The sequence below is a fragment of the Ranitomeya imitator genome, chromosome 2, assembly GCF_032444005.1.
Source record: "Ranitomeya imitator isolate aRanImi1 chromosome 2, aRanImi1.pri, whole genome shotgun sequence".
In the NCBI taxonomy this organism is placed as follows: Eukaryota; Metazoa; Chordata; class Amphibia; order Anura; family Dendrobatidae; genus Ranitomeya; species Ranitomeya imitator.
Genome location: NC_091283.1, coordinates 521,584,665 through 521,728,843, shown reverse-complemented (window position 1 = coordinate 521,728,843; position 144,179 = coordinate 521,584,665). Strand labels below are relative to the sequence as shown.

At 45.9% G+C, this 144,179-nt stretch overlaps 1 protein-coding gene across 2 annotated transcripts; it reads right to left on the bottom strand.

The window, feature by feature from the left end:
- Positions 1-45,055: 45,055 nt before the first annotated feature.
- On the bottom strand, positions 45,056-103,073 carry ODAD4 (outer dynein arm docking complex subunit 4). Of its 2 annotated transcripts, XM_069751786.1 has the most exons (13): positions 102,871-103,073; positions 72,664-72,795; positions 71,465-71,618; positions 70,797-70,858; positions 66,261-66,420; positions 58,511-58,729; positions 55,193-55,397; positions 54,962-55,048; positions 54,646-54,842; positions 48,062-48,162; positions 47,400-47,475; positions 46,828-46,886; positions 45,056-45,376 (listed from the first exon to the last, which is right to left on the bottom strand). In XM_069751786.1, the coding sequence occupies exons 1-12, from the start codon at positions 102,991-102,993 to the stop codon at positions 46,876-46,878; spliced, it is 1,527 nt and encodes a 508-aa protein (XP_069607887.1). In that variant the 5' UTR covers positions 102,994-103,073; the 3' UTR covers positions 45,056-45,376; positions 46,828-46,875. The 2 variants fall into 2 exon arrangements, with proteins under 2 accessions (XP_069607887.1, XP_069607886.1); XM_069751785.1 differs by lacking the exon at positions 45,056-45,376 and having other exon boundaries at positions 45,758-46,886.
- Between the last annotated feature and the right edge of the window lie 41,106 nt (positions 103,074-144,179).

The following is a 144,179-nucleotide window of genomic DNA, read 5'->3' as shown; positions in this document are numbered from 1 at the left end:
CAATGTGAACGTAGCCTTACAGGAACAGTGGAGGTCAAAATAAGGTCTGGAAGACCAAACAAAATTTCAGTGAGAGCTGCTCGTAGGATTGCTAGAGAGCAAATCAGAACCCCCACTTGACTGCAAAAGACCTTCAGAAAGATTTAGCCAACTCTGAAGTTGTGGTACATTGTTCTACTGGTCAGAGACACCTGCACAAATATGACCTTCATGGAAAAGTCATCAGGAGAAAACTGCTCCTGCGTCCTCACCATAAAATTCTGCATCAGTAGTATGCAAAAGAACATCTAAACAAGCCTGATGCACTTTGGAAACAAGTCCTGTGGACCAATGAGGTTAAAATAGAACTCTTTGGCTACAATGATCAAAGGTATGTGTGGTGAAAAAAGGGCACAACATTTCAGGAAAAGAACATCTCACCAACCATTAAGCATGGGGGTGGATGAATCAAGTTTTGGGGTTGTGTTGCAGCCAATGGCACAGAAAAAAAATTACGAGAAGAGGAAAGAATGGATTGAATGAAATTTCAACAAATTCTTGATGCAAACATAACACCATCTGTAAAAAGCTGAAGTTGAAAAGAGGATGGCTTCTACAAATGGATAATGATATTAAGCATACATAAAAATCCACAATAGACTACCTCAAAAGGTGCAAGCTGAAGGTTTTACAATGGCCCTCACAGTCCTCGGATTTGAACAACATTGAAAATCTGTGGCTAGATCACAAAATAGCAGTTCATGTAAGATGACCCAGGAATCTCACAGAACTGGAAGAATTTTCCAAGGAAGAATTAATGAAAATCCCTTAAACAACAATTGAAAGACTCTTGTCTGGCTACAAAAAGCGTTTATTAGCTGTGATACTTACGAAAGGAAGTGCTACTAGGTACTAGCCATGCTTTTGCAATGGCCCATTTTCCTTTTGTAATTTAAAAAAAAAATATATATATATATATATATATATATATATATATATATATATATATATATATATACATATACAGTGAAAAAAATGATTATTTGATCCCTTGCTGATTTTGTAAGTTTGCCCACTGACAAAGACATGAACAGTCTATAATTTAAAGGGTAGGTTAATTTTAACACTGAGAGATAGAACATCAAAAATAAAATCCAGAAACTCACATTGTATAAATTATATACATTTATTTGCATTTTGCAGTGAGAAATAAGTATTTGATCCCTATCAACCATTAAGCGTTCTGGCTCCTACAGACCAGTTAGACGCTCCTAATCAGATCGGTACCTGCATTAAAGACAGCTGTCTTACATAGTCACCTTTATAAAAGACTCCTGTCCACAGACTCAATTAACTAGTCAAACTCTAACCTCTACAACATGGGCAAGACCAAAAAGCTTTATAAGGATGTCAGGGACAAGATCATAGACCTGCACAAATCTGGAATGGGCTACAAAAGCATAAGTAAGGTGTTGGGTGAGAAGGAAACAACTGTTGGTGTAATAGTAAGAAAATGGAAGAAATACAAAATGACTGTCAATTTACATCGATCTGCGGCACCATGCAAAATCTCACCTCTTGGGGTATCCTTGATCATGAGGAAGGTGAGAGATCTGTCTAAAAGTACACGAGGGGAACTTGTTAATGATCTCAAGGAATCTGGGACCACAATCACCAAGAAAACCATTGGTAACACATTAAACCGTAAAGGCTTAAAATCCTGGAGTGCCCATAAGGTCCCCCTGCTCAAGAAAGCACATGTGCAGACCAATCTGAAGTTCGCCAATGAACACGTGGATGATTCTGTGAGTGATTGGGAGAAGGTGCTGTGGTCAGATGAGACAAAAATTGAGGTCTTTGGCATTAACTCAACTCGTCGTGTTTGTAGGAAGAGAAATGCTGCCTATGACTCAAAGAACACCGTCCCCACTGTCAAGCATGGAGGTGGAAACATTTTGTTTTTGGAGTTTTTCTCTGGTAAGGGCGCAGGACTACTACACCGCATCAATGGAAGAATGGATGGAGCCATGTACTGTAATATCCTGAGTGACAAGCTCCTTCCCTCCACCAGGACATTAAAAATGGGTCGTGGCTGGATCTTCCAGCAAGACAATGACCCAAAACATACAGCCAAGGTAACAAGGGAGTGGCTCAAAAAGAAGCACATCAACGTCATGGAGCAGCCTAGCCAGTCTCCAGACCTTAATCCCACAGAAAACTTATGGAGGGAGTTGAAGCTCCAAGTTGCCAAGCGACAGCCTCAAAATCTTAGTGATTTAAGATCTGCAAAGAGGAGTGGACCAAAATTCCTCCTGACATGTGTGTAAGCCTCATCATCAACTATAAAAAACAAATGACTGTTAGAAACAAAGTACTAAGTCTTATTTGCCAGAGGGATCAAATACTTATTTCTCACTGCAAAATGCAAATAAATTTACATAATTTATACAATGTGATTTTCTGGATTTTATTTTTGATATTCTATCTCTCAATGTTAAAATTAACCTATCCTTAAAATAATAGACTGTTCATGTCATTGTCAGTGGGCATACTTACAAAATCAGAAAGGGATCAAATAATTATTTCCTTCACTGTACGTACATAAAATACAAAGGAAATGTCTCATATTTAACTTTAGCTCTTTTAGAGATAATTTAATCTTCAACTTGCTTAACTGTTCAAAACAATAGTAAATTTGATCAGGGGTGTCCAAACTTTTGCATGTCACTGTATATAAGGTTAAACAGAAGGGGACGACATACAGCAGGAGGGGATGTAAACATGAACCAATATTCATTTGCAAAACAAAAAAAATCCATATAGGGCTGATCCATATAAAGTGCACAGTGCAAATAAATAAATAAATATTTAATAATCTTAAATTAGTATCAAGACCTATTCATTCAATATGCACCAATGAGTAAAAAATGTACATAAAGGTAGCAACAGAGTTCATGCTGAAATAACATACATTTACCGTACATAAATGAGGTAGAGAAAATGAGGTAGAGAAATAGTATGGTGGTAAGTACCTGAATTAATCTCCTCCTGTTGCAATGGCGCCAAGTCCGATGCGCATCTCGACATTATTATTACATTACATTAAATAACGCCGAACCAATCAGAGAATTATGTTTTAACCCCTTTATCCCCAAGGATGATTTTCATGTTAATGACCAGGCCAATCTTTACAATTCTGACCACTGTCCCTTTATGAGGTTATAACTCTGGAACACTTCAACGGATCCTGGTTATTCTGAAAATGTTTTCTCATGACATATTATGCTTCATGATAGTGGAAAAATTTCTTTGATATGCCTTGCGTTTATTTGTGAAAAAAAAAATTGGAGAAAATGTTGAAAATTTTGCAATTTTCCAAATTTGAATTTTCATGTCCTTAAATCACACAGATTTGTCACACAAAATACTTAATAAGTAACATTTCCCACATGTCTACTTTACATCAGCACAATTTTGGAACCAATTTTTTTTTGTTAGGGAGTTATAAGGGTTAAAAGTTGACCAGTGATTTCTCATTTTTACAACACCATTTTTTTTTAGGGACCACATCACATTTGAAGTCACCTTGAAGGGTCTATATGATAGAAAATACCCAAACGTGACACCATTCTAACAACTGCACCCCTCAAGGTGTGCAAAACCACATTCAAGTTGTTTATTAACCCTTCTAGTGCTTCACAAGAATTTTTGGAATGTTTTAAAAAAAAAAAATGAACATTTAACTTTTTTTCACAAAAAAATTGCTTCAGATCCAAATTTTGTTTTCCAAGAGTAACAGGAGAAATTGAACCCCAAAAGTTATTGTTAAATTTGTCCTGAGTACGCTGATACCCCATATGTGGGGGAGGAACCACTGTTTGGGTGCACGGAAGAGTTCAGAAAGGAAGGAGCACCATTTGACTTTTTCAACGCAAAATTGTCTGGAATTGAAATCGGATGCCATGTCGCGTTTGGAGAGCCCCTAATGTGCGTAAACAGTGGAAACCCCTAACAAGTGACACCATTTTGGAAACAAGACTCCCCAAGGAACTTATTTAGATATGTGGTGAGAACTTTGAACCTCCAAGGGCTTCACATAAGTTTATAACATAGAGCCGTAAAATTAAAAAAAATCATATTTTTTCCACAAAAATTATCTTTTCACCCCCAATTTTAATTTTCCCAAGGGTAACAGGACCTCAAAAATTATTGTGCAATTTGTCCTGAGTACGCTGATGCCCCATATGTGGGGATAAACCACTGTTTGGGGACATGGCAGAGCTTGGAAGGGAAGGAGCGTCGTTTGACTTTTTCAACGCAAAATTGGATGGAATTGAGATCAGACGCCATGTCACGTTTGGAGAGCCCCTGATGTGCCTAAACAGTGGAAACCCCCCACAAGTGACACCATTTTGGAAACTAGACCCCCAAGGAACTTATCTAGATGTGTGGTGAGAACTCTGAACCCCCAGGTGTTTCATTAAAGTTTATAACGCCCGGGCGTCACAATAAAAAAAACCTTTTTTTTCCAACAAACATGATCTTTTAGTCCCCAATTTTTTTTTATTTTCCCAAGGGTAACAGGAGAAAATGGACCCCAAACGTTGATGCTCAGTTTGTCCTGAGTACGCTGATACCCCATATGTGGGAGAAAACTACTGTTTGGGCACACGTCGGGGCTCGGAAGGGAAGGAGTGATGTTTTGGAATGCAGTCTGTGAAGGAATGGTCTACGGACATCATGTCGCATTTGGAGAGCCCCTGATGTGCCTAAACAGTGGAAATTCCCCACAAGTGACCCCATTTTGTAAACTACAACCCCCAAGGAACTTATCTAGATGTGTGGTGAGAACTTTGAACCCCCAGGTGTTTCACTAACATTTATAGCACCCGAGCGTGAAAATAAAAAAATCATATTTTACCATGATCTTTTAGTCCCTAATTTCTTTATTTTCCCAAGGGTAACAGGAGAAATTGGACCCCAAAAGTTGTTGTACAATTTGTCTTGAGTACGCTGACACCCCATATGTGGGAGTAAATCACTGTTTGGGTGCATGTCAGATCTCGGAAGGGAAGGAGCGTCCTTTGACTTTTTCAGCGCAAAATTGGATGGAATTGAGATCAGACGCCATGTCACGTGTGGAGAGCCCCTGATGTGCCTAAACAGTGGAAGCCCCTCAATTCTAACTCCAACCCTAGCCCCAACACACCCTAACCCTAATTCCAACCCTAACCATAACCCTAACCACAAATCTAACCCTAACACACCCCTAACCCTAATCCCAACCCTAAGCCTAATCCCAACAGTAACCGTAATCCTAACTTTAGCCACTCCAAGGTGTTCCCCAGGTTGCCTTTCCTGAGCTTCGATCTTCCGGCTCTCGTTTAGTAGTTGTTGGAAACTACGCTGCATTAGGCCTTCAAATTGGGTATGGGGTGTAGAGAGATGGTGTGTTCCACTCCAAGGTGTTCCCCAGGTTGCCTTTCCTGAGCTTCGATCTTCCGGCTCTCGTTTAGTAGTTGTTGGAAACTACGCTGCATTAGGCCTTCAAATTGGGTATGGGGTGTAGAGAGATGGTGTGTTCCACTCCAAGGTGTTCCCCAGGTTGCCTTTCCTGAGCTTCGATCTTCCGGCTCTCGTTTAGTAGTTCTTGGAAACTACACTGCATTAGGCCTTCAAATTGGGTATGGGGTGTAGAGAGAGGGTGTGTTCCACTCCAAGGTGTTCCCCAGGTTGCCTTTCCTGAGCTTCGATCTTCCGGCTCTCGTTTAGTAGTTGTTGGAAACTACGCTGCATTAGGCCTTCAAATTGGGTATGGGGTGTAGAGAGAGGGTGTGTTACACTCCAAGGTGTTCCCCAGGTTGCCTTTCCTGAGCTTCGATCTTCCGGCTCTCGTTTAGTAGTTCTTGGAAACTACACTGCATTAGGCCTTCAAATTGGGTATGGGGTGTAGAGAGAGGGTGTGTTACACTCCAAGGTGTTCCCCAGGTTGCCTTTCCTGAGCTTCTATCTTCAGGCTCTCATTAAATTGTGGTTAAATGGAACAACTGCATTTGGCGTACTAGTTGGTTTGGGGCCTACTATCGGTGTCTGCCACTCCTTGCTGTTCTCCTGGTTTCCTGTCCTGAAATTCCATTTTCAGGCTCTCGTTAAGTAGTTGTTAATGTTAGACTGCATTTGGCCTACTAGTTGGGTTGGGGCCTACTATCGGTGTCTGCCACTCCTTGCTGTTCTCCTCCACTGAACAAAGCTGTGCCGCCTGTTTACTACGGTTGCCAATTTTGAACTGCATTTCGACTACTTACTGATTTGGCCCTACTCTCTGTGTCAGCCTCTCATTCCAGTTGTCCTCCACTGCAATGCCCCCTGGTTATTCCTGTGTTACCAATTTTGAACTGCATTTAGCCCACTTTATTCTTTGGGCCTATATCTGTGTTTCCACTTCATCGTGCCCATTGCCCAGCCAGTGATAGATGAGTCTGCTGGTACATTGACCCATAACGCAATATTCCCCGTTCATGCTACACAACAACATTGTGACCCTGCTGAAAGTCAGGTTGCTCTTCCCGCATACCATACCACCTTACACGGGGACAAAGAGGAAGGTGCAGATGAAAGTGCAGGTTCCTTCATCAGGTGGGGGGAGGAATACTAGTTGGCGACGTCACTGGCACAGGGCCTCTCATAGTACGCAAAAGTGTTGCTGCCGGTGGGAGGCGCCCCCGCCGTGCAAACACACCGCTGTACTTTGAGGGGCCCTGTGCCAGTGCCAATGCCAACAAGTGGGCCCCCCCTGCTTGCTCAGGATCACAGCACTTGCAAAGTTGAAATACTTACCTCTCCCTGCTCCACTGCCGTGACGTGGTCCAGATTTCCTGGGCCCACTAATTACTTGAACCAGCCCTACCCCACACAACTTTAGCCAAATGACCCCCAATTTCAAATGCCTTCCAATTATTATAAGGTAAATTACGCTTGACAAGCTTCATTAAGAAGAATGGATGGTTTTTACATTAAAATGGGCACTCTAGGTGTTTTCCTGGCCCCCACTCACTGCCGACTATGCTGCCCCATTGACTTGCATTGGGTTTCGTGTTTTGGTCGATCCCGACTTTACGTCATAATCGGCCGATTTCACTCGACCCGACTTTTGAGATAGTCGGGTTTCGCGAAACCCGGCTCGACTCTAAAAAGGTCAAGGTCGCTCAACTCTATTAGGGAGTTATAAGGGTTAAAAGTTGACCAGCGATTTCTTATTTTTACAACACCATTTTTTTTAGGGACCACATCACATTTGAATTCACTTTGAAGGGTCTATCTGATAGAAAATACCAAAAAGTGACACCATTCTAAAAACTGCACTCTTCAAGGTGCTCAAAATCATATTTAAGAAGTTTATTAACCCTTCAGGTGCTTCACAGGAATTTTTGGAATGTTTAAAAAAAAAAGAACATTTAACTTTTTTTCACAAAAAAATTAATTCAGATCCAATTTGTTTTATTCTACCAAGGGTAATAGGAGAAATTGGACCTCAACAGTTGTTGTACAATTTGTCCTGAGTACGCCGATACCCCATATGTGGGGGTAAACCACTGTTTGACCGCATGGCAGAGCTCGGAAGGGAAGGAGCGCCATTTGACTTTTCAATGCAAAATTGGCTGGAATTGAGATATTACGCCATGTCGCATTTGGAGAGCCCCTGATGTGCCTAAACAGCGGAAACCCCCAACAAGTGACCCCATTTTGGAAACTAGACCCCCAAAGAACTTATCTAGATGTGGTGTGAGAACTTTTAACCCCCAAGAGTTTCACTAAGGTATGTAACGCAGAGCCGTGAAAGTAAAAAATCTTGTTTTTTCTACAAAAATGATATTTTAGCCCCCAGTTTTTGTATTTTCCCAAGGGTAACAGGAGAAATTGGATGACAAAAGTTGTTGTCCAATTTGTCCTGAGTACGCTGATACCCCATATGTGGGAGAAAACTTCTGTTTGGGCACACGTCGGGGCTAAGGAAGGGAAGAAGTGGTGTTTTGGAATGCAGACTTTGATGGAATGGTCTGCGGGTGTCACGTTGCGTTTGCAGAGCCTCTGATGTACCTAAACAGTAGAAAACCCCCACAAGTTACCCCATATTGGAAACTAGACCCCTCAAGGAACTTATCTAGATGTGTTGTGAGAACTTTGAACCTCCAAATGTTTCACTAAAGTTTATAACGCAGAGCTGTGAAAATAAAAAATCATTTTTTTCCCACAAAAATGATTTTTTAGCCCCCAAATGTTTATTTTCCCAAGGGTAAAAAGAGAAATTGGACTACAAAGGCTGTTGTCCAATTTGTCCTGAGTATGCCGATACCCCATATGTTGGGGTAAACCACTGTTTGGGCGCGGCAGAGTTCGGAAGGGAAGGAGCACTTTTTCAATGCAGAATTGGATGGAATTGAGATTGGACGTCATGTTGTGTTTGCAGAGCCCCTGATGTGCCTAAACAGTGAAAAAACCCCAATTCTAACTCCAACCCTAACCCCAACGTACCCCTAATCCCAATCCTAGCCACACTCCTAACCCCAACACACCCCAAACCCTAATTCCAACCCTAACCATAATCCTAACCACACCCCTAACCTGAACACACCCCTAACCCTAATCCCAACCCCAACACACCCCTAACCCTGACACACCCCTAACCCAACCGTAAGCGTAATCCAAACCCTAACCCCAACTCTAGCCCCAACCCTAACCTTAACTTTAGCCCCAACCCCAACCTTAACTTTAGCCCCAACCCTAACTTTAGCCCGAACCCTAACCCTAACTTTAGCCCAACCCTATCCCTAACCCTAATGGGAAAATGGAAATAAATACATTTTTTTATTTTATTATTTTTCCCTAACTAAGGCGGTGATAAAGGGGTTTTTATGTTTGGCAGCTGTCACACACTAAAAGATGCTTTTTATTGCAAAAAAATAGTTTTTGCATCACCACATTTTGAGAGCTATAATTTTTCCACATTTTGGTCCTCAGAGTCATGTGAGGTCTTTTTTTTGTGAGACGAGTTGATGTTTTTATTGGGACCATTTTCAGGCACATGACTATTTTTGATCGCTTTTTATTCCGTCTTTTGTTATGCAGAATGAACAAAAACCAGCAATTCTTTTTTTTTTGGGGGTGGGGCGTTTACACCGTTCCACGTTTGTTAAAATTGTTCTTCGGGTCAGTATGATTACAGCGATACCTCATTTATACAATTTTTTTTTATGTTTTGGCGCTTTTATACAATAAAAACTATTTTATATAAAAAATAATTATTTTTGCATCGTTTTATTCTGAGGGCTATAACTTTTTAATTTTTTGCTGATGATGCTGTATGATGGCTCATTTTTTGCGGGACAAGATGGTGTTTTCAGTGGTGCCCTGTTTATTTATATCCGTCTTTTTGATCGCGTGTTATTCCACTTTTTGTTCAGCGATATCATGATAAAGAATTGTTTTTTGCCTCGTTTTTTTTTTTTTTTACAGTGTTCACTGAAGGGGTTAACTAGTAGGACAGTTTTATAGGTCAGGTTGTTACAAACTCGTCGATACTAAATATGTGTACTTTTATTGTTTTTTTTTAAATTTACATAAAGAAATGTATTTATTAGAACAATATTTACTTTATTTTTTCTTTATTTAGGAATTTTTAAAAAAATATTTTTTACACAGTGTAATATTTTTTTTTAACTTTTTTTACATTGTCCCAGAGTGGGACATCATTGTATAGTGTCAGATCGCTGATCTGACACTTTGCACAGCAACAGCGCGGCTAGATCCAGGGGCCTGCAGGGAGGAGACAGGAGGAGACGCTCGGAACGAGATCACATTGCGTTGTTCTGAGGGTCTCAGGGAAGCACGCAGAGAGCCCCCTCCCTACATGATGATTCCCTATGCCACCGGAATGCTGCGATCATGTTTGATCGCAGTGTTCTGGGGGGTTAAAGTGCCGGAAGCGGTCCATGACCGCTCCTGGCGCATAGTGCCGGATATCAGCTGTGATAATCAGCTGACACCCGGCCGCGATCTGCCGCTCTCCCCTCGTGAGCGCGGCTGATCGCATATGACGTACTATCCCGTTGATGGTCATACGGGCCCAGGTCACTTCGACAGTACGTCAGATGTCAGAAAGGGGTTAACATAGATGTATAGTAAGTTTTTTTTTCTGTAATGTTACTGTTTTTATTACTCCCATATGAATATGGTATCTTTCTATATATGAGCTCATTGGTACTTTATTACACTGCTGCACTTTAGAAACAGATGTATATCAACTGGGTGACTTGTTCACATGTATCACTGAATGTGCTGGTATGAGCACCTGATGTATTAATTAACACTGTTTTACATAATTGATGGATGGTATGCTGTGGAAACACTATTTAAATGTTCACTTGATTTTTGTCCACTGCTTGAGAAACGTTGAATCTGACGAAACGTTGCTGCTAATTGATCAGTAAAGCCATGGTTTTTCATTTGATTTTTGGAGTGCTGCCTGTTTTTTTCTGATCTTCTAGATATATAGATAGCTAGAATGATAGATAGATAGATAGATAGATAGATAGATAGATAGATAGATAGATAGATAGATAGATAGATAGATAGATAGATTTGCAAATACGGATCAGAATAGAACCTGCTCCGAGCCTCACACGGATCTCACAAGCGGATAAGTGTTTTTGGATGTATGTATAGATCAATGAGCTGTCTGACATAAAAGTAGCACGTGGATGTGTCACACAGATACATCAATGCAGCTTAAATAAAAGTTTCAGACCTGTTCTGTGTTTTGGAGCTGCTCCTGTTTTTTGACATGTGAGTATGGCCTGATCCTGCATGACTGGTGCAATTTCTGAATTGCTAATTAATAAATTTGCATCTATATTGCTATGTTGTAATGTTTATTTCATTACTAGATTCTCTTCCTATTCTCCCATTGCTGCTACTACTTCTGTATTAAGGCATCTAAATGACTATTTAATACATTTATTCCACCCACCTATTAGTCCAGGTCCAGACTAAAGTTTAAATTATCGAGCTAACCATGTGAACATATTGACTGGCTAAAAACAAAAACAAGAGAAGACAGGGGATACCATATGTGCAGCATGTGTGTGCCAAGAACATATATTATGAATTATCCTATCCCTTTGCCTTTGACTTTTTTGGTTTTGAATTGTTCCTTCCCGGAATATCAGTGCACTTCATGTTATCCTTAGTTTTTAATACATAAATTAGAAATTATCAAGCACTAAATAGAATAAAATGTAAATCTTAATTTATTTAGAGTGGCATGAAAAAGTTTGGGCACCCTGCTCAAAATTACTGTTGATATGATCTCTAAAAGGCCTAAAGTTAAATATGTCACATTTCCTTCTTATTTTAGGGCACAATAAATACATATTGCTATTTTATACATTTTAAAACTTACAAAAAGGTAAATGAGCTGGTGCAAAAGTTTGGACACCCCTGGAGATATGTGTGCTCAGATAACTTTGGCCATGGTTTCAGACCTTAATAGTCTGTTAGGGTTATGGCTTGTTCACCATCATCATTAGGAAAGGCCAGGTGATTAGTGATGAGCGAATATACTCGTTACTCGAGATTTCCCGAACACGCTCGGGGGTCCACCCGAGTATTTTTTAGTGCTCGGAAATTTAGTTTTTATTGCCGCAGCTGAATGATTTACATCTGTTAGCCAGCATAAGTACATGTGGGGGTTCCCTAGCAACCAGGCAACCCCCACATGTACTTATGCTGGCTAACCGATGTAAATCATTCAGCTTAGGCGATGAAAACGAAATCTCCGAGCACTAAAAAGTACTTGGAGGACACCCGAGCGTGCTCGGGAAATCTCGAGTAACGAGTATATTCGCTCATCACTACAGGTGATGCAAATGTACTAGCTGTATAAAAACCCAGCTTCCCCTAAGCCTGTGCCAAAAAACAGCAGCCATGGGTTCTTCTAAGCAGCTGCCTATCATTCTGAAAATGAGGCTATAAGAAGATAGCAGAGTGTTTTCAAGGCTCAGTTCAAAATGTAATTGAGAAATGACAGTTAACAGGAACAGTGGAGGTCAAAATAAGGTCTGGAAGACCAAACAAAATTTCAGTGAGAGCTGCTCGTAGGATTGCTAGAGAGCAAATCAGAACCCCCACTTGACTGCAAAAGACCTTCAGAAAGATTTAGCCAACTCTGAAGTTGTGGTACATTGTTCTACTGGTCAGAGACACCTGCACAAATATGACCTTCATGGAAAAGTCATCAGGAGAAAACTGCTCCTGCGTCCTCACCATAAAATTCTGCATCAGAAGTATGCAAAAGAACATCTAAACAAGCCTGATGCATTTTGGAAACAAGTCCTGTGGACCAATGAGGTTAAAATAGAACTCTTTGGCTACAATGATCAAAGGTATGTGTGGTGAAAAAAGGGCACAACATTTCAGGAAAAGAACATCTCACCAACCATTAAGCATGGGGGTGGATGAATCAAGTTTTGGGGTTGTGTTGCAGCCAATGGCACAGAAAAAAAATTACGAGAAGAGGAAAGAATGGATTGAATGAAATTTCAACAAATTCTTGATGCAAACATAACACCATCTGTAAAAAGCTGAAGTTGAAAAGAGGATGGCTTCTACAAATGGATAATGATATTAAGCATACATAAAAATCCACAATAGACTACCTCAAAAGGTGCAAGCTGAAGGTTTTACAATGGCCCTCACAGTCCTCGGATTTGAACAACATTGAAAATCTGTGGCTAGATCACAAAATAGCAGTTCATGTAAGATGACCCAGGAATCTCACAGAACTGGAAGAATTTTCAAAGGAAGAATTAATGAAAATCCCTTAAACAACAATTGAAAGACTCTTGTCTGGCTACAAAAAGCGTTTATTAGCTGTGATACTTACGAAAGGAAGTGCTACTAGGTACTAGCCATGCTTTTGCAATGGCCCATTTTCCTTTTGTAATTTAAAAAAAAAAAAAAAAAAAAAAAAATATATATATATATATATATACATATACAGTGAAAAAAATGATTATTTGATCCCTTGCTGATTTTGTAAGTTTGCCCACTGACAAAGACATGAACAGTCTATAATTTAAAGGGTAGGTTAATTTTAACACTGAGAGATAGAACATCAAAAATAAAATCCAGAAACTCACATTGTATAAATTATATACATTTATTTGCATTTTGCAGTGAGAAATAAGTATTTGATCCCTATCAACCATTAAGCGTTCTGGCTCCTACAGACCAGTTAGACGCTCCTAATCAGATCGGTACCTGCATTAAAGACAGCTGTCTTACATAGTCACCTTTATAAAAGACTCCTGTCCACAGACTCAATTAACTAGTCAAACTCTAACCTCTACAACATGGGCAAGACCAAAAAGCTTTATAAGGATGTCAGGGACAAGATCATAGACCTGCACAAATCTGGAATGGGCTACAAAAGCATAAGTAAGGTGTTGGGTGAGAAGGAAACAACTGTTGGTGTAATAGTAAGAAAATGGAAGAAATACAAAATGACTGTCAATTTACATCGATCTGCGGCACCATGCAAAATCTCACCTCTTGGGGTATCCTTGATCATGAGGAAGGTGAGAGATCTGTCTAAAAGTACACGAGGGGAACTTGTTAATGATCTCAAGGAATCTGGGACCACAATCACCAAGAAAACCATTGGTAACACATTAAACCGTAAAGGCTTAAAATCCTGGAGTGCCCATAAGGTCCCCCTGCTCAAGAAAGCACATGTGCAGACCAATCTGAAGTTCGCCAATGAACACGTGGATGATTCTGTGAGTGATTGGGAGAAGGTGCTGTGGTCAGATGAGACAAAAATTGAGGTCTTTGGCATTAACTCAACTCGTCGTGTTTGTAGGAAGAGAAATGCTGCCTATGACTCAAAGAACACCGTCCCCACTGTCAAGCATGGAGGTGGAAACATTTTGTTTTTGGAGTTTTTCTCTGGTAAGGGCGCAGGACTACTACACCGCATCAATGGAAGAATGGATGGAGCCATGTACTGTAATATCCTGAGTGACAAGCTCCTTCCCTCCACCAGGACATTAAAAATGGGTCGTGGCTGGATCTTCCAGCAAGACAATGACCCAAAACATACAGCCAAGGTAACAAGGGAGTGGCTCAAAAAGAAGCACATCAACGTCATGGAGCAGCCTAGCCAGTCTCCAGACCTTAATCCCACAGAAAACTTATGGAGGGAGTTGAAGCTCCAAGTTGCCAAGCGACAGCCTCAAAATCTTAGTGATTTAAGATCTGCAAAGAGGAGTGGACCAAAATTCCTCCTGACATGTGTGTAAGCCTCATCATCAACTATAAAAAACAAATGACTGTTAGAAACAAAGTACTAAGTCTTATTTGCCAGAGGGATCAAATACTTATTTCTCACTGCAAAATGCAAATAAATTTACATAATTTATACAATGTGATTTTCTGGATTTTATTTTTGATATTCTATCTCTCAATGTTAAAATTAACCTATCCTTAAAATAATAGACTGTTCATGTCATTGTCAGTGGGCATACTTACAAAATCAGAAAGGGATCAAATAATTATTTCCTTCACTGTACGTACATAAAATACAAAGGAAATGTCTCATATTTAACTTTAGCTCTTTTAGAGATAATTTAATCTTCAACTTGCTTAACTGTTCAAAACAATAGTAAATTTGATCAGGGGTGTCCAAACTTTTGCATGTCACTGTATATAAGGTTAAACAGAAGGGGACGACATACAGCAGGAGGGGATGTAAACATGAACCAATATTCATTTGCAAAACAAAAAAAATCCATATAGGGCTGATCCATATAAAGTGCACAGTGCAAATAAATAAATAAATATTTAATAATCTTAAATTAGTATCAAGACCTATTCATTCAATATGCACCAATGAGTAAAAAATGTACATAAAGGTAGCAACAGAGTTCATGCTGAAATAACATACATTTACCGTACATAAATGAGGTAGAGAAAATGAGGTAGAGAAATAGTATGGTGGTAAGTACCTGAATTAATCTCCTCCTGTTGCAATGGCGCCAAGTCCGATGCGCATCTCGACATTATTATTACATTACATTAAATAACGCCGAACCAATCAGAGAATTATGTTTTAACCCCTTTATCCCCAAGGATGATTTTCATGTTAATGACCAGGCCAATCTTTACAATTCTGACCACTGTCCCTTTATGAGGTTATAACTCTGGAACACTTCAACGGATCCTGGTTATTCTGAAAATGTTTTCTCATGACATATTATGCTTCATGATAGTGGAAAAATTTCTTTGATATGCCTTGCGTTTATTTGTGAAAAAAAAAATTGGAGAAAATGTTGAAAATTTTGCAATTTTCCAAATTTGAATTTTCATGTCCTTAAATCACACAGATTTGTCACACAAAATACTTAATAAGTAACATTTCCCACATGTCTACTTTACATCAGCACAATTTTGGAACCAATTTTTTTTTGTTAGGGAGTTATAAGGGTTAAAAGTTGACCAGTGATTTCTCATTTTTACAACACCATTTTTTTTTAGGGACCACATCACATTTGAAGTCACCTTGAAGGGTCTATATGATAGAAAATACCCAAACGTGACACCATTCTAACAACTGCACCCCTCAAGGTGTGCAAAACCACATTCAAGTTGTTTATTAACCCTTCTAGTGCTTCACAAGAATTTTTGGAATGTTTTAAAAAAAAAAAAATGAACATTTAACTTTTTTTCACAAAAAAATTGCTTCAGATCCAAATTTTGTTTTCCAAGAGTAACAGGAGAAATTGAACCCCAAAAGTTATTGTTAAATTTGTCCTGAGTACGCTGATACCCCATATGTGGGGGAGGAACCACTGTTTGGGTGCACGGAAGAGTTCAGAAAGGAAGGAGCACCATTTGACTTTTTCAACGCAAAATTGTCTGGAATTGAAATCGGATGCCATGTCGCGTTTGGAGAGCCCCTAATGTGCGTAAACAGTGGAAACCCCTAACAAGTGACACCATTTTGGAAACAAGACTCCCCAAGGAACTTATTTAGATATGTGGTGAGAACTTTGAACCTCCAAGGGCTTCACATAAGTTTATAACATAGAGCCGTAAAATTAAAAAAAATCATATTTTTTCCACAAAAATTATCTTTTCACCCCCAATTTTAATTTTCCCAAGGGTAACAGGACCTCAAAAGTTATTGTGCAATTTGTCCTGAGTACGCTGATGCCCCATATGTGGGGATAAACCACTGTTTGGGGACATGGCAGAGCTTGGAAGGGAAGGAGCGTCGTTTGACTTTTTCAACGCAAAATTGGATGGAATTGAGATCAGACGCCATGTCACGTTTGGAGAGCCCCTGATGTGCCTAAACAGTGGAAACCCCCCACAAGTGACACCATTTTGGAAACTAGACCCCCAAGGAACTTATCTAGATGTGTGGTGAGAACCCTGAACCCCCAGGTGTTTCATTAAAGTTTATAACGCCCGGGCGTCACAATAAAAAAAACCTTTTTTTTCCAACAAACATGATCTTTTAGTCCCCAATTTTTTTTTATTTTCCCAAGGGTAACAGGAGAAAATGGACCCCAAATGTTGATGCTCAGTTTGTCCTGAGTACGCTGATACCCCATATGTGGGAGAAAACTACTGTTTGGGCACACGTCGGGGCTCGGAAGGGAAGGAGTGATGTTTTGGAATGCAGTCTGTGAAGGAATGGTCTACGGACATCATGTCGCATTTGGAGAGCCCCTGATGTGCCTAAACAGTGGAAATTCCCCACAAGTGACCCCATTTTGTAAACTACAACCCCCAAGGAACTTATCTAGATGTGTGGTGAGAACTTTGAACCCCCAGGTGTTTCACTAACATTTATAGCACCCGAGCGTGAAAATAAAAAAATCATATTTTACCATGATCTTTTAGTCCCTAATTTCTTTATTTTCCCAAGGGTAACAGGAGAAATTGGACCCCAAAAGTTGTTGTACAATTTGTCTTGAGTACGCTGACACCCCATATGTGGGAGTAAATCACTGTTTGGGTGCATGTCAGATCTCGGAAGGGAAGGAGCGTCCTTTGACTTTTTCAGCGCAAAATTGGATGGAATTGAGATCAGACGCCATGTCACGTGTGGAGAGCCCCTGATGTGCCTAAACAGTGGAAGCCCCTCAATTCTAACTCCAACCCTAGCCCCAACACACCCTAACCCTAATTCCAACCCTAACCATAACCCTAACCACAAATCTAACCCTAACACACCCCTAACCCTAATCCCAACCCTAAGCCTAATCCCAACAGTAACCGTAATCCTAACTTTAGCCACAACCCTAACCCTAATGGGAAAATGGAGATTACTAATTTTTTTAATTTTATTATTTTTGCTAACTAAGTGGGTGATAAAGGGGGGTTTGATTTACTATTTATAGCTGGTTTTTATAGCTGGTTTTTATGCTTGGCAGCTGTCACACACTAAAAGACGCTTTTTATTGCAAAAAATAAATTGCATCACCACATTTTGAAAGCTATAATTTTTCCATATTTTGGTCTTCAGAGTTATGTGAGGTCTTGTTTTTTGTGGGAAGAGTTGACGTTTTTATTTGTACCATTTTCAGGCACATGACTATTTTTGATCGCTTTTTATTCCGTTTTTTGTTAAGCAGAATGAACAAAAACCAGCAATTCATTTTTTTTGGGGGGTGGGGCGTTTACACTGTTCCACGTTTGGTAAAATTGATAAAGCAGTTTTATTCTTTGGGTTAGTACAATGACAGCAATACCTCATTTATATTTTTTTATGTTTTGGCGCTTTTATACAATAATAACTATTTTACATAAAATATAATTATTTTTGCATTGCTTTACTCTGACAGCTATAACTTTTTTATTTTTGTGTTGATGGAGCTATATGGTGGCTTGACGTTTTCAGCGGTATCATGTTTATTTATATCTGTCTTTTTGATTGCGTGTTATTCCACTTTTTGTTCAGCGGTATGATGATAATGTATTGTTTTTTTTCTTGTTTTTTTATGGTGTTCACTAAAGGGGTTAATTAGTGGAACAGTTTTATAGGGCGGGTCGTTATGGATGCGGGGATACCAAATATGTGTACTGTTATTATTTTGATTTTTCTTCTCACTCAAATATTTATTTATTCATGCTCAGGGTCTCCAATCCAAAGGCAGTGGGGCTGTCAGCTCCTGTGCCAGCTCTGGAATGCTGCGATCATGTTCGATCGCAGTATATTGGGGGTTAAAGTGCAGGGAGCGGTCTGACACCGCTCCTGGCACTTAGTGACGGGTGTCATCTGTGAGAATCAGCTGACACTCGGCCCCGATCGGCCGTATAACCTCTGTGTGCGTGGCCGATCGGTAATGATGTACTATTCCATCCATGGGGATTAAGTCCCAGGTCACATGGATGGAATAGTACTTCGGATGGCAGAAAGGGGTTAAAAAACCAGCTGTGGATTAACTGCGGCGCACCCACTGTAGTGGAATGCATAACACGCCGTGTCATCCCAGGGACGGGGAGGGTGACGCGAGCTAACTCCCGATCACATGATCAAGTCACATGGCCTGCATCCCATCACGTGACCAGGATTGCACAGAGAAAGAGACACGGCGCAAGATACAAGTAACCAATGTGAGGGACCCATGCGCACAATTCATCAGTACATTCTTATTAGATATCCTTCGGCGCTGCAGATCTAATGTGCAGGATCAAAGAGACGATTATAAAACCATGGTTTGGATAACCGAGCTGTCAATCAAAACACCGACAAATCAGCAAGACCTCGTTTCCACAGGATAGGATAACAATCACTCACTGAGCGGAAGAATCGTGACAGCATGTATATTTATAAATTAAGCTATGTGTGAAAGTATGTGATACAGTCATGTGCAAATAAAAAGCTGTGTTTTACAGTACCAGCAAAAGCTAGGAGATTTCAGGAATCTCATAGACATGCATTGGTTTTTCCCTGACTGAATTGGAAAAATATGCGTTTTGTAAGCAGCTTCTCTACTGTCAAGAGAGCAGATTTTGTCGGTAAACAAAATGCTGCAAAAACGCAAATGCAAATTATAAATGTATAATTAATCATTTTATATACCTTTCCATATACTAAGAAATATAGTGAATAAAGCTAAATCTGAATGTGATAGAAAGATAGGAGGCTTAAGTGATAAACCATATACACTGCTCAAAAAAAGGGAACACTAAAATCCCACATCCTAGATCTTTATTCATTACATAGTGGAATGTGTTGAGAACAATAAAACCTAAAAATGATCAACGTAAATCACAACTAATATCCCACGGAGGTCTGGAGTTGGAATGATGCTCAAAATAAAAGTGGAAAATGAAGTTACAGGCTGATCCAACTTCAGTGTAAATGCCTCAAGACAAGGAAATGATGCTCAGTAGTGTGAGTGGCCTCCACCTGCCTGTATGACCACCCTACAACGCCTGGGCATACTCCTGATGAGGCGACGGATGGTCTCCTGAGGGATCTCCTCCCAGACATGGACTAAAGCATCCGCCAACTCCAGGACAGTCTGTGGTGCAATGTGACGTTAGTGGATGGTGCAAGACATGATGTCCCAGATGTATTCAATCGGATTCAGGTATGGGGAATGGGCGGGCCAGTCCATAGCTTCAATGCCTTCATCTTGCAGGAACTGCTGACACACTCCCGCCACATGAGGTCTGGCATTGTCCTGCATTAGGAGGAACCCAGGGCCAACCACACCAGCATATGTTCTCACAAGGGGTCTGAGGATCTCATCTCGGTACCTAATGGCAGTCAGGCTACCTCTGGCGAGCACATGGAGGGCTGTGCGGCCCTCCAAAGAAATGCCACCCCACATCATTACTGACAAACTGACAAACTGGTCATGCTGAAGGATGTTGCAGGCAGATCGCTCTCCACGGCGTCTCCAGACTTGTCTGTTACGTGTGCTCAGTGTGAACCTGCTTTCATCTGTGAAGAGCACAGGGTGCCAGTGGTGAATTTGCCTATCCTGGTGTTCTGTGGCAAATGCCAAGCATCCTGCATGGTGTTGGGCTGTGAGCACAACACCCATCAGTGGATGTCAGGAACTCAGACCATCCACATGGAGTCAGTTTCTAACCATTTGTGCAGACACATGCACATTTGTGGCCTGCTGGAGGTCATTTTGCAGGGCTCTGGCAGTGCTCCTCCTGTTCCTCCTTGCACAAAGGCTGAGGTAGCGGTCCTGCTGCTGGGTTGTTGCCCTCCTATGGCCCCCTCCACATCTCCTGGTGTACTGGCCTGTCTCCTAGTAGCGCCTCTGGACACTACGCTGACAGACACAGCAAACCTTCTTGCCACAGCTTGCATTGATGCGCCATCCTGGATGAGCTGCACTACTTGACCCACTTGTGTGGGTTGTAGAGTCCGTCTCATGCTACGATGAGTGTGAAAGCACAACCAACATTCAAAAGTGACCAAAACATCAGCCAGAAAGCATTGGTACTTAGATGTGGTCTGTCGTCCCCACCTGCAGAACCACTCCTTTATTGAGTGTGTCTTGATAATTGCCAATAATTTCCATATGTTGTCTATTCCATTTGCACAAGAGTATATGAAATTGATTGTCAAAGTGTTGCTTCCTAAGTGGAAAGTTTGATGTCACAGAAGTTTGATTTTCTTGGAGTTATATTCTGTTGTTTAAGTGTTCCCTTTATTTTTTTGAGCAGTATATAATAAAATATATACATACTGTATATATTTCTCAATCCATCCAGACATTATTCAATCCCCCATGCATCATGACATTATATGATTAATTAGGTCCATATAAACGGACAGTAAATATTAGTGTGAGCATACGAAGTTATGGGTCAGAGGTATTGACCATATCATGACGGGCATACATGGGGGCGACATAACTAAAACACTTTCACAGTATGAATGTAAGTGAATTTGGACCCTTAATAAAATCCAACCAATGGGACAGGATGAAACTTTGAGTTTTGCGCAGGTTTTATCTACCTGCTGTGAGGTCTAGCACAACCCTTTTAAGCAATATCAAGAAGATGCAATATGATTGATGAGGAAGAGGCCCGTTTGTAGAGAAGATTGGGCCTAGGGAAGGTGAATAATGATCGGCCTGCTACTGCTCATTTGTGTCATCCCAAACCTCCTGTAACGGGGTCTACTGTTATGAACTGGTGATTCAGAACCACAATGGACCTAGTGGTTAAGAGCACACAAAGTGACCTGATAGTTACTAATAACATAGGACGAGCTCTGAGACGTGGGAACTCTGCTGACCGCAATCCCTAATCCTATCATACCACACTAGAGGTAGCCGTGGAGCGCTCCTGACCAGACCTAGGCGCCTCGGGCATAGCCTGAGAAACTAGCTAGCCCTGAAGATAGAAAAATAAGCCTACCTTGCCTCAGAGAAATTCCCCAAAGGAAAAGGCAGCCCCCCACATATAATGACTGTGAGTAAAGATGAAAATACAAACACAGAGATTAAATAGATTTAGCAAAGTGAGGCCCGACTTACTGAATAGACCGAGGATAGGAAAGATAGCTTTGCGGTCAGCACAAAAACCTACAAACAACCACGCAGAGGGCGCAAAAAGACCCTCCGCACCGACTAACGGTATGGAGGTGCTTCCTCTGCGTCTCAGAGCTTCCAGCAAGCAAGAAAAACCAACATAGCAAGCTGGACAGAAACAATAGCAAACAAAACTTAGCTTATGCAGGGCAGACAGGCCACAAGAACGATCCAGGAGAGAGCTAGACCAATACTGGAACATTGACTGGAGGCAAGGAACAAAGAACTAGGTGGAGTTAAATAGAGCAGCACCTAACGACTTAACCTCGTTACCTGAGGAAGGAAACTCAGAAGCCGCAGCCCCACTCACATCCACCAGAGGAAGCTCATAGACAGAACCAGCCGAAGTACCACTCATGACCACAGGAGGGAGCTTGACCACAGAATTCACAACAGTACCCCCCCTTGAGGAGGGGTCACCGAACCCTCACCAGAGCCCCCAGGCCGATCAGGATGAGCCAAATGAAAGGCACGAACCAGATCGGCAGCATGAACATCAGAGGCAAAGACCCAGGAATTATCTTCCTGACCATTTTGGGCTCCCTCTGGTGGTTACTGATGGTACTGGGTGATTTGTGTTCTGCTGTCTCTGGTGTCCACCTGTTCTATTAGGATTTGGGAGTTTCCTATTTAACCGGGCTTTCTTGTCATTTCCCCGCCGGCTATCAAGGTTATCAGAGTGTTTTGTTACCTCAGCTTCTGGCTTCAGTAATCTTCAGGACAAGCTAAGTTTTGATTTTCTTGTTCCACGTTTTGCTTTATTTTTGTCTTGTCCAGCTTGCATATAATTGTCTCTTTGCTGCTGGTTGCTTTAGTGGGCTGTAATTGCTCCTCATGTTCCATGAGTTGGAACATGAGTTCAAGTAATTACAGGATGGTTTTTTGAAGGGTTTTTTGCTGACCGCGCAGTTTAGTTTTGTATCCTCTGCTATCTAGTTTTAGCGGGCCTCATTTTGCTGAATCTGTTTTCATACTGTGTATGTGCCTTCCTCTCATTTCACCGTCATTATATGTGGGGGGCTGCTATTTCTGTGGGGTATTTCTCTGGAGGCAAGAGAGGTCTGTGTTTCTTCTAATAGGGGAAGTTAGATCTTCGGCTGGTGCGAGACGTCTAGGATCAACGTAGGCACGTTCCCCGGCTATTGTTATTTGTGTGTTCAGGTTTAGGGTCGCGGTCAGCTCAGGTTCCATCACCCTAGAGCTCGTTGGTGCTTGTCCTTTTGTGATTCCCTGCCATTGGAATCATGACAGTATAGCCGGCCAAAATGTTTGGGCTTAAGTAGGAGGAAAAGTAGTCTGAGAAAGTTTTTTTTTTTTTTTCTCTCCTCTGAGGTTGCTGCCTAGCCTTAATTGCAGCCAGGCTGATTTTTTTTTTTTTCCTCCTCTTAATCCTTGAATGGCTCTGACCTTAGCTGTTTATCATGGACGTCCAGAGTTTAGCTTCCAGCTTGAATAATCTTGCTGCTAAGGTTCAAAATATACAAGATTTTGTTGTACATGCTCCTATGTCTGAACCTAGAATTCCTATTCCAGAGTTCTTTGCTGGAGATAGATCTAGTTTTCTGAATTTTAGGAACAATTGCAAGCTGTTCCTTTCTTTGAAATCTCGCTCTTCTGGAGACCCTGCTCAGCAGGTTAAGATTATTATATCTTTCCTGCGGGGTGACCCTCAAAATTGGGCATTTGCACTGGCACCAGGGGATCCTGCGTTGCTTAATGTGGATGCGTTTTTTCTGGCATTGGGTTTGCTCTATGAGGAACCTAACCAGGAGATTCAGGCTGAAAAAGCTTTATTAGCTCTCTCTCAGGGGCAAGATGAAGCAGAAATATATTGTCAAAAATTTCGGAAATGGTCAGTGCTTACTCAGTGGAATGAGTGCGCCCTGGCTGCAAAGTTCAGAGATGGCCTTTCTGAGGCCATTAAAGATGTTATGGTGGGGTTCCCTGCACCTACGGGTCTGAATGAGTCTATGACTATGGCTATTCAGATTGATCGGCGTTTACGGGAGCGCAAACCTGTGCACCATTTGGCGGTGTCTTCTGAACAGGCACTTGAGACAATGCAATGTGATAGAGTTCAGTCTAGAAGTGAACGGCAAAACTATAGGCGGAAAAATGGGTTGTGCTTTTATTGTGGTGATTCAGCTCATGTTATATCAGCATGCTCTAAACGCACAAAAAAGGTTGATAAGTCTGTTGCCATTAGTACGTTACAGTCTAAGTTCATTCTGTCTGTGACTCTGATTTGCTCATTATCATCCATTTCCGTCGATGCCTATGTAGATTCAGGCGCTGCCCTGAGTCTTATGGATTGGTCATTTGCCAAGCGATGTGGGTTTAGTCTTGAGCCTCTGGAAGTCCCTATTCCTTTGAAGGGAATTGACTCTACACCTTTAGCTATGAATAAATCTCAGTACTGGACACAAGTGACCATGCGTATGACTCCCGTTCATCAGGAGGTGATTCGCTTCCTGGTATTGTATAATTTACATGATGTTCTAGTACTTGGTCTGCCATGGTTACAAACTCATAATCCAGTCCTTGACTGGAAAACAATGTCTGTGTTTAAGCTGGGGATGTCAGGGGGTTCATGATGATGCACCTCCGATTTCTATCGCTTCATCTACTCCTTCTGAGGTTCCTGTATTTTTGTCTGATTATCGGGATGTTTTTGAGGAGCCTAAGCTCAGTTCGCTTCCTCCTCACAGGGATTGCGATTGTGCTATAGATTTAATTCCTGGTAGTAAATTTCCTAAAGGTCGTTTGTTCAATCTGTCAGTGCCAGAGCATACTGCTATGCGGGATTATGTTAAGGAGTCCTTGGAAAAGGGACATATCCGTCCATCTTCGTCCCCTTTGGGAGCAGGTTTTTTTTTCGTGGCCAAAAAAGATGGGTCCTTGAGGCCTTGTATAGATTATCGTCTTTTGAATAAGATTACCGTAAAATATCAGTATCCTTTGCCTTTGTTGACTGATTTGTTTGCTCGCATTAAGGGGGCTAAATTGTTCACTAAGATTTATCTTCGGGGTGCGTATAATCTTATACGAATAAAGCAAGGTGATGAGTGGAAAACCGCATTTAATACGCCTGAGGGCCATTTTGAGTATTTGGTAATGCCTTTCGGACTTTCTAATGCTCCTTCAGTCTTCCAGTCCTTTATGCACGATATTTTCCGTGAATATCTGGATAAATTTATGATTGTGTATTTGGATGATATTTTGTTTTTTTCTGATGACTGGGAGTCTCATGTTCAGCAGGTCAGGAAGGTGTTTCAGGTCCTGCGGGCTAATTCCTTGTTTGTAAAGGGCTCAAAGTGTCTCTTTGGAGTCCAGAAGATTTCTTTCTTGGGGTATATTTTTTCCCCTTCTACTATTGAGATGGATCCCGTCAAGGTTCGGGCTATTTGTGACTTGACGCAGCCTGCATCTCTTAAGAGTCTGCAGAAGTTCTTAGGCTTTGCTAATTTCTATCGTCGTTTTATAACTAATTTTTCTAGTGTTGTTAAGCCTTTGACGGATTTGACTAAGAAGGGTGCTGATGTTGCTGATTGGTCTCCTGCGGCTGTGGAGGCCTTTCGGGAACTTAAACGCCGGTTTTCTTCTGCTCCTGTGTTGCGTCAGCCTGATGTTTCGCTTCCTTTCCAAGTTGAGGTTGATGCTTCCGAGATTGGAGCGGGGGCGGTTTTGTCACAGAGAAGGTCCGATTGCTCGGTGATGAAGCCATGTGCGTTCTTTTCTAGAAAATTTTCGCCCGCTGAGCGGAATTATGATGTGGGTAATCGGGAACTTTTGGCAATGAAGTGGGCATTTGAGGAGTGGCGTCATTGGCTGGAGGGTGCTAGACATCGTGTGGTGGTCTTGACTGATCACAAAAATCTGATTTACCTTGAGTCTGCCAGGCGTCTGAATCCTAGACAGGCTCGTTGGTCACTGTTTTTCCCTCGTTTCAATTTTGTGGTTTCATACCTGCCAGGTTCAAAGAATGTGAAGGCGGATGCTCTTTCTAGGAGTTTTGTGCCTGACTCCCCTGGAAATTCTGAGCCCACTGGTATCCTTAGGGATGGGGTGATTTTGTCGGCCGTCTTCCCAGACTTGCGACGTGCTTTGCAGGAGTTTCAGGCGGGTAAACCTGATCGTTGTCCGCCTGAGAGACTGTTTGTTCCGGATAGTTGGACCAGTAGAGTCATCTCCGAGGTCCATTCTTCTGCGTTGGCAGGTCATCCTGGAATATTTGGTACTAGAGACTTGGTGGCCAGGTCTTTTTGGTGGCCTTCCTTGTCGAGGGATGTGCGTTCTTTTGTGCAGTCTTGTGAGGTTTGTGCTCGGGCTAAGCCTTGCTGTTCTCGAGCCAGTGGATTGTTGTCACCTTTGCCTATCCCGAAGAGGCCTTGGACGCACATTTCCATGGACTTTATTTCGGATCTTCCTGTCTCTCAAAAAATGTCTGTCATCTGGGTTGTGTGTGACCGCTTTTCTAAAATGGTTCATCTTGTACCCTTGCCTAAGTTGCCTTCCTCCTCTGAGTTGGTCCCTCTGTTTTTCCAGAACGTGGTTCGTTTGCATGGGATTCCGGAGAACATCGTTTCTGACAGGGGATCCCAGTTTGTGTCTAGATTTTGGCGGACGTTCTGTGCTAAGATGGGCATTGATTTGTCCTTTTCGTCTGCATTCCATCCTCAGACGAATGGCCAGACGGAGCGAACTAATCAGACCTTGGAAACTTATTTGAGGTGTTTTGTTTCTGCTGATCAGGATGACTGGGTTACCTTTTTGCCGCTGGCCGAGTTTGCCCTTAATAATCAGGCTAGTTCTGCTACCTTGGTTTCTCCTTTCTTTTGTAATTCGGGGTTTCATCCTCGTTTTTCCTCTGGTCAGGTGGAGCCTTCTGATTGTCCTGGAGTGGACATGGTGGTGGATAGGTTGCATCGGATTTGGAGTCATGTGGTGGACAATTTGAAGTTGTCCCAGGAGAAGGCTCAGCAGTTTGCTAATCGCCGTCGCCGCGTGGGTCCTCGACTTCTTGTTGGTGACTTGGTGTGGTTGTCTTCTCGTTTTGTTCCTATGAAGGTCTCTTCTCCTAAGTTCAAGCCTCGGTTCATCGGTCCCTATAGGATCTTGGAAATTCTTAACCCTGTGTCGTTTCGTTTGGATCTCCCAGCATCGTTTGCTATTCATAATGTGTTTCATCGGTCGTTGTTGCGGAAGTATGAGGTACCTGTTGTTCCTTCTCTTGAGCCTCCTGCTCCGGTGCTGGTGGAGGGAGAATTGGAGTATGTTGTGGAGAAGATCTTGGATTCTCGTGTTTCCAGACGGAAACTCCAGTATTTGGTCAAGTGGTAGGGTTATGGTCAGGAGGATAATTCTTGGGTGGTTGCCTCGGATGTTCATGCTGATGATTTGGTTCGCGCTTTTCATAGGGCTCATCCTGGTCGCCCTGGTGGTTCTCGTGAGGGTTCGGTGACCCCTCCTCAAGGGGGGGGTACTGTTGTGAGTTCTGTTTTTGGGCTCCCTCTGGTGGTTACTGATGGTACTGGGTGACTTGTCTTTCCTGGGTTTCTGGGTTCCACCTGTTCCATCAGCTTATGGGAGTTTCCTATTTAACCTGGCTTTGCTGGCATTTCCTCGCCGGTTATCAATGTATCCAGTGTGTCTTGTTACCTCTGCTCCCTGCTCCTAGAACCATCTGGACAAGCTAAGTTTGGATTTTCCTGTTTTGTGTTTTGCTTAATTTGGTTTTTTAGTCCAGCCTGCAGATATGTGATTCTCTGCTGCTGGTTGCTCTAGTGGGCTGAAATTGCTTTTCATGTACCATGAGTTGGCACATGAGTTCAAGTAATTTCAGGATGGTTTTTTGAAGGGTTTTTCGCTGACCGCGCAGTTCACTTTTGTATCCTCTGCTATCTAGCTTTAGCGGGCCTCATTTTGCTGAAACTGTTTTCATACTACGTATGTGCTTTCCTCTCATTTCACCGTCATTATATGTGGGGGGCTGCTATTTGCTGTGGGGTATTTCTCTGGAGGCAAGAGAGGTCTGTGTTTCTTCTGATAGGGGAAGTTAGATCTTCGGCTGGAGCGAGACGTCTAGGATCATCGTAGGCACGTTCCCCGGCTACTTTTATTTGTGTGTTAGGTTCAGGGTCGCGGTCAGCTCAGGTTCCATCGCCCTAGAGCTTGTTTGTATCTGTGCTTGTCCTTTTTGTGATCCCCTGCCATTGGGATCATGACACAGAACCAGCCGAAGTACCACTCATGACCACAGGAGGGAGCTTGACCACAGAATTCACAACAGTCTACCAAGCTGAGGTACCTCTTTCAGTACCATCCTGCATTTCAGGAGGTCCACTCTGCTTTGGTTGGAGTCTGAATGAAGGATGCTGGCTGGAATGGCTTGGTTACATGGGCGCATATAAAAGATCACTGCTTCTCCACGTATTTCCAGTCTGACAAAAACTTTACTCACAGGACACAGAATATATCACACAGATACAGAGGGCAGGCCAATAGAAAAGCGGCAGGCCAGACATACATTACAATAGCCGCAGGTGGCCGGAGCCTGCCTATATTTACTGTGGGAATTTCAAAGGTGGGGGGAGGACAAAAGACATGCATCTCACATGGAACCTATTATACATTCATACTGTATAACTGCATAACATATTCTGGGTGCTGAGTGGTTCCGTAACACGTAACACCTCCCAACTTTGATAAAGTAGAGGGACACACAGATTAGTTGGGACGTATGAGTCTATCTATATATAATTGTCTAAGGGTTTTTCCGTCTGTCTGTCTGTCTGTCTGTCCTGGAAATCCCGGCTCTCTGATTGGTCGAGGCCGCCAGGCCTCGACCAATCAGCAACGGGCACAGCGACGATGATGTCATAATGGTTGCCATGGCGACGATGATGTCATAAAGGTTGCCTTGACCAATCAGCAACGGGCACAGCGACGATGATGTCATAATGGTTGCCATGGCGACGATGATGTCATAAAGGTTGCCTTGACCAATCAGCGACGGGCACAGCGACGATGATGTCATAATGGTTGCCATGGCGACGATGATGTCATAAAGGTTGCCTTGACCAATCAGCGACGGGCACAGCGACGATGATGTCATAATGGTTGCCATGGCGACGATGATGTCATAAAGGTTGCCTCGACCAATCAGCGACGGGCACAATCTTCCGCGAATTCTGGAATCATCATTGTCCATATACTACAGGGACATGCATATTCTAGAATACCCGATGCGTTAGAATCGGGCCACAATCTAGTGTAATAATAAAAGCCTAGGGTTGGGGGCCAACTGCTGCACAAGTGCCCACAGGGGAAATCGCCTGCTGCTCTGTGACCAGTCTGAGCAAAAGGATCAAACTCTCCCATTCCAGTCTACAGGTCCATGAAAATCAGACACGACACGGATGCCATCTGTGTGCAATCCGTGCGCTGTTCGTTTTAACATTGTAATAAATAGGAGAAACTTTGCTGCTTTGCTTAACATACAAGAAAATAACTAATGGTAAAAACAGACACACTGATGAAAATCTGATCTACCACACTGATGAAATAGGACTGACTTTTCACGCATGAGATAAAAACGGATGTCTGAATGAGACCTTAGGCTGGTTCCACATGTCTGGGATACACGGGCCATGCTCACAACACAGAACCCAGGCTGATTGCCAGGTCTCCTGACCTGAACTTCAGCAGCTGCCAGATATATGCCTATGAGGTGGTTATCTGAGCCCAAGTGTCGTGATGCGAGCATGGTTTGCGATTCATGCGACATGTGAAGCATAGCTCAACATAGAGTCAGGCGTGCCTTCTTACTTCGCAGGGCGAACAGGTGTTTCACCGACAAAATCAGGTGGCTTATTACGTTGGGCTGCAGTTTTTGGTCGCACTCCTGCCACTCAGTTACCCTTTGGGTATTTGCACACAAACATTTTTCAGCCGATGTTCAAGTTTTGTTTTAAAGCCAAAGCCAAAAAAAGGAACGTAAGTGTGAGATACCTGTTTTTCAAATATATTTTATTAACATTTTTTAAACAGTTATAGTGCATTTGTAATTTGTTATAATGTATCCACTTATGAAAAGGGGAATTCGAGGGAAGGAGAGGGGGAGGGGGAGGAGGGGGTGAAATTGGGAAAAGGAAAAGAGGGGGGGAAGGGAAGGGTAAGTAACAAAACACAAACAACAGTAACCTTGCATTTTGGGCCACTGACCTAAATAGGCCAAAAACTGCCCTAAAGAAAAACTTTTAAACTTAATTATTCATCTTAACTAGATCGTCAACAGCACCCACAATCCGCTGAATAGATTACTGATTTTGGAATCTGATGTTCCATTTATTCCATTTTTTTCTCATATTTTTGTAAATATCCATTCGTTAAGGCGAATTTAAGATCTATGGAATTATGAAGATTAAGATTGTCCACAACGTCAGTTAAACTCAGGATCTCAGAACTTTTCCACATTGCTGCAATTCTATTTTTTACCATCAACAAGATGTGGATTATTACGAATCTCGTTGAGTAATGGAATTTTTCAGTGTCCACTGAGAGGAGAGCCGTCTGAGGAGTAAGGACAAAGTCCTCATTGAGCAGAGTGCCTATGTATCTGGAGACCTGTTTCCACAGGATTGTTAAATTTGGACATGACCAAAATATGTGAAGTAAGTCCCCGCTGATTCCACATCCCCTCCAGCATGTGAGATACCAACTTGTTAGTAACTTGTAATATGTCTCGTGGAGTTGTAGGGAAATGTTAGAGGCATATGTGTTTTTTAATGCTTCTTCCCACTGATCCTCATCAATTTGTAGGCTTAATGTTTTTCCCCATTTTTTCATATATTTGTTTTTTTTAAATGAAGTCTTTATTAAAAATGCTGTATAGGTACTTAGTACAAAAAATAGAGAACATAAAGAAACCAAGAGTTTTTAAATCCTAAAGTATAAACAAATAATATATCTAATAATAATCACAAATGTCCAAGAAAATAACTATTAAAATATCTTTAATAATAATACAAAAACACACACTGGACATGAAAAAAACACATACAATACAATACAATACAAAAAAAAAAAATATAATTGGATAGGTCTAATGAACGACAATGCAAACTGGCGGGGGGTGAGCAATCCAACAATAAGAGGGAGGAAAGGCACTCAAAAAATGTAAACAATCTATCCCAGCAATACTATATTATATACAAGCTGGAAGGCACAAGTGTGCACAGTTACTAAAAAAGAGTAACCATAAAATAACCCTCATATCATTTGGGAAAAGACACCAAGGATCACAGGAGCCACTCCATAATAATGTAAGCCATGTGGCAGGATAATCATACCCCCATGACTCCCAGAGTTAAAGTGCCAATAATGCGCATACATACAAAATACATGTGTCTTACCCAGGAAAGCCAGGCACCCACCGCACAGGTACCCCAACGCGCGTTTCACCGCTGCTTCTTCAACAAAGTCCTTCCACAACACCGGCTCCCCCGCTTATATTATACAGTGGGGCAAATATATCAGTCCCTTTGTGCTAGGGGGAGGGAGAGGCTCCAGCCACAGGTTCACTCCCGGTACCAACTGTGCGGTTAATAGTTAACCCCTTCCCGACCTTTGACGCCACGTAGGCGTCATGAAAGTCGGTGCCAATCCGACCCATGACGCCTATGCGGCGTCATGGAAAGATCGCGTCCCTGCAGATCGGGTGAAAGGGTTAACTCCCATTTCACCCGATCTGCAGGGACAGGGGGAGTGGTAGTTTAGCCCAGGGGGGGTGGCTTCACCCCCTCGTGGCTACGATCGCTCTGATTGGCTGTTGAAAGTGAAACTGCCAATCAGAGCGATTTGTAATATTTCACCCATTATAACGGGTGAAATATTACAATCCAGCCATGGCCGATGCTGCAATATCATCGGCCATGGCTGGAAATACTAGTGTGCCCCCACCCCACCCCTCCGATCGCCCCCCCACCCCCCCGATCTGGCCGGTACACTGCTCCGGCTCCCCTCCGCCCTGTGCTCCGCTCCCCCCCGTGCTCGTGTCCGCTCCCCCCGTGCTCCAATCACCCCCCCGTGCTCCAATCACCCCCCCTGCACTCCGATCCACCCCCCCCGTGCTCCGTTCCACCCCCCCGTGCTCCGTTCCAGCCCCCCCGTGCTCCGTTCCACGCCCCCCGCGCTCCGTTCCACCCCTCCCGCGCTCCGATTCCCCCCCCCGTGCTCCGATCCCCCCCCCCGTGGTCCCCCCCCACCCTATCATACTTACCGATCCAGCCGTGGTCCCGTCCGTCTTCTCCCGGGCGCCGCCATCTTCCAAAATGGCGGGCGCATGTGCAGTGCGCCCGCCGAATCTGCCGGCCGGCAGATTCGTTCCAAAGTGCATTTTGATCACTGAGATATAATCTATCTCAGTGATCAAAATAAAAAAAATAATAAATGACCCCCCCCCTTTGTCACCCCCATAGGTAGGGACAATAAAAAAATAAAGAAATTTTTTTTTTTCCACTAATGTTAGAATAGGGTTAGGGTTAGGGGTAGGGTTAGGGTTAGGGGTAGGGTTAGGGGTAGGGTTAGGGGTAGGGGTAGGGTTAGGGGTAGGGTTAGGGTTAGGGTTAGGGGTAGGGGTAGGGTTAGGGTTAGGGGTAGGGTTAGGGGTAGGGTTAGGGCTAGGGTTAGGGCTAGGGTTAGGGTTAGGAATGTGCACACGTATTCTGGTCCTCTGCGGATTTTTCCGCTGCGGATTTGATAAATCCGCAGTGCTAAACCGCTGCGGATTTATGGCGGATTTACCGCGTTTTTTTCTGCGCATTTCACTGCGGTTTTACAATTGCGATTTTCTATTGGAGCAGTTGTAAAACCGCTGCGGAATCCGCACAAAGAAGTGACATGCTGCGGAATGTAAACCGCTGCGTTTCCGTGCAGTTTTTCCGCAGCATGTGTACAGCGATTTTTGTTTCCCATAGGTTTACATTGAACTGTACACTCATGGGAAACTGCTGCGGATCCGCAGCGTGTGCACATACCTTTAGAATTAGGCTATGTGCACACGGTGCGGATTTGGCTGCGGATTCGCAGCAGTGTTCCATCAGGTTTACAGTACCATGTAAACATATGAAAAACCAAATCCGCTGTGCCCGTGATGCGGAAAATACCGCGCGGGAACGCTGCGTTGTATTTTCCGCAGCATGTGAATTCTTTGTGCGGATTCCGCAGCGTTTTACACCTGTTCCTCAATAGGAATCCGCAGGTGAAATCCGCACAAAAAACACTGGAAATCCGCGGAAAATCCGCAGGTAAAACACAGTGCCTTTTACCCGCAGATTTTTCAAAAATGGTGCGGAAATATCTCACACGAATCCGCAACGTGGGCACATAGCCTTAGGGTTAGGGTTGGAATTAGTGTTGTGGTTAGGGGTGTGTTGGGGTTAGGGTTGTGATTAGGATTATGGCTACAGTTGGGATTAGGGTTAGGGGTGTGTTGGGGTTAGAGTTGTGATTAGGATTATGGCTACAGTTGGGATTAGGGTTAGGGGTGTGTTGGGGTTAGTGTTGGAGTTAGAATTGAGGGGTTACCACTGTTTAGGCACATCAGGGGTCTCCAAACGCAACATGGCGCCACCATTGATTCCAGCCAATCTCGTATTCAAAAAGTCAAATGGTGCTCCCTCACTTCCGAGCCCTGACGTGTGCCCAAACAGTGGTTTACCCCCACATATGGGGTACCAGCATACTCAGGACAAACTGCGCAACAATTACTGGGGTCCAATTTCTCCTGTTACCCTTGTGAATCTAAAAAAATGCTTGCTAAAACATAATTTTTGAGGAAAGAAAAATGATTTTTTATTTTCACGGCTCTGTGTTGTAAACGTCTGTGAAGCACTTGGGGGTTCAAAGTGCTCACCACATATCTAGATAAGTTCCTTGGGGGGTCTAGTTTCTAAAATGGGGTCACTTGTGGGGGGTTTCTACTGTTTAGGCACACCAGGGGCTCTGCAAACGCAACGTGACACCCGCAGACCATTCCATCAAAGTCTGCATTTCAAAAGTCACTACTTCCCTTCTGAGCCCCGACGTGTGCCCAAACAGTGGTTTACCCCCACATATGGGGTATCAGCGTACTCAGGAGAAACTGGACAACAACTTTTGGGGTCCAATTTCTCCTGTAACCCTTGGGAAAATAAAAAATTCTGGGCTAAATAATTATTTTTGAGGAAAGAAAACGTATTTATTATTTTCACGGCTCTGCATTATAAACTTCTATGAAGCACTTGGGGGTTCAAAGTGCTCACCACACATCTAGATAAGTTCCTTTCAGGGTCTAGTTTCCAAAATGGGGTCACTTGTGGGGGGTTTCTACTGTTTAGGCACATCAGGGGCTCTGCAAACGCAACGTGACGCCCGCAGAGCATTCCATCAAAGTCTGCATTTCAAAACGTCACTACTTCAATTCCAAGCCCCGGCATGTGCCCAAACAGTAGTTTACCCCCACATATGGGGTATCACCGTACTCAGGAGAAACTGGACAACAAATATTGGGGTCAAATTTCTCCTGTTACCCTTGGGAAAATTAAAAAACTCTGGGCTAAATAATTATTTTTGAGGAAAGAAAACGTATTTATTATTTTCACGGCTCTGCATTATAAACTTCTATGAAGCACTTGGGGGTTCAAAGTGCTCACCACACATCTAGATAAGTTCCTTTGGGGGTCTAGTTTCCAAAATGGGGTCACTTGTGGGGGGTTTCTACTGTTAAGCCACATCAGGGGCTCTGCAAACGCAACGTGACGCCCACAGAGCATTCCATCAAAGTCTGCATTTCAAAACGTCACTACTTCACTTCCGAGCCCCGGCATGTGCCCAAACAGTGATTTACCCCCACATATGGGGTATCAGCGTACTCAGGAGAAACTGGACAACAACTTTTGGGGTCAAATTTCTCCTGTTACCCTTGGGAAAATAAAAAATTGCAGGCTAAAAGATCATTTTTGAGAAAATAATTTTTTTTTTTTTTTTCATGGCTCTGCGTTATAAACTTCTGTGAAGCACTTGGGGGTTCAAAGTCCTCACCACACATCTAGATTAGTTCCTTTGGGGGTCTAGTTTCTAAAATGGTGTCATTTCTGGGGGATCTCCAATGTTTAGGCACACAGGGGCTCTCCAAACGTGACATGGTGTCCGCTAATGATTGGAGCTAATTTTCCATTTAAAAAGCCAAATGGCGTGCCATCCCTTCCGAGCCCTGCCGTGCGCCCAAACAGTGGTTTACCCCCACATATGGGGTATCAGCGTACTCAGGACAAACTGGACAACAATATTTGGGGTCCAATTTCTCCTATTATCCTTGGCAAAATAGGAAATTCCAGGCTAAAAAATCATTTTTGAGGAAAGAAAAATTATTTTTTATTTTCATGGCTCTGCGTTATAAACTTCTGTGAAGCACCTGGGGGTTTAAAGTGCTCAATATGCATCTAGATAAGTTCCTTGGGGGGTCTAGTTTCCAAAATGGGGTCCCTTGTGCGGGAGCTCCAATGTTTAGGCACACAGGGGCTCTCCAAACGCGACATGGTGTCCGCTAACAATTGGAGCTAATTTTCCATTGAAAAAAGTAAAATGGCGCGCCTTCTCTTCCGAGCCCTGCCGAGTGCCCAAACAGTGGTTTACCCCCACATATGAGGTATCGGCGTACTCAGGAGAAATTGCCCAACAAATTTTATGATCCATTTTATCCTACTGCCCATGTGAAAATGAAAAACTTGAGGCGAAAAGAATTTTTTTGTGAAAAAAAAGTACTTTTTCATTTTTACAGATCAATTTGTGAAGCACCTGAGGGTTTAAAGTGCTCACTAGGCATCTAAATTAGTTCCTTGGGGGGTCTAGTTTCCAAAATGGGGTCACTTGTGGGGGAGCGCCAATGTTTAGGCACACAGGAGCTATCCAAACGCGACATGGTGTCCGCTAACGATGGAAATAATTTTTCATTCAAAAAGTCAAATGGCGCTCCTTCCCTTCCGAGCCTTACCATGTGCCCAAACAGTGGTTTACCTCCACATGTGAGGTATTGGTGTACTCAGGAGAAATTGCCCAACACATTTTAGGATCCATTTTATCCTGTTGCCCATGTGAAAATGAAAAAATTGAGGCTAAAAGAATTTTTTTGTGAAAAAAAAGTACTTTTTCATTTTTACGGATCAATTTGTGAAGCACCTGGGGGTTCAAAGTGCTCACTATGCATCTAGATAAGTTCCTTGGGGCGTCTAGTTTCCAAAATGGGGTCACTTGTGGGGGAGCTCCAATTTTTAGGCACACGGGGGCTCTCCAAACGTGACATGGTGTCCGCTAAAGAGTGGAGCCAATTTTTGATTCAAAAAGTCAAATGGCGCTCCTTCCCTTCCAAGCCCTGCCGTGCGCCCAAACAGTGGTTTACCCCCACATATGAGGTATCAGCGTACTCAGGACAAATTGGACAACAACTTTCGTGGTTCAGTTTCTCCTTTTACCATTGGGAAAATAAAAAAATTGTTGCTAAAAGATAATTTTTGTGACTAAAAAGTTAAATGTTCATTTTTTCCTTCCATGTTGCTTCTGCTGCTGTGAAGCACCTGAAGGGTTAATAAACTTCTTGAATGTGGTTTTGAGTACCTTGAGGGGTGCAGTTTTTAGAATGGTGTCACTTTTGGGTATTTTCAGCCATATAGACCCCTCAAACTGACTTCAAATGTGAGGTGGTCCCTAAAAAAAATGGTTTTGTAAATTTCGTTGTAAAAATGACAAATCGCTGGTCGAATTTTAACCCTTATAACTTCCTAACAAAAAAAAATTTTGTTTCCAAAATTGTGCTGATGTAAAGTAAACATGTGGGAAATGTTATTTATTAACTATTTTGTGTCACATATCTCTCTGGTTTAACAGAATAAAAATTCAAAATGTGAAAATTGCGAAATTTTCAAAATTTTCGCCAAATTTCCGTGTTTATCACAAATAAATGCAGAATTTATTGACCTAAATTTACCACTAACATGAAGCCCAATATGTCACGAAAAAACAATCTCAGAACCGCTAGGATCCGTTGAAGCGTTCCTGAGTTATTACCTCATAAAGGGACACTGGTCAGAATTGCAAAAAACGGCAAGGTCTTTAAGGTCAAAATAGGCTGGGTCTTGAAGGGGTTAATATATGCGGTTGGCCGGTGATTATAGTTCCACAGCCTTGCTCCCCGTCGCTTAATCAATAAATGTTATATCCACAGCAATGCTCCCGCTCGTACAGACAGAGCACCCGCTGTGTAAACAGTTATGCTCGTCGGGTCTAGGGGGATTCCCAAGTCGCGGCAGGAGACTCACCTCCGCAACTGCTGCAGCTGTGTGAGGAGTTCGGCTGTGGCACCCGCTCCTCCCGGTCCTCTTCTCCCAGTTTGCTGTGTCCTCTGGTGCTCGGCGGCGGGTCGGGGCTTCAGATCTGGCACGGAGGTGTCCTCTCCGACGATGGCCGCAGCGGCCGAAGGGCTACCTCCTGCGTCGCTGCAGCGGTCTGGAGCGGCGCCTCGGCTATGATGAGGAGGGCTCTGGAGCGGTCACCACGGTCCGGCGCTGTAATAGGCTTTCGGCGGCTGCTTGCGGCGGCGTGGAGGGGGGATCCCCCGACCCCAGTCCAGGCAGTGGCTGAGTCGGCGTGAGGGAAAATTCCGGTCGGCGGTGAGGGAGTGACTCACCGCTGGCTGCTGTAAAGGACACGGCTTCTCCTCCGGTCCTCCGCTTCAGTCCGCGGCCAGTGCAGCTCTCGGGTGGGTGTCGCAGAACTCCGCAGCTGCTATTATGCAGACCGGGCACTGGTCTCGCTGGGCGAGGGAGTCAGTTGCGGCGCGTGCTCCTCCCAATCCTCTTCTCCCTTAAGGCGGCTGTCTCTGAGTGCCGTGGACCCGTCACTTCTACCTTCACCGCTGCTGCAGCCTTGCGGTCTTTGGTCCCGGCACTGCATAAGCCGGTGGACTGTGATCCTCCTGGTAGCCGGAGGTGTCCGGGAGTATCCCCAGCAGTGGCCTCTATCTTCTGCTGCTTGTCGCAGCTCAGCTCCGGTGTGTGAGAGCCGGTAGATGATGTAGTCCTTCAGGGGGGGAGACAGAAGCTTCTCCCCGGGCTGGTTAAAGCAGGTTGTTCCTGATAATACCCCTCATAAGAGTCCGATAAGGCTCAAGGGTTTATCGGCGATGTTAGTAGAATAAACTCAGTCCCCTCAGTTGTAGTAGCCGGGTCCCAAAATGGCGGCGTCACCATGAGGTGCCTCCAGCACAAAAAGCTCAGATCTCCATATCTCGAGTTCTCCTTTGCCTAGAGACCTGGTTTTAGTCTCATTTTAAGCTCTGGGTGTTAGGCTTTTGATTGAAGGCAAAAATTTGGCAAATAAAAGGTCTCAAAGTCGCTTTTGACACGTTTTTGGCGGGGTTTCTGTGAGAGCTTAAGACTCCTGCGTCTTCACATAGCAGAAGCCAGGCCACGCCCACCAAGTGTGAGATACCTGTAACAAAATTATTGAGCCTTTTTTATTATGAACTTTTGCCTTCAAAAATTACATTAAAAAACTGAATATGGAAAAATACCTTACACCTCATTCAGATGTCAGTATTTTTGCCAAACGAGAAAAAACGTATCCAGTTCAATCAGCGATTTTCATTAGCCTTTTTTCACTGAGAATAATAGTAGAATAGATGTCAGCTCTGGTACGTTCACATAGTATGAAGAAAAAAGGGCCAACATAGAGCCCAGTTCAGCAGGACTGTTCTTTATACTATGGCACCCTCTAGTGGACAAAGGTGTTATCACCAGAAAGAAATTCAAAGTTTTGGTATTTTTATTCACTTGACAGGATACGCCATAAATATATAATACTAGATGGTGGCCCGATTCTAACGCATCAGGTATTCTAGAATATGCATGTCCAAGTAGTATATTGCTCAGCCACGTAGTATATTGCACAGCCTGTTATGATCAGGTGACCTTGGAGCAGCATGAAAACTTTCACTGGAGTAGGTGGTAACTATACTGACCGCAAATCCTGATCTTAACACTGCAACTAGAAGTAGCCGTGGGGTGTGCCTAACAAAACCTAGAGACACCTCGTCACAGCCGGAGGACTAAATACCCCTATTGATGGAAATAGGAAATCTACCTTGCCTCAGAGCAGAACCCCAAAGGATAGGCAGCCCCCCACAAATATTGACTGTGAGCAGTAGAGGAAAAGACTAATGAATCCTGCACACCTAAATATCCCAGTCAGAACTGCATTCAGCAGATACACCTGGCCAGGACTGTGACTCAGAGACAACTGCATTCCCACCTTCAACCACTGGAGGGAACCCAAAAGCAGAATTCACAACAACAGCCCACGTAGTATATTGCCCAGCCACGTAGTATATTGCCCAGTCACGTAGTATATTGCCCAGCAACGTAGTATATTGCCCAGCCACGTAGTATATTGCCCAGTCACGTAGTATATTGCCCAGCAACGTAGTATATTGCCCAGCCACGTAGTATATTGCCCAGCCACGTAGTATATTGCCCAGCCACGTAGTATATTGCCCAGCCACGTAGTATATTGCCCAGCGACGTAGTATATTGCCCAGCCACGTAGTATATTGCCCAGTGACGTAGTATATTGCCCAGCCACGTAGTATATTGTCCAGCTACGTAGTATATTGCCCAGCCATGTATGTCACAGGTTAAAAAATAAACATATACTCACCTTCCGAGGGCCCTTTGTAGTACGGTCACATGACCGTGACGTCATGGCAGGTCCTTCTCGTGCAGGCGCGCAGGACCTGTGATTACGTCGCGGTCACATGACCGACGTCACGGCAGGTCGTTCTCGCGCAGGCCCTGTGATGACGTTGCGGTCACATGACCGTGACATCATGGCAGGTCCTTCTCCCATACCATTCTTGGCACCGGAACCTGCCGGAGGTCACCGGAGCGTCGCCAAAGATGAGTATATAATGATTTGTTATTTTTTAATTATTTTTAACATTAGATGTTTTTACTATTGACGCTGCATAGGCATCAATAGTAAAAACTTGGTCACACAGGGTTAATAGCGGCGGTAACGGAGTGAGTTACCCGCGGCATAACGCGGTCCGTTACCGCTGGCATTAACCCTGTGTGAGCTTTGACTGCGGGGAGTATGGGGCGGGCGCCGACTGCAGGGGAGTAGGGAGGGACTAATTGGACTGTGGCCGTCGCTGATTGGTCGAGGCAGCCATGACAGATAGCTGGCGAGACCAATCAGCGACTTGGATTCCATGACAGAGGTCGCGACCAATGAATATCCGTGACAGACAGAAAGACAGAAGGACAGAAAGACGGAAGTGACCCTTAGACAATTATATAGATATATAATATATACTGTATTTTCTGGCGTATAAGACTACTTTTTAACCCTTGAAAATCTTCTCAAAAGTCGGGTATCGTCTCATACGCCAGGTGTCGTCTTATAGGGCAGGTGCGGAGTAATTTGCGGTCGCCGCATATTGTGGGGGGAGCGACCCCAATGACGAGGTGAGGGGGCACCTCACCGGGAAGGTGTAAGTGAAGCAGAGGCAGAGGAGATAATAGGATACAAGGGTGAGCCAGATGAGTGAAAGAGGAGTGTTTTTCTAGGCACAGCACTGCTCTCTCTCTCTCTCATTTGCATAACCCTGGCATCCCCGACGCTGACAGTTTGCTTCACTTACACCTTCCTGGTGAGGCGCTCCCTCACCTCGTCATCGGGACCACTCCCCCCTACTATATACTTCGACCACAGATTGCTCCGCACCCACCCTATAAGACGACACCCAGCATATAAGACAACCCCCGACTTTTGAGAAGATTTTATATTTTAACTGGAAAAGTTGGGGGTCGTCTTATATGCCCAGTCGTCTTATACGCCGGAAAATACGGTATATGTGGCACTTACCAATGTGTCCATAATCTATCTCAATAACAGGGACTTGATGTGCCCTCTGTCATTCATTTGTACGGGAATTCCGACCACCTTTCCATTGAAAGCAGTGTGCATTGGTACCTTGTTGTCAAGATAGAGGCAGGTCACTTTGGCATCTACTAATCTATTATCCTGTGGATATGCCATAAATGTAAGCTAGACTACGCCTTTAAGGTAATAAACTACAATCAAAAGGTGTGAAGACAATATATAACTTATTTAAGTTACTATTGACACACATACTTAAAGGGGTGGTCCAAAATCCAAAGTAATTTTCCTCCTAAATCTCTATAATTTAGGGCCATAATCTAAACTATTTTCTATATACTTGAATTAAAAAATTCCCTATCCAACAGACCTAGGAAGGGAGTATTGGTCTTGTGGCAAGAGTATTTGGGGTGAAACTAGAACCAGAGCACAGAAGATGTGTACTGGGTCTTTTGGAGGAAAATATAGACTCTCTAATAAAAAGTTAGCAACTACCTGCCTGTTTTATCCAGACCTGGCTCAGAGCGGTAACTGCTCCTGCCGGCGATTCAGCTTCTCTACGCCATCAGAGCAGCGCTCCTTCTTCAGGGCTGCTTTGCTGATGGAAAGTCACTGCCAATGTCATGCTGATTGATGATGCTGACACTTATGCAGAGGGCAGCCGGCGGTCAATCAGCACAACATCTGCAATTACGCCCCATCAACATAGCATCTGCTCTGTCGACGTGACATCAGCGGAAGCAGCAGAATTGCTGGCAAGAGCAATCAATGACCGCTCTCTGCCAGGGGAGATCGGTGCCACACACAACAATCCACTATATGCCTGTTAGTTCTTAAGCCAACTTAAAAAAATGTATATAGTCCTGGATAACCTCTTTAGGTTTACTTTGGGGATACACTGAAATTCCACTTTGCTCATAATAAGCATGCATCCAGAAGAAGAAAAGAGACTATTTAAGTTAGGTAACTTATACTTTCCATCATTATATACCTGTTATGCATGTATATTCTGTATACACAGAATGGGCAGACAAAAAGCTCAGTATTTGTTATGCCAAAAGGCATCCTCACCATACACATCTGTGGGACGTTAGCTAGGACCTGTGCTAACATTATAAATCTAACAGTCTTTATCAAAAGAATTAAATGGGCAGGTTCAAAATTCTCTGATCTCGCCATTGCAGCTAGTTGCCCTTTTTTCCTGTGTAAACGTCCAAGTTGTTTTGCCTGCATGCTATACGGTGTATAGAAGGAAGGGGTTAATAGCTCACATCATAAAATGCTTTATATATACACACATACATACACACACACAGTGATGTGAAAAAAGTGTTTGCTCCGTCCCAATTTCTTATTCTTTTGCATGTTTGTCACACTTAAATGCTTCAGATGAACCAACAAATGTAAATACAGTATTAGACAAAAATAACACAAAATACAGTTTTTAAATAAAAGTCTTCATTATTAAGGAAAAATAAAACTGAAACCTACAGGGCCCTGTGTGAGAAAATAATTGCTCCCTAAGCCCAATAACTGGTTGGTCCACCCTAACAGCAACAGCTGCAATCAAGCATTTCCAATAACTGACAATGGTCGCTGTGCTCTTGGTGTAATTTTGATTGGCCGGCCACTCCTGGGCAGGTTCATCACTGTTCCATGCTTTCGACAATTGTGGATAATGGCTTTCACTGTAGTTATCTGGCGTCTCTAAGCCTTAGAAATGGCTTTATAACCTTTTCCATACGGATAGATCGCAATTACCGTAAGTATAAGCTGAGCATTTTAGCCCATTTTTTTAGGCTGAAATTGCCCCTCTCAGCTTATACTCGAGTCATTCCCAGGGGTCGGCAGGGGAGGGGGAGCGGCAGCTGTCTAATCATACTCACCTGCTCCTGGCACGGTACCTGCTTCTCCGGGCGCTGACAGCTTCTTCTTGTAATGAGCGGTCACGTGGTACCGCTCATTACAGTAATGAATATGGACCCGACTCCACTCCCATAGGGGTGGAGCCGCTTATTCATTACTGTAATGAGTGGTACCATGTGACCACTCAACGCTGGAAGAAGCTGTCTGCGCCCGGAGAACCAGGGACGTGCAGGGACCGTGTCAGGAGCAGGTGAGTATGACGGGGCAGTGCGCGATATTCACCTGTCCGCATTCCACCGTCGGCACCGCTCTGGCTTCCGCGTCCTCTGCAGTTACGCTCAGGTCAGTGTGCGCGCTGCCCTCTGCCTGAACGTCAGAGCAGAGGATGCACAAGACACAGCGGTGCTCGGCGGTGGAACGCGGACAGGTGACTATAGCAAGTGCCGGGGGCCTGAGCGACGAGTATGTGTTTTTTTTTTAATCGCAGCAACAGCATATGGGTCATAATAGTCTATGGAGCATCTTATCTATATATATAATTGTCTAAGGGTCACTTCCGTCTGTCTGTCTGTCCTTCTGTCACGGTTATTCGTTCGCTGATTGGTCTCGGCAGCTGCCTGTCATGGCTGCCGTGACCAATCAGCGACACGCACAGTCCGGAAGAAAATGGCCGCTCCTTACTCCCCGCACTGACTGCCCGGCGCCCGCATATACCCCTCCGCTCACACAGGGTTAATGCCCACGGTAACGGACCGCGTTATGCCGCGGGTAACGCACTACGTTACCGCTGCTATTAACCCTGTGTGACCAAGTTTTTTACTATTGACGCGGCCTATGCAGCGCCAATAGTAAAAACATCTAATGTTAAAAATAATAAAATAAAAAACGATTATATACTCACCTACGCCGCCTTTCCCGCTCCTCGCGATACAACCACGTTCTGTTGGCACAGATCGTCTGGCAGAAGGACCTGCCGTGACGTCACGGTCATGTGACCGCGATGTCATCACAGGCCCTGCGCGCCTGCGCGAGCAGGACCTGCCGTGACGTCACGGTCATGTGACCGCGACGTCATCATAGGCCCCGCGCGCCTGCGCGAGCAGGCTGGGACCGGAAGCTGCCGCCTGTGTCTCGCACAGGCAACAGAACTACAAGGGGCCCTCGGATCGGAAGGTGAGTATGTTTATTTTTTTTTAACCTGTGACATACGTAGTTAGGCAATATACTATGTGGCTGGGCAATATACTACGTGGCTCTGTGCTGTATACTACGTGGCTGGGCAATATACTATGTGGCTGGGCAATATACTACGTGGCTGGGCAATATACTACGTGGCTGGGCAATATACTACGTCACTGGGCAATATACTACTACATGGCTGGGCAATACACTACGTGGCTGGGCAATATACTACATGACTGGGCAATATACTACATGACTGGGCAATATACTACGTCGCTGGGCAATATACTACGTCACTGGGCAATATACAACGTGGCTGCGTGGACATGCATATTCTAGAATACCCGATGCGTTAGAATCGGGCCACCATCTAGTGGGGCCATAATCAGCATTTGTGCAGCATTATACGGGCAAATATTTCTATGGAGCATCTTATGGGGCCATGTGCAGCATTATACAGGGCAAATATTTCTATGGAGCATCTTATAGGGCCATAATCAGCATTTGTGCATTATATGAGGCAAATGTGTCTATGGAGCATCTTATGGGGCCATAATCAGCATTTGTGCTGCATTATATGGGGCAAATGTCTGTATGGAGCATTTTATGGGGCCATAACCAACATTTGTGCAGCATTATATGGGGCAAATGTCTATGGAGCATCTTATGGGGCCATAATCAACATTTGTGCAGCATTATATGGGGCATATTTTAATATGGAGCATCTTATGGGGCCCATCATGAACTGTATGGAGCATTATATGGGGCTCCTGATTTAACATGGATATTCAAAAACACTTAAACTACTGATGTCTCAATAAATTTTACTTTTATTGGTATCTATTTTTATTTTTGACATTTACCGGTACTTGCTGCATTTTCCACCCTAGGCTTATACTCGAGTCATTAAGATTTCCCAGTTTTTTGTGGCAAAATTAGGGGTCTCGGCTTATCCTCGGGTCGGCTTATACTCGAGTATATACGGTAATTTCTTTCTCATTTGTGCTAGAATTTCATTAAATTGCGGCATGATGTCTACCTTTTGAGGAATCAACTTCACTTTGTCAGGCAGGTCCTATTGAAGCTATTTCTTGATTGAGAACAGGTGTGGCAGTAATCAGGCCTGGATGTAGCTAGGGAATTTGAACTTCACTTTCCAAAGATTTGATAAATCACATAATGTTTAAATTTGTTTGGTGATCTGAAACATTTAAGTGTCATAAACATAGGAAATCAGGAGGGGGCAAACACTTTTTCACACCACTGTATAATATATATGAGACCCATCCATCCTTGGACTGTGAAACATGGATGTGTGAATCTGGCCATGACTGCATCTGTGTATGACAGGAGAAGTAATGAATCCTCTCTTTGGCTAACTGAGCACAAAGGATTTTTCCGCCAGTCTCATTTGTATATTTGCAGTCAGTCGAAAACATTTATTTCTTCTGCTGTCACAGTCGTTCTTTGTCAAGTCACCAATAAGTGTATTTACAATAAACCTTGTATATAAGTAGAGACAAGTCTTGTTAGTTGTGTTTCTTCAGACCACAGCATGTCCTGATATGTGACAGGAAGAGGCTGACGTTTAAATTACGTGGTGGGGGCCATTTTATTACATTCTTGGAGAAACCCTTTAACAATGGATCACTGAAGAAAGGATCAAACACTGAATTAAAAAGTACGTCTTCCAGTTTTCATGTCTGTCAAACTGATTCCCATAACCGTTGATGGCCGAGTATGATCTGTAAAACGGATAAGAATACGACATGCTCAAAATCTCACAGATCGGACACATGGATCCATTTTTAAAAACAAATGTGTGAATAGCTCAATGAAATGCTAAGGGTCAGCGTACTGTCTTAGAAAAACAGACAGCACACGGACGTGTGAATGTAGCCTAATGCTTATTTCTTAAGTCTATAACATTCCCTGCCATGTGCTCACTTTTAAAAATAAATTTTGTGGTTGCATATATCTCTCCTACTTTTTTTTTTGCAGCAATTATGTTTCTTGTCTGGCTGTTTAATACAACAGTTACAAGTAATGTTAAACCCCACCTATAAATTATCCACCTACAGAATTATAAATGAAGGGAAATGACACAAATACGCAAAAAATACGAATTGAGAAGGAAATGTTTTATTGCTGTTTTATTTCCATTAATTAAATACTTTAAATACTCGAGTATAAGCCGAGTTTTTCATCACATTTTTTTGTGCTGAAAATGCCCCCCTCGGCTTATACTCGAGTGAGGGTCCAGAACATGGAGGGGGAGCAGAAGCTACGGAGCAGTGGGTCACAGAGGCAGGAGCCAGCTGCTGCAGCTATCTCCTGTGCCTGCTGCTAAAGAGAAATGAATATTAACTGCGCTGGCAGTGGATATTCATTTCTCTGAATTAGCGCGCACAATGTCAGCCGCAGCCGCTGGCTTCCTGCAGTGGCCGGGCGATCACGTGTGACCGCTACTTAAGAGAAATTAATATTCAACTCTCTCCACTCCCATGGGAGTGGAGCGGGGTGAATATTCATTCCTCTTAAGTAGCGGGCACACGTGACCACCCGGCGGCTGCGCTGACACTGTGCGCTCTACTTAGTCTCGGTGTGGGGAGTGCCAAGTTTTCTGGTAGCTGAGCTCTTCTTGCAAGCAGCGCATGACGTCCCTGCCATGCACTGCTTACAAGCATAAAGTAGCTGCTGGCACCGGAAGAAGACGCTGCGAGGGAGCCCAGGAAGGTAAGAATAATAGTTGCATTTTTTTTTATATTATTTGATAGGGGCCATGCATACCAAGATGGGGATGGGGGCCAATCATACAAGGATAGGGATGAAGGGGCCATGCAGACCGGGATAGGGATGAAAAGCCATGCATACAAGGATAGGGATGAGGGGGCAGTGCATACCAGGATAGGGATGAGAAGCCATGTACACCAGGATGGGGATGAGGAGCCATGCATACAAGGATAGGGATGAGGAGCCATGCATACAAGGATAGGGATGAGGAGCCATGCATACAAGGATAGGGATGAGGAGCCATGCATACAAGGATAGGAATGAATGGACAATGAATACACTGCTTATTTTTTTGTGGTAAAATTAGGTGCCTCAGCTTATACTCAGGTCGGCTCATACTTGAGTATATACGGTAAGTAGCAACATGTTCTGCAGGTAAAATGTAACAAATTGTAGTGTGTACATTTCAGATTAAATTTGCTCTTAGTGGATGTGTCAGGATTCTTCCTCTTCATTCCTCCTCTGGAAAACAAAAAATAATTAATGCGGTTATAAATCTGTCATGTCAGTCTGCACTGTCTGAGCGTATTGATAAATCTGCTTCATTATGTTCTTTGATTTTCTGTCTCACGCGTTTGGAAAAACATGGCGCTCCTCTAATGTTTTTCTTTTTTTGTAACTAATTTTAGTATATTGTTTTTTGCTTTTTTTTTAAGTTTAACTAACAACGTAAACACAATGCGATCACATGATATGGAAAAGAACATCAGTGTGCATTGAATTCTAACTATAGAGCTTAAGGCCCCTTAGTAGCTCCAAAGGTAGTATTATAGGATTAATTAGCCCTTATAGACAGGCAGACCAAGAAGCCAGGATAAGACATTCTCTAATCATTAGACCTATACAAAATCTTCAATCTTACAATTGGTGAACAACAGACAAAGGATTTATACACAATGAGGAAAAGGAAGGAGAGGGATCAATATGCCCGGGCCTAGGAATCTTAAATATAACGCTCTTTTTCTGATCACCTACCAGGTGGACCATCTTCCCTCTCTCCATCTTCTGATTTATTCTCCCCAGTAGTTCCACTTTTTGCATTTTCAAGAGCCTTAGGCAAAAGTACAAAAATCTTGAATTTATTATATTGCTGCAGTGATTCACATTATGTTTAGCACTGTGCATAGGCAGAAAGCTGTCATTCAATGGTGGGGGAATAGACAGAGCTTGTGAATATCGAGGATTGCAGAGCTCATCACTGAGAACAAGAAGAGCAGCAGCAGATAAAACTACAGCAAGAAGACCAGTACGTGACCCTCCATTAGAATCAGGGTCTCTCTCCCAACTTTATGCTGCTCTCAGGCCAAGCGTTATAAACCTGGTGACATTTATCATCAATTAGGGCATAATAGGTCACAGGGCAGCGGTGTCTTCATTGAACTCCTAAGTTCTGCTAGTCTCACTTGATCCAGTAAGAAACAGATGGGACAATACAATAGAAGATTACATCACAAAGTCTGAAAAAGACATGAAGGATGAGGACCGGGTTACCAGACTACAGCCCTATAAGCTACTGGCCGTGCCCTGGATGCTCAGATTGACCTTACCCTTTTAGGCTCATTAGCCTATGAGGTTGGCTTCAATTAAAAGAGGAACATGAGAGCTACACTAGACAATAGGGGGTTAAGTATACTCACAGTAATGATGGCCTGCTCTGCATCCTTATTGTCTGCCATTCTTGCTTTCTCTAAGGCTTTCTCGAAGTTGATCACAGCAGACTGATAATCCTTTAATTTTGCTAAAAGAAAATAAAAAAGATTTGTGATCATAGAAAGTCAATATGTCAACTCTGACCAGTCTCATGAACCACAGCCATGACTAATGTTCAGGGTTTTCTGGTTAAAGAACCATTCGGTAAAGTAATATCAATGTTTCCTATGGTCACGTGACTCCGTTACAATTAATTAATGACTCTACAGTTAATCAGTATTTCTCTCTACCTTATTTGTGTCACATAGCAAATGATCTTGAATTGGTTTTATGCCATTGGTGATTATTATAATTAACTAGATGGAGGCCCGATGCCATCACATCGGGAAGGCGGTAATGTCACGATGGGGGCAGGCTTTGCAGCGTTGAGAATCTCCCCCCCCCCCCATGTGCTCCACTCTCTCTTTTCCCAAGTGCTGACTTTGCCTGCGCGGAATTTACGCAGGCGCAGTAAATCAGACCGCCACCATCTTTGTGCAGATGGTGGCGGTCACATTAAAACTGTGCATGCACTCCTCCTGTACAAAGATGGTGGCAGTCAGTGAATCATTTGGCTGATCCCGGCGGCGGCATGTTCGCGACGGTGTTCCGCTTGTGGTACCGCGCAAGAGGCTGGCAGAGGGCAAGGCTAGTTATCAAGAATAGAGGGGTCCTCACGCTTTAATAAAAAATTATTTAAATAAATAATTTAAAAAACCGGCATGGCGTCCCCCTCATTTTTGACAACTAGCCTTGCTAAAGCTCACAGCTGGGGGCTGGTATTCTCAGTCTGGTATTCTCAGGCCATTGATATAGGCACCCCCAGCCTAAAAATAGCAGCCCGCAGCTGCCCAGAAAAGGAAGCTATTGTAAGGTGACATTAGGCCGGCTTAGTATTGGAGAGGTGTCAATAAGACACCTATCCATTACTAATCCTATAGTAATTAAAGGGTTAAATAAACACACACACACACACAGAAAAAGTATTTTAGTGAAATATAACACCACACAGTTTTGCAATCTTTTTATTGTTCTGCCATTCCAAAGTGAAGCCCTCCATCTTCTAAAGTAAAATAAAAAAGCAAAAGTATACTCCCTGATCCGTCGTAGTCCAATATACTGAGTGTCCCACGCAGTATCTGGGGGAGATAAAGCTTACAACCCGGAGCGATGCTAATGTGACCGCTGTAAGCGACTGGGGAATGAATGATATGCAGCGGGCGCAGGCTCAGTAACTGGGGGTGACGTCACCGAGCCTGCGCTCCCTCACAGGCTGACCTGAGGTAACCTACACCGTGGGAAAATGCTAGTGAAGAGGATACTGCAGGTAATGTATCTATTCTATTCTATCTATTCCATCTATTATCTATCTATGCTATCAATCTATCTATACATTCTATCTACAGGAAGTTGTTTTTCTTTTCTCTATGTGTACTCAAGTTTATTGGCATGCACAAAGAGAAAAAAACGCATGAAAAAAACGCACCAAGAAGGACACAAAAAACCCACCTAAACCTGCGTTTTTGGCGCAGCTTCTTTCCTGCCAAGATGATCAGGTTTTGCTGCAGAAAAAAAAACGCCGTGTGTGAACTTACCCGAATCAGGGAAAGCCGCACCTAGCCAAAGTGATATGACATTGCATTGCCACCGAGTAAATGGAAAAATATCCATACAAGGATGGCTGAGTCAGAAAGACTGGGTCATACAAGGGACCCCTGGGAAGACATCCCTTCCCTCCCATCCTCTAGGATATCGTTTAGCTGTAAGAGGACATGTGGATACGACTCGATGCCTAAAGTCTGGAAACACTGGGGATTAGAAAACCTGGGCCTGTGGCAATCACAGCAGCTTAAAGGGAACATGTCAGCAGGATTGTGCACAGTAACCTACACACAGTGTTTCCACACTCAGGTCTTAATCGCAACGTTACAATTAAAACCTGTGTGTCAAAACACGACAACGTTCATCTTCCTCTAATATCATGAATTTTTAATGAATTCAAAATAAAACACTGATATTTTATGAATTCATCAGCTTGTCTACTGTCATTGAGTCAGGAAACAGTGGTAAACCTTTATGTACTACTAGATGGTGGCCCGATTCTAACGCATCGGGTATTCTAGAATTTGCATGTCCACGTAGTATATTGCCCAGCCACGTAGTATATTGCCCAGTGACGTAGTATATTGCCCAGACACGTAGTATATTGCCCAGCCCAGTGACGTAGTATATTGCCCCGTCACATAGTATATTGGCCAGACACATAGTATATTGCCCAGCCCAGTGACGTAGTATATTGCGCAGCCATGTAGTATATTGCCCAGTTACGTAGTATATTGCCTAGTTACATAGTATATTGCCCAGTGACGTAGTATATTGCACAGCGACATAGTATACAGCACAGAGCCATGTAGTATATTGCCCAGTTACGTAGTATATTGCCCAGTGATGTAGTATATTGCCCAGTCACGTAGTATATTGCCCAGCCACGTAGTATATTGCCCAGTGACGTAGTATATTGCCCAGACACGTAGTATATTGCCCAGCCCAGTGACATAGTATATTGCCCAGTTACATAGTATATTGCCCAGTTACGTAGTATATTGCCCAGTTACGTAGTATATTGCCCAGTGATGTAGTATATTGCCCACACACGTAGTATATTGCCCAGCCCAGTGACGTAGTATATTGCCCAGTCACATAGTATATTGCCCAGACACGTAGTATATTGCCCAGCCCAGTGACGTAGTATATTGTGCAGCCACGTAGTATATTGCCCAGTTACGTAGTATATTGCCCAGTTACGTAGTATATTGCCCAGTGACGTAGTATATTGCACAGCGACATAGTATACAGCACAGAGCCATGTAGTATATTGCCCAGTTACGTAGTATATTGCCCAGTGACGTAGTATATTGCCCACAGGGTCGAAACGTTGCTGTTTGCTGTTTTATGGCTTAAATAAATTTTCATACTTGGATTACACCCGGATGGAGCGCTGTCATTTTCCTATCTTCAGTCTTCTACGGTCCTAGTGGGTTCCCTGGACCTGGACGGGCGCTCCGGTTAAGTGAAGTGCAGTTTGCCATCTTGTTTGTTTTGTAGTATATTGCCCAGTCACGTAGTATATTGCCCAGCCACGTAGTATATTGCCCAGTGACGAAGTATATTGCCCAGACACGTAGTATATTGCCCAGCCCAGTGACGTAGTATATTGCCCAGTTACGTAGTATATTGCCCAGTTACGTAGTATATTGCCCAGTTACGTAGTATATTGCGCAGCCACGTAGTATATTGCCCAGTGACGTAGTATATTACACAGCGACGTAGTATACAGCACAGAGCCATGTAGTATATTGCACAGTTACGTAGTATATTGCCCAGTGACGTAGTATACAGCACATAGCCACGTAGTATATTGGCCAGTCACGTAGTATATTGCCCAGTGACGTAGTATATTTGCCAGTGACATAGTATATTGCCCAGTGACGTAGTATACAGCACAGAGCCACGTAGTATATTGGCCAATCACGTAGTATATTGCCCAGTGACGTAGTATATTTGCCAGTGACATAGTATATTGCCTAGTGACGTAGTATACAGCACAGAGCCACGTAGTATATTGGCCAATCACGTAGTATATTGCCCAGTGACGTAGTATATTTGCCAGTGACATAGTATATTGCCCAGTGACATAGTATACAGCACAGAGCCACGTAGTATATTGGCCAGTCACATAGTATATTGCCCAGTCAGGTTTGTCACAGGTTAAAAAATGAAAAATAAACATATACTCACCTTTCCGAGGGAGCCCTTGTAGTCCACAGCAGCTTCCGGTCCCAGGGTTGGTATCAGCGCAGGACCTGTGATGACGTCGCGGTCACATGACCGTGATGTATGGCAGGTCTTTGTAGCGCAGGGCCTGTGATGACGTCGCGGTCACATGACCGTGACGTCATGGCAGGTCCTTTTGCCACCGGAACCTGCAACGGAGGAAGGCGGCCGGCGCGAGCGGCAACGGAGGGTGAGTATAGCAGCTTTTTTTAAATTATTTTTAATATTACATTTTTTACTATTGATGCCGCATAGGCAGCGTCAATAGTAAAAAGTTGGGAAAAGTTAAGTAAATAAGGCAGCACACTGCAGCGCTAGAACATGCAAACTAGAAAAACGAAATTTGAACTGCCTTACTGCACTAGAAATATGAAAAATGAGAGCGTTTAGCGCATAAAAATGGCCAATTTTATGTCTACCTGGTAGCCCCTTTACGGCATCTCTCTTATACCAGGTCCTACACTTGCCTTACCTCGCTGAGAATAAACGTCTCCATCTGAATGGGTACATATGAAACCTCTTCCTAGACTAAAATTCTCTCTCTCTGTGGAGGGGTATTGGACCTGCTGTAATTAAAACACCTGTGGCTAGGAGGCGGAGTGCACAGTCAGAAGGCTAAAGAATACATCTCAAAAACCTGACCGGCACATCCAAACATAGACTCAGTGTGAACAGGTGCTGAACCTAGAGTCGCCAACTCGTATATAGTTAAGTAAATAAGGCAGCACACTGCAGCGCTAGAACATGCAAACTAGAAAAACGAAATTTGAACTGCCTTACTGCACTAGAAATATGAAAAATGAGAGCGTTTAGCGCATAAAAATGGCCAATTTTATGTCTACCTGGTAGCCCCTTTACGGCATCTCTCTTATACCAGGTCCTACACTTGCCTTACCTCGCTGAGAATAAACGTCTCCATCTGAATGGGTACATATGAAACCTCTTCCTAGACTAAAATTCTCTCTCTCTGTGGAGGGGTATTGGACCTGCTGTAATTAAAACACCTGTGGCTAGGAGGCGGAGTGCACAGTCAGAAGGCTAAAGAATACATCTCAAAAACCTGACAGGCACATCCAAACATAGACTCAGTGTGAACAGGTGCTGATCCTAGAGTCGCCAACTCGTATATAGTTAAGTAAATAAGGCAGTAGTAAAACTTTGAGTAGTAAAAAGTTGGGGACACACAGGGTTAATAGCGGCGGTAACGGAGTGCATTACCCGCGGCATAACGCGGTCCGTTACCGCCGGCATTAACCCTGTGTTAGCGGTGACCGGAGGGGAGTATGCGGGCGACAGGCACTGACTGCGGGGAGTAAGGAGCGGCCATTTTTTTTCCGGACTGTGGCCGTCGCTGACAGGCAGCTGCCGAGACCAATCAGCGAATGAATAACCGTGACAGAAGGACAGAAAGACGGAAGTGACCTTTAGACAATTATATATTAGATGTGCCCCCAGCACTTGGTGACCTCGCTCTCGGATCGGAGTTGATGTAGTTCTTAAATGAGTAGACTTTTCAATAATATCACTCACATTATGGAATATGCATTAGGGAAGCAATGTCATGAACTGGCTTGTTACAATGGTGACTTATTTCAGGACCACGCTGATGACAGTGAGCTCTTTTGAGCAACCCATTCATTTACAAGTACTAGTAAAGGCAGACAGCATGGCAAGGGGCTGGATTTTATACACCTTTGGCAATCGGATGGCATGAAAAACCTGAATTCAATAATTAAGAGGGGTGAACTAATAATTTTGCTCTTATAGTGTACTTCAGAGCACCGCACAAAGCTTGTCCCAATATGGCTCACAATCTAATTTTTCACACACACTATTGTAGGTTCTGTTTCAATGGAAACCAAATATCTTCTAAGATTCAATAACAGGATCCCAAAACCACTGCTAACCAAAGAAGTATTGTGCTATTTGGCAGTGCAAAACAAAGGGGTTGTTCCCATCAATCCATTCCTAACCCTCAGGAGTTGTTGTTTCCAGTAAAGCAGTCTATGGACATTAGGCCTCCTGTGCCTAATTCTTATTATTAGTTATTCCTTTTTAAAGGAATAACTGTAATTTCATATAATCTTTCAGAATATCCTGTCCTGAGTGTGGACAGGAGGAACACTATTTCACGCCACTATTTGTCTTATATCCTTCATTTTTTCTACTTTTCCCCTCTGCAAGCTCCATCTCTGAACTCATGGGAGGGGGAAGGCTGCAATAATGCCTCACATACACAATACATCGAGAGGGATTCCTGCTCTTTATTCCTTATGTAGCACACAGACAAACAACAGAAACATGGAGGAAATTACACCTCAGTACTGAGCAGTGTAGCTATGAATCCAGCTCTGGGGTGAGGTAAACAGCTTGTTAGAAAGCAGAGCACAATATTTCTGCGTCTCCTTCAGTTTGTTTTCTCACTCTGCTCGTCTTCAATCCTCACCTCTACATAAAGTATAACCTAACACCTTTCTGCGCCTTGGAAGTTAAGCTGTGATTTTAGAGTGCACATTGGATTCAGGAGGTTGGAAGAGGGCAAGAAGTGCCTCAAGAAGTAACATTCTCTGATAAGATGTATGGCAAAGTCACCTATATTCACATATAATATTGATTTATGCAAAGTTTGCTGAAAGTACAGTTTCACTTGAAGAAAAAAATGATTAATTTTTGTGTTTTTACATATTAGGTGGTTTACCTTGGGCTTGTGCTACTAGGACACAAGCATTGAGCTGCCACTCAACATCCCCAGCCTCCTCTGCTTCATGTTGAGATCTCACACCATAGTCTCTAGCTTCTTCCAACAATTCCAGCTCCAGATAGCATCTACCGATTTCATGGAAGAGCCAGGTCTTTTCTAAGCTTGAAGCTGCCATAGGAATCTTCTCCTCCCACCTTTAGTTTAAAAGAAAAAGGGGGGTAATATTACAAAAAATGTCCTGGATCTGGAGCTACCTATTGAGACACTTGGGTCTGCAGCCTTCCATTTAAAGCTCTATAAACAAGACACTTACACTTTTACAGCTTCTTTAAACTTCCCAATCCGTGCATAAACCCTTCCTATATTGTCCAGTGCTCGGGATTTCGCTTCTGGTAAATTGCTGAAAAACAACTTTGAATTTATTTCATGACTTTATGACCAGAGTTGTAAAATACAAATTAACTAATACAACAAATATAAGGTACAGGAGCAGAATACTTTGGGGTAGACGTGATCAGTACTGATAAGAGGTTAGCTGACAAACCTTTCATGTGCAATCTTGAGGTCCTTCTGGTGACTTTGCAGAGCCTCTTCCATCTGCCCCATATCCATAAGGGCATTGCCAATGCAGCTGTGCAGGTTACCTATCAATTCCTGTTTATTTGGGGTGTCATCTTTCCAAGTATGGATGTTCTTCAACACTTTGCGACCTTTCTTGTAGCTCTCTTCAGCATTTCCATTGGAGAGTACTACAATGATTGAAAAATACCTTAGTAGTGGTAAGTTGCAAACAATTTAAAAAAAATCCTATATGGTCAGATTTATTCCAATTAATCTACCTTGAAATTTGGAATAAATGAAAACTAGGATTTTTGTTAATGGGATTGTCTTGGATACTGATGACAGCTGAGGGCCTACTAATGGACCATCTTAGTACACCTATAAAGCCCAGTCTGTGTTATTATAAAATGGTCAGTAATTTTCAGTGTTTTTTAGAAGCATCAAACAATTGCAGGTTTAAGCCCCTTAGGAACACAAACCAAAAAACTAATAACATTATATAATTTGATTAAATCATTCCTCTCTTCTGGATTCAAAAGTTAAAACATTAAAAGAAATAAACATTTAAAATACGGGATAATTAATTTTATATTTTAATAGACTTGACTCTTTCAGGCACAAAGCCCATATGTCAAAGAGAACCTGTCACTAGGTCGAAAGTGGCCAATTTTTGCACTTACCGTATTTTATTCGCACTGCATCACTGAGTATAATTTTCTTTTAAATTCATTATATGTTTCCAGAGATGGGTCTTTTTAGTTAGTGCTATTTTATAGTCTTTATAGAGGGGCATTGCTTAGAGGCTGATAATGCACATCAGTCTAAAGACACAGCTCCGCAGAGAATTCTGGGACCCATTCCTCCTTAGTAAAGACCACAGGAATTAGCAATAAATAAAAAGGCCTATATCTCCAAAATCGTATGGGGAATAAAAAACCCCAAACAATATATTCAGCGGATGAGCAGGAATGAAATAAGAGCAAACATTCGACACTTCTGACAGGTCCACTTTACACATGGTAAAACAAATAAAAACCCCACAGGCTTATAGTTTTTCATTTTACACATTTCCCTGACAAAAATGCAATGAAAAAGACTATCAAAATCTCTTCCATCATTATAGTATAAAAAAGGATACAAGTTTGGTATTGATGCAATCATAGATCTGAAGAATAATGTTACTAGGTACCGTATTTTGCAGACTATAAGACAAACTTTTTTTCCCCCCAAATTTGGGGGAAAACGGGGGTGCGTCTTGTAGTCGGAATGTACTTACAGTTAGAGTGGTGGCAGCAGGAGTCGGACGATTCTTCCAGTGGTCCGACGCTGCAGGGCGATGATCTCGCTCCCATCCCAGCCTGGTGCAGCGGGGTGGGGCCTCCGGCGACATTTTGTGAAAGCCCGGAGCCCCCCCCCGCATTTCTATTGCCTCGATGCTGTGGCCTCCGGGAAAATCGCGGCCGGTGCATGCGCAGACTGATATGTCAGCTCCGAGATCTCATCTCCCGAGATCTGGAGATGAGATGTCATTACCGAGATCTCAATTTGTGCCTTGGGAATCAATCTGGCCTCCGGGAAAATGGCACTGAGATTGCCGAGATCTTAATCTGTGCATGCGCCGCCTCCAGCGACAATTTTCCCGGAGGTCACAGCATCGAGGCAATAGAAGTGCAGAGGTCACGGGGCTTTCACAAAATGTTGCCGTAGCCCCCGCACCACCGAACCTGCAGCACCAGACTGGGGTCCGGGCTGCGGGTGCTCCGGGCTTTCACAAAATGTTGCCGTTGCCCCCGCACCACCGACGAACCTGCAGCACCAGACTGACATCCAGGCTGCAGGGGCTCCGGGCTTTCACAAAATGTCGCCAAAGCCTCCGCACTGCCGAACCTGTGCACCAGTCTGGGTCATATCATCGCCGGACTACAAAACACCCCCTGTGACTCCGCTCCACCAGCACTGCCGATCACCCCCGGGTAAGCTGAATTCAGGACTGTAAGACAGACCCCCATGTTACGCATTAATTTATTTTCCCCATTTTCCTCCTGAAAATTTGGGGTGCGTCTTATAGTCCTAAAAATATGGTAATTGCATTTTTACATTATTTCACCAAATTTAGAATTTGTTCCCCTGTTCTTTGATAAGTTATATGGTAACATGAATGTTGTCATTCAAAACTACATCTTTCCGCAAAGAAAAAAAAAACAAGCCCTCATATGGCTATGGGAAAAATAAAACTGTTGAGACTTTTTGAGGAATTGAAGGAAAAACTAAATTGCAAAGCAAAACAAAACCAACAAAAAAAATGTCTCTTGGTGGGAAAGGGATGATAAGAAGAACTCCAAGGTTTCTTATTTTGGCCAAATAGCAACAGATATCCAGTAAATAGTAGCGTCTTTTATTGGGGGCGTTATTCCTAAATTCTGAGGCGCTATTCCTGTCCTCAGCTACAAGACCAACAGTCTGACTACCTGGGTCGCACAGCATCTTTTGTGTGGATCGGAAGTTCGTTTTACTAATTTCTTGGATTTTAAAGTGAATTTGTCTACACAAAATGACTGTTCAAACCAGCACAGGAGCTGGGTGCATCCTTGAAGTGGACAAACAGTTTAGCACACTTTCCCACCTACTTGTATTCCCGTCTACCGCTGTCCTACTTTTCCTTGATTGACAGCTCTGGCTTTAAAGGAACCATAGGAGGTCAGAGAGAGATGGAAAAAAAGAAAGTGGAAAGGTGCACTAAACGGTTTATCTACTCCAAGGGTGCACCAAGTTCTTGTGCTTGGTTTGAACAGTCATTTTATGTACAGACTAAAAGTATTGCAATAAAGTGACATTTTTTTCTAATATATTTATGAATGCTGGACTGACTCTCCGTAAATTACTCTACATATCAGCAGAGCCCTCTGCCTTTATTCATCCACCTAACTTCTGCATACTCTTCTGCCAGTGTCTCTGAGATACAGGGGAGCACATAGAGAGGGATAGATCTAGACCACACTGGACAATCCGGGTAGCCAGAATGCTGTATGTGTGAAGAATGGAAGCTCAGAAATTAGGGATAAAGCACCTGGAAGGAGAAAGAAAGGCACTACTATTTACCAGATGTCTTAAAAAGACTACACAGTTGACAAAGTGGTTAACCTGCCATTTATATGTAGATAGATATTATTTTACTTAAACCATAATGTTTAGGTCATTCATGAAAAGTATTAAAAAAACAAACAAAAAACAATATAAACAAGATACAATACACATCCTTCCTCCTGAAAATAACTTTGCCATTAAAAAGATGACTACATACACATATCTATCTCTTCCATGCTCTTGAGGATGTACTGATTCCGATCAGGTTTACTCCGATCCCTGTTCCACTTCTGTTGCATGATTCTGTGGTCCCTTTCCCGGGCATAGATCGGTTTCTGCTGCCTCCAGAACTCTGTTCTGGTGTCCAGATAGGTGATTGCATTCAAGATCAGGTCCTGCAGCTTTAAACCACTTCTAGTGTTTCCCTTCACTAACCCTGTTTCAAAGTAAAGTTAGGCAAATTACCAATCTATATTCATTATATGAACTGCAAGACAAATTGTAGATGCTGGAACTTAGTAAATGGGGAAATAATAAAAGTTCCAGTTAACCCCTTTGATGGCCTGTATGTCTGGCAAGAGAAAACATAGGCAAGCGCTTAGCTGCAGTGGGATGTGGATGTACGGCATGAGATTACAGTAGCAGGGGAAACAGACTGGTGGAGACATTCAGGATTAGTGATGAGTAAGTTACTTGAGTTTGCCTAGGGTGCTCAGGTATGTACAGAGTATCGCGGGAGCTTGAGTGACATGTTTGAGTCCCCACACCTGTATGTTTCATAGCTTTTAGATAGCCACAAAAATAGAGATTTTTGTGTACTCACCGTAAAATCCTTTTCTCCGACCCAATCATTGGGGGACACAGGACCATGGGTGTTATGCTGCTGCCACCTTGAGGACACTAAGTGAACACAGAAAGATTAACTCCTCTGCAGTATACACCCTCTCTCTGGCTGAGATTCAACCAGTTCAGTAGCAAAGCAGTAGGAGCATTAAAGAAAAGACAATAAACTATGTCAAAACCAAGGAACTAACAACAAGCTGATAGGCTGACAGGGTGGGTGCTGTGTCCCCCAATGATTGGCTCGGAAAAAAGGATTGAGTACACAAAAATCCCTACTTCTCCTACGCCTCATTGGGGGACACAGGACTATGGGATGTCCTAAAGCAGTTCCTAGGTGGGGAGTAACACAACTGCTAATACCCCATGTACCACTAGCTTACAGCTGAGGTACTGCCGATTGCAGAATGCGCCTGCCAAGAGCAGCTTCTGCAGAAGATTGAGAATGAATGTGGTAGTGTTTTGTAAAAGTATGCAAGCTGGACCAAGTCGCAGCCCTGCAGACCTGTTGTGCTGACGCCTGGTGCCGAATGGCCCAAGAGGCGCCCACTGACCGAGTAGAATGCGCCTTAATCCCTACTGGGATAGGAGTGTTCCTGACACGGTAGGATTCCTGAATAGCCGAGCAAATCCACTTGGCTACTGTGGCCTTAGAAGCGGCTAGACCCTTCTTATGCCCCTCCGGAAGCAAAAAATAGGACATCTGACTTGCGGAAGGGAGCCGTCTGTGAGATGTACCATTGAAGAGCCCTAACCACATCGAGAGTGTGCAGAGCTTTCTTGATACAATGGACTGGTGCCGGACAGAATGAAGGCAAAACAATCTCCTCATTGAGGTGAAAAGAGGTAACAACTTTGGGTAGGAAAGAGGGGGAAGTCCTCAGGACTGCCTTATCTGGATGAAAGATAAGAAATGGGGGTCAGCAGGATAGAGCTGCCAACTCAGAGACTCGTCTGATTGATGTAATTGCCACTAGAAATACCACCTTCCAGGAAAGAAGGGTTAGAGAGACGTCCTGCAGTGGTTTGAAAGGAGCTTCCTGAAGAACCCCCGAGAATCAAATTAAGATCCCATGAATCCAAAGGCATCTTGTAGGGAGGCGCCACACGGCAAACTACCTGAATGAACGTCTTAACTGGCAATCTGGTGGCAATTTTGTGTTGGAATAGAACTGACAATGCTGACACTTGTCTTTTGAGGGAACTTAAGTGCAAGACCGGACTCTAATCCTGATTGGAGGAATTCCAATATGGAAGGAATAGCGAACACCAGAGGAAATATTCCATGGTTGCTGCACCATGAGAAGAAGATTCTCCAAGTGCAATGATAAATGCACATGGACACGGGCTTCCCAACCAGTCCCTCACTCAATTCATTTCAACATGGGTATTCTCGGGGAAATGGTAGCAGCGATGGAAGCAGTTCCGTTCGCACAGTTCCATCTCTGTCCTTTACAACATGCGCTGCTGTTGGCCTGGGACAGGAACCCGTGCTCCCTTGACCGTCGTTTCCGTCTGCCTCTGCGGGTCAGGCAGACCCTCAGGTGGTGGACGCTGAAGTCTTCCCTGGAGGGAGAATGACCAACCCGCGGGAAGTGTCCAGGATCGTTCCCAAGAAAGAAATTCGCTGAGCCGGTACCGAAGAAGACTATTCAAAGATTATTTTCCAGCCCAGGTGAGAAAGAGTATCCACCGTGATACCGACTCCTCGCAGGCTGGATGGGAAGGGCCTTTGATTAGTAGGTCATCCAGATATGGAAGTACCACCACTCCCCGAGCATGAAGAATGGCCATGACCTTGGTGAAGACTCTGGGGGCGGTGGCGAGGCCGAAAGGCAAGGCGACAAACTGGAAGTGTTCCTCGTGGAATGCGAAGCGTAGGAACTGTTGATGGAAAAGAAAAATTGGGATGTGAAGGTAAGCATCCTTGATGTCTATGGAACCTAGAAACTCTCCTTTTTCCATGGACGCGACAACAGAATGGAGAAATTCCATTCTGAAGTGTCGAACTTTGACGAACTTGTTTAACAGATTTAGGTCCAGTATAAGCCGCAGCGATTCTTCTTTCTTTGGGACCACAAATAGATTCGAGTAAAAACCCTTGAACCTTTGGTCCTGAGGAACCGGAATAATGACTCCGTCCCATCGTAGCGCCTGTATGGCCTGAAGAAATGCTGTTGTCTTTGTTCTGGGAGGGGAAGACTGGAAAAAAACGTGTCAGGGGGAAGAAAACTCTATTTTGTATCCGGAGGACATCAGCTCTCTGACCACTCGTTGTGTACGACTGAGAGCCAGGCTTGACAGAATGAAAGTAAGCGACCGCCTACTTTGTCGGTGTCCGCCGGATGATGCGACGAGTCATCGGGTAGAAGATCTAAGGGATCTGGTTCCCTTAAAGCCAGATGATCTCGGTCTGGATTTCCAGGTACGGTTAGGTCTGTATGAGGTCTGGGAACCTCTGTCTCCACGCGGAGCTCGTCCTGATCCAGAAGAGAGGGAAGTAGAGGACCAACTGGAGTTGTTGCGAAAAGGCTGGAACCGAGGCTGTTGTTGATTCCGAAACGGCTGGGTAGGCCTTTGTTGAGGATGAAATTTACTCTTTCCTCCGGTAGCGTCAGAAATAATTTGGTCCAGTTTCTCTCCAAATAAGCGACCAGCTTGGTAACGCAGAGAAGTCAACGATTTTTTTGGAAGCAGAATCTGCTCGCCAATCTTGGAGCCACAGGGCTCTTCTGATGGAGACTGCATTTGCAGCTGCCTGTGCAGCGCAATTGGTCACATCTATCGAAGCATTAACTACGAAGTCCCCGGCTTGAGCTATCTGGCTAGCGAGGTTGGCCGCCTCCGGAGGAAGATTGCTGTCGTGGAAGGTTGCAGATAAGACCTCTGCCCAAGCGACCATTGCCTTAGCCACCCCGTGTTTCTGGAGGTCCACTCTGCTTTGGCTGGAGTCTGAATGAAGGACGCTGGCTGGAATTGCTTGGTTACATGGGCGCATATAAAAGATCACTGCTTCTCCATGTATTTCCAGTCTGACAACACTTTACTCACAGGACACAGAATATATCACACAGATACAGAGGGTAGGCCGATATTTACTGTGGGAATTTCAAAGGTGGGGGCAGATAAAAGGGGAATATCGTGTCCCCTCTGCCCAGGGGCGCAGCCTGTGGGCTGATGCATTAGGGACATGCATCTCACATGGAACCTATTATACATACATATAACTGCACAACATATTCTGGGTGCTGAGTTGTTCCGTAACACGTAACAGTGGGATTCTTAACTGAATAACCGTCAGACAAAGATAGGAGTGTCTTGGATGCGAGAAGCGATACGGCAGGATCCACTGAAGGGGACTGTAGCCAATCCTTCATTAGATCTGGAGCAAAAGGATATTTGGACTCAGTAGGCTTTTGACCTGTGAACCGTTTATCTGGTCGGTCCCTGTTTTTCTGGACATTGTCCTTAAACTCAGGATGATTAAACGTGTCCAAAAGATATTTGCCAGTCTTCTTAAAAGACACCACGTGTTCTGGAGTGGATATGGATTCCTCGCTCACCATCAGGGTCTTGTTGACCACGTCAATGAGAGAATCAAGTGTCTCTTGAAAAGTCGAGGAATCCTGGACTAAAGATGCATCAGACTCGTATTCCAAGTCATGTCCGCTACGACCCTCAGGAGATGGGGAGCGAGAAATTGAGCTTGCAGATGCCGAAGCGCGAGCATGATCGGGGTATGCAACATGGGTCCTTTTTCTAGAGACCTGAGCCCCCCATGACTGAGTACGACCCCTGCTGGTGGACGGTTCTGTACCGTCACCAGAGTCCACCGCGGTCGACAAAGTGACGTTCTGACTTGGGGAGGGTCCCCGGAGAGAGTCTATTGCCTTAGCCAGGGAAACCATAGATCGTGACAAGGAAGCGCCCCACTGAGGAGGGCTAAGCTCAGCAGGGTCGGCAGCGGGAGGCGGCTGCACACAGGCCGGGTCACAATCCATGCATAACGGAGTATTGTGGGCAAGAGGCAAAGTAGTATTGCAAGTGGCACATGAGGTAAAAAACACTGTGTGTTTTTTGTTAACCCGTTTGATCTCCTTAGATTGAGACATAGTGTGCTGTCTGAGACTTAAAGGCAGAATATGCGCTATAGGTGCAGAGGAGGGGTTAAGCCTTCTTCCAGAGGCTGATGCAGCTTACCCAGGGTCCTGTGCCTGTGTCCCCAGAGGAGGAAACGGTGTCTGAAAAGCCCGCAAAGATGTTCTGCAGTCCTATAGCGTTGAGGTGCTGACAGTCAGCGTGATCCCACCGCAGATGTCGGAACAGACATGGCCCCCGAGATTAGCAAGGCGCCTCTCGTTCAGGACAAGAAGCGGCAGGGACATGGGCGGAGCTCTGGGGGTGGGCGGTGCCATGTAAATTGCGGTCTAGTCCGGCAAAAATCCGGGGACTAAATTTCTGGTGGCCTGCCGGCGATGTGCGCCGGCTAAGAAAGAAGGGGCCGCGATGAACACAGGTCGGCTGCCGCTGGATCCAAGCCAGCGGTTCCTCTCCCCAGGGACCAGGACCCGCATCGGCCGTCTCGCAGGGAAGCGCAACAGCCTCATACTCACAGAGGTGAAGTAGCAGAGCCAAAGTTGTGCAGCGCCTCCTGTTATTCTAAGGGCATGATCTCAATCCATCCTCCCTATAGCGGGGGATGGAGAGAACCCTCCGTCCATCTTCTCCAGCAGTCGTGGGGCTGTAGTGATGCCATTAGGTGAGGGCCTCTGTCCATCCTGCCGCGGGTTTTCTCGGCTCCGGAGAGGAACATGAAGGGGGAAAAACTCATGTGCTTGCCATATTTCAAGGATGGGGAGATCGGGACCGTAAAGGAACCGTCGCCCCAAGGTGGGAGTAGGCGTGCCCCGGTCATTGCAGGAGAGGGTACGGGGAGATATACTCAGCATTCTTGCCTGTTGATGGTTCGGGGGAGAACGGACCCTAGAAAGGGATTCGTCGCCCCATTCACTCCGTTTGTTAAAAAATAAAAATTTACAGAAAAAAACAGGAAAAAATTTTAAATAAAAAAGTTGGGGTCTGAAACAGACCCAAGTGCCTCCAACAGACACTAAGCAAGAACTGGTTGAATCTCAGCAAGAGAGGGTGTACACTGCAGAGGAGGAGTTAATCTTTCTGTGTTCACTTAGTGTCCTCCTAGTGGCAGCAGCATAACACCCATGGTCCTGTGTCCCCAATGAGGCGTAGGAGAAAATGCGGGTTTACCCATATATGTCAGTCAGGCAGTCCCTGCATGTTTTGTGGCTGTCTAACAGATACGAAACATACGGGTTTGGGGTTCTCGCACACATGACTCAAGCTCCCGCTATTCTCAGTGCATATCCAAGCACTCTAGGCAAACTTTAGTAACAAGCACTTGCGCTCATCACGAGTCAGGACTAATAATATGTACACTATGTCCTGACTAATATACTCCTGACTGTAGGTTCAAACTGAAGCCATCCCAAGTCCACGTGACACCATTATCCAAACCATGGAGTGATAAGGCACAGGGCGTTTTCATGGAAGAGGTTAAGTGACAAATCTGGTCTCATTCCTCTCTAATTGACGACATATTACGGCCAAAAATGAAATGCAGATGGCACGGAAATCTTGCAAAATAAGACAGGCCGGCTTAAAAAAAAAGGCAACGACCTACACACAGGGTTATATTAGTCATTTTAACCCCTTCACGCCGCAGCCCTTTTTCCTTTTTGCGTTTCCGTTTTTCGCTCCCCTGCTTCCCAGAGCCATAACTTTTTTATTCTTCCGTCGATATGGCCATGTGAGGGCTTGTTTTTTGAGGGACGAGTTGTACTTTTGAATTACACCATTGGTTTTACCATATCGTGTACTGGAAAACGGTAAAACAAATTCCAAGTGCGGTGAAATTGCAAAAAAAAGTGCTATTTCACAACTGTTTTTTGGATTTTTTATTTTCCATGTTCACCAAATGCTAAAACTGACCAGCAATTATGATTCTCCAGATCATTTTGAGTACGTAGATTCCAAACATGTCTAGGTTCTTTTTTATTTAAGTGGTGGAACAAAAATCCAAAGTTTGCAAAAAAATATAAAAAATTTTGTCTCTTTCCTAGAACTGTAGCATCTCCATTTTTAGTGATCTGGGGCTGGGTGAGGGCTTATTTTGTGCATGCCTAGATGACGTTTTTATTAATACCATTTTGGTGTGGATAGACACGATCTTTTGATTGCCCGTTATTGCATTTTAATGCAATGTTGCGGCAACCAAAAAAACATAATTCTGGCGTTTTGACTTTTTTCCGATATGCCGTTTACCGATCAGGTTAATTCTTTTTATATCTTGATACATTGGGCGATTCTGAACACAGCAATACCAAATATGTGTATTTTTTATGGTTTTATTTTGAATGGGGCGACAAGGGGGCGATTTGAATTTTTATATTTATTTATTTTTTTATATTTAAAAAAAAAAAATTCTACTTTTTACTTGCTTCAATAATCTCCATGGAAGACTAGGAGGTGTGATAATCTGATCGCCTCTGCTACACACAGGCGATGATCAGATCGCCTGTGTGTAGCAGATAGGCTCACTTGCTATAAGTGCCGATTGCTGGGCGGCGCTCATAGCAATCTGGCAATGACAGCCACAGGGGTATGCTGCAGACTCCATCTTGTCATGCCAACCCGTGATCTTGTGACACGGTCGCAGATGGGCGGGATTAGTGATGCGCTTACGGCGCGATCACATTAAATGCCGCTGTCAGAGATTGACAGCGGCATTTAACAGGTTAATAGCCACGGGTGGATTGTGATTCCACCCGCGGATGTCAGGGTCACATATCAGCTGTTCAAAACAGCTGACATGTGGCACTAAAGATGTGGGCTGAGCACTGGAGCCCACATCAAAGGGAGAGACACGACCTGAGCTGTACATATAAGGCGCATGTTGTGAAGGCGTTAATATTATTCGTAAAGTGGCCAACTATTTTAAAAGACAAAGGTCATATTGACCTATGCTAAAAAACCTAAAAAGGTCAGTCCAAACATATTCCAAATCTGCACAGAATATGCCAATACAATAATAAGAACTCTCATCTAAGCACCTTCATCCTTCAGCAGAGTCTCCAGATACTCCATGTCACTGTAGAGCTCGCCCAGCAGCTGGCGTGCAGTCTTTTGGCTTTTCAGAGGGTCCACTTTCTTCTGCTGCTTCAAATCTTTTTTAGGTACTTTTGCTGGTGCTTTTTGCTTCGCTTTTTTACTCTATTAACAAAAGCAAGATTAAAACATACAGAGACCACTAACAAACACTGAATTATAAAATAAAACTAAACAACAAACCCAACACATATTATTTCCCTATGGGCTCTTTTCCACTTGAGAGAAAAAAAATAGTCCGATTTACGGACCGATAAAACGGAGGTAAAACATGCAATTGCCATGCGAGTGTCATGCGATTTTAATGCGTTTTTTTAATCGCAACATCCGTATGACATCCATATTGCTGTCCGATTTTTACGCATCGGTGTCCTTTAGAACAGGGGTCCCCAACTCCAGTCCTCAAGGCCCACCAACATGTCATGTTTTCAGGATTTCCTTTGCATTGCACAGGTGATGCAATTATTACCTGGGCAAGACTAAGGAAATCCTGAAAACATGACATGTTGGTGGGCCTTGAGGACTGGAGTTGGGGACCCCTGCTTTAGAAAGCCGGCAAATCAGTGCTGTGTACAGTAAAATCACACTGACAGGTTAGAATAGAACAGATAGAATAGATATATACACATAGAATAGGTATATATATATATATATATATATATATATATATATATATATATGTCAGTGAGACATATATATTTAATACAGCACTAGATAGCAGAAAAGCCGGTAATTCAATTGCCGGCTTTTGCTACCTCCTTCACAAACCCGACAGGATATGAGACATGGTTAAATACAGTAAACCATTTCATATCCCTTATTTTATTACATATTCCTGACTACTAATGTAAAATTTGGTGGCTCTAGCTGTTAAAATAAAGGGTTAAATCATGAAAAAACTGGCGTGGGCTCCCGCGCAATTTTCTCCGCCAGAGTAGTAAAGCCAGTGACTGAGAGCAGATATTAATAGCCTGGAGAGGGTCCATGGTTATTGGCCCCCCTCCGGCTAAAAACATCTGCCCCCAGCCACCCCAGAAAAGGCACATCTGTAAGATGCGCTTATTCTGGCACTTGGCCACTCTCTTCCCATTCCCGTGTAGCGGTGGGATATGGGGTAAGCCTGTGCTCCTGCCTGTAAAAAGTGGGGAATGAATGGAATGCAGGGGAACGTAGCTACCTAGACTTGCGGTGCTGCGCCCCCTGCTGGTATAAACTCGTATGAACTCTAGCGTGAGAAAATATTCTGAAAAATTCCCACGCTGGAGTTCATATGAGTTTATGCTAGCAGGGGGCGCAAAAGCCGGCAATTGAATTACCGGCTTTTCTGCTATCTAGCGCTGCATTAAATATAAATTATATATATATATATATATATATATATATATATTTTTATATACCGTATATATATATATATATATATATATATATATATATATGTATATATCTATTATATTCTAACCTGTCAGTGTGATTTTACTGTACATCGCACTGAATTGCCGGCTTTTCAGAGGACACCGGTTTGCGGTTTGTAAAAATCGGACTGAACTCGCAAGGTGCGAGTGCTGTGCAATTTTTTTCTTGCACCCATTGACTTACATTGGCGCGTCTCGTCTGAGAATTGCAGCAACACGCAGCATGCTGCGATTTTTTTCTCAGTCCGATTTCAGCTGAGAAAAAAAAAAATCGCAGATGAGATGTCACCTATTGAATAACATTGGTCCGAGTGCAATCCGATTTTTTATCGGATTGCACTCGTCCGTTTTTCTCGCAAGTGGAAAAGAACCCTATAACTGCATATCTTCAGAAAGTAGACATCTGGCACATTGTGAATATGCCACCGATCAATTTACACTCATTGGCATCTTTATATTGTACCAAAGTGAAATGTTTTTTAAAATAAAAAAAGGTATCAAATCCACTCGTAACTTTTGAGCATAAAAGAGATTTTGTGGAGTTCATAAATGTCACATATGGCATAATAGTATAAGGGTTCTGATTCAGCACTGGGGGTAAATTTCATGACAGTAGAAATAAAAGAAAAAACTAAATCAGCTCACTCACAGAACAAGGTTCCCTGATGAACAGATCAAGCTTTGTAGTACGATACGCAGCAAAAATGTAGAAATCCAGCAAAGGGGTCCTTTAAAATAACATCTTCATTGAAGATCTAATGTGGAATAGCATACGGGTTTCTGACACAACGTCCTTCATCATTGCATACCTAATACCAAATTATGCAATGATGAAGGATGTTGTGTCAGAAACGCGTATGCTATTCCACATTGAACTCCTTTGCTGGATTTCTACATTTGTCCTTAATTATATGATAGCTTACTTCCACTCTTATAGCAGAGGCTAAACCCCCAAAATGATAAACAGGAAACATATATCATCTCTGATGGGTGAAAAAAGGAAGTAAATCCCCAGCGTGAAACTTGGATAAAAGTTCAGTTTATTTAGACAAATCCATTAAAATGTTTCATAGTGGTACAGCAAATAATGGAGTACATGATGCGACCTACGTGTTTCGACCTGTTGGGGTCTTAAAGGGAACCTGTCACCTGAATTTGGCGGGACCGGTTTTGGGTCATATGGGCGGAGTTTTCGGGTGTTTGATTCACCCTTTCCTTACCCACTGGCTGCATGCTGGCCACAATATTGGATTACCTTGCGCAGGCGTGTACTACGGAGGACATAGAATGAACTTCAATCCAATATTGCGGCCAGCATGCAGCCAGCAGGTAAGGAAAGGGTGAATCAAACACCCGAAAACTCCGCCCATATGACCGAAAACCGGTCCCGCCAAATTCAGGTGACAGGTTCCCTTTAATCATGGTACCAGTCCGTCTTTTAGCCACAGGTATTTTTAATCCCAGCAGGACCACTACCCATTCAGAGATATAGATTTTAGTCTAACAGAGGATTCATGCTTCCATACAGATGAAGAGTTTATTCTAAGTGCTAGGTCCTGGTATACCATAAATGCCTTATCGTGGCTACCAGGTATACATGAATTGGCCAATTTATGCGCTAATCTTTCTCAATTTTTCACATTTCTAATGCAGTAATGCAATTCAATTTTCATATTTCATCTTTGCTTGCTATGGTGCTACAGTGTGCTGCCTTTTTTGTTTGAGCGTATATGAGTCGGTGTCTCAAGGTTCAGCACCTGTTCATACTTAGTCTATGTTTGGATGTGACAGTCAATTTTTTTGAAATTTATGAACTTGTAATGACCTGGAGAATCATAATGTCAGGTCAGTTTTAGCATTTAGTGAACTAGTAAAAAAGCCAAACAAAAAACAGGCGTTGGATTGCATTTTTTTTGCCGTTTCACCGCACTTGGAATTTTGTTCCCAATTTCTAGTACACGACATGGTAAAACCAATGGTGTCGTTCAAAAGTACAACTCGTCCCACAAAAAACAAGCCCTCACATGGCCATATTGACGAAAAAAATAAAAAAGTTATGGCTCTGGGAAGAAGGGGAGCAAAAAAACGAAAACGCAAAGCCGAAAAAAGCTCCGGGGGTTAAGGGGTTAAAGAATATTTTTAGGAAATCTTGATATAAACTCCTAGCAATGAAGCATATAGAGCTTGTTTGCTTTCAAAAGCCCCATTTCAGATTGCAGATGGCACACAATGGTACCAATGAAAACTGCATCTTGCCTTGAAAAAAACCCACACATTGACATAAAGCTGTTATTATTATTACTTTCAGAACACGGCGACACACAAATGATTTTTTTTCCCAAACAGTGTAAATAATGTAAAAACCGAAAAAAGTTCCCGGGGGTTAAAAATAAGAGTTTATTTTTAATTAATAGGTGGAAGATATTAGCTATATTTTGCCCTAATAAGGATAATCTATGTAAAGCCTAAGATTTAACCTTAGATTTAAAGCGTACCTGTCATTTCAGGTAACTATTCAGAATAAGCAGTCTTGTGTGTGTACATAAGGAATAACACTTCGACTGGTCATTATATGATTTGTATCCTGCACTGTTCACCACTGTTCCCCTCTGCAGCCTATTTCTAAGTCTCAGTTCTCTCTGAGCTAGTGAGAAGAGACAAGCTGTTAGGTCGTCTTCCATACACAGTACCACAAACAAGGGATTCCCGTTTTTTTTCTCTGCAGCACACAGACAGAAGCAGTAGTATGGAAGACATTATACAGCAGTACTGAACTGTGTAACTGTAAATCCAGCACTGAGGTGAAATATATTTGCTGAAACCTGCAGCATGATGTGCCTGTGTCTTCCTGCCTGTATTCAATTTAATAAGCTATATAGCCTTACACCTTACAGTAAGAGAAGTATGGCTTGCTTTGACTAAAAGGGATAAGAGCTGATTTTTTTTCCAGAGTGGATTGTGAGTTCGGGTACCAGGGAAAAAAGTGGCTCATAAATGAAAAAAGAAGCAGATTGCTTGTGGACATATGAACAACATACCGGCCATATAATTAATACCCCAGGTACTCACCTCTTCTTGCTTGCTAAGAAATGCCACACCATCTTTGTTCTCTAGCTTTACAGAGGCTGGAGCTAAAATGAGAAATGTCCAGATCTTATTATATTAGCTACCAAATCTTCATCACTTCCATATGTTTAATCATATTGCTACAATAACAGGATAGGGAAATGGATTGTGGTATATATATATATATATATATATGTATATATATATATATATACTGAATATATGTGAAAAATAACTTGACAGGAAAAGTCACCATCCCATAGACACAAATACACAGGGACATTTACAAGATATTTTGAGAAGAAGTCTGGGGACAGGTAGCGCTTTCTAGTGACTCCATAGATCACCTAAATGTGTCACCACATTAAAGGGACTGTCAGTAGGATCAGCAATATTAAATCGTCTATATGGACATGTAGGTCATAGGAAGCTGAATAAAATGATATCTTGATATCTGCGATCTGATGTCTTATTCCATAGAAATCCATATGAAGGTATCATTTTATTCAGCTTCCTAGGCCCTTCATGCCCATATAGACGGCTTAGGAGTGTTGATCCTACTGACAGGTTCCCTTTAAATAGCTGTGCTCCTCTAATGGTGTCCTGGAGGCACTTACAACACAATCATCCACTTCACGTAGACACCTACAACTTAAAACCAAGATACTCACTTCCCACAGAGTTTTCAATAGCTTCCTGAGCCTTCTGGATTCCTAAACGAAATTCCTGGAGTTCAGGGCGTAGTTTGTACCCTCTATGATAGAACACAAGGGCAAATTCAAAGTCACCCATAGCATAGAGGGCTTCTGCTTTCTGGTAAAGACCCTGTAAGGAGAAGAATGGAAAATTTGAGATTACTGTACAGAGTAAGAAAGCAGCGTATAACATTGAAAGAAAATTATTTAAAAAAGCTGTCTACTTTGAAACCTCCAGAAGAAATGAGTTGATCCTGGGGCATCCAGGTGCTAGGACCCAGCGATCACCTATAACATTTAGGAAAACCGGACAGAATGGTCACAAGTCATCAGAGCAATTTCACCAGCTATAAGGCTATGTGCCCACCTTGCGGATTAGGCTTAGGAATTTCTGGTGCGGATTCTGCGTCTCCTGGCAGAAAACGCAGCTGCGGATTTGTCGCATTTTTGTGCGTTTTTGCTGCGGTTTAAACCGCAGCGTTTCCGCAGCGGATTTTCCGCAAAGTGTGCACAGCATTTTTTTCTCATTGATTTACATTGTACTGTAAATCAATTGCGGATCTGCAGCGTTTCTGCACCGCAAAAAACACTGCGGATCCGCAGAGAATCCGCAACGTGTGCACATACCCTAAAGCTTTGCAAAATCCCCACATTTTTGCACATCTCAAATTTTGAGACTTTTAACATCTTCTCTCAGCTCTGCTAAAATGGGTGGAGGTATCAAGGGACAGAGGCGTGCCGCAACATCTCATCTAATATATGACGAGCTATGATGCTCCCTACGCCACAAATCTTACTCCAGTCCATGACTAGAGTAAGATATCCAAGGTGCATACCACGGAGGCACACGCCACTCTTCAGATGCGCCAGATTCATTAAGAGGTGTCTGATTCCACCCCAACCCCCTTATCAAGACGAGATCAAAAATCGCTGGTGTTGATGAATTGAGGCCTATGTGTTCTGTTAACCTAAAATCAATAGACCCCCATATGGGGACTGGTTACCACCTTTTCCTGAAAAATACAGGGTAGAAATGACGACACTACCACCATTGAGGTGACAAATTTACCATAGAAGAGCAAACAGACTGGGCATGGTGACCGTCACCCTAGACACCCCATACAGGACACAGTAATATAATCTTATATGACAGTGCAGCTGGTATATAAAATTACCCTAAAGAAATCCTTCTCTTCCTGTAGAGAGGCCTCGGCATCCCTTAAAGCCGCGTCCGGGTCCCCAAGCTTTAGGAAACATTTAGACCGGGCTACCAGGCAGTGCTTGTCAGCCGGCTGAAGGTCCAGAGCCTACAAAGAGGATTAATAAGGTAAGTAATAGGTTAATAATGGCGTCTGACAACCAACAGATGTCACCTCAACCTTTTCTTATGGACAAAATATTGGCTCATATGGCAACTTTTAGCCTCACGGTGGCATCAGAGATCTGTGAGGTAGGAAAGGGGCTGCTCACATTGTAGGCCTAGACTGCACCTCTCCGAGCCCCAAATTTCAGAGGGACCACAGAATTCTGTTTTTCTTCATCACAGTTTTAGGGTAAATGCACAAAACACCGTATTTAAAAAATCTCATCAAAATATCGCGAAACTCCTGCTGATTTTCATTGTGGATTTTGCCAGTTGCGACTCGGGAGACTAAAATCCACAGCAGATCTGCAACAAAATCCACATGTGACGCACGCAGATTTTACAGCAGAAAATCCACATCAAATCTGCCACATGTGCATGTATTCACAATGAGAAAGTCTAGGTATTATGGCACGTGCGCTTATTATAGATCTGAACAGTATGCAACCTTAAAGGGAATCTGTCAGCGGGTTCTTGCTATTTATTTGGAGAGCACCATAATGCAGGGGCAGAGATACTGATTGCAGGGATGTGTCACCTGCTCAGCAGCATGCCGTTTTAATACAATCAGTGTTTTATCAGCAAGAGATTATCATTGCAGGACTAGATGTCATGTGCACAGCAGTCCAGCTACTCCGTTAAACCCCTCCCCCACCACTGATTGGAAGCTGATTGGAAGCTTACTGACCATGTATAGTGTACACAGGAAACTGCCAATCATGGCTGTGAGTGGGGGTATACACTGCTCAGCAGTCATAGAGAAATCAGGAATTTTAACAAAACTGCACCAAGCAGTCCAGTAAGTGACACATCACTGGAATCATGGTCTCTGCCCCTACATCATGCTGCTGTCAGATTACATAGCAAAGCCAGCTGAAAGATTGCCTTTAAGGCTACGTTTCCTAGGAATATATTTACTGTATTTGAAAAAAGGCTGGAGTCACACATTGCACTCTGCATTGCAAACCATGAAGCTCGCACCTTCATCCACAGTATACGTTGACACGCTGTGGACCTTTAACACACAGTTCTTATCAATTTACGCTGCGGATATTATTCACATCATGAGCATGAGATTTCCTGATTTCTCATGCATTAGACGAGCACAATAAAAGGCAAAGCATTTTCTGCAAGCCAATACATAGCAAAAGATCGCCAGCATTTTTCGCTACTTGTGAATGGAGCCTTATAAGGCAGAGTGTACAGTACATGGCCTAATGGCAGGAATCACCACCGTCAATCCAGGGTCGCGTTATGGTAACAACCTCGAAGTGTACAGTGTCCTGTATAATGTGCAACATCCACAGAGTGCAGGCCGCCACTGATGTGCGATATCCGCACAGTGCAGGCCGCCGCTGATGTGTGAGATCTACAGAGTGCAGGCCGCCGCTGATGTGCGAGATCTACAGAGTGCAGGCCGCCACTGATGTGTGATATCCGCAGAGTGCAGGCCGACGCTGATGTGTCAGATCTACAGAGTGCAGGCCGCCGCTGATGTGTGAGATCTACAGAGTGCAGGCTGCCGCTGATGTGTGAGATCTACAGAGTGCAGGCCGCCGCTGATGTGTGAGATCTACAGAGTGCAGGCCGCCGCTGATGTGCGAGATCTACAGAGTGCAGGCCGCCACTGATGTGTGATATCCGCAGAGTGCAGGCCGACGCTGATGTGTCAGATCTACAGAGTGCAGGCCGCCGCTGATGTGTGAGATCTACAGAGTGCAGGCCGCCGCTGATGTGTGACATCTACAGAGTGCAGGCCGCCACTGATGTGTGACATCTACAGAGTGCAGGCCGCCGCTTATGTGCGACATCCACAGAGTGCAGGCCGCCTCTGATGCATGACATCCACAGAGTGCAGGCCGCCGCTGCTGCACGACATCCACAGAGTGCAGGCCGCCGCTGATGCGCGACAACTACAGAGTGCAGGCCGCCGCTGATGTTGTGGTACATCCACAGAGTGCAGGCCGCCGATGTTGTGCGACATCCACAGAGTGCAGGCCGCCACTGATGTGCGACATCCACAGAGTGCAGGCCGCCGCTGATGTGTGACAACTACAGAGTGCAGGCCGCCGCTGATGTTGTGCGACAATTACAGAGTGCAGGCCACCGCTGATGTGCGACAATTACAGAGTGCAGGCCGCTGCTGATGTGCGACAACTACAGAGTGAAGGCCGCCGCTGATGTTGTGCGACAATTACAGAGTGCAGGTCGCCGCTGATGTGCGATAATTACAGAGTGCAGGCCGCCGCTGATGTGTGAGATCTACAGAGTGCAGGCCGCCGCCGCTGATGTGTGACATCTACAGAGTGCAGGCCGCCGCTGATGTGTGACATCTACAGAGTGCAGGCCGCCACTGATGTGTGACATCTACAGAGTTCAGGCCGCCGCTGATGTGCGACATCCACAGAGTGCAGGCCGCCTCTGATGCATGACATCCACAGAGTGCAGACCGCCGCTGATGCGCGACATCCACAGAGTGCAGGCCGCCGCTGATGCGCGACAACTACAGAGTGCAGGCCGCCGCTGATGTTGTGGGACATCCACAGAGTGCAGGCCGCCGATGTTGTGCGACATCCACAGAGTGCAGGCCGCCACTGATGTGCGACATCCACAGAGTGCAGGCCGCCGCTGATGTGCGACAACTACAGAGTGCAGGCCGCCGCTGATGTTGTGCGACAATTACAGAGTGCAGGCCACCGCTGATGTGCGACAATTACAGAGTGCAGGCCGCTGCTGATGTGCGACAACTACAGAGTGAAGGCCGCCGCTGATGTTGTGCGACAATTACAGAGTGCAGGTCGCCGCTGATGTGCGACAATTACAGAGTGCAGGCCGCCGCTGATGTGCGACAACTACAGAGTGCAGGCCACCGCTGATGTGCGACAACTACAGAGTGCAGGCCGCCGCTGATGTGCGACAACTACAGAGTGCAGGCCGCCGCTGATGTTGTGCGACATCCACAGAGTGCAGGCCGCCGCTGATGTTGTGCGACATCCACAGAGTGCAGGCCGCCGCTGATGTGCGACAACTACAGAGTGCAGGCATCCGCTGATGTTGTGCGATATCCACAGAGTGCAGGCCGCCGCTGATGTTGTGCGACATCCACAGAGTGCAGGCAGCCGCTGATGTGCGACAACTACAGAGTGCAGGCCGCCGCTGATGTTGTGGGACATACACAGAGTGCAATAGTTAAATAAATAAGGCAGCACACTGCAGCGCTACAACATACAAACTTGAAATACGAAATTTGAACTGCATTACTGCACTAGAAATATGAAAAATGAGAGCGTTTAGCGCATAAAAATGGCCAATTTTATGTGTACCTGGTAGCCACTTTACGGCATCTCTCTTATACCAGGTCCTACGCTTGCTCTACCTCGCTGAGAATAAACGTCTCCATCTGAATGGGTACATGTGAAACCTCTTCCTAGACTAAAATTCTCTCTCTCTATGGAGGGGTATTGGACCTGCTGTAATTAAAACACCTGTGGCTAGAAGGCGGAGTGCACGATCAGAAGGCTAGAGAATACATTTCAAAAACCTGACCTGCACATCCAAACAGACTAAGTGTGAACAGGTGCTGAACCTAGAGTCGCCAACTCGTATATAGTTAAATAAATAAGGCAGCACACTGCAGCGCTACAACATACAAACTTGAAATACGAAATTTGAACTGCATTACTGCACTAGAAATATGAAAAATGAGAGCGTTTAGCGCATAAAAATGGCCAATTTTATGTGTACCTGGTAGCCACTTTACGGCATCTCTCTTATACCAGGTCCTACGCTTGCCCTACCTCGCTGAGAATAAACGTCTCCATCTGAATGGGTACATGTGAAACCTCTTCCTAGACTAAAATTCTCTCTCTCTATGGAGGGGTATTGGACCTGCTGTAATTAAAACACCTGTGGCTAGAAGGCGGAGTGCACGATCAGAAGGCTAGAGAATACATTTCAAAAACCTGACCTGCACATCCAAACAGACTACGTGTGAACAGGTGCTGAACCTAGAGTCGCCAACTCGTATATAGTTAAATAAATAAGGCAGCACACTGCAGCGCTACAACATACAAACTTGAAATACGAAATTTGAACTGCATTACTGCACTAGAAATATGAAAAATGAGAGCATTTAGCGCATAAAAATGGCCAATTTTATGTGTACCTGGTAGCCACTTTATGGCATCTCTCTTATACCAGGTCCTACGCTTGCCCTACCTCGCTGAGAATAAACGTCTCCATCCGAATGGGTACATGTGAAACCTCTTCCTAGACTAAAATTCTCTCTTTCTATGGAGGGGTATTGGACCTGCTGTAATTAAAACACCTGTGGCTAGAAGGCGGAGTGCACGATCAGAAGGCTAGAGAATACATTTCAAAAACCTGACCTGCACATCCAAACAGACTAAGTGTGAACAGGTGCTGAACCTAGAGTCGCCAACTCGTATATAGTTAAATAAATAAGGCAGCACACTGCAGCGCTACAACATACAAACTTGAAATACGAAATTTGAACTGCATTACTGCACTAGAAATATGAAAAATGAGAGCGTTTAGCGCATAAAAATGGCCAATTTTATGTGTACCTGGTAGACACTTTACGGCATCTCTCTTATACCAGGTCCTACGCTTGCCCTACCTCGCTGAGAATAAACGTCTCCATCTGAATGGGTACATGTGAAACCTCTTCCTAGACTAAAATTCTCTCTCTCTATGGAGGGGTATTGGACCTGCTGTAATTAAAACACCTGTGGCTAGAAGGCGGAGTGCACGATCAGAAGGCTAGAGAATACATTTCAAAAACCTGACCTGCACATCCAAACAGACTAAGTGTGAACAGGTGCTGAACCTAGAGTCGCCAACTCGTATATAGTTAAATAAATAAGGCAGCACACTGCAGCGCTACAACATACAAACTTGAAATACGAAATTTGAACTGCATTACTGCACTAGAAATATGAAAAATGAGAGCGTTTAGCGCATAAAAATGGCCAATTTTATGTGTACCTGGTAGCCACTTTACGGCATCTCTCTTATACCAGGTCCTACGCTTGCCCTACCTCGCTGAGAATAAACGTCTCCATCTGAATGGGTACATGTGAAACCTCTTCCTAGACTAAAATTCTCTCTCTCTATGGAGGGGTATTGGACCTGCTGTAATTAAAACACCTGTGGCTAGAAGGCGGAGTGCACGATCAGAAGGCTAGAGAATACATTTCAAAAACCTGACCTGCACATCCAAACAGACTAAGTGTGAACAGGTGCTGAACCTAGAGTCGCCAACTCGTATATAGTTAAATAAATAAGGCAGCACACTGCAGCGCTACAACATACAAACTTGAAATACGAAATTTGAACTGCATTACTGCACTAGAAATATGAAAAATGAGAGCGTTTAGCGCATAAAAATGGCCAATTTTATGTGTACCTGGTAGCCACTTTACGGCATCTCTCTTATACCAGGTCCTACGCTTGCCCTACCTCGCTGAGAATAAACGTCTCCATCCGAATGGGTACATGTGAAACCTCTTCCTAGACTAAAATTCTCTCTCTCTATGGAGGGGTATTGGACCTGCTGTAATTAAAACACCTGTGGCTAGAAGGCGGAGTACACGATCAGAAGGCTAGAGAATACATTTCAAAAACCTGACCTGCACATCCAAACAGACTAAGTGTGAACAGGTGCTGAACCTAGAGTCGCCAACTCGTATATAGTTAAATAAATAAGGCAGCACACTGCAGCGCTACAACATACAAACTTGAAATACGAAATTTGAACTGCATTACTGCACTAGAAATATGAAAAATGAGAGCGTTTAGCGCATAAAAATGGCCAATTTTATGTGTACCTGGTAGCCACTTTACGGCATCTCTCTTATACCAGGTCCTACGCTTGCCCTACCTCGCTGAGAATAAACGTCTCCATCTGAATGGGTACATGTGAAACCTCTTCCTAGACTAAAATTCTCTCTCTCTATGGAGGGGTATTGGACCTGCTGTAATTAAAACACCTGTGGCTAGAAGGCGGAGTGCACGATCAGAAGGCTAGAGAATACATTTCAAAAACCTGACCTGCACATCCAAACAGACTAAGTGTGAACAGGTGCTGAACCTAGAGTCGCCAACTCGTATATAGTTAAATAAATAAGGCAGCACACTGCAGCGCTACAACATACAAACTTGAAATACGAAATTTGAACTGCATTACTGCACTAGAAATATGAAAAATGAGAGCGTTTAGCGCATAAAAATGGCCAATTTTATGTGTACCTGGTAGCCACTTTACGGCATCTCTCTTATACCAGGTCCTACGCTTGCCCTACCTTGCTGAGAATAAACGTCTCCATCTGAATGGGTACATGTGAAACCTCTTCCTAGACTAAAATTCTCTCTCTCTATGGAGGGGTATTGGACCTGCTGTAATTAAAACACCTGTGGCTAGAAGGCGGAGTGCACGATCAGAAGGCTAGAGAATACATTTCAAAAACCTGTCCAATACCCCTCCATAGAGAGAGAGAATTTTAGTCTAGGAAGAGGTTTCACATGTACCCATTCAGATGGAGACGTTTATTCTCAGCGAGGTAGGGCAAGCGTAGGACCTGGTATAAGAGAGATGCCGTAAAGTGGCTACCAGGTACACATAAAATTGGCCATTTTTATGCGCTAAACGCTCTCATTTTTCATATTTCTAGTGCAGTAATGCAGTTCAAATTTCGTATTTCAAGTTTGTATGTTGTAGCGCTGCAGTGTGCTGCCTTATTTATTTAACTATACACGAGTTGGCGACTCTAGGTTCAGCACCTGTTCACACTTAGTCTGTTTGGATGTGCAGGTCAGGTTTTTGAAATGTATCCACAGAGTGCAGGCCGCCGATGTTGTGCGACATCCACAGAGTGCAGGCCGCCGATGTTGTTCGACATCCACAGAGTGCAGGCCGCTGCGGATGTGCGACAACTACAGAGTGCAGGCCGCCGCTGATGTTGTGCGACAATTACAGAGTGCAGGCCGCCGCTGATGTGCGACAATTACAGAGTGCAGGCCCCTGCTGATGTGCGACAACTACAGAGTGCAGGCCACCGCTGAATTTGTGCGACAATTACAGAGTGCAGGCCGCCGCTGATGTGCGACAATTACAGAGTGAAGGCCGCCGCTGATGTGCGACAACTACAGAGTGCAGGCCGCCGCTGATGTGCGACAACTACAGAGTGCAGGCCGCCGCTGATGTGCGACAACTACAGAGTGCAGGCTGCCGCTGATGTTGTGCGACATCCACAGAGTGCAGGCCGCCGCTGATGTGCGACATCCACAGAGTGCAGGCCGCCGCTGATGTTGTGCGACATCCACAGAGTGCATGCCGCCGCTAATATGCGACATCCACAGAGTGCAGGCCGCCGCTGATGTGCGACAACTACAGAGTGCAGCCATCTGCTGATGTTGTGCGATATCCACAGAGTGCAGGCCGCCGATGTTGTGCGACATCCACAGAGTGCAGGCTGCCGATGTTGTGCGACATCCACAGAGTGCAGGGCGCCGCGGATGTGCGACAACTACAGAGTGCAGGCCGCCGCTGATGTTGTGCGACAATTACAGAGTGCAGGCCGCTGCTGATGTGCGACAACTACAGAGTGCAGGCCGCCGCTGATGTTGTGCGACAATTACAGAGTGCAGGCCGCCGCTGATGTGCGACAACTACAGAGTGCAGGCCGCTGCTGATGTGCGACAACTACAGAGTGCAGGCCGCCGCTAATGTTGTGCGACAATTACAGAGTGCAGTCCGCCGCTGATGTGCGACAACTACAGAGTGCAGGCCGCCGCTGATGTGCGACAATTACAGAGTGCAGGCCACCGCTGATGTTGTGCGACATCCACAGAGTGCAGGCCGCCGCTGATGTTGTGCGACATCCACAGAGTGCAGGCCGCCGCTGATGTGCGACAACTACAGAGTGCAGGCATCTGCTGATGTTGTGCGACATCCCCAGAGTGCAGGCCGCCGCTGATGTGCGACAACTACAGAGTGCAGGCCACCGCTGATGTTGTGCGACATCCACAGAGTGCAGGCCGCCGCTGATGTTGTGCGACAACTACAGAGTGCAGGCCGCCGCTGATGTGCGACAACTACAGAGTGCAGGCATCCGCTGATGTTGTGCGATATCCACAGAGTGCAGGCCGCCGCTGATGTGCGACAACTACAGAGTGCAGGCATCCGCTGATGTTGTGCGATATCCACAGAGTGCAGGCCGCCGCTGATGTTGTGCGACATCCACAGAGTGCAGGCCGCCGCTGATGTGCGACAACTACAGAGTGCAGGCCGCCGCTGATGTTGTGGGACATCCACAGAATGCAGGCCGCCGATGTTGTGCGACATCCACAGAGTGCAGGCCGCCGATGTTGTGCGACATCCACAGAGTGCAGGGCGCCGCGGATATGCGACAACTACAGAGTGCAGGCATCTGCTGATGTTGTGCGATATCCACAGAGTGCAGGCCGCCGCTGATGTTGTGCGACATCCAAAGAGTGCAGGCCGCCGCTGATGTGCGACAACTACAGAGTGCAGGCCGCCGCTGATGTGCGACAACTACAGAGTGCAGGCATCCGCTGATGTTGTGCGATATCCACAGAGTGCAGGCCGCCGCTGATGTGCGACAACTACAGAGTGCAGGCATCCGCTGATGTTGTGCGATATCCACAGAGTGCAGGCCGCCGCTGATGTTGTGCGATATCCACAGAGTGCAGGCCGCCACTGATGTGCGACAACTACAGAGTGCAGGCCGCCGCTGATGTTGTGGGACATCCACAGAGTGCAGGCCGCCGCTGATGTGCGACAACTACAGAGTGCAGGCCGCCGCTGATGTGCGACAACTACAGAGTGCAGGCATCCGCTGATGTTGTGCGATATCCACAGAGTGCAGGCCGCCGCTGATGTGCGATAACTACAGAGTGCAGGCATCCGCTGATGTTGTGCGACATCCACAGAGTGCAGGCCGCCGATGTTGTGCGACATCCACAGAGTGCAGGGCGCCGCGGATGTGCGACAACTACAGAGTGCAGGCCGCCGCTGATGTTGTGCGACAATTACAGAGTGCAGGCCGCTGCTGATGTGCGACAACTACAGAGTGCAGGCCGCCGCTGATGTGCGACAATTACAGAGTGCAGGCCGCCGCTGATGTTGTGCGACAATTACAGAGTGCAGTCCGCCGCTGATGTGCGACAACTACAGAGTGCTGGACGCCGCTGATGTTGTGCGACAATTACAGAGTGCAGGCCGCCGCTGATGTGCGACAACTACAGAGTGCAGGCCGCTGCTGATGTGCGACAACTACAGAGTGCAGGCGGCCGCTAATGTTGTGCGACAATTACAGAGTGCAGTCCGCCGCTGATGTGCGACAACTACAGAGTGCAGGCCGCCGCTGATGTTGTGCGACAATTACAGAGTGCAGGCCGCCGCTGATGTGCGACAATTACAGAGTGCAGGCCGCCGCTGATGTTGTGCGACATCCAGAGTGCAGGCCGCCGCTGATGTTGTGCGACATCCACAGAGTGCAGGCCGCCGCTGATGTGCGACAACTACAGAGTGCAGGCATCTGCTGATGTTGTGCGATATCCACAGAGTGCAGGCCGCCGCTGATGTGCGACAACTACAGAGTGCAGGCCGCCGCTGATGTGCGACAACTACAGAGTGCAGGCATCCGCTGATGTTGTGCGATATCCACAGAGTGCAGGCCGCCGCTGATGTGCGACAACTACAGAGTGCAGGCATCCGCTGATGTTGTGCGATATCCACAGAGTGCAGGCCGCCGCTGATGTGCGACAACTACAGAGTGCAGGCATCCGCTGATGTTGTGCGATATCCACAGAGTGCAGGCCGCCGCTGATGTTGTGCGACATCCACAGAATGCAGGCCGCCGCTGATGTGCGACAACTACAGAGTGCAGGCCGCCGCTGATGTTGTGGGACATCCACAGAGTGCAGGCCGCCGATGTTGTGCGACATCCACAGAGTGCAGGCCGCCGATGTTGTGCGACATCCACAGAGTGCAGGGCGCCGCGGATGTGCGACAACTGCAGAGTGCAGGCCACCGCTGATGTTGTGCGACAATTACAGAGTGCAGGCCGCCGCTGATGTGCGACAATTACAGAGTGCAGGCCGCTGCTGATGTGCGACAACTACAGAGTGCAGGCCGCCGCTGATGTTGTGCGACAATTACAGAGTGCAGGCCGCTGCTGATGTGCGACAACTACAGAGTGCAGGCCGCCGCTGATGTTGTGCGACATCCACAGAGTGCAGGCCGCCGCTGATGTGCGACATCCACAGAGTGCAGGCCGCCGCTGATGTTGTGCGACAATTACAGAGTGCAGGCCACCGCTGATGTGCGACAATTACAGAGTGCAGGCCGCCGCTGATGTGCGACAATTACAGAGTGCAGGCCGCCGCTGATGTGCGACAAATACAGAGTGCAGGCCGCCGCTGATGTTGTGCGACATCCACAGAGTGCAGGCCGCCGCTGATGTGCGACATCCACAGAGTGCAGGCCGCCGCTGATGTTGTGCGACAATTACAGAGTGCAGGCCGCCGCTGATGTGCGACAATTAGAGTGCAGGCCGCCGCTGATGTGCGACAATTACAGAGTGCAGGCCGCCGCTGATGTGCGACAACTACAGAGTGCAGGCCGCCGCTGATGTTGTGCGACATCCACAGAGTGCAGGCCGCCGCTGATGTGCGACATCCACAGAGTGCAGGCCGCTGCTGATGTTGTGCGACAATTACAGAGTGCAGGCCGCCGCTGATGTGCGACAATTACAGAGTGCAGGCCGCCGCTGATGTGCGACAATTACAGAGTGCAGGCCGCCGCTGATGTGCGACAACTACAGAGTGCAGGCCGCCGCTGATGTTGTGCGATATCCACAGAGTGCAGGCCGCTGCTGATGTGCGACAACTACAGAGTGCAGGCCGCCGCTGATGTGCGACAATTACAGAGTGCAGGCCGCCGCTGATGTGCGACAACTACAGAGTGCAGGCCGCCGCTGATGTTGTGCGATATCCACAGAGTGCAGGCCGCCGCTGATTTGCGACAATTACAGAGTGCAGGCCGCCGCTGATGTGCGACAACTACAGAGTGCAGGCCGCCGCTGATGTTGTGCGATATCCACAGAGTGCAGGCCGCCGCTGATGTGCGACAATTACAGAGTGCAGGCCGCCGCTGATGTGCGACAACTACAGAGTGCAGGCCGCCGCTGATGTTGTGCGATATCCACAGAGTGCAGGCCGCCGCTGATGTTGTGCGATATCCACAGAGTGCAGGCCGCCGCTGATGTTGTGCGATATCCACAGAGTGCAGGCCGCCGCTGATGTTGTGCGACATCCACAGAGTGCAGGCCGCCGCTGATGTGCGACAACTACAGAGTGCAGGCATCTGCTGATGTTGTGCGATATCCACAGAGTGCAGGCCGCCGCTGATGTTGTGCGACATCCACAGAGTGCAGGCCGCCGCTGATGTGCGACAACTACAGAGTGCAGGTCGCCGCTGATGTGCGACAACTACAGAGTGCAGGCCGCCGCTGATGTGCGACAACTACAGAGTGCAGGCATCCGCTGATGTTGTGCGATATCCACAGAGTGCAGGCCGCCGCTGATGTGCGACAACTACAGAGTGCAGGCATCCGCTGATGTTGTGCGATATCCACAGAGTGCAGGCCGCCGCTGATGTTGTGCGACATCCACAGAGTGCAGGCCGCCGCTGATGTGCGACAACTACAGAGTGCAGGCCGCCGCTGATGTTGTGGGACATCCACAGAGTGCAGGCCGCCGATGTTGTGCGACATCCACAGAGTGCAGGCATCCGCTGATGTTGTGCGATATCCACAGAGTGCAGGCCGCCGCTGATGTGCGACAACTACAGAGTGCAGGCATCTGCTGATGTTGTGCGATATCCACAGAGTGCAGGCCGCCGCTGATTTTGTGCGACATCCACAGAGTGCAGGCCGCCGCTGATGTGCGACAACTACAGAGTGCAGGCCGCCGCTGATGTGCGACAACTACAGAGTGCAGGCATCCGCTGATGTTGTGCGACATCCACAGAGTGCAGGCCGCCGATGTTGTGCGACATCCACAGAGTGCAGGGCGCCGCGGATGTGCGACAACTACAGAGTGCAGTGTTGTGAATTCTGTGGCAGAGCTCCCTCCTGTGGTCACAAGTGGTACTTCGGCTGATTCTCTCTGGGATCTTCCGTTTGTGGAGGAAAGTGGTACTGCAGCTTCTGAGTTTCCTCCCTCAGGTGATCTGGTGAGCTCGTTAGCTTCTTCTCTACTTAACTCCACCTGATGCTTTGATCTATGCTTCCTGTCAATGTTCCAGTGTTGGACTGGTTTTTTCCCTGGATCATTCCTGTGGCCTGCTGCTCTGCAAAGCTAAGTTTTGCTTTGTTATTTTGTTGCTATTTTTCAGTCCAGCTTGCTTTATTGGTGTTTTTCTCGCCTGCTGGAAGCTCTGAGATGCAGAGGGACGACCTCCGTACCGTTAGTCGGTGCGGAGGGTCTTTTTGTCCCCTCTGCGTGGTTATTTATAGGTTTTTGTGCTGACCGCAAAGTTATCTTCCCTATCCTCGTTCTATTCAGCTACTCGGGCCTCACTTTGCTAAATCTGTTTCATCTCTATGTTTGTGTTTTCATCTTACTCACAGTCATTATATGTGGGGGGCTGCCTTTTCCTTTGGGGAATTTCTCTGAGGCAAGGTAGGCTTATTTTTCTATCTTCAGGCCTAGCTAGTTTCTCAGGCTGTGACGAGGCGCCTAGGTTCTGGTCAGGAGCGCTCCACGGCTACCTTTAGTGTGGTTTGATAGGATCAGGGATTGCGGTCTGCAGAGTTCCCACGTCTCAGAGCTCGTTCTATTATTTTGGGTGTTTGTCAGACCACTGTATGTGTTCTGACCGCTATGTCCATTGTGGTACTGAATTGCCTTCATATCAGTTTTCATAACAGTACAGGAAGCCAACAGTGCTAATGATTCTCAATAGAGGGAAAAAAGAAGTTTTGAGACCATTTTTTTTTCTTTGCACTGTGTTTTGTCTTTTTTTTTCCCCTAGACATTTGGGTGGTTCAGGACACAGGTGTAGCGATGGACATTAAAGGTCTGTCTTCATGTGTGGATCAGCTCTCGGCAAGAGTACAAAAGATTCAGGACACTATTGATCAGAATCCTTTGTTAGAACCGAGAATTCCTATTCCAGATTTGTTTTTTGGAGATAGAATTAAATTTCTGAGTTTCAAAAATAATTGTAAACTATTTCTGGCTTTGAAACCTCGTTCTTCTGGTGACCCAGTTCAACAGGTAAGGATCGTCATTTCTTTTTTGCGCGGCGATCCTCAGGACTGGGCATTTTCCCTTGCGTCAGGAGATCCTGCATTAAGTAATATCGATGCGTTTTTCCTGGCGCTCGGATTGCTGTACGATGAGCCTAATTCAGTGGATCAGGCAGAAAAGAATTTGCTGGCTCTTTGTCAGGCTCAGGATGAGATAGAGGTATATTGTCAGAAATTTAGAAAGTGGTCAGTGCTCACTCAATGGAATGAATCTGCGCTGGCAGCAATATTCAGAAAGGGTCTCTCTGAAGCCCTTAAGGATGCTATGGTGGGATTTCCTATGCCTGCTGGTTTGAATGAGTCTATGTCTTTGGCCATTCAGATCGGTCGACGCTTGCGTGAGCGTAAATCTGTGCACCATTTGGCGGTATTACCTGAGCTTAAACCTGAGCCTATGCAGTGCGATAGGACCTTGACCAGAGTTGAACGGCAAGAACACAGACGTCTGAATGGGCTGTGTTTCTACTGTGGTGATTCCACTCATGCTATCTCTGATTGTCCTAAGCGCACTAAGCGGTTCGCTAGGTCTGCCACCATTGGTACTGTACAGTCAAAATTTCTTCTGTCCGTTACCTTGATCTGCTCTTTGTCATCATATTCTGTCATGGAATTTGTGGATTCAGGCGCTGCCCTGAATTTGATGGACTTGGAGTTTGCTAAACGTTGTGGGTTTCTCTTGGAGCCCTTGCAGTGTCCTATTCCATTGAGAGGAATTGATGCTACGCCTTTGGCCAAGAATAAGCCTCAATACTGGGCCCAGCTGACCATGTGCATGGCTCCTGCACATCAGGAGGTTATTCGCTTTCTGGTGTTGCATAATCTGCATGATGTGGTTGTGTTGGGGTTGCCATGGCTACAAGCCCATAATCCAGTATTGGATTGGAAATCCATGTCGGTGTCCAGCTGGGGTTGTCAGGGGGTACATGGTGATGTTCTATTTCTGTCAATTTCGTCATCCACCCCTTCTGAGGTTCCAGAGTTCTTGTCTGATTACTGGGATGTATTTGATGAGCCCAAGTCTGATACCCTACCTCCACATAGGGATTGTGATTGTGCTATCAATTTGATTCCTGGTAGTAAATTCCCAAAAGGTCGATTGTTTAATTTATCCGTACCTGAGCACACCGCTATGCGCAGTTATGTGAAGGAATCCTTGGAGAAGGGGCATATTCGCCCGTCATCGTCGCCATTAGGAGCTGGGTTCTTTTTTGTAGCCAAGAAGGATGGTTCGCTGAGACCTTGTATTGATTACCGCCTTCTTAATAAGATCACGGTTAAATTTCAGTACCCCTTGCCATTGTTGTCTGATCTGTTTGCTCGGATTAAGGGGGCTAGTTGGTTCACCAAGATTGATCTTCGTGGTGCGTATAATCTGGTGCGAATCAGGCGAGGCGATGAATGGAAAACTGCATTTAATACGCCCGAGGGTCATTTTGAGTATCTAGTGATGCCGTTCGGACTTGCCAATGCTCCATCTGTGTTTCAGTCCTTTATGCATGACATCTTCCGAGAGTACCTGGATAAATTCCTGATTGTGTACTTAGATGACATTTTGATCTTCTCGGATGATTGGGAGTCTCATGTGAAGCAGGTCAGAACGGTTTTTCAGGTCCTGCGTGCTAATTCTTTGTTTGTGAAGGGATCAAAATGTCTCTTTGGTGTGCAGAAGGTTTCATTTTTGGGGTTCATCTTTTCCCCTTCTACTATCGAGATGGATCCTGTTAAGGTCCAAGCCATCCATGATTGGACTCAGCCGACATCTCTGAAAAGTCTGCAAAAGTTCCTGGGCTTTGCTAATTTTTATCGTCGCTTCATCTGCAATTTTTCTAGTATTGCTAAACCATTGACCGATTTGACCAAGAAGGGTGCTGATGTGGTCAATTGGTCTTCTGCTGCTGTGGAAGCCTTTCAAGAGTTGAAGCGTCGTTTTTCTTCTGCCCCTGTGTTGTGTCAACCAGATGTTTCTCTTCCGTTCCAGGTCGAGGTTGATGCTTCTGAGATTGGAGCAGGGGCTGTTTTGTCGCAGAGAGGTTCTGGTTGCTCAGTGATGAAACCATGCGCTTTCTTTTCCAGGAAGTTTTCGCCTGCTGAGCGAAATTATGATGTGGGCAACCGAGAGTTGCTGGCCATGAAGTGGGCATTCGAGGAGTGGCGTCATTGGCTTGAAGGAGCTAAGCATCGCGTGGTGGTATTGACTGATCATAAGAACTTGACTTATCTCGAGTCTGCCAAGCGGTTGAATCCTAGACAGGCTCGTTGGTCGCTGTTTTTTACCCGGTTTGACTTTGTGATTTCGTACCTCCCGGGCTCTAAAAATGTGAAGGCGGATGCCCTGTCTAGGAGTTTTGTGCCCGATTCTCCGGGTTTGTCTGAGCCGGCGGGTATCCTCAAGGAAGGAGTAATTGTGTCTGCCATCTCCCCTGATTTGCGGCGAGTGCTGCAAAAATTTCAGGCTAATAAACCTGATCGTTGTCCAGCGGAGAAACTGTTTGTCCCTGATAGATGGACGAATAAAGTTATCTCTGAGGTTCATTGTTCAGTGTTGGCTGGTCATCCTGGAATCTTTGGTACCAGAGAGTTGGTGGCTAGATCCTTTTGGTGGCCGTCTCAGTCGCGGGATGTGCGTACTTTTGTGCAGTCCTGTGGGATTTGTGCTCGGGCTAAGCCCTGCTGTTCTCGTGCCAGTGGGTTGCTTTTGCCCTTGCCGGTCCCGAAGAGGCCTTGGACACATATCTCTATGGATTTTATTTCAGATCTTCCCATTTCTCAAAAGATGTCAGTCATTTGGGTGGTCTGTGATCGCTTTTCTAAGATGGTCCATCTGGTACCCTTGTCTAAATTACCTTCCTCCTCTGATTTGGTGCCATTGTTCTTCCAGCATGTGGTTCGTTTGCATGGCATTCCAGAGAATATCGTTTCTGACAGAGGTTCCCAGTTTGTTTCGAGGTTTTGGCGAGCCTTTTGTGGTAGGATGGGCATTGATTTGTCTTTTTCTTCGTCTTTCCATCCTCAGACTAATGGCCAGACCGAACGAACCAATCAGACCTTGGAAACATATCTGAGATGTTTTGTTTCTGCTGATCAGGATGACTGGGTGTCCTTTTTGCCTTTGGCTGAGTTCGCCCTTAATAACCGGGCCAGCTCGGCTACCTTGGTTTCGCCATTTTTCTGCAACTCTGGGTTCCATCCTCGTTTCTCTTCAGGACAGGTTGAGTCTTCGGACTGTCCTGGTGTGGATACTGTGGTGGACAGGTTGCAGCAGATTTGGACTCATGTAGTGGACAATTTGACCTTGTCCCAGGAGAGGGCTCAACGTTTTGCTAATCGCAGACGCCGTGCGGGTCCCCGACTTCGTGTTGGGGATCTGGTTTGGTTATCTTCTCGTCATATTCCTATGAAGGTTTCCTCTCCTAAGTTTAAACCTCGTTTTATTGGTCCGTATAGGATTTCTGAGGTTCTTAATCCTGTGTCTTTTCGTCTGACCCTTCCAGATTCTTTTTCCATACATAACGTATTCCATAGGTCGTTGTTGCGGAGATACGTGGCACCTATGGTTCCATCTGTTGACCCTCCTGCCCCGGTTTTGGTGGAGGGGGAGTTGGAGTATATTGTGGAGAAGATTTTGGATTCTCGTGTTTCAAGACGGAAACTCCAGTATTTGGTTACATGGAAGGGTTATGCTCAGGAAGATAATTCCTGGGTTTTTGCCTCTGATGTCCATGCTCCCGATCTTGTTCGTGCCTTTCATGTGGCTCATCCTGGTCGGCCTGGGGGCTCTGGTGAGGGTTCGGTGACCCCTCCTCAAGGGGGGAGTACTGTTGTGAATTCTGTGGCAGAGCTCCCTCCTGTGGTCACAAGTGGTACTTCGGCTGATTCTCTCTGGGATCTTCCGTTTGTGGAGGAAAGTGGTACTGCAGCTTCTGAGTTTCCTCCCTCAGGTGATCTGGTGAGCTCGTTAGCTTCTTCTCTACTTAACTCCACCTGATGCTTTGATCTATGCTTCCTGTCAATGTTCCAGTGTTGGACTGGTTTTTTCCCTGGATCATTCCTGTGGCCTGCTGCTCTGCAAAGCTAAGTTTTGCTTTGTTATTTTGTTGCTATTTTTCAGTCCAGCTTGCTTTATTAGTGTTTTTCTCGCCTGCTGGAAGCTCTGAGACGCAGAGGGACGACCTCCGTACCGTTAGTCGGTGCGGAGGGTCTTTTTGTCCCCTCTGCGTGGTTATTTATAGGTTTTTGTGCTGACCGCAAAGTTATCTTCCCTATCCTCGTTCTATTCAGCTAGTCGGGCCTCACTTTGCTAAATCTGTTTCATCTCTATGTTTGTGTTTTCATCTTACTCACAGTCATTATATGTGGGGGGCTGCCTTTTCCTTTGGGGAATTTCTCTGAGGCAAGGTAGGCTTATTTTTCTATCTTCAGGCCTAGCTAGTTTCTCAGGCTGTGACGAGGCGCCTAGGTTCTGGTCAGGAGCGCTCCACGGCTACCTTTAGTGTGGTTTGATAGGATCAGAGATTGCGGTCTGCAGAGTTCCCACGTCTCAGAGCTCGTTCTATTATTTTGGGTGTTTGTCAGACCACTGTATGTGTTCTGACCGCTATGTCCATTGTGGTACTGAATTGCCTTCATATCAGTTTTCATAACAGTGCAGGCCGCCGCTGATGTTGTGCGACAATTACAGAGTGCAGGCCGCTGCTGATGTGCGACAACTACAGAGTGCAGGCCGCCGCTGATGTGCGACAATTACAGAGTGCAGGCCGCTGCTGATGTACGACAACTACAGAGTGCAGGCCGCCGCTGATGTTGTGCAATAATTACAGAGTGCAGTCCGCCGCTGATGTGCGACAACTACAGAGTGCTGGCCGCCGCTGATGTTGTGCGACAATTACAGAGTGCAGGCCTCCGCTGATGTGCGACAACTACAGAGTGCAGGCCGCTGCTGATGTGCGACAACTACAGAGTGCAGGCCGCCGCTAATGTTGTGCGACAATTACAGAGTGCAGTCCGCCGCTGATGTGCGACAACTACAGAGTGCAGGCCGCCGCTGATGTTGTGCGACAATTACAGAGTGCAGGCCGCCGCTGATGTTCGACAATTACAGAGTGCAGGCCGCCGCTGATGTTGTGCGACATCCACAGAGTGCAGGCCGCCGCTGATGTTGTGCGACATCCACAGAGTGCAGGCCGCCGCTGATGTGCGACAACTACAGAGTGCAGGCATCTGCTGATGTTGTGCGATATCCACAGAGTGCAGGCCGCCGCTGATGTTGTGCGACATCCACAGAGTGCAGGCCGCCGCTGATGTGCGACAACTACAGAGTGCAGGCCGCCGCTGATGTGCGACAACTACAGAGTGCAGGCATCCGCTGATGTTGTGCGATATCCACAGAGTGCAGGCCGCCGCTGATGTGCGACAACTACAGAGTGCAGGCATCCGCTGATGTTGTGCGATATACACAGAGTGCAGGCCGCCGCTGATGTTGTGCGACATCCACAGAGTGCAGGCCGCCGCTGATGTGCGACAACTACAGAGTGCAGGCCGCCGCTGATGTTGTGGGACATCCACAGACTGCAGGCCGCCGATGTTGTGCGACATCCACAGAGTGCAGGCCGCCGATGTTGTGCGACATCCACAGAGTGCAGGGTGCCGCGGATGTGCGACAACTACAGAGTGCAGGCCGCCGCTGATGTTGTGCGACAATTACAGAGTGCAGGCCGCCGCTGATGTGCGACAATTACAGAGTGCAGGCCGCCGCTGATGTGCGACAACTACAGAGTGCAGGCCGCCGCTGATGTTGTGCGACAATTACAGAGTGCAGGCCGCTGCTGATGTGCGACAACTACAGAGTGCAGGCCGCCGCTGATGTTGTGCGACATCCACAGAGTGCAGGCCGCCGCTGATGTGCGACATCCACAGAGTGCAGGCCGCCGCTGATGTGCGACATCCACAGAGTGCAGGCCGCCGCTGATGTTGTGCGACAATTACAGAGTGCAGGCCGCCACTGATGTGCGACAATTACAGAGTGCCGGCCGCCGCTGATGTGCGACAATTACAGAGTGCAGGCCGCCGCTGATGTGCGACAACTACAGAGTGCAGGCCGCCGCTGATGTTGTGCGACATCCACAGAGTGCAGGCCGCCGCTGATGTGCGACATCCACAGAGTGCAGGCCGCCGCTGATGTTGTGCGACAATTACAGAGTGCAGGCCGCCGCTGATGTGCGACAATTACAGAGTGCAGGCCGCCGCTGATGTGCGACAATTACAGAGTGCAGGCCGCCGCTGATGTGCGACAACTACAGAGTGCAGGCCGCCGCTGATGTTGTGCGACAATTACAGAGTGCAGGCCGCTGCTGATGTGCGACAACTACAGAGTGCAGGCCGCCGCTGATGTTGTGCGACATCCACAGAGTGCAGGCCGCCGCTGATGTGCGACATCCACAGAGTGCAGGCCGCCGCTGATGTGCGACATCCACAGAGTGCAGGCCGCCGCTGATGTTGTGCGACAATTACAGAGTGCAGGCCGCCACTGATGTGCGACAATTACAGAGTGCCGGCCGCCGCTGATGTGCGACAATTACAGAGTGCAGGCCGCCGCTGATGTGCGACAACTACAGAGTGCAGGCCGCCGCTGATGTTGTGCGACATCCACAGAGTGCAGGCCGCCGCTGATGTGCGACATCCACAGAGTGCAGGCCGCCGCTGATGTTGTGCGACAATTACAGAGTGCAGGCCGCCGCTGATGTGCGACAATTACAGAGTGCAGGCCGCCGCTGATGTGCGACAATTACAGAGTGCAGGCCGCCGCTGATGTGCGACAACTACAGAGTGCAGGCCGCCGCTGATGTTGTGCGACATCCACAGAGTGCAGGCCGCCGCTGATGTGCGACATCCACAGAGTGCAGGCCGCCGCTGATGTTGTGCGACAATTACAGAGTGCAGGCCGCCGCTGATGTGCGACAATTACAGAGTGCAGGCCGCCGCTGATGTGCGACAATTACAGAGTGCAGGCCGCCGCTGATGTGCGACAACTACAGAGTGCAGGCCGCCGCTGATGTTGTGCGATATCCACAGAGTGCAGGCCGCCGCTGATGTGCGACAATTACAGAGTGCAGGCCGCCGCTGATGTGCGACAACTACAGAGTGCAGGCCGCCGCTGATGTTGTGCGATATCCACAGAGTGCAGGCCGCCGCTGATGTGCGACAATTACAGAGTGCAGGCCGCCGCTGATGTGCGACAATTACAGAGTGCAGGCCGCCGCTGATGTGCGACAACTACAGAGTGCAGGCCGCCGCTGATGTTGTGCGATATCCACAGAGTGCAGGCCGCCGCTGATGTTGTGCGATATCCACAGAGTGCAGGCCGCCGCTGATGTTGTGCGATATCCACAGAGTGCAGGCCGCCGCTGATGTTGTGCGATATCCACAGAGTGCAGGCCGCCGCTGATGTGCGACAATTACAGAGTGCAGGCCGCCGCTGATGTGCGACAATTACAGAGTGCAGGCCGCCGCTTATGTGCGACAACTACAGAGTGCAGGCCGCCGCTGATGTTGTGCGATATCCACAGAGTGCAGGCCGCCGCTGATGTGCGACAATTACAGAGTGCAGGCCGCCGCTGATGTGCGACAATTACAGAGTGCAGGCCGCCGCTGATGTGCGACAACTACAGAGTGCAGGCCGCCGCTGATGTTGTGCGATATCCACAGAGTGCAGGCCGCCGCTGATGTTGTGCGACATCCACAGAGTGCAGGCCGCCGCTGATGTGCGACATCCACAGAGTGCAGGCCGCCGCTGATGTTGTGCGACAATTACAGAGTGCAGGCCGCCACTGATGTGCGACAATTACAGCGTGCAGGCCGCCGCTGATGTGCGACAATTACAGAGTGCAGGCCGCCGCTGATGTGCGACAACTACAGAGTGCAGGCCGCCGCTGATGTTGTGCGACATCCACAGAGTGCAGGCCGCCGCTGATGTGCGACATCCACAGAGTGCAGGCCGCCGCTGATGTTGTGCGACAATTACAGAGTGCAGGCCGCCGCTGATGTGCGACAATTACAGAGTGCAGGCCGCCGCTGATGTGCGACAATTACAGAGTGCAGGCCGCCGCTGATGTGCGACAACTACAGAGTGCAGGCCACCGCTGATGTGCGACATCCACAGAGTGCAGGCCGCCGCTGATGTTGTGCGACAATTACAGAGTGCAGGCCGCCGCTGATGTGCGACAATTACAGAGTGCAGGCCGCCGCTGATGTGCGACAATTACAGAGTGCAGGCCGCCGCTGATGTGCGACAACTACAGAGTGCAGGCCGCCGCTGATGTTGTGCGATATCCACAGAGTGCAGGCCGCCGCTGATGTGCGACAATTACAGAGTGCAGGCCGCCGCTGATGTGCGACAACTACAGAGTGCAGGCCGCCGCTGATGATGTGCGATATCCACAGAGTGCAGGCCGCCGCTGATGTGCGACAATTACAGAGTGCAGGCCGCCGCTGATGTGCCACAATTACAGAGTGCAGGCCGCCGCTGATGTGCGACAACTACAGAGTGCAGGCCGCCGCTGATGTTGTGCGATATCCACAGAGTGCAGGCCGCCGCTGATGTTGTGCGATATCCACAGAGTGCAGGCCGCCGCTGATGTTGTGCGATATCCACAGAGTGCAGGCTGCCGCTGATGTTGTGCGATATCCACAGAGTGCAGGCCGCCGCTGATGTTGTGCGATATCCACAGAGTGCAGGCCGCCGCTGATGTGCGACAATTACAGAGTGCAGGCCGCCGCTGATGTGCGACAATTACAGAGTGCAGGCCGCCGCTGATGTGCGACAACTACAGAGTGCAGGCCGCCGCTGATGTGCGACAATTACAGAGTGCAGGCCGCCGCTGATGTGCGACAACTACAGAGTGCAGGCCGCCGCTGATGTTGTGCGATATCCACAGAGTGCAGGCCGCCGCTGATGTGCGACAATTACAGAGTGCAGGCCGCCGCTGATGTGCGACAACTACAGAGTGCAGGCCGCCGCTGATGTTGTGCGATATCCACAGAGTGCAGGCCGCTGCTGATGTGCGACAATTACAGAGTGCAGGCCGCCGCTGATGTGCCACAATTACAGAGTGCAGGCCGCCGCTGATGTGCGACAACTACAGAGTGCAGGCCGCCGCTGATGTTGTGCGATATCCACAGAGTGCAGGCCGCCGCTGATGTTGTGCGATATCCACAGAGTGCAGGCCGCCGCTGATGTTGTGCGATATCCACAGAGTGCAGGCTGCCGCTGATGTTGTGCGATATCCACAGAGTGCAGGCCGCCGCTGATGTTGTGCGATATCCACAGAGTGCAGGCCGCCGCTGATGTGCGACAATTACAGAGTGCAGGCCGCCGCTGATGTGCGACAATTACAGAGTGCAGGCCGCCGCTGATGTGCGACAACTACAGAGTGCAGGCCGCCGCTGATGTTGTGCGATATCCACAGAGTGCAGGCCGCCGCTGATGTGCGACAATTACAGAGTGCAGGCCGCCGCTGATGTGCGACAACTACAGAGTGCAGGCCGCCGCTGATGTTGTGCGATATCCACAGAGTGCAGGCCGCCGCTGATGTTGTGCGATATCCACAGAGTGCAGGCCGCCGCTGATGTGCGACATCCACAGAGTGCAGGCCGCCGCTGATGTGCGACATCCACAGAGTGCAGGCCGCCGCTGATGTTGTGCGACAATTACAGAGTGCAGGCCGCCGCTGATGTGCGACAATTACAGAGTGCAGGCCGCCGCTGATGTGCGACAATTACAGAGTGCAGGCCGCCGCTGATGTGCGACAACTACAGAGTGCAGGCCGCCGCTGATGTTGTGCGACATCCACAGAGTGCAGGCCGCCGCTGATGTGCGACATCCACAGAGTGCAGGCCGCCGCTGATGTGCGACAATTACAGAGTGCAGGCCGCCGCTGATGTGCGACATCCACAGAGTGCAGGCCGCCGCTGATGTGCGACATCCACAGAGTGCAGGCCGCCGCTGATGTTGTGCGACAATTACAGAGTGCAGGCCGCCGCTGATGTGCGACAATTACAGAGTGCAGGCCGCCGCTGATGTGCGACAATTACAGAGTGCAGGCCGCCGCTGATGTGCGACAATTACAGAGTGCAGGCCGCCGCTGATGTGCGACAACTACAGAGTGCAGGCCGCCGCTGATGTTGTGCGACATCCACAGAGTGCAGGCCGCCGTTGATGTGCGACATCCACAGAGTGCAGGCCGCCGCTGATGTTGTGCGACAATTACAGAGTGCAGGCCGCCGCTGATGTGCGACAATTACAGAGTGCAGGCCGCCGCTGATGTTGTGCGACAATTACAGAGTGCAGGCCGCCGCTGATGTGCGACAACTACAGAGTGCAGGCCGCCGCTGATGTTGTGCGACATCCACAGAGTGCAGGCCGCCGCTGATGTGCGACATCCACAGAGTGCAGGCCGCCGCTGATGTGCGACAATTACAGAGTGCAGGCCGCCGCTGATGTGCGACATCCACAGAGTGCAGGCCGCCGCTGATGTGCGACATCCACAGAGTGCAGGCTGCCGCTGATGTTGTGCGACAATTACAGAGTGCAGGCCGCCGCTGATGTGCGACAATTACAGAGTGCAGGCCGCCGCTGATGTGCGACAATTACAGAGTGCAGGCCGCCGCTGATGTGCGACAATTACAGAGTGCAGGCCGCCGCTGATGTGCGACAATTACAGAGTGCAGGCCGCCGCTGATGTGCGACAACTACAGAGTGCAGGCCGCCGCTGATGTGCGACAATTACAGAGTGCAGGCCGCCGCTGATGTGCGACAATTACAGAGTGCAGGCCGCCGCTGATGTGCGACAATTACAGAGTGCAGGCCGCCGCTGATGTGCGACAATTACAGAGTGCAGGCCGCCGCTGATGTGCGACAACTACAGAGTGCAGGCCGCCGCTGATGTTGTGCGATATCCACAGAGTGCAGGCCGCCGCTGATGTTGTGCGATATCCACAGAGTGCAGGCCGCCGCTGATGTTGTGCGATATCCACAGAGTGCAGGCTGCCGCTGATGTTGTGCGATATCCACAGAGTGCAGGCCGCCGCTGATGTTGTGTGATATCCACAGAGTGCAGGCCGCCGCTGATGTGCGACAATTACAGAGTGCAGGCCGCCGCTGATGTGCGACAATTACAGAGTGCAGGCCGCCGCTGATGTGCGACAACTACAGAGTGCAGGCCGCCGCTGATGTTGTGCGATATCCACAGAGTGCAGGCCGCCGCTGATGTGCGACAATTACAGAGTGCAGGCCGCCGCTGATGTGCGACAATTACAGAGTGCAGGCCGCCGCTGATGTGCGACAACTACAGAGTGCAGGCCGCCGCTGATGTTGTGCGATATCCACAGAGTGCAGGCCGCCGCTGATGTTGTGCGACATCCACAGAGTGCAGGCCGCCGCTGATGTTGTGCGATATCCACAGAGTGCAGGCCGCCGCTGATGTGCGACATCCACAGAGTGCAGGCCGCCGCTGATGTGCGACATCCACAGAGTGCAGGCCGCCGCTGATGTTGTGCGACAATTACAGAGTGCAGGCCGCCGCTGATGTGCGACAATTACAGAGTGCAGGCCGCCGCTGATGTGCGACAATTACAGAGTGCAGGCCGCCGCTGATGTGCGACAACTACAGAGTGCAGGCCGCCGCTGATGTTGTGCGACATCCACAGAGTGCAGGCCGCCGCTGATGTGCGACATCCACAGAGTGCAGGCCGCCGCTGATGTGCGACAATTACAGAGTGCAGGCCGCCGCTGATGTGCGACATCCACAGAGTGCAGGCCGCCGCTGATGTGCGACATCCACAGAGTGCAGGCCGCCGCTGATGTTGTGCGACAATTACAGAGTGCAGGCCGCCGCTGATGTGCGACAATTACAGAGTGCAGGCCGCCGCTGATGTGCGACAATTACAGAGTGCAGGCCGCCGCTGATGTGCGACAATTACAGAGTGCAGGCCGCCGCTGATGTGCGACAACTACAGAGTGCAGGCCGCCGCTGATGTTGTGCGACATCCACAGAGTGTAGGCCGCCGCTGATGTGCGACATCCACAGAGTGCAGGCCGCCGCTGATGTTGTGCGACAATTACAGAGTGCAGGCCGCCGCTGATGTGCGACAATTACAGAGTGCAGGCCGCCGCTGATGTGCGACAATTACAGAGTGCAGGCCGCCGCTGATGTGCGACAACTACAGAGTGCAGGCCGCCGCTGATGTTGTGCGACATCCACAGAGTGCAGGCCGCCGCTGATGTGCGACATCCACAGAGTGCAGGCCGCCGCTGATGTGCGACAATTACAGAGTGCAGGCCGCCGCTGATGTGCGACATCCACAGAGTGCAGGCCGCCGCTGATGTGCGACATCCACAGAGTGCAGGCCGCCGCTGATGTTGTGCGACAATTACAGAGTGCAGGCCGCCGCTGATGTGCGACAATTACAGAGTGCAGGCCGCCGCTGATGTGCGACAATTACAGAGTGCAGGCCGCCGCTGATGTGCGACAATTACAGAGTGCAGGCCGCCGCTGATGTGCGACAATTACAGAGTGCAGGCCGCCGCTGATGTGCGACAACTACAGAGTGCAGGCCGCCGCTGATGTGCGACAATTACAGAGTGCAGGCCGCCGCTGATGTGCGACAATTACAGAGTGCAGGCCGCCGCTGATGTGCGACAACTACAGAGTGCAGGCCGCCGCTGATGTTGTGCGATATCCACAGAGTGCAGGCCGCCGCTGATGTGCGACAATTACAGAGTGCAGGCCGCCGCTGATGTGCGACAATTACAGAGTGCAGGCCGCCGCTGATGTGCGACAACTACAGAGTGCAGGCCGCCGCTGATGTTGTGCGATATCCACAGAGTGCAGGCCGCCGCTGATGTTGTGCGACATCCACAGAGTGCAGGCCGCCGCTGATGTTGTGCGATATCCACAGAGTGCAGGCCGCCGCTGATGTGCGACATCCACAGAGTGCAGGCCGCCGCTGATGTGCGACATCCACAGAGTGCAGGCCGCCGCTGATGTTGTGCGACAATTACAGAGTGCAGGCCGCCGCTGATGTGCGACAATTACAGAGTGCAGGCCGCCGCTGATGTGCGACAATTACAGAGTGCAGGCCGCCGCTGATGTGCGACAACTACAGAGTGCAGGCCGCCGCTGATGTTGTGCGACATCCACAGAGTGCAGGCCGCCGCTGATGTGCGACATCCACAGAGTGCAGGCCGCCGCTGATGTGCGACAATTACAGAGTGCAGGCCGCCGCTGATGTGCGACATCCACAGAGTGCAGGCCGCCGCTGATGTGCGACATCCACAGAGTGCAGGCCGCCGCTGATGTTGTGCGACAATTACAGAGTGCAGGCCGCCGCTGATGTGCGACAATTACAGAGTGCAGGCCGCCGCTGATGTGCGACAATTACAGAGTGCAGGCCGCCGCTGATGTGCGACAATTACAGAGTGCAGGCCGCCGCTGATGTGCGACAACTACAGAGTGCAGGCCGCCGCTGATGTTGTGCGACATCCACAGAGTGTAGGCCGCCGCTGATGTGCGACATCCACAGAGTGCAGGCCGCCGCTGATGTTGTGCGACAATTACAGAGTGCAGGCCGCCGCTGATGTGCGACAATTACAGAGTGCAGGCCGCCGCTGATGTGCGACAATTACAGAGTGCAGGCCGCCGCTGATGTGCGACAACTACAGAGTGCAGGCCGCCGCTGATGTTGTGCGACATCCACAGAGTGCAGGCCGCCGCTGATGTGCGACATCCACAGAGTGCAGGCCGCCGCTGATGTGCGACAATTACAGAGTGCAGGCCGCCGCTGATGTGCGACATCCACAGAGTGCAGGCCGCCGCTGATGTGCGACATCCACAGAGTGCAGGCCGCCGCTGATGTTGTGCGACAATTACAGAGTGCAGGCCGCCGCTGATGTGCGACAATTACAGAGTGCAGGCCGCCGCTGATGTGCGACAATTACAGAGTGCAGGCCGCCGCTGATGTGCGACAATTACAGAGTGCAGGCCGCCGCTGATGTGCGACAATTACAGAGTGCAGGCCGCCGCTGATGTGCGACAACTACAGAGTGCAGGCCGCCGCTGATGTGCGACAATTACAGAGTGCAGGCCGCCGCTGATGTGCGACAATTACAGAGTGCAGGCCGCCGCTGATGTGCGACAACTACAGAGTGCAGGCCGCCGCTGATGTTGTGCGATATCCACAGAGTGCAGGCCGCCGCTGATGTGCGACAATTACAGAGTGCAGGCCGCCGCTGATGTGCGACAATTACAGAGTGCAGGCCGCCGCTGATGTGCGACAACTACAGAGTGCAGGCCGCCGCTGATGTTGTGCGATATCCACAGAGTGCAGGCCGCCGCTGATGTTGTGCGACATCCACAGAGTGCAGGCCGCCGCTGATGTTGTGCGATATCCACAGAGTGCAGGCCGCCGCTGATGTGCGACATCCACAGAGTGCAGGCCGCCGCTGATGTGCGACATCCACAGAGTGCAGGCCGCCGCTGATGTTGTGCGACAATTACAGAGTGCAGGCCGCCGCTGATGTGCGACAATTACAGAGTGCAGGCCGCCGCTGATGTGCGACAATTACAGAGTGCAGGCCGCCGCTGATGTGCGACAACTACAGAGTGCAGGCCGCCGCTGATGTTGTGCGACATCCACAGAGTGCAGGCCGCCGCTGATGTGCGACATCCACAGAGTGCAGGCCGCCGCTGATGTGCGACAATTACAGAGTGCAGGCCGCCGCTGATGTGCGACATCCACAGAGTGCAGGCCGCCGCTGATGTGCGACATCCACAGAGTGCAGGCCGCCGCTGATGTTGTGCGACAATTACAGAGTGCAGGCCGCCGCTGATGTGCGACAATTACAGAGTGCAGGCCGCCGCTGATGTGCGACAATTACAGAGTGCAGGCCGCCGCTGATGTGCGACAATTACAGAGTGCAGGCCGCCGCTGATGTGCGACAACTACAGAGTGCAGGCCGCCGCTGATGTTGTGCGACATCCACAGAGTGTAGGCCGCCGCTGATGTGCGACATCCACAGAGTGCAGGCCGCCGCTGATATTGTGCGACAATTACAGAGTGCAGGCCGCCGCTGATGTGCGACAATTACAGAGTGCAGGCCGCCGCTGATGTGCGACAATTACAGAGTGCAGGCCGCCGCTGATGTGCGACAACTACAGAGTGCAGGCCGCCGCTGATGTTGTGCGACATCCACAGAGTGCAGGCCGCCGCTGATGTGCGACATCCACAGAGTGCAGGCCGCCGCTGATGTGCGACAATTACAGAGTGCAGGCCGCCGCTGATGTGCGACATCCACAGAGTGCAGGCCGCCGCTGATGTGCGACATCCACAGAGTGCAGGCCGCCGCTGATGTTGTGCGACAATTACAGAGTGCAGGCCGCCGCTGATGTGCGACAATTACAGAGTGCAGGCCGCCGCTGATGTGCGACAATTACAGAGTGCAGGCCGCCGCTGATGTGCGACAATTACAGAGTGCAGGCCGCCGCTGATGTGCGACAATTACAGAGTGCAGGCCGCCGCTGATGTGCGACAACTACAGAGTGCAGGCCGCCGCTGATGTGCGACAATTACAGAGTGCAGGCCGCCGCTGATGTGCGACAATTACAGAGTGCAGGCCGCCGCTGATGTGCGACAATTACAGAGTGCAGGCCGCCGCTGATGTGCGACAATTACAGAGTGCAGGCCGCCGCTGATGTGCGACAATTACAGAGTGCAGGCCGCCGCTGATGTGCGACAATTACAGAGTGCAGGCCGCCGCTGATGTGCGACAATTACAGAGTGCAGGCCGCCGCTGATGTGCGACAATTACAGAGTGCAGGCCGCCGCTGATGTGCGACATCCACAGAGTGCAGGCCGCCGCTGATGTGCGACATCCACAGAGTGCAGGCCGCCGCTGATGTTGTGCGACAATTACAGAGTGCAGGCCGCCGCTGATGTGCGACAATTACAGAGTGCAGGCCGCCGCTGATGTGCGACAATTACAGAGTGCAGGCCGCCGCTGATGTGCGACAATTACAGAGTTCAGGCCGCCGCTGATGTGCGACAATTACAGAGTGCAGGCCGCCGCTGATGTGCGACAACTACAGAGTGCAGGCCGCCGCTGATGTGCGACAATTACAGAGTGCAGGCCGCCGCTGATGTGCGACAATTACAGAGTGCAGGCCGCCGCTGATGTGCGACAATTACAGAGTGCAGGCCGCCGCTGATGTGCGACAATTACAGAGTGCAGGCCGCCGCTGATGTGCGACAATTACAGAGTGCAGGCCGCCGCTGATGTGCGACAATTACAGAGTGCAGGCCGCCGCTGATGTGCGACAATTACAGAGTGCAGGCCGCCGCTGATGTGCGACAATTACAGAGTGCAGGCCGCCGCTGATGTTGTGCGATATCCACAGAGTGCAGGCCGCCGCTGATGTGCGACAATTACAGAGTGCAGGCCGCCGCTGATGTTGTGCGATATCCACAGAGTGCAGGCCCCCACTGGCATACAATATCTGCAGAGCACAGGCTGCTGTTTACCAGGTTCTTCCACTTCTGTGCCATCATACATTATGGGATTTACCATGTATGTAGCTCTCTAGAATTCCTTTTTTTCCCTATGCCCCTCTTACATTACTGAAGCTTTCTTTGGCTTTGTCGTACTCCCCCTTCTGGTAGAGCTGCTCCCCCTCCGCCATATAGGTGGTGAAGTTGCTGCGCGGTGGTCCCAGCTCTCCATCCGCCTCCTCCGCCATGCTGCTGCCGCCGACGCCACCGGGACCTGTGCACAGAAATCTGCTGTTGTTTGTACATGTTGCTAGCAGCGTACACGTTACCTAGCAACAAGGAAAAGCGTATCACATGGGCAATGCATTACTCATAGCCAATCGGAAACTGGCTGTTCGTGACGAGGGGCGGGGTTAGTACTCCCTGTATTCTGAGAAGACACCACATTTTAGAAGGCGCTGATGTACCGTGTACAGTGCGCATGCGCGGTCCATCCGTGCGCGTGCCTGAGCAGCCTGGCGTCACATAGCCCCAATTCCTAGTCTGTTCTGTAGGGTGACTGGAATAAGGCGCTACCCCCTCAGTGACCCCTAAACATTGATTTGCCTCATTTATAGCAAGCCACTGGGTCTCATAGTCACCCGAACAGTTACAATAAAGGTACCTTCACCCTGAGCAACTTTTGAATGATAGCAATCCGTGACGTTGCAGCGTCCTGGCTAGCGATCTCGTTGTGTTTGACACGCAGCAGCGATCAGGATCCTGCTGTGACATCGCTGATCGGAGCTAGAAGGCCAGAACTTTATTTCGTCGCTCATCACCCGCTGACATCGCTGGATCGGCGTGTGTGACGCCGACCCAGCGATGTGTTCACTGGTAACCAGGGTAAACATCGGGTTACTAAGTGCAGGGTCGCGCTTAGTAACCCGATATTTACCCTGGTTACCATTGTAAATGCATTCCAGTGTCTGTCACGTCCCTCGCCGTCAGCTTCCTGCACTGACTGTGAGCGCCGGCTGGCCGTAAAGCACAGCGGTGACGTCACTGCTGTGCTGTGCTTTACGGCCGGCGCTCACAGTCAGTGCGGGAAGCTGACGGCGAGGGACGTGACAGACATCGGAATGTGAGTATGTAGTGTTTTGGTTTTTTTTACATTTACAATGGTAACCAGGGTAAATATCGGGTTACTAAGCGCGGCCCTGCGCTTATTAACCCGATGTTTACCCTGGTTACCCAGGGACTTTGGCATCGTTGGTCGCTGGAGAGCTGTCTGTGTGACAGCTCTCCAGCGACCACACAACGACTTACCAATGATCACGGCCAGGTCGTATCGCTGGTCGTGATCCTTGGTAAATCGTTTAGTGTAACGGTACCTTAAGTGTGAGTCACAATGAGGGTACAAATGCCACACTGGCATTGGGCCTCTACATAAGAGATAAGTTACAAAATGGCGGGTGAAGCCACTTGCCAATTTAAGGCGTCCACGCGACGTATCAACAGATGCGTCAAAAATAGTGTAAAAAGGATCCAGTTTTTAGACGGATCAGCTAGACAGTTATGTTTTTTCCATCCGTTTCATCCGTTTTTTTGACGGATCCGTTTTCCATACCTCTAAATGGGAGGCTCCCAAATGTGATTGGCTACTGGAAAATAATGGAAAGCTATATATTGAGTGTTTTAACACCCCATCTTTGAGAGGGTTTAGAGCAAGTGGCAGAAATTGAAGGAGTTCTAGCAAATATTGTGACCATCTATGCATCTATCTATCAGGCAGGTTGCTGGCACATTGAGGAATGAAGCCACATGGCAGGTTTATATAGATTTGGGGCTGTCTGGCCAATTGGCTACTAAATACTGATTTGGAGCATGCTCAGTGAAAAAAAAACGGAATCCAGCGCTGGATTCCATCATTTGACGTACCACGACGTATCCTGCGTCCATATGCTTCCATTCTAGCCCACGACGTATGCCGCAGAATCCGTCGTGGCACGCTTTTCCGACGCAGACAAAAAACGTTTCATTGTACATTTTTTCCAGACGACGTGTCACCAAATTCCGACAGATCCAGTGCACGACAGACGAAACGTGTGGCCATGCGTCGCGATACATCGCTAATACAAGTCTATGAGAAAAAAACGCATCCTGTGGGCAAATTCGTAGGATACATTTTTTTCACAAAACGACGCATTATGACGGGGAATGAAAGACGGAAGTGTGAAAGAGGCCTAAGCAACACAGAAAAAATACGCTCATATCTGAGTTTGTTGCATTTTTGTGGAGCTTTTAGTTGCTGATTACATGTGTGATTAATCTACAGTACAGGATTGATAAAGTTAATGTTAGGCTACGTTCACATGGTGCGCTTCTGCTGTGTTTTTGACGCCGAGTGTGCCTGTGGCATCTTACAGTGCCAGCAGAGTGGTGGGATTTATAGAAATCTCCTGCCCACTCTCCGCCTTCTTGTTACTCTGCATAAACTGGCCGTGCTCACATCCGCAACATGTCAATTTCTCTTTACAGGTACGCTGAGTTTTCTGTGCAGATTTTCCCCATAGACCTGCACTGGAGTAAAATCCGCAGGTAAAAACACCACATATGATTGTATTGCATTTCTGCTTTGGAAACACATCAATAACACTTACTATGTAACGTAACGTTTTGTCAAAGCCAAATACCAGGAAGCATAAAAACAAAGCCCTTAGTGACCGAGCCAATTTTGTACTTAACCCCTCTCTGACCTTAGACGTACTATCCCGTCGAGGTGCCCTGGACCTACCTGACCCTCGACAGGATAGTACGTCATAGCGATCGGCCGCGCTCACGGGGGGAGCGCAGCCGATCGCAGCCGGGTGTCAGCTGCCTATCGCAGCTGAAATCCGGCAGAATGTGCCAGGAGCGGTCACGGACCGCCCCCGGCACATTAACCCCCGGCACAACGCGATCAAACATGCGGGCTTCCCTGAGACCCCCGCAGCAACGTGATGTGATCGCGTTGCTGCGAGGGTCTCCTACCTCCTTCCTCGCTGCAGGCCCTGGATCCAAGATGGCCGCGGCATCCGGGTCCTGCAGGGAGGGAGGTGGCTTCACAGAGCCTGCTTAGAGCAGGCACTGTGAAGCCTGCAGTGCTCTAAGTCAGATCGGTGATCTGACAGAGTGCTGTGCAAACTGTCAGATCACTGATCTGTGATGTCCCCCCTGGGACAAAGTAAAAAAGTTAAAAAAATTTTTTCCAAATGTTAAAAAAATAAATAAATAAATAAATAAATTCATAAATAATGAAAAAAAAAAATATTATTCCCATAAATACATTTCTTTATCTAAATAATAAAAAAAAAACAATAAAAGTACACATATTTAGTATCGCCGCTTCCGTAACAACCCAACCTATAAAACTGGCCCACTAGTTAACCCCTTCAGTAAACGCCGTAAGAAAAAAAAAAACGAGACAAAAAACAACGCTTTATTATCATACCGCCGAACAAAAAGTGGAATAACACGCGATCAAAAAGACAGATATAAATAACCATGGTACCGCTGAAAACGTCATCTTGTCCCGCAAAAAACGAGCCACCATACAGCATCATCACCAAAAAAATAAAAAAGTTATAGTCCTCAGAATAAAGCGATGCCAAAATAATTATTTTTTCTATAAAATAGTTTTTATCGTATAAAAGCGCCAAAACATAAAAAAATAATATAAATGAGGTATCGCTGTAATCGTACTGAGCCGAAGAATAAAACTGCTTTACCCATTTTACCAAACGCGGGACGGTATAACCGCCTCCCCCAAAAGAAATTCATGAATAGCTGGTTTTCGGTCATTCTGCCTCACAAAAATCGGAATAAAAAGCGATCAAAAAATGTCACATGCCCGAAAATGTTACCAATAAAAACATCAACTCGTCCCGCAAAAAACAAGACCTCACATGACTCTGTGGACTCAAATATGGAAAAATTATAGCTCTCAAAATGTGGTAACGCAAAAAATATTTTTTGCAATAAAAAGCGTCTTTCAGTGTGTGACAGCTGCCAATCATAAAAATCTGCTAAAAAACTCGCTATAAAAGTAAATCAAACCCCCCTTCATCACCCCCTTAGTTAGGGAAAAATTAAAAAAAATGCTTTTATTTCCATTTTCCCATTAGGGTTAGGGCTAGGGATAAGGCTAGGGCTAGGGTTAGGGCTAGGGTTAGGGTTAGGGCTAGGGTTAAGGCTACAGTTAGGGTTGGGGCTAAAGTTAGGGTTAGGGTTGGGGCTAAAGTTAGGGTTTGGATTACATTTACGGTTGGGAATAGGGTTGGGATTAGGGTTAGGGGTGTGTCAGGGTTAGGGGTGTGGTTAGGGTTACTGTTGGGATTAGAGTTAGGGGTGTGTTTGGATTAGGGTTTAAGTTATAATTGGGGATTTCCACTGTTTAGGCACATCAGGGGCTCTCCAAACGCGACATGGCGTCCGATCTCAATTCCAGCCAATTCTGCGTTGAAAACGTAAAACAGTGCTCCTTCCCTTCCGAGCTCTCCCGTGTGCCCAAACAAGGGTTTACCCCAACATATCAGGTATCAGCGTACTCAGGACAAATTGTACAACAACTTTTGGGGTCCAATTTCTTCTCTTACCCTTGGGAAAATCAAAAATTGGGGGCAAAAATATAATTTTTGTGAAAAAATATGATTTTTTATTTTTACGGTTCTGCATTATAAACTTCTGTGAAGCACTTGGTGGGTCAAAGTGCTCACCACACCTCTAGATAAGTTCCTTAGGGGGTCTACTTTCCAAAATGTTGTCACTTGTGGGGGGTTTCAATGTTTAGGCACATCAGTGGCTCTCCAAACGCAACATGGCGTCCCATCTCAATTCCTGTCAATTTTGCATTGAAAATTCAAACGGCGCTCCTTCCCTTCCGAGCTCTCCCATGCGCCCAAACAGTGGTTTACCGCCACATATGGGGTATCAGCGTACTCAGGACAAATTATACAACAACTTTTGGGGTCCAATTTCTTATCTTACCCTTGGGAAAATAAAAAATTAGGAGCAAAAAGATGATTTTTGTGAAAAAATATGATTTTTTATTTTTACGGTTCTGCATTATGAACTTCTGTGAAGCACTTGGTGGGTCAAAGTACTCACCACACCTCTAGATAAGTTCCTTAGGGGGTCTACTTTCCAAAATGGTGTCACTTGTGGGGGTTTCCACTGTTTAGGCACATCAGGGGCTCTTCAAACGCAATATGGTGTCCCATCTCAATTCCTGTCAATTTTGCATTGAAAGGTCAAATTGCCCTCCTTCGCTTCCGAGCTCTGTCATGCGCCCAAACAGTGGTTTACTCCCACATATGGGGTATCAGCGTACTCAGGACAAATTGTACAACAACTTTTGGGGTCCATTTTCTCCTGTTACCCTTGGTAAAATAAAACAAATTGGAGCTGAAGTAAATTTTTTGGGAAAAAAAGTTAAATGTTCATTTTTATTTAAACATTCCAAAAATTCCTGTGAAACACCTGAAGGGTTAATAAACTTCTTGAATGTGGTTTTGAGCACCTTGAGGGGTACAGTTTGTAGAATGGTGTCACACGGGTATTTTCTGTCATATAGACCCCTCAAAATGACTTCAAATGAGATGTGGTCCCTAAAAAAAAAAATGGTGTTGTAAAAATGAGAAATTGCTGGTCAACTTTTAACCCTTATAACTCCCTAACAAAAAGAAAATTTGGGTTCAAAAATTGTGCTGATGTAAAGTAGACATGTGGGATATGTTACTTATTAAGTATTTTGTGTGACATATCTCTGTGATTTAATTGCATAAAAATTCAAAGTTGGAAAATTGCGAAATTTTCCAAATTTTCGCCAAATTTCCGTTTTTTTCACAAATAAACGCAGGTAATATTAAATAAATTTTACCACTATCATGAAGTACAATATGTCATGAGAAAACAATGTCAGAATCACCAGGATCCGTTGAAGCGTTCCAGAGTTATAACCTCATAAAGGGACAGTGGTCAGAATTGTAAAAATTGGCCCGGTCATTGACGTGCAAACCACCCTTGGGGGTAAAGGGGTTAATGACCAGGCCAATTTTTACAATTCTGACCACTGTCACTTTATGAGGTTATAACTCTGGAACGCTTCAACGGATCCCACTGATTCTGAGATTGTTTTTTCGTAACATATTGTACTTCATGTTAGTGTTAAAATTTATTCAATGTGACTTGCGTTTATTTATGAAAAAAAACTCAAATTTAGCAAAATTTTGCAATGTTCAAACTTTTAGTTTTTGTGCCCTTAAAGCAGAGAGTCGTCTCACACAAAATAGTTCATAAATAACATTTCCCACATGTCTTCACAATTTTGGAAACAATTTTTTTTGTTAGGACGTTATAAAAGGTTAAAAGTTGACCAGTGATTTCTCATTTTTCCAACAAAATTTACAAAACCATTTTTTAGGGACCACATCACATTTGAAGTTAGTGTGGGAGAGGAATATGACAGAAAATACCCAAACATGACACCATTCTAAAAACTGCACCCCTCAAGGTGCTCAAAACCACACTCAAGAAGTATATTAATCCTTCACGTGCGTCACGAGATCTAAAGCAATGTGGAAGGAAAAAATTTACATTTTACCTTTTTCACAAAAAAATTACTTTAGACCCAAACTTTTTTATTTCACAAGGGTAATAGGAGAAAATGGACCACTAAATTTGTTGTGCAATTTCTCCTGAGTACACACCTACCCCATATGTGGGGTAAAGCCACTGTTTGGGCGCATGGCAGGGCTCAGAAGGGAGGGAGCACCCCTAACACTAATCCCAACCCTAACCACCTCCCTAACCCCAACACCACCCTAACCCCAACCCTAATCCCAACACAACCCTAATCCCAACACAACCCTAGCCCTAACCCTAGCTCTAACCCAACCCTAGCCCATCCCTAACCCTCGCCCAACCCTAACACTACTCCCAACCGTAAACATAATCCCAACCCTAACCACCTCCCTAACCCCAACACCACCCTAACCCCAACCCTAATCCCAACACAACCCTAATCCCAACACAACCCTAGCCCTAACCCTAGCTCTAACCCAACCCTAGCCCATCCCTAACCCTCGCCCAACCCTAACCCTAGCTCTAACCCCAATGGAAAAAAATACATTTTTTTAATTTTATTATTTTCACCTAACTAAGGGGATGATAAAATAATAGTGAATCAAACCCCCTTTATTTTGATCACTGTGATAGGGTCTATCACAGGGATCAAAATGAACCAATAGGAAAAATCTATTGTTGCCAGCCGGCAGATCTCTGCAAGCGCCCTTGCGCATGCACCCGCCATTTTCTTCCACGAAGATGACATGGAGGGCCTTGGGATGGAGCCGGAGGGTCTGGAGGTACCGGGGGTGTTCGGGGTAGCCATTTCTCTCTCCTCTGGTATGCTAGATCATATCAGAGGAGAGAAAAATAAATGGGAAAACTGACTTTTTTTTTTTGCGATCGCCGTTATTCTGTGAATAACGGTCATCACAACACTGGGGATGGTAAAAACCGACCCGAATCATGTTCTCCAGGGTCTCAGCTACCCCCGGTAGCCAAGACCCCGAGATTTTCCGACGCTGGGGGGGCGCTATACCCTTATTTCTCAGCCGTCACACTAGCAGTATTTGGTCAGTATTTTACATCAGTATTTGTAAGCCAAAACCAGGAGTGGAACAAATAGAGGAAACGTATAACAGAAACATATGCACCACTTCTGGATTTATCACCCACTCCTGGTTTTGGCTTACAAATACTGATGTAAAATACTGACCAAATACTGCTAATGTGACCGCAGCCTTACTGCCGCCGTTAAAAGGCGTATCGGCGGTCATTAAGGGGTTAAAGAATGACACACCAGAAAAATGCAGCGATAAAAACACATGGTAGAAAAACCACAAGTAAATTAATTCACATAATAGGTGCAGAAATTCAAAGTCAGAAATGCACTAAAAGCTCTACATGTTGACCTAGCATTATTCACCAAAACTTGGTTGCTGCATTTTTTGCACTCTCTCATTGCTTTCCATGGATTAAAAACACCAAGAGAAATGACATGCAGCAGATATAAAAAATGCTGCAGTTCTCAAATTCAGTCAGGAAAAAAAAATAAGGCGTGTACATAAGATTTCTGAAATCTCATAGCCTTTGCTAGTACTTTAAAACGCAGTTTATTTTCTGCAGAAAAGAAAGGTATAAAAAAAAGAATCAGCGTGTGAACAAAGCATAATACAGTAGAAAGTGAAAAATGATCATAGAACTTCAAAAAAAAGTTAATGAAAATCCTTAGGCCGCAGACGTCTGTTTTACTCACGAACGAGGTTATTTTGATCAGAGTGAGATCCGAGTGTCATCAGTTTTAATCGTGCGTGGAGAAAAAAAGTGTTTTGCCATCTTCTTCAATGTGAGGCTACGTGCACACGGTGCGGATTTGCCTGCGGATCCGCAGCGGATTGGCTGCTGCAGATTCGCAGCAGTGTTCCATCAGGTTTACAGTACCATGTAAACCTATGGAAAACCAAATCCGCTGTGCCCATGGTGCGGAAAATACAGCTCGGAAACGCTGCGTTGTATTTTCCGCAGCATGTCAATTCTTTGTGCGGATTCCGCAGCGTTTTACACCTGCTCCTCAATAGGAATCCGCAGGTGTAAAAACGCAGGTGAAATCCACACAAAAAAATACAGGAAATCCGTGGTAAATCCGCAGGTAAAACGCAGTCCGTTTTACCTGTGGATTTTTAAAAAACGGTGCGGAAAAATCTGCACACGAATCTTCAACGTGGGCACATAGCCTGGCAGTCTGTGTAAAATGGACCACACTCAGAAGGCATCCTTCACAGGCATGCAGTGTATTCCACTATGTAGGGATATAATAGGACACATCACCCACAGGGCCCCGGTGATACAACATACTGTTCAACAGAATAGTCTAATACTCTACTCGATTTTTATTTTTGACAGAGGGAAAAGCAGTATTTGGTCAGTATTTTACATCAGTATTTGTAAGTCAAAACCAGGAGTGGAACAAATAGAGGAAAAGTATAATAGAAACATATGCACCACTTCTGCATTTATCACCCACTCCTGGTTTTGGCTTACAAATACTGAGGTAAAATACTGACCAAATACTGCGAGTGTGACGGCAGCCTGAGAGTGTGTCAGTTGAGAACTTTTACTGGGGTACATGGTGTGTGCAGCCTTTGCAATGAAGTTAACATGGCCGTAGCAGTAAATGCGCTGAAAGACTATATGCCCAATTCATTATTTGCTATTTCTGTGATTTTTTTTTTTTTTTAATTCACTTTAATTTTTTTGTCTTGTGAAATTCAGTGAGGATTTTTGCACCAAATTCATCAAAATGTTGCATGTGATTCATGGATTTTGCGCAAAAATCAAAGCTACTCTTCATTTTTGTCTTTCATGCATTTTTACAGCATAAATTTCCATGTTCTATTAAAAATCCACAAAATTTGTAAAATAAAAATTCAAATGTACATAACACTCCAGGGGCAGACTGGAGTACATTTGTACAAAAATTACACAACGTTTTTAAAAAGACACAATTGATGAATCAACCGAAAACACTAAACCCTGTCCACAATGAATATTATTTAAAAAAAAAAATCTTCATAAAATAGACTTATTAAAAAGAGGAATAAGGCCTAAATTAACAAACAGGGCAAAAACTAAACTAGACAACAAAAAGGTGAATATGTAATAATGAATTACAGCCCTATGAGCCCATAAACTGTTCTGCTTAGCTTTACAAGGAGTGGCAAGAAAATCTGTCGACTGCATCACGTTGTCATTAGCCTATAAAGCACCACTCCAGTGTTTTTTTTTCTTTTAATTCAGCATTGGAGTGGTGCTGCTAATCAAAGTTCCCTGCCTCTAGTATTATACTCACCAGCTGCCATCTTCAGCTCTTTCGGCGCCATCATCTTGTGATCACAAGTCTGACTGGAAGTCAGAGGTAACGGTCACAAGTCCTCATTGTAACACTATGGGAGCCTCATTCTGGCCTCATGTTTTGGCTACTACCTGCACAGACAGTGTAGACACCAATACAGAGCACCATGAACATCTGGAGACAAGGAGGTCTCAGGGCATGCATACGAAGTGATATGTGGGAAAAAATGGGCAACAGCAGGACAAAGTATAGAAAAGGTTTGAAAAATGAGGCTTTAATTAGGGGGTTATCACCTTTAATGAGCAATTACAGTACATGCTATTATTTCTACAATAGTGCACTAGCTGACTTGGTCTCGTGTGTCCAGGGTCCTTATGATGCCTCGTGATCCAGTGCCATTGCAACACCCAGTGATCCAGAGGACTCTGTAATCCTTGGCGAGTCATGTGAAGGTCTCTCACCTTTGATATTCCAAATAGGATTATAGAGAAAAGCTAAAATTTGTTTGGAAATGATTGTCTTGGCATAAAAACATTGTGCAATGCAAGCCCCAAAGCCAAGCCAGTTTGGAATGGTTTCCAGGCTTATATATGACTTTACACACCAGTGATGAAATACAGGGGCACAACTATAGTAGGTACAGGGATTGCAACTCACCCAGGCCCTGGAGCCTAAGTGGCCCAAAATGTCACTTTGGTCTATATGAAAAGACCATTACTATTAAAGACTTTTCAATAATTGGGGGCCCTCTTGGAGCTTTTGCATTGGGGCCCATGAACTTCAAATGATGCCACTGATGAAACAGAAGTGTTCACAGATGAATGCAGAGGATGCCGGGGTGGACAATTGACACACATAGAACTAAACAGAACAGAAAGCAATAATAGGAACATATATACTGAAAAAAGGGGAGTTTGACCAATAAATGCTGGAAGATTCTTCCTTACTTGCTGCACAGAAAATCCTTAGTCAGTACCAGTTGGTGCAGCTGATCATAAATCTCATGTCGTCCACTTTTCTGTTTCCTAGTTGTACTTGGGGCGCACTCTCCTTTTCTTCTATTCCAGGACTGATCTGCGTCTCATCTGTTTTTGCAGCATCACCTTTAATTTTCTCATCAGTTGACCTGGTTTTCCCTGTCTGATTAAAATCTTTATCTTTCTCCATTATCTGTAAGCAAGTACAAAACCAGATATAGAAATAATTAGAACCACCAAGCGAAGTGTTTCTCATGGAGAGATGCATCACAATTTCAGGAAGGGTAACGTTTCGCCTTCTGGACAGTGACATGACATGCCAGGGTAAGGAGTCTCATAAGCCATGCATGCTCCTCTGGGAAATTAAATATGCTAATTGCTTCTTCAAAGAGGAAGGACCTGAACTCTAGCGCCAGTAGCAAGTAGCAATCCTAAAAGTTAATATTGACCCTTTAATGAGCCTTGCCACATGACTTAGGCAAGTCAGGGTAAAAGCCAGACCAGAATCTCAATTTGCAGACATGTGTTTCAGGTTGTTTCCTCTCCTCGGTGCAAAGTGTGAGATCTAATTTGGTTAGGCGAGAGACCTCTGACTGGTGTCTAAGGCCGCCGGAGTCACAGTACCGTACAAAACATCGCATAGCACTCGGCCCACTGTTACTCTATGGAGCAGCTCACATATGTGCTTATTTTTTCATGCCGAATTGGCATGCGAAAACAATCGCAGCATGCTGCGATTGACACCAGGACTTGGCTGAGTCTCGGCTTACTTGCACCCATATAAGTCTATGGATGCGAGTGACACAATGCACAGCATTCAGCAGGGGCGGCCTGGGCCGGATGGCAGGGAGGCAAATGCCCCCCGGGCCACTCACCCAGCAGCTGTGCAGGGCCGGCCGCCTGATGGTCGCACACAGCAAACTGCGTGCGGCCCTATCTGATGTGCTGTATAGTACTGTGATGCGGCTGGCAACAGCAGGGTTTGTGTCTAGATTGGAGTTGATTTCTAGAGGGAATGATGTCACTGGAAGGGGCGGGGCCTCCTTCAGTCCAGTCCAGTGAAGATCCAAAAGCAGGAAGCTGTGTTTGCCTATAGGCTGCTGGAGAAGGAAGTGGGAAATGAGGGGCTCCACCATGGAGCCCTGTGAGAGGACTGAGGGGCTGCAAAGGGGAATGAGGACGCAGGACTCAGTGTGAGAGTGAGTACTCTGAGGATGGATTTTAGAAAGGGGTTGATGCTACTTGAGTCTGCCTACAAAGGGAAGATTGTGATGAGGTGCTGTGTGGGGAATGGGGGGTGATGAGGGTGTGTGTGCTGAGAAGGGATGATTAGGGCTGTGGGGAGATGAGGGGCTGTGGGGAGAAGGCTGATGATGAGGGGCTGTGGGGAGAAGGGTGAATGATGAGAGGTGTGCAAAGCAGTCATCAAAGCAAAAGGTGGCTACTTTGAAGAACCTAGAATATAAGACATAAATTCAGTTGTTTCACACTTTATTGTTAAGTATATAATTCCATATGTGTTTATTCATAGTTTTGATACCTTCAGTTTGAATGTACAAGTCTCATAGTCATGAAAATACTGAAAAATCATTAAATGAGAAGGTGTGTCCAAACTTTTGGTCTGTACTGTATATATATATATATATATATATATATATATATATATATATATATATATATATATATATATATATATATATATTTAGTCAACCACTAATTGGGTAAGTTCCCCACTTAAAAATATGTGAGAGGCCTGTGATTGACATCATGGGTAGACCCACAACTATGAGAGTAAAAATGAGAAAACAAATCCAGAAAATCACCTTGTCTGATTTGGCAAGATTTATTTTGCAAATTTTGGTGGAAAATAAGTATTTGGTCATTAACAAAAGTTCATCTCAATATTTTGTTATATATCCTTGGTGGCAATGACAGATGTCAAACGTTTTCTGTAAGTCTTAACAAAGTTGGCACCCACTGTTGGTTGTATGTTGCCCATTCCTCCATGCAGATCTCATCTAGAACAGTGATGTTTTGGGCCTGTCGCTGGGCAACACAGAGTTTCAACTCCCTCCAAAGGTTTTTTATGGGGCTGAGATCTAGAGACTGGCTAGGCCACTCCAGGACCTTCATATGCTTCTTACGAAGCCACTCCTTCATTGCCCTGGCGGTGTGCTTGGGATCATTATCATGCTGAAAGACCCATCCACATTTCATCTTCAATGCCCTTGCTGATGGAAGCAGGTTTGCACTCAAAATCTTACAGTACATGGCCCCATTCATTCTTTCATGTACACAAATCAGTCGTCCTGGTCCCTTTGCAGAGAAACAGCCCCAAAGCATGATGTTGCCACCCCCATGCTTCACAGTAGGTATGGTGTTCTGTGGATGCAACTCTGCCTTCTGTCTCCTCCAAACACGACCAGTTTGTTTCTACCAAACAGTTCTACTTTGGTTTCATCAGACCATATGACATTCTCCCAATACTCTTCTGAATAATCTAAATGCTCTCTAGCAAACTTCAGATGGGCCTGGACATGTACTGGCTTAAGAAAGGGGGTGATGTCTGGCACTGCAGGATCTGAGTCCCTGGCGGGGTAGTGTGTTACTGATGGTAGCCTTTGTTATGGTGATCCCAGCTCTATGCAGGTCATTCACTAGGTCCCCCCCGTTTAGTTCTGGGAATTTTGCTCACCGTTCTTGTGATCATTTTGACCCCAAGGGTTGAGATCTTGCGTGGAGCCCCAGATCGAGGGAGATTATCAGTGGTCTTGTATGTCTTCCATTTTCATATTATTGCTCCCACAGTTGATTTCATCCCACAAAGCTGCTTGCCTATTGCAGATTCAGTCTTCCCAGCCTGGTGCAGGGCTACAATTTTGTTTCTGGTGTCCTTCAACAGCTCTTTGGTCTTCACTAGTGATGAGCGAGTATACTCATTGCTCGGGTTTTCCCAAGCACGCTCGGGTGGTCTCCGAGTATTTGTGACAGCTCGGAGATTTAGTTTTTATTGACTCGGCTGCATGATTTATGGTTGCTAGCCAGCCTGAGTACATGTGGGGGTTGCCTGGTTGCTAGGGATTCCCCACATGTAATCAAGCTGTCTATTAGCCGCAAATCATCTAGCTGTGGCAAGGAAAACTAAATCTCCGAGCAGTCACAAATACTCGGAGACCACCCGAGCGTGCTCTGGAAAATCAGAGCAACGAGTATACTCGCTCATCATTAGTCTTCACCACAGTGGAGTTTGGAGTGTGGCAGTTTGAGGTTGTGGACAGGTGTCTTTTATACTGATAACAAGTTCAATCAGGTGCCGTTACTACAGGTAATGAGTGGAGGACAGAGGAGCCTCTTAAAGAAGAAGTTACAGGTCATCTTGCATGTTTTTAGGTGACCAAATACTTCTTTTCCACCATAATTTGGAAAAATAAATCTTGCCAAATCAGAAAAGGTGATTTTCTGGATTTGTTTTCTCAATTTTGACTCTCATAATTGTGGTCTACCTATGATGTCAATTACAGGCCTCTCTCATCTTATTAAGTGGGAGAACTTGCACAATTGGTGGCTGACTAAATACTTTTTTTCCCCACTGTATAATACATATAGGACAGTGAGAACCTTCATACTATATATAGGAGGCAGTGGGGACATCATATTGTACTGTATATAGGGGGTATGTAGCCATTTTACTATATATAGGGAGCTCTGGGGTCCTCAATGTATTATAAAAGGCTTTGAGGACCATCATATTGTGTATTGATGGCTGTAGGAACATAATTCTGTATATACAGAGCTATGTGGGTACTCAGGATATTATTTGTTAGAAAAGGGGACATTATTAGCTTTGATAGGGACACTCAGGTTCCATTATTTATTTATTTTTGTTGGGGGTGGGCATTATTAACTTTAAGTGGACACTCAAGGGTATTTGTTGCTGGAAGGGGGCACTTGGAATATTATATAGAATACAGACCTTTGCACAGTAGGGACATTAATACTTTCTATGGGACACTTTCATTTTTTTGGGAAGGGAGTAATCTCAAAAATGGCACAGTTTTTTAGGGTCAGTGTTCCACACCGCAAGTGCACGCAGAATGGGGAGTTTTTGTAGGTTGGACATAGATGGCGACGTCGCTCAAAATCTGTTTTTGTTGTAATCTGTGCAGACAAGCTGTGGCTGGAGAAGTAATAATGGAGGTCTGGGCTAGATGGAAAAGACGGGAAAAGTGAACGACCTAAATCAGAAAGAACGTCATGTGTAAGTTAACCCCTTAGTGACAGAGCCAATTTGGTACTTAATGACCAGGCCAATTTTTACAATTCTGACCACTGTCACTTTATGAGGTTATAACTCTGGAACGCTTCAACGGATCCCGCTGATTCTGAGACTGTTTTTTCGTGACATATTGCACTTCATGTTAGTGGTAACATTTCTTCGATATTACTTGCGTTTATTTATTAAAAAAACGGAAATGTGGCGAAAATTTTGAAAATTTTGCAATTTTCAAACTTTGAATTTTTATGCCCTTACATCAGAGAGATATGTCACACAAAATGGTCAATAAATAACATTTCCCATATGTCTACTTTACATCAGCACAATTTTGGAAAAAAAAATTATTAGGGAGTTATAAGGGTTAAAATTTGACCAGCAATTTCTTATTTTTACAGCAAAATTTACAAAACCATTTTTTTTAGGGACCACCTCACATTTGAAGTCAGTTTGAGGGGTCTATGTAGCAGAAAATGCCCAAAATTGACACCATTCTAAAAACTGCACCTCTCAAGGTGCGCAAAACCACATTCAAGAAGTTTATTAACCCTTCAGTTGCTGCACAGGAACTGAAGCAATGTGGAAGGAAAAAATGAACATTTTACTTTTTTTCACAAATATTTTACTTCAGAATCAATTTTTTTTATTTTCACATGTGTAAAAAAAGAAAATGAACCACATCATTTGTTGTGCAATTTGTCCGGAGAATGCCGATACCCCGTATGTGGGGAGGGACCACTATTTGGGTGCACAGTAGAGCTCAGGAGGGAAGGAGCGCCATTTGGCTTTTTCAACATAGAATTCCCTGGAATTGAGATCGGACACCATGTCGCGTTTGGAGAGCCCCTGATGTGCCTAAACAGTGGAAACCCCCCACAAGTGACACCATTTGGGAAACTAGACCCCCTAAGGAACTTATCTAGGTGTGTGGTCAACACTTTGAACCCCCAAGTGCTTCACACAAGTTTATAACATAGAGCCGAAAAAATTAAAAATCTTTTTTTTTTCACAAAAATGATCTTTTCACCCCCAATTTTTTATTTTCCCAAGGGTAGCAAGACAAAATAGATCCCAAAAGTTGTTGTGCAATTTGTCCTGAGTATGTCGATACCCCGTATGTGGGGGTAAACCTCTGTTTGGGTGCACAGTAGAGCTCAGAAGGGAAGGAGCGCCATTTGACTTTTTCAACATAGAATTCTCTGGAATTGAGATCGGACACCATGTCGCGTTTGGAGAGCCCCTGATGTGCCTAAACAGTGGAAACCCCCCACAAGTGACACCATTTTGGAAACTAGACCCCCTAAGGAACTTATCTAGGTGTGTGGTCAACACTTTGAACCCCCAAGTGCTTCACACAAGTTTATAACGTAGAGCCGAAAAAATTAAAAATCATTTTTTTTTCACAAAAATGATCTTTTCACCCCCAATTTTTTATTTTCCCAAGGGTAGCAAGACAAAATAGACCCCAAAAGTTGTTGTGCAATTTGTCCTGAGTATGTCGATACCCCGTATGTGGGGGTAAACCTGTTTGGGTGCACAGTAGAGCTCAGAAGGGAAGGAGCGCCATTTGACTTTTTCAACATAGAATTCTCTGGAATTGAGATCGGACACCATGTCGCGTTTGGAGAGTCCCTGATGTGCCTAAACAGTGGAAACCCCCCACAAGTGACACCATTTTGGAAACTAGACCCCCTAAGGAACTTATCTAGGTGTGTGGTCAACACTTTGAACCCCCAAGTGCTTCACACAAGTTTATAACGTAGAGCCGAAAAAATTAAAAATCATTTTTTTTTCACTAAAATGATCTTTTCACCCCCAATTTTTTATTTTCCCAAGGGTAGCAAGACAAAATAGACCCCAAAAGTTGTTGTGCAATTTGTCCTGAGTATGTCGATACCCCGTATGTGGGGGTAAACCTCTGTTTGGGCGCACTGCGGAGCTTGGAAGGGAAGGCGCGCCGTTTGACTTTTTAATCTCTTAATTGTGAGAGCGGACGTCATTTTGGGTTTGTAGATGTGCCTAATAGCAGAAACCCCCCACAACTGACCCCGTTTTGGAAACTACACCCCTCAAAGATTTTAATCAGGGGTATATTGAGCAATTTGAACCCACATGTATGACACAGAGTTTGATAACATTAGGTTGTCATATTGAAAAAATTCATTTTTTTCCACGAGAATCTTGTTTTAGACCTGAATGTCTCGATTTTTCAGAAATAACATCAAAAAGTGGACCCCACAATTCGTTACCCACTTTATTATGAGTGCAGCAATATCCCATATGTAGTAAAAAAGTTCTGTTTGGACAAATGGCAGGGCTTGGACAGAAAGGGCACAATGTGACAAATTTGGCTTTATTTGAAATTGAAGATCCAGGACCCATTCAAAGCTTCTAGAGACATTGAGCAAAAAAGAAAATCCTTCCAGGAATTATTACTCACAGAGGGAGGCATGCTCCTAAAACACAATGGCTGACTATAAAATTGGTCTTGCTAACAAAACAGTTGTCCCGCATTTGCGTATATTGTAGCAGGAAGAATAAACTGTACTGGAATGAAGGGCAAAATGTGTAGGAAAATGCAGCCAACTATGTGGCAAAGCGGAGTTTGTTCCAAAGATGAAAGAACACCATCAGGGCTAGAATGGCAGACACTTTCAGAGACTGGTCGTACAACGTCCTTTTAGCTCCATCAATCCCTATATGAGAGACGAATGTGCCAATAGACGTGGTACACCATAGCAAGTTCCCACCCGCCAAGGTCAGAACCGCTATATGCACAAAACAACCAGTTCTCTATAGAAAGTATTGTCTGGTACCAGAGGTTCGGCAAGAACCATAAAGTAAAGCCCATAGTGTATAAGTACGGAACTTCCTCATTTTTTAGAAATCCTACAATAAAATGATCATGCCCGTATCATCAACATAAATATAAGTAATATAAATGGAAGCCAAAGTTTTGTGTAGCAAGACAGTTATAAAAACAGTCAAAGTTAGATAAATGGTCAAAAATGTTTGAGTAATAAAGTCCTAGAATTCATTTTCAGATAATCTCACTTTTCAAGATCATTTCTGGGGTCCACATTCTAACGCTTATTGACATAGGTACGTGGACGAGAATTTGTTGGAATAGTAGTTTGGTATGGGATTGATCGAGTCGTAGAATTTTCAGATGACCTGACTTTGCAAGAACATTTGTGGGGTCCACACTCTAGAGCGTACAGACGTGGGTACGTGGATGAGAATTTGTTGGGATAGTAGTTTGGTATGGGATTGATCAAATTCTGGAATTAATTGTGAAATGGGGTAAAATGGGATCTACTAATTAAAATATTTATCAATTGTTCCAAATTGTACTACTGGGGCCACTAAGCAGAAAATAAAAATGATTGAAAAAAAAACAAACTAATAATTGTAGGTGGTGTGGTAGGTCTCAAAACAGGGGGAGATACAAAGGCCTGGTTGGGATGGGCATGTGGGGCAATAAAATCGGGAATCACTCCGCCTGCCATGCTTTCTGCAAACTCGGCACCTTTTTTGAGGATACCTTTGGGTGGGAGTGACAGGGACAGGGTGAGGAAAATGGCGTTCTGACAGTCTCCGGGAATCCTCAGAGTCGAAGGCTTCCCCCGGTGCCATGGACTCAAATATGAGGCTCTCTACTACTTTTTCCTGAAAGTGCAGGAAAGTAAGTGGTCCTTGAGATTTTTTGTATAGGACAAAACTGTTGTAGGTGGCAGTCTGAATTAGATAGATTCCCACCTTTTTATACCACGCCCTGGTCTTCCTCTTGACCAGGTATGGTTGCAGAACCTGGTCTGACAGGTCTACGCCACCCATATGTCTATTATATTCTGTGACGCAGACAGGTTTTTCTTTGTCCCTGGTGGCACCCCTCTCTCTGACCGTCACAGTGGTGTCCGTATGCAGTGTGGAAAGCATATAGACGTCCTTCCTGTCTTTCCACTTCACTACAAGTAGTTGGTCGCTTGCAAGTGAAAATGACGCCCCCCTCTCCAAACGTCTGGACACCAACTGTGACGGAAACCCCACTCTGTTTTTTTCCTCACTGTCCCACAGGCCCCTGTACTTGCAGCATGGAGGGATTTGTATAGGGGGATACTCGTGTAATAATTATCTGTGTACACGTGGTACCCTTGATTGAGAAAGGGCGTCATTAGCTCCCAGACAATTTTGCCTGGGATACCAATTGTCTGGGGGCAGTTTGGGGGGTTTATTTGGCGGTCCCTACCTTCGTAAATTAGGACGGTGGACGTGTACCCTGATGAGCTCTCGCAAGCTTTATATAATTTTACGCCGTATTTGGCTCTCTTGGAGGGAATAAATTGGCGGAATGAAAGACGGCCCTTGTAGCTCATCAAGGACTCGTCGACTGCCATATTTTGCTCTGGGGTATAGGAATTTAGAAAGGAAGTTTTTAGGAGGGAAATTAGGGGTCTTAATTTATTTAGCCGATCGTAGTTGGGGTCAGTTCTTGGGAGAGCTTGGGCATTGTCACTGAAGTGGAGGAATCTCATCAGGGCTTCGTAACGGGCTCGGGACATGATGGCTGCAAATACAGGGGTGCAGTGGACAGCTTTTGTTGCCCAGTAAGAGCGGAGAGTGGGTTTTTTTACTATACCCATATTCAGGGTGAGGCCTAAGAATTTTTTAATTTCGGGGACATTTGTGGGGATCCAGGAACGGGAATGAAAGGCAGTGGGTTTTTGGGAAATATATTGCCGGGCATATAGGTTAGTTTGGTGGACGATTAATTGCAGGACTTCGGGGCTAATGAAAATTTCAAAAAAATCAATGGGGGTAAAATTGGCGACATCTACTTTTATTCCAGGGACTGCAGAAAAAGGGGGAATTTGAGGGGAAAATGAGATGTCATTATACCACAGCGGTGGGGGGACTGCGGTACTTGGTCCTGCCTCTGAAGCTTCAGCAGTGACGACCGACTCCGCTACCACCGGGCTGGGGGATCCCGTGGAGGAAGAGTCGTCATCACTGTCTGAAAACTGCTCAACTTCAGGGGCAGAATCTGTTTCGCTGCCGGAGCTGCCGGAGCAAAGCAGGCTGTAAGCTTGCTCCGCGCTAAAAGATCTGCGAGCCATTTTATCTAATTCCTCCCCTAACCCTAACCCTAACCCTACCCCTAAAAAAAATTTAAAAAAAAAATTATAATTTTTTTTTTTTTTTTATAATCCTCTGCTGGTGATGCAGGGATTACGGAGAACGGGGGTGGGTAAATGGGATGCTGGCGGAGGCAGATATTATGTTTTTTGTCACTGACAGGGCAGCACTTGAACTGTAGTCTCTCTCTCTTCTCTCCTAGAACAACTACAAGGAGAGAAGAGAAAGGTACAGCCCAAGTGCTGCCATGTTTATCAAATATTAGGGGTTTTGATCACTGTAATTGGACATATTACAGTAATCAAAACCCAGCAGCCAATGAGAAAATTCTCATAGGTTGCTGGGTCTCTGCTGGCAGATCATGGCAGGCGCACTGCGCATGCGCCCGCCATTTTCTTCCAGCAGAGAAGAAGAAGGGGGGCCAGGAGCAGTGGGCTGGGGACCGGGGACCACTACTGAGGACCGGGGACCACTACTGAGGACCGGGGACAGGAGCAGGCGGTATGGTGGGGGGCTCGGGGGCTCTATTTCTCTCCCCTCTGATGTGCGATCACATCAGAGGGGAGAGAAATGCAAAGCATTTTTTTTTTTTTACAAACTATTTGCAGCGATCGCAATCCCGGGGGTCTGTAAAGACCCCCGGGATTGCGATCGCTCCAGGGGGTCTGCGATCGCTCCAGGGGGTCTGTAAAAACAGACCCCAATACACCGGGGGAAGCTAGGCTTTGGCGGGCGCATCTGCACATGCGCCCGCCATTTTGGAGCCCGGGCAGGAAGGAGGAGGGTCGGGGACCGGGGGGGCACCTTCTCCGGTACATAAGGTACCGTGGGGGGCTCGGGGGACCCTATTTCTCTCCCCTCTAATGTCCGATCACATTAGAGGGGAGAGAAACACAATACTAATCGCGTTTTTTTTTTTTTTTTTTTGCGATCGCCGGTAAACGGTTAATTACCGGCGATCGCAAAAGCGGGGTCGGTGAAAACCGACCCGAATCATGTTCTCTGGGGTCTCGGCTACCCCCGGCAGCCGAGACCCCGGAGAAAATCGGCCTCTGGGGGGCGCTATGTACTTTTTCCACAGCGCCGTTAATTAACGGCGCTGTGGCTTAAGTACCCTTAGCGGCCGCCGTTACAAAGGCGTATCGGCGGTCGCTAAGGGGTTAAACTGTACTGTAATCACGTGTATGTTCTGTGGGACTGGTGTCTACCAATATACGGTTACTGTAAGGTGGTAATATTGCTTTTTTTAGTAGGGCTTTTATTTTTTTTATTTAGTAACGGCTTAATGTGTTTCGGTTATTATTTAGTAGAAGGTGTACTGTGTTATCATTGGTGTTTGTATAGAGTGTTTTATTATGTAGAGGTAACGGTCATATTATTATGTATTCGCTGTGTAGTGGTGATGGTGGTGGATGGTAGTTTTATTGTTTTGGTCTTTTAATTATCGTAGTAATTTTGATAATATTGGTCTTTGCATTGTGTGTTTTTGGTTAGCATTAGTGGTATACTGTAATTACATATGTACAGATGCTATTTTAAATGGCTATAGGGGGTCATATGGGGAAACATGCACTTTGGGGCTTGGACCCCCGATCTTTTAGGACTGTAGCAACGCCCCTGCCGTACTGTGTGTTTACATGTCTGTGTTTCTGGAGTTGTATGTTTGAAGGTAAGCTCAGTTATGGTACCATATCTAAGCAGTAAGCTTGGTTTTGGTACTGTATCGATGTAGAAATCTAGATTCTGGTACCATATGTATGACGTAAGCTTGGTATTGTTCCCGTATCTATGTAGTAGACTTAGTAAGCTTGGTTCTGTTCCCATATCTCTGCAGTAAGCTCGGTTCTGCTCCCATTCACATGTAAAGCTCCATGGAATAAATGGCGCTATAACAATAAATAATAATAATAATATCTCTAGTAAACTCTGTTCTGCTCTCATATCTCTGTAGTAAGCTCGGTTCCGCTCCCATATCTCTGTAGTAAGGTCGTTTCTGCTCCAATATCTCTGTAGTAAGCTCGGTTCTGCTCCCTTATCTCTGTAGTAAGCTCGGTTCTGCTCCCTTATCTCTGTAGTAAGCTCGGTTCTGCTCCCTTATCTCTGTAGTAAGCTCAGTTCTGCTTCCATATCTCTGTAGTAAGCTCCGTTCTGCTCTCATATCTCTCTAGTAAGCTCAGTTCTGCTTCTCTATCTCTCTAGTAAACTTGGATCAGCTCCCTTATCTCTGTAGTAAGCTCGGTTCTGCTCCCTTATCTCTGTAGTAAGCTCGGTTCTGCTCCCTTATCTCTGTAGTAAGCTCGGTTCTGCTCCCTTATCTCTGTAGTAAGCTCAGTTCTGCTCCCTTATCTCTGTAGTAAGCTCGGTTCTGCTCCCTTATCTCTGTAGTATGCTCAGTTCTGCTTCCATATCTCTGTAGTAAGCTCCGTTCTGCTCTCATATCTCTCTAGTAAGCTCAGTTCTGCTTCTCTATCTCTCTAGTAAACTTGGATCAGCTCCCTTATCTCTGTAGTAAGCTCGGTTCTGCTCCCTTATCTCTGTAGTAAGCTCGGTTCTGCTCCCTTATCTCTGTAGTAAGCTCGGTTCTGCTCCCTTATCTCTGTAGTAAGCTCGGTTCTGCTCCCTTATCTCTGTAGTAAGCTCGGTTCTGCTCCCTTATCTCTGTAGTAAGCTCAGTTCTGCTTCCATGTCTCTGTAGTAAGCTCCGTTCTGCTCTCATATCTCTCTAGTAAGCTCAGTTCTGCTTCTCTATATCTCTAGTAAACTTGGATCAGCTCCCTTATCTCTGTAGTAAGCTCTGTTCTGCTCCTTTATCACTGTAGTAAGTTTGGTTCTGCTCTGACATCTCTGTAGTAAACTCCTTTCAGTTCCCTTATCTACGTAGTAATCTTGGTTCTGTTCATGTGTCTATGTAGTTAGCTTGCTTCAGTTACAGTATCTATGTAGGCAGTAAGCTTGGTTCTGCTCCAATATCTATGCAGCAAGCTCCGTTCTGTTCCCATACCTATGTACCAGCCTGTCTTTAAAGCTTATTATCTCTGCTGCATTAATGCAGCAGCCAGAGATAAGCAGGGCAGAGGTGGGCCACCACAATTCGAGGGTCACTGCCTTGTGATTGCCCCCAGGCTAAAAAGTGCCAGCCAGCCCCTGGCACTCAGATATTAACCAAGTGCGGTGCGATATACGCTGACGCCAGCAGCGGAGGAGATGGAGAAATTACTTTCTCATCAGCTGTGCTCCAATCCTCTGTGTGCGCGAGGATCAGAGCACAGTAGCATGACACTCGGCTCCTGCTCGCAGCAGAACAGGAGCCAAGGGTCATTAGCTTATTGCATCAGATGCCATACGCTGGTGTGACTCCAGCCTAAGCGGTAACATTTCTTCTTGGTAAGAGTGACATGTCTGACATACCAGAGTTAGGAGACTTTTATGCCATGCTATGCTCTTGCTCTCCACAAGGAAACACACTACCCCTTAGACTCCAGTCAGAGGCCTCTCATACAGTCAAATCAGATGTCATGCTTTGCACTGAACAGGCCAATATCAAAAATTACCGCACACTTGAAGCTCGTATAATGCAAATATATAACAAGTTTATTGTGTTCACAGAACAGGTTGCAACAAAAAGGAAACAAAAAGTGCAGATAGAAACCCAATGTTTCGACCCTCCCGGGCCTTATTCATGGGGTTACTTGATGTACGCTAGGATACATATGTACCGTATATACTCGAGTATAAGCCGAGATTTTCAGCCCAAATTTTTGGGCTGAAAGTGCCCCTCTCGGCTTATACTCGAGTCAATGTGGGTGGCAGGGTCGGCGGGTGAGGGGGTGAGGGCGCTGAGGTATACTTACCTAGTCCCAGCGATCCTCGCGCTGTCCCTGCCTTCCTCCCCGTCTTCTGTGCTGCAGCTTCTTCCTCTCTTCAGCGGTCACGTGGGACCGCTCATTACAGATATGAATAAGCGGCTCCACCTCCCATAGGGGCGGAGCCGCCTATTCATTCCTCTAATCGGCGGTGCCGGTGACCGCTGACAGGAAGAGCTGCGGCACCGAAGACCAGGCAGAGGGACAGCGCGAGGATCGCCAGGACTAGGTGAGTATGTCATATTCACCTGTCCTCGTTCCAGCCGCCGGGCGTCGCTCCATCTTCCCGGCCGGCGCCTCCATCTTCCCGACGTCTGCGCTCTGACTGTTCAGGCAGAGGGCGCGATGACGCATATAGTGTGCGCGGCGCCCTCTGCCTGATCAGTCAGAGCAGAGACGCCGGGAAGATGGAGGCGCCGGAACGAGACGCCGGGAGCTGCAATCAAGGGAGGTGAGTATGTGTTTTTTTTTTTTTATTGCAGCAGCGGCGGCGGCAGAGATTTCTATGGGGCACAATGAACGGTGCAGGGAGCAGAGCTGTGTATATATGTGGGACATGCAGGGAGCAGAGCTGTGTATATATGTGGGACATGCAGGGAGCAGAGCTGTGTATATATGAGGGACATGCAGGCGGCAGAGCTGTGTATATATGTGGGACATGCAGGGAGCATATGGCACCGTATATGGCACAGCAATGGGGCACAATGAACGGTGCAGAGCACCGTATATGGCACAGCAATGGGGCACAATGAACGGTGCAGAGCACCGTATATGGCACAGCAATGGGGCACAATGAACGGTGCAGAGCACTATATGGGGCACAGCTATGGGGAAATAATGAACGGTGCAGAGCACTATATGGCACAGCTATGGGGAAATAATGATCTATTTTTATTTTTGAAATTCACCGGTAAATGCTGCATTTCCACCCTAGGCTTATACTCGAGTCAATAAGTTTTCCCAGTTTTTTGTGGCAAAATTAGGGGGGTCGGCTTATACTCGGGTCGGCTTATACTCGAGTATATACGGTAGGTGGCAAGCATAGGGTAGGAGGGCAAGTCACTTGGTATACAAGCTGTCGCTTAACCTGGAACAGGCTGGGAATATGCTGTTTTGTAATGCAAAGCGATAGTGGCACATAGAGGCTGTGACATCCATAGTGGGCCTGTGTATAGCTGGATGACCTGTGCGGGCAGCGCTTCTGAGGCTTGTAGTGACGTAAATGGAGGGTGCTGGATGAGCGGCGCTCCTGCGCCCTGCTGCTGCGGCAGCACCCTCCATTTACATCACTACAAGCCTCAGGAGCGCTGCCCGCACAGGTCATCCAGCTATACACAGGCCCACTATGGATGTCACAGCCTCTATGTGCCACTATCGCTTTGCATTACAAAACAGCATATTCCCAGCCTGTTCCAGGTTAAGCGACAGCTTGTATACCAAGTGACTTGCCCTCCTACCCTATGCCTGCCACCTACATATGTATCATAGCGTGCATCAAGTAACCCCATGAATAAGGCCCGGGAGGGTCGAAACATTGGGTTTCTATCTGCACTTTTTGTTTCCTTTTTGTGGCAACCTGTTTTGTGAACACAAAAAACTTGTTATATATTTGCATCATACCAGCTTCAAGTGTGCGGTAAATTTTTGATATTGGACTGTTTTGGACCACACGGTCTGTTTTACCGGCACCTACTTACCTCTGACCTGAGTGCACACCATTATTTCCTTTTTGCATTGAACAGGGGCAATACCCTGAAACATGTAACTTCAAGTTGAGATTCTGGTTTGGCTTTTATCCTAAGGGTTTGCTCACATTTGCCATGAAATTGGATTGCACTGGGCCTAATGTTAAAGGGACACTGTCACCTGAATTTGGAGGGAACAATCTTCAGCCATGGAGGCGGGGTTTTTGGGTTTTTGATTCACCCTTTCCTTACCCGCTGGCTGCATGCTGGCTGCAATATTGGATTGCAGTTCATTCTCTGTCCTCCATAGTACACGCCTGCGCTGTGCAAGATTACCTTGTGCAGGCATGTACTACGGAGGACAGAGAATGAACTTCAATCCAATATTGCAGCCAGCATGCAGCCAGCGGGTAAGGAAAGGGTGAATCAAAAAACCCCAAACCCCGCCTCCATGGCTGAAGATTGTTCCCTCCAAATTCAGGTGACAGTGTCCCTTTAAACTATAGGGCAAGTCACATCTACAATTTTTATCTCATGCCAATTTGGCATGCGAAAGCAATCCCAGCATGCTGTAAATGGCTGCAAGAATTGGATCGCACGCATTTATACAACTCTATGGGTGCGTGTGAAACATTGCACTGCACTCTGTTATCACCCGAGTGCAGTGCGATTCCCGTGGATGCCAACAATGGAGAAATTAAATTCTCCGTCTCCTCTGCACCTGTGCTGCGATTCTCTAATGCAAGAGGATCGGAGCATAGACCACTGACACTCTGTCACGCTCCCAGCAGAGCAGGAGCTGAGTGTCATTAGCATATCGCATCAGATTCTCTCACATCCGATGCCATATGCTTGTGTGACTCTGGCCAAAAGCTGTCAGATTCTCCGGTAAGGGTATGTTCACACGTTTTTTATGCAGTTTTCTATGCAGAGTCTGTGTGTTTTCTAGGAAGTTTTTTAGGGTTAAAATGGCTGAAAATACCCTAACCCTACCCCTAACCCCACCCCTACCCCTAACCCTACCCCTAACCCTATTCTAACCTTAGTGGAAAAAAAAAAAATCTTAATTTTTTTATTGTCCCTACCTATGGGGGTGACAAAGGGGGGGGGTGTCATTTACTATTTTTTTATTTTGATCACTGAGATAGGTTATATCTCAGTGATCAAAATGCACTTTGGAACGAATCTGCCGGCCGGCAGATTCGGCGGGCGCACTGTGCATGCGCCCGCCATTTTGCAAGATGGCGGCGCCCAGGGAGAAGACGGCCGGACGGACATCGGGAGGCCGGGTAAGTGTAAGGGGGGGAAATTAGGGCACGGGGGGGCATCGGAGCACGGGGGGGGGGGCATCGGAGCACAGGGGGGGGCATCGGAGCACGGAGGGGGGGCATCGGAGCATGGGGGGGTGGGATCGGGGCAGCCACACTCCGCCCACGCACTTCCGCCCGCTTCCCCGCACTTCCTGCTGCAGCGGTTCGGCACCACAAACCGCAATAAAACCCGCAGATATATTTTTGATCTGCGGGTTTTACTGCGGGTTTGACCTCACAATGGAGGTCTATGGGTGCAGAACCGCTGCGGCTCCGAAAAAATAAGTGACATGCTCCTTCTTTTTTCCCGCAGCTATTCAGCGCGGCTTTTTTTTTTAAATTCAGGATCATGTGCACAGTGGTTCCTGTTCTCCATAGGGTACATTGTACTGTACCCTGCATGGAAAACAGCTGCGGAACCGCAGCGGCAAAAACGCTGCGGTTCCGCAGTAAAAAACGCACTGTGTGAACATGGCCTAAAGAGGTTGGCCAGATTCCCTTGTCAGCTTTCCTCACATACAGACCAGCACTTCTGTCCATACAATGGCCACTGGTGGGAGAGCAGTGACCAGACCTGTCCACCAGCTTTTTGTCTAAGATGCATTCTTACTGTCAGCCTCCAGGTGGCAGCATATTAAGCCATGGCTCCTAGGTCCCCTAGTGAAGTGACTGAGAAATACTGATTGCGACACATGGATCTAAAAAGGTGCAGATTCTGACCTGCGTTTTCTGCCAAGAAATTCAGAATCTGCACAGAAAATTCCACAGTCAAATCTGCCACGTGTGCACATAGCCTAAAGCACACCAGTACTATTTTATTTGCTTTGCATATGTGAAAAAGACTGAGATTTGAATGACGACGTACACAGACCCTAAAATGCATCTGTATTGCCAAGCCATATGGCACCCCACTAACAATGATCATAGTACATGACCCACTCTGCAAAGCTCATATAATCGCTTCCATTTACCGTCTCACAGCAGCAGAGAAGACTGTCATAGCCTGCCTAGGAGGAGTCTGGTGACATCACAGTGCTGCCCACATAGTGCTGCCCACATTGTGCTACAGGAAGTGTGTACAGGACTGTGCCTGCAGCTGATCTTAAAGGAAAACTACACCAAAAAGATCCCTACATCAGCTGTAGAGGCAACACTGCTCTATTGTTTCTGGTCAGGCTGACGTCACCCCCTGATGTAGCGGCAAAAACACAGTGTTAACTTCAGCAGTTTTTCACACACAAGCATCACACACAATAATCATGTAGTGTAAACAGGCTGTCAATCAGCCGACAAACAACAAAATGCACATTCAGTGGGTGAAATTATTTTCCAAGTAGGTGTCGCTAATATACTTTCCCTGTGTACACTTCCCTGTGTATTGTAAAATACTTAGGCTATGTGCCCACGATCCAGAAGTAGCAGCGTTTTGGATGCAGCGTATGTTCGCTGCGTCCAAAGAGCTGCATTCTGTTGAAAGTAGGTAAATCCGCATGTTTTCACTGAACCATGTGGATTTACTGCATCCAATACATACTATTAGGGCACATTCACACATTCAGTATTTGGTCAGCATTTTAGGTCAGTATTTGTAAGCCAAAACCAGGAGAGGAACAATCAGAGGAAAAGTATAAGGCCGGCGTCAGTGAGACATATATATATATGGCTGGCGACATATCCCCAAATCCTGGCCCTCCTCATCACATCCCCACACTCATTTCTAATCCCCTGCCACGATCCTCTACACGTCCTCGCAACCACAGTAACCTCATACCCATTCATCCTGCCCCCTCTCCCCCAATTTCCCTATCTGGAGCACTATGGAACGCACGCTCTGTCTGCAATAAACTTCCATTTATCCATGACCTCTTTATCAATAACAAACTCTCCTTCCTCGGCATCACTGAAACCTGGCTCACCCCTTCTGACACAGCCTCCCCTGCGGCACTCTCTTACGGTGGCTTCCACCTTTCTCACACACCCCGCCCCAGCAGCAAGCATGGCGGAGGAGTTGGTTTTCTCCTGTCAGATAACTGCTCCTTCACCCCAATCCCACTGCCACCCTCTGTTATCCTCCCTTCCTTTGAGGTGCACTCTGTGCGCATCTACTCCCCCTCCAACCTCCAACTGACTGTCATCTACCGTCCCCCAGGGCCAGCCACCACCTTCTTCGACCACTTCACCACCTGGCTACTCCACTTCCTCGCCGCTGACATCCCCACTATCATCATGGGCGACTTCAACATCCCCATTGACACTTCCCTCTCAGCTGCCACTAAACTTCTATCTCTCACTTCCTCCTTTGGCCTCACTCAATGGTCTTCTACAGCCACCCACAAAGATGGTCACACACTGGACCTCATTCTCACCCGCCTCTGCTCCCTATCTAACCTCTCAAACTCACCTCTTCCTCTTTCTGACCACAACCTACTTACATTCTCTTCCCTTTCCACTCCTTGTCTACAACCCCCACCCCACAAACTCTCACACCCTCGCAGAAATCTTAAACACCTTGATCTTCACTCACTCTCTGAATCCCTCCTCCCTCTCACAGACATAAGCTCCCTACACAATGCGGATGATGCTGCCACTCTATATAACACCACAATAGCTGCAGCTTTGGAATCTCTTGCCCCTCTCACACATACCAAAGCTCGCAAAATCAACAGACAACCCTGGCACACCAGCATGACAAAAGAACTGAGGCGAGCTTCCAGAGCTGCTGAGCGCAGATGGAAAAGATCCCACTCCATCGAGCACTTCATCGCATTCAAACAGTCCCTCACTGCTTTCAAAACCATGCTCGCCACAGCAAAACAAACCTACTTCTCATCTCTCATATCCTCCCTGTCTCACAACCCCAAACAGTTATTCAACACCTTCAACTCTCTCCTCCGTCCCCCAGCACCTCCTCCCTCCCCACTCATCTCAGCTGAAGACTTCGCCTCATTTTTCAAGCAGAAAATTGAGAACATCAGAGACAATTTTAGTAAACAACCCCCAGAACCCTTCCTCCCAACTACCCAGCCCTCCACCTCCAAAACCAACTTCTCCACCATTACAGAAGACGGACTCTCCACTCTACTCTCAAGATCACATCTCACCACCTGTGCACTTGACCCACTCCCATCCCACTTCATCCCAAACCTCACCACAGTCTTCATCCCAACCCTAACCCATCTCTTTAACCTATCACTAACAACTGGCATTTTCCCCTCAAGCTTTAAACATGCCACAATCACACCTATCCTCAAAAAGCCCTCTCTTGACCCATCCTCTGTATCTAGCTATCGCCCTATATCACTTCTCCCCTTTGCCTCAAAACTACTGGAACAACATGTCCATACTGAACTGTCCTCCCATCTATCTTCCTGCTCCTTCTTCGACCGCTTTCAATCAGGCTTCCGGTCACACCACTCCACTGAAACTGCCCTAACTAAGGTCACCAATGACCTATTAACCGCCAAGAGCAAGCGACACTACTCTGTCCTCCTCCTCCTGGACCTGTCCTCTGCCTTTGACACAGTGGACCATTCCCTATTATTACAGACCCTCTCATCCCTTGGCATCACAGAATTGGCCCTATCCTGGATCTCACCATACCTAACTGACCGTACATTCAGCGTCTCCCACTCACACACCACCTCCTCACCTCGCCCCCTATCTGTCGGAGTCCCGCAAGGTTCAGTTCTAGGACCCCTGCTCTTCTCCATTTACACCTTTGGCCTGGGACAGCTCATAGAATCTCACGGCTTTCAGTATCATCTCTATGCTGACGACACACAGATCTACATCTCTGGACCAGATATCACCTCCCTACTAACCAGAATCCCTCAATGTCTGTCTGCTATTTCATCCTTCTTCTCCACTAGATTTCTAAAACTTAACATGGACAAAACAGAATTCATCATCTTTCCCCCATCTCACGCGATCTCCCCAACGAACCTATCCATTACAGTAAACGGCTGCCCACTCTCCCCAGTCCCACAAGCCCGCTGTCTTGGGGTAATCCTTGACACTGATCTCTCCTTTAAACCACATATCCAAACCCTTTCCACTTCCTGCCGCCTCCAACTCAAAAATATTTCACGGATCCGCACATTCCTAAACCAAGAATCTGCAAAAACCCTAGTCCATGCCCTCATCATCTCCCGCCTTGACTACTGTAACCTCCTGCTCTGTGGCCTCCCCTCTAACACTCTTGCACCCCTCCAATCTATTCTAAACTCTGCTGCCCGACTAATCCACCTGTCCCCCCGCTATTCCCCGGCCTCTCCCCTCTGTCAATCCCTGCACTGGCTCCCCATCACCCAGAGACTCCAGTACAAAAGCCTAACCATGACATATAAAGCCATCCACAACCTGTCTCCTCCATACATCTGTGACCTCGTCTCCCGGTACTTTCCTGCACGCAACCTCCGATCCTCACAAGATCTCCTTCTCTACTCCCCTATTATCTCCTCTTCCCACAATCGCATACAAGATTTCTCTCGTGCATCCCCCCTACTCTGGAATGCTCTACCACAACATATCAGACTCTCGCCTACCATCGAAACCTTCAAAAAGAACCTGAAGACCCACCTCTTCCGACAAGCCTACAACCTGCAGTAACCACCGATTGACCAAACCGCTGCACGGCCAGCTCTACCCTCACCTACTGTATCCTCACCCATCCCTTGTAGATTGTGAGCCCTCGCGGGCAGGGTCCTCTCTCCTCCTGTACCAGTTGTGACTTGTATTTTTCAAGATTATTGTACTTGTTTTATTATGTATACCCCTCCTCACATGTAAAGCGCCATGGAATAAATGGCGCTATAATAATAAATAATAATAATAATAATAATAATATATATATATATATAATCATACAGCGCTGGATAGTTTAAAAGCTGGTGATTCAATTGCCGGCTTTTCCTATCTCCTTCACAAACCCGACATGATATGAGACATGGTTTACATACAGTAAACCATCTCATATTCCTTTTTTTTGCATATTCCACACTACTAATGTTAGTAGTGTGTATGTGCAAAATTTGGGCGCTCTAGCTATTAAATTAAAGGGTTAAATCGCGGAAAAAATTGGCGTGGGCTCCCGCGCAATTTTCTCCGCCAGAGTAGTAAAGCCAGTGACTGAGGGCAGATATTAATAGCCTGGAGAGGGTCCATGGTTATTGCCCCCCCCCCCCCCCTGGCTAAAAACATCTGCCCCCAGCCACCCCAGAAAAGGCACATCTGGAAGATGCGCCTATTCTGGCACTTGGCCACTCTCTTCCCATTCCCGTGTAGCGGTGGGATATGGGGCAATGAAGAGTTAATGTCACCTTGCTATTGTAAGGTGACATTAAGCCAAATTAATAATGGAGAGGCGTCAATTATGACATCTATCCATTGTTAATCCAATAGTTTGAAATGGTTAAAACACACACACACACACACACACACACACACACACACACACACACAAACACACACATTATTACAAAGTATTTTAATGAAATAAATACACAGGTTGTTGTAATATTTTATTATACTGGTTATCCACCTGAAGACCCTTGTCACCTGAAACAAATGTAAACAAAACAAACCACAATATTCCATACCTTCCGATGATCAGTCTCGTCCCACGCTGTAAATCCATCTGAAAGGGTTAACTAATTTTACAAGGAGAAGCCTGCTAATGCAGCCGCCCCTGCCTGTAAAAACCCCGGGAATGAATGGAATGTAGGTCAATGACCTGTAGCTACCTCGAGTTGCGGTGATGCGCCCTCTGCTGGATGTCCTCAGATGAACTCGAGCCTGGGAAAATATTCTGAAAAGTTTGGATTGGCTGTAAGCCATAATCATCAACATTAACAGAAATAGATCACGCTGTTTGTAATTACTCTATATAATATATGGGATTCACTTTTTGTATTGAAGAACTGAAATAAATTAACTTTTTGATGATATTCTAATTTAGTGAGAAGCATTCATCTCTCCAACAGTCTTCATTGCTGCCTCTGGTGAGGGTCGCTCTCTGTTCATTGCATAAATTAAATTATATTACTCACCTCTTCTTTCTCCTGTGATCAGGTCTCCCCAGGCAGGGACTCACATCTCCTCCCAGGTCATTGTTTGCAAGCTACAGCCCTGATAGGACAATTTGGTTATCTTGACCTCTATTGTAGGCAATGAATCCAGAAGCAAGTTATACATATCCATACAGATAAATTGTAAGAAAATAAATAAGATAACAAAAACAATATAACAATGTATTTTTATGATGCCTGTATACTGAGGTGAAGAACAAGATTTGTTTGTCCTATAAAAGCAGTAAAAATAATAATGAAAATTGCATTTTTTTTATGCAAGTGGGTTCAAGACCTGGGGACAGGTCTCAAACCTACAACATTAAAACATTACAGACACAGGTGATTTAAGACATGTCCCCCAAGCCTGTCATTGTGAATCACCAATGAACGCTGGCCTATGGTATCAAAATGGTATCAATAAAAATGTCAGCTCGGCACACAAAAATAAGCCCTCACCCAGCCTCAGACCACAACCTACACGTGGAGAATCATAATGGCAGGTCAGTTTTAGAATTTAATGAACATGGTACATGATACATTCAATTCATTTGAAGGTGGGGACAGTGACACCAGCACTGATTGGAGCGGCGCCGGCACGGGAGGTGCGTATAGGCTTTTTTATTTTATCGGGGCCAAACATTTAGTTCAAGAAAGGGTTGTCCTAGTAGTGTCCTAGAGATATCTCTTCCTCAAAAGGCTATGCTCACATGTCCATGTTTCTTTTATGTTTGACTACAGAACAGACAAATGGAACAAATAAACATAATTAGCATCCTGTGTCCAATGGAAGCAGAGGACTCCCCATTGATTTATTTGGGCTCCATCTACTTTTGGTAAATCAAAATAGAAAAGTAGAATGCACTAAGAAACAGTCTACTTACTGGTGGAGTAGGTGGTCCCTGAGTCAGCGACACCTTACTGGGTGAGATCACGGTGATGAAGGTGCTTGCTTGAACAACCAAAACTTAGATTTATTTGTAGATTAATTACAGGACAGACCAAAAGTTTGTACACACCTTCTCATTTAAAGATTTTTCTGTATTTTCATGACTATGAAAATTGTACATGCACACTGAAGGCATCAAAACTATGAATTATATGAATATACTGTATATAATGTGGAATTATATGCTTAAGAAAAAAGTGTGAAACAACTGAAAATATGTCTTAAATTCTAAGTTCTGCAAAGTAGCCACCTTTTGCTTTGATGACACTCTTGGCATTCTCTTGATGAGCTTTAAGAGATAGTCACCGGGAATGGTCTTTCAACAATCTTGAAGGAGTTCCCAGAGATGCTTAGCACTTGTTGGCCCTTTTTCCTTCACTCTGTGGTCCAGCTCACCGCAAACCATCTCGATTGGGTTCAGGTCTGGTGACTGTGGAGGCCAGGTCATCTGGCGTAGCACCCCATCACTATCCTTCTTGGTCAAATAGCCCTTACACAGCCTGGAGGTGTGTTTGTGGTCATTGTCCTGTTGAAAAATAAATGATGGTCCAACTAAACGCAAACCGGATAGAATTGCATGCCGCTGCAAGATGCTGTGGTAGCCATGCTGGTTCAGTATGCCTTCAATTTTGAATAAATCCCCAACAGTGTCACCAGCAAAGCACCCCCACACCATCACACCTCCTCACTCATGCTTCACAGTGGGAACCCGGCATGTAGAGTCCATCCATTCACCTTTTCTGCGTCGCACAAAGACACGTTGGTTGGAACCAAAGTTCTCAAATTTGGACTCATCAGACCAAAGCACAGATTTTCACTGGTCTAATGTCCATTCCTTGTATTCTTTAGCCTAAACAAGTCTCTTCTGCTTGTTGCCTGTCCTTGGCAGTGGTTTCCTAGCAGCTATTTTACCATGAAGACCTGCTGCACAAAGTCTCCTCTTAACAGTTGTTGTAGAGATGTGTCTGATGCTAGAACTCTGTGTGGCATTGACCTGGTCTCTAGTCTGAGCTGCTGTTAACCTGTGATTTCTGAGGCTGGTGACTCGAATAAACTTATCCTCAGAAGCAGAGGTGACTCTTGGTATTCCTTTCCTGGGGCGGTCCTCATGTGAGCCAGTTTCTTTGTAGTGCTTGATGGTTTTTGCCACTGCACTTGGGGACACTTTCTAAGTTTTCTCAATTTTTCGGACTGACTGAACTTCATTTCTTAAAGTAATGATGGCCACTCATTTTTCTTTACTTAGCTGCTTTTTTCTTGCCATAAGACAAATTCTAACAGTTTATTCAGTAGGACTGTCAGCTGTGTATCCACCAGATTTCTGCACAACACAACTGATGGTCCCAACCCCATTTATAAGGCAAGAAATCCCACTTATTAAACCTGACAGGGCACACCTGTGAAGTGAAAACCATTCCCGGTGACTACCTCTTGAAGCTCATCAAGAGAATACCAAGAGTATGCAAAGCAGTCATCAAAGCAAAAGGTGGCTACTTTGAAGAACCTAGAATATAAGACATATTTTCAGTTGTTTCACACTTTTTTGTTAAGTATATAATTCCACAGGTGTTAATTCATAGCTTTGATGCCTTCAGAGTGAATGTACAATTTTCATAGTCATGAAAATACAGAAAAATCTTTAAATTAGAAGGTGTGTCCAAACTTTTGGTCTGTACTGTATATGCAAATGTCGCCACATGGAGGTGCATAAAAGGAAATTACATACTAATTGATACATCTGGACCCGTGGAAGCGTGTTATATGCGAAACGGCCGTAGTCCTGTTCTTTTGCCTGCATGCCCGCATTCGTTCTGCCTATACACCTTGTCCATGGAAAGTATTCGTAAATAAAGGACTAAGGTTTTTATGACACCATAAACGGAGTGGTGCTGCTTTTTTCTTCATTCTTGGAGTACTCCATCTACTTTTGGGTTGTTGTTTATGTTAAGAAATACTCTGTTTATCTGTTCCATTTGTCTGCTCTGTAAGGTGCCTGGAATGGTAGCCGTGCTGCTTCTCCACACCCTGGCACTTTACAAACAATGTCCCAGTCCATTTGTGCTGTGCTGTGAAGTTTGCTTTGCACTCACTTGTAGGCCGGAGGCCTCCGCTGCATCCATGTCCTTGGTTCCAAGATCAGCCGCCTGCAAACACATCAGTGGACACCCGGATGATTTTAACAAATTAAACTTTACTGGACAGTTCAAGTACGGTACATCAGTCTTTAACACGCAGTATTGGGCACATCACTCAGATCAACACAGTACATTTCAACCCTTTGCTCACGTTCAGCTTGGACTGTCTCTACTTTAACAATTCCTGTTAGCCCTAGTGACTCTCCATCCAGGACCACAGCATTTCCGAGATCCGTCATGTGTACCTCACATGGTTCCCTGTCTCTGTATGAAATGGATTAAAGGTACCTTCACACATAACGATATCGTTAACGATATCGTTGCTTTTTGTGACGTAGCAACGATATCGTTAAGGAAATCGTTCTGTGTGACAGCGACCAACGATCAGGCCCCTGCTGGGAGATCGTTGGTCGCTGAGGAAACTCCAGAACTTTATTTCGTCGCTGGACTTCCCGCTGACATCGCTGGATCGGCGTGTGTGACACCGATCCAGCGATGTCTTCACTGGTAACCAGGGTAAACATCGGGTTACTAAGCGCAGAGCCGCGCTTAGTAACCCGATGTTTACCCTGGTTACCAGCGTAAAAGTAAAAAAAAAACACACTACATACTTACCTACCGCTGTCTGTCCCCGGCGCTCTGCTTCTCTGCACTCCTCCTGCACTGGCTGTGAGCGTCGGTCAGCCGGAAAGCAGAGCGGTGACGTCACCGCTCTGCTTTCCGGCCGCTGTGCTCACAGCCAGTGCAGGAGGAGTGCAGAGAAGCAGAGCGCCGGGGACAGACACCGGAAGGTAAGTATGTAATGTTTGTTTTCTTTACTTTTACGCTGGTAACCAGGGTAAACATTGAGTTACTAAGCGCGGCCCTGCGCTTAGTAACCCGATGTTTACCCTGGTTACCCGGGGACCTCGGGATCGTTGGTCGCTGGAGAGCTGTCTGTGTGACAGCTCTCCAGCGAACAAACAGCGACGCTGCAGCGATCGACATCGTTGTCGGTATCGCTGCAGCGTCGCTGAGTGTGAAGGTACCTTTAGGCACACTCCTGAGTGCCTAGTTCGAGCCATAGTCCCGAACGTTGCAGGAAGGTCCTCAGGTAATTTGGTATGACCTCATGCTGCCAGAACGATATGTACTCTGTGTACCTCCAGCCCACTTCACCTTGAACTTGATCTTCACACGAACCTCACACTACATCTATCTAACTCAACCAAGAAGTATTTCCCATTTTTACTTGACCCTACCCCCTCCAATCATGGGCTGGTCCCAAATATTTAACTATATCATATACTGTTCCTATCACGTATACAGTAATAAGGCCTGCCACCCACCACTACCTATCTTGCTCTATTTGTCACTGCTCTGGATCCTAAACTCTAGCCTATATCTAAAGTCACTAAACTATGTCCTATGCTTTCCCTATCCCTGAGCAGGTGACTCACAGCTGTGGGCCTAAGGTTGTGACACAGCATGATATAAGAGGGGAAGGCTACTGAAAACATGAGTGTGAAAAAGCGAGGTCGTGGTGAAAGGGGGAATAGGCTTGGTGTTCGACATGTACGTGGGTTAGGTGTTATTGTGATTGAAAGCTCAGCTGAACAAACACCGTCTCGTCCTAAGCAAAGACCACTGACAACATCTGTTACTGGACAAATCTTTGATGCAACTCAGTTTTTTTGCGATTTTTGGTGTTTTCAGGCCAGTTTCTCCAAATTTCTCCAAAATGAGCTGGAGTGGGATGGGTCGCGCGGTGGGGGCCTCAGTTTGTCTAATTCATGATGATCTGTGGTGTTTTGTACTCCAGAAATTTCACTCCAGTCCTTGATTGGAGTAAGATTTCTAGTGTAATGTATGAAAGTGCATACTTCACCAGACTTTCATCAGACTCTCCAGATTCATGAAGATATGTTCACCTATTCATCAATCAGGAGCATCTGACTCCATTATATCACCTCATCAAAACCAGGGAGAAAATCACTGGTCTTGATGATAATAATAATACTACTAATAATAATAATCTTTATTTATATAGTGCCAACATATTCCACAGCGCTTTACAGTTTAACAGTTTCAAACACAACAGTCATAAGTAACAATGTTATCAATACAATAATTAAAGCAAAATAAGACGACCCTGCTCAGGAGAGCTTACAATCTACAATATTGATGAATCGGAGCTTATATATTTTGATCCAGCTAAAAAAAGAACTGATTTTATAAGACATTTTATAACTCTTCCATTCCCAATCAAATAATATATCCTGTTCTGGAGTGTTTTATTTCTGTTGTTATGATATCAAAATAAATCCAAAAACGGAAATACCTATTGGATATGTGAACAAAGCCTAGTTTGTTTTTGTACTGTAAGGCTATGTGCACACGTCCGGAATTGGCGTGGAAATTTCCGTGGAAATTCCGGAACTCCCTTCCGGAATTGGCATGCGTTTTCCCGCTAAACACTAGCATTTTACAAGCATAATTAACTTGTAGAATGCTAGCGTTTTCCAAGCGATGCTACAGATCTGACAGGTTGGTTACACTTGTCAAACATAGTGTTTGACAAGTGTGACCGACTTTTTACTATTGATGCGGCCTATGCAGCATCAATGGTAAAAAGATCTAATGTTAAAAATAATAAAAAAAATAAAAAATCGTGATATTTTCACCTTTCAGCGTCCCTCGCAGAGTTCCCACTCTTCGCAATGCTCGCGTTTCCAGTAATGCCTAGCGGCAATGACCCCAGATTACGTTGCGGTCTCGCAAGACCGCATGTCATCACAGGTCATTGCCGCAAGGCATCCTTGGGAAAGCAAGCATCGCGATCGGGAAGACTGCCGGGAACGCCGGAAGGTGAGAATATCACAATTTTTTATTTTAACTCTGTTTTTAAACAATTATATGGTTTGCAGGGGACTGGAGGAGAGTCTCCTCTCCTCCACCCTGGGTACCAACCGCACATGATCTGCTTACTTCCCGCATGTTGGTCATAGCCACATGTGGAAAGTAAGCGGATCAATGCATTCCTATGTGTGCAGAATCCCCGCGATTCTGCACAAAGAATGAACATGCTGCGTTTTTTTTCCGGAATACAATTCCGCCGTGGAAAAAAGGCAGCATGTGCGCAAAAAATGCGGAATGCACTCTAATAGGATGCTTAATGTATGCGTTTTTCACGGTTTTTATAGCGAAAAAACATGAAAACTCCTGAACGTGTGCACATAGCCTAATGTTATTTCACCAAAGTGAGAATATAGTCTAACCGCTTCCTGACATATGACATTTTATTCATGATATGTCGACTCCCAGTCTTTGATGCATGCTCAGGAGCTGAGCCTGCATCATTCACAGCAGACATAGGATGTGTTACACAGCCATCATCTGCATCTAACAGCAGAGAGCAGAGCTGAGTTACACCCACTTCTGCTAACCCCTTAAATGCCACTGTCAATCTCTGACAACAGCATTTAAAGGCTGGGAAGCGTGCAGTTTCATGCACCAAGTGTCTCCGACTCCTGTTTTTCTCCAATTAAAAAATAAATAAAAAATATTTGATATCTCCACATTTGCAAAAGTCTGAAAAAAATATTAAATTAATGAACATGGTCAGTAAATGACGTTAAAAAATGGAAACACCAGAATTGCAATAAAAATAAGCTTGGCACACAAATTAAGAGCCCTCACACAACTCAATCAATGTAAAAATTAAAAAGTTATGAGTCTGAAAGAAAAGGGACTCAAGTGAATTTTGTTTTAAAGAATTTCAGATTTTTTTTCACCATTTAAATACAAAATTCTATAGTTTGTTTTTATCACCGTAGTCATACTGAGCAAGAAAGTTATACATCAGATCGTTTATACCATACAATGAATGCTGTAAAAAGCAAAACCCAAAAAACAATTGTGGAATTTCATTTTTTTTCTCAATTTCACCATACTTGAAAATTTTTACATGTTTTCCAGAACATTGAATTGTGAAATCTATGGTATCATTCATAACTACAATTTTTCCTACAAAAAAGGCCTTCATATTGCTATGTTGATAGAAAAGGTATGGCTTTTAGAAAAGGGGAAGAAAAAAGTTAAAGTGCAAAAAAAATTGCCATATCGGGAAGAGGTTAGTACATTGGTATGATGACTCAATGTTACACAGTCTTACCAACAGATAAAATCCCTTGTGACATATATCTGTAAATATTAAGTAATGTCTGACACCACCGCTGTCTGATGGAATGATTTCGCTCAAAGTAAATTTAGAGTTGGATAGCTGTAAAAAAAAAAAAGCCATGATGTCTTTTCTATCAGTTCATCATTGGACAAATATTGTGAATTTTTTTAACATGTTAATAATGGATGTCCGTTACCATATTTGTAAATGACACTTGTATAAAGTTAGTTTTCATACATCATTATGAGAAGTGATCACCTCCCCAGTATCTTCACAGGATGTGCAGGTATATGCGATTCATGCTGCCTATACCATGAGTAGGAGGAATCAGAGGCAGGCTCCCTTATTACAAATAATTTAGCTGAGTTCACACGTCTAGTAGTACTCTTTTGAAATGGATCAAGAAGCAATCAGTTATCTTAGCAGAACAAAAAAAATCACAACTTTTTTGTCCATCCAAAGAAAAAGGATTGCACCTGAACCTGTTTTTTTTTTTAAACATTGAAGTCTATAGAAAACGGATCGGTTAGGCTAGGTTCACATTAGTGTTTGAGTCCGCAGCATATCATCCGCATGCAAAAACGCATGCTTACACAGCTTTTTTTATCCGCATCATCTTACGAATGACGGCATGCGTTTGCATTGTTTATGTGCATGCGTTTGATATTTCCAATGTTTTCCAGTAGTTTTTCCTTGACATTAGACATCCAATCGGCATGTCTCATGGGATTTCTATATATTTAGACACACTGCACTGAGGAAATCCTCGTCTTTGGATGCTGTATCCTGCTGCAAGATGAATCTTGACATGGAGAGCCTCTATGCTAATCTGGATTTACAATTGAAATTTACAATTTTAAATTTAAAATTTACAATTTACAATTGAAATTGCTTGTTGCCTTTGGTTTTGCTTGTCAAGAAGAAAGAAGACAAAGACTGAGA

What these genes read in the sequence shown, in the direction of transcription:
- ODAD4 (XM_069751786.1), bottom strand. Translation starts at nt 102,993, where the DNA reads ATGGCGGAGGAGGCGGATGGAGAGCTGGGACCACCGCGCAGCAACTTC. An exon ending in CTCAAGATTGCACATGAAAG is followed by an intron (nt 55,049 to 55,192) that starts GTTTGTCAGCTA and finishes GTTGTTTTTCAG; the next exon opens with CAATTTACCAGAAGCGAAAT. An exon ending in CCTAGTAGCACAAGCCCAAG is followed by an intron (nt 48,163 to 54,645) that starts GTAAACCACCTA and finishes ATTTTCTTTTAG; the next exon opens with CAAAATTAAAGGATTATCAG.